At 39.6% G+C, this 128,565-nt stretch overlaps 2 protein-coding genes across 5 annotated transcripts; one reads left to right on the top strand and one right to left on the bottom strand.

Moving 5' to 3' along the window:
* Positions 1–6,944: 6,944 nt before the first annotated feature.
* On the top strand, positions 6,945–87,867 carry fntb (farnesyltransferase, CAAX box, beta). Its single transcript, XM_043698076.1, has 12 exons — positions 6,945–7,268; positions 25,477–25,541; positions 39,364–39,436; positions 47,426–47,517; positions 48,511–48,657; positions 56,148–56,231; positions 62,921–63,007; positions 64,044–64,173; positions 75,347–75,479; positions 80,572–80,683; positions 83,825–83,939; positions 85,873–87,867. The coding sequence occupies exons 1-12, from the start codon at positions 7,170–7,172 to the stop codon at positions 85,975–85,977; spliced, it is 1,242 nt and encodes a 413-aa protein (XP_043554011.1). The 5' UTR covers positions 6,945–7,169; the 3' UTR covers positions 85,978–87,867.
* A 15,353-nt stretch (positions 87,868–103,220) lies between these two features.
* On the bottom strand, positions 103,221–123,570 carry max (myc associated factor X). 4 transcript variants are annotated; one of them, XM_043698072.1, is made up of 5 exons: positions 123,336–123,570; positions 123,030–123,056; positions 118,943–119,062; positions 108,288–108,411; positions 103,221–104,456 (listed from the first exon to the last, which is right to left on the bottom strand). In XM_043698072.1, the coding sequence occupies exons 1-5, from the start codon at positions 123,369–123,371 to the stop codon at positions 104,269–104,271; spliced, it is 495 nt and encodes a 164-aa protein (XP_043554007.1). In that variant the 5' UTR covers positions 123,372–123,570; the 3' UTR covers positions 103,221–104,268. The 4 variants fall into 4 exon arrangements, with proteins under 4 accessions (XP_043554007.1, XP_043554008.1, XP_043554009.1 ...); XM_043698073.1 differs by having other exon boundaries at positions 118,955–119,062; positions 123,336–123,565; XM_043698074.1 differs by lacking the exon at positions 123,030–123,056 and having other exon boundaries at positions 123,336–123,568.
* Between the last annotated feature and the right edge of the window lie 4,995 nt (positions 123,571–128,565).

Raw genomic sequence — 128,565 nt, 5'->3', positions numbered from 1 at the left:
CCACCCCCACTCCGGCCTATCACCCTCACCTTAACCTCCTTCCACCTATCGCATTTCCAACGCCCCTCCCCCAAGTCCCTCCTCCCTACCTTTTATCTTAGCCTGCTGGACACACTTTCCTCTTTCCTGAAGAAGGGCTCAAGCCCGAAATGTCCATTCTCCTGCTCTAGTCAGAAGTATCATTTGGCATAACTGTAAAAGTGATTGACAACCCCTGATTGTTGCTGTACAAACCTTTCCTGTTTTGTGTCCCCTGCACAGTGATTTTAGTTTACCCCTCGATCTTAAAAATAAATAAACAAAACCCTTACTTTTTTTGAAAAACTCTAAATCACTATGGCATTGTATATACTTTATAAAGCAATTATCAAAATAAAAGCAATTGCCTAACTTAATCAAATTTTTTTCATTGCTGAGTTGACATTTCATACCATCAAAACACCAACTGAATTTTAAAAAATTCATTTGTAGGATGTGGGCGTTTCTGGCTAGCCAGCATTTATTGCCCATCCCTAGTTTCACTTGAGAAGGTGGTGGTGAGCTGCCTTTTGAACTGCTGCAGTTCACCTGCTGTGGGTTGACCCACCATGCCAATTGGGAAGGAATTCCAGGATTTTGGCCCAGTGACAGTGAAGGAACAATGATATTTTTCGAAGTCAGGATGGTGAGTGGCTTGGAAGGGAACTTGAAGGTGGTGGTGTTCCCAACATCTGCCCGTGTCCTTCTTGATGGGGATGGTCATGGGTTTGGAAGGTGCTATCTGAGGATCTTTGGTAAATTTCTGCAGTGTAGCTTGCAGATAGTGTACACTGCTGCTCCTGAGCTTCAGTGGTGGAGAATGTGGATGCTTGTGGATGTGGTGCCAGTCAAGTGGGCTGCTTGACCTGGATGGTGTCAAACTTCTTGACTATTGTTGGATCTGCACTCATCTAGTCAATTGGGGAGTATTCCAACACACCTCTGACTTGTACCTAATAGATGATAGACAGGCTTTGGGGAGTTGGGAGGTGAGTTACTTGCCACAGTATTTCTAGCCTCTCACCTGCTCTTGTAGCTAATGTGGTGAGTCCAGTAGAGTTTCTGGTCAATGATAATCCCAGGATGTTGATAGCACCATTGGATGTGATAGGACAGTGGTTAGATTGTCTTCCTACTGAAGATGGTCATTGCCTGGCATTTGTGTGGTGCGAATGTTACTTGCCACTTGTCAGTCTAAGCCTGGATATTGTCCAGACCTTGTTGCATTTGAACATGAACTGCTTGTGTCTGAGGAGTCGTGACTGGTGCAGAACATGAATGACACAGAAAATGCTCCCAAGTAAAATCATGAAACAAAGGTTTTGCAAAATAATATTAAATTAGATGATTTTCTAATGCAAACATCCCTCCTATTTAAATGCAGTGCATATGATTTAATTGAGTGAATTTTAATAAAATTTAAGTTCTATGAACTGTGATTGTGTTATTGGTCTTTTATTTATGAAGTGGTGAGCAGAAATGTCTTGCACTTTCGATATTTTCTGTTCTCATTACAGCTCCATATTCAGGCATCAGAAGGTGCCTCTCCATCCTCTCTGTTGGAGGTAAATATATCTGCCCCTATAAAGAAGGGCAACTGGTAACCATGCTGAAAACCACCTTAACCTCACTTGAGTTCAAGGGACACTTGAGGCAAGAATTCAAACCGAGATGTGACGCTGAAGCTGAGAAGCTGTCTTTGAATACTGAAGCTCTGAGAAAAGGTCATTTAAACTTACTGCTCAAGAGGTTCTCAGCCATTTAAATATAATTTTCTTAATGACACTTAAGAATTTGATAATAGCATTCACTTTTGATATATGGATAGGCTTTGTTCATACCAATGAAGCAAAACTGAAATTCCAGTATATTTTCATAAATGAGTTCAAGCTCAGATATAAAACTGTGAATGCTCAATCATAAATGTGAAATTTCCCTTCATTCTCCGACTGAATATAGAAATGCAGCTCGCAAGGTAGTAATCTTCTGCATGACAGTGTGACAATCGCAGCTGTGCTGCCTGGGAAAAGCATCAAACAAGGATCAAGTTGGTTTTACTGCAAAAATGTGATGCTACTCCTGGCCACTTTCTCCCGTTTCACACCAGCTCTGGTTGCACTCAATGCATGATACCTTGAAATCTATGGAAATACTTGCGAAAGTTACATACACAAGATGGAACATAGTTTTTGAAAATCACAGGAATGTTGTCCAATTGTGTTTTTTTTGTGTGTGAATATTTTCAGCTTTTCCATCCCATTTTAATGCAATAACAAACCCAAGGTGGAAATCCGACAAACAGAACGTGGTTTAGTCTGGCACCTGGGGTTGAAACTTCCTGGCACCATCTACATTGTCAACATAAGTTAAAAATGCATCTTGCTTTCCAGTAAGTGTGCTTGACTGACACAAACTTGCATTTGCAAAATCCTGTGTTAATGTTTCTTTCTTTTTCAGATTTCCATCTTCTGCTGATTTTGCATTTTTCTTTCAATTTGGTTCATGTTAAAGCTGCATTGGAGATGAGGTGGAGGATGAAGACATCAATAAATTTGGGGGCACAGGCAGGTCTGTTATTAAAAACCAGGGACAATGTCTGGTATAAATAATATTTTCAGCATACAAACAAGGCATGGTAGCTGTGAAATTTGATAAGAATATCAGGCAAGGAGAATTTGCTTGCTCCCTCCATCCATTGTTTTCGATGGAGGGAGCAAGCAAATTGCGAGATACACGTTTCTTTGAATGCTGACAGCACTAAACATGCTGCTGAGTGCTAAACATGACAGGAGTTGGGTTGTAAAGTCATAAAAGGCTGCTCTCTCTCTTCCAGCGCAACATCAAATTGCTCTACTTAAAGTTTACAACTGTTATGGGGATGTGTATCCCAGCCGGTCTAGAACTGGTTGCAAAAGACAGTGTGAGCAAAAATTACAGTGAATGATCGTACAACATGGCAGAGAGCAAGCTGCAAAATTATCCAATATTGTACTGGGGCACACATTCAGGAATAGAGAGGTCCTCTACCTATAGAAGACCAGGACACCTTTCAGATTCTCAGAAGGCTGGGGGATCAGATAGCTTTCCCAGGCAATATCAAGACTGTAGACCCAATGCTTTAAGGAATTCAATTACCTCCCGTGAGTGGTTAAGGTCACTGATGCATCTTCAAATGTCACATCCCACCAACTTCCTCATATACTGCCCAATCCACCACAGTGTTTTCATTTATGCACCAGCAATCACAATCAAAGACAACTCAGACCTAACATTCACTCACTTCATTACTTGCACAGACATTTCACACTGATGCTCGCCCCACACCCACTTACACACACAGCCAGCTATTCAATCATGACTGATATATTATCCAAATACATTGCACCACACTCACTAGCACATGTAAGCTTTCTCTTAAATAGCTCAGGAATGGAGAAGAAACCAGCAAGAGACACGAACAGCTTCGTATCCTGACCTTCAAGGAGGAGACAGTTTCACCATTATTGGCATGGCCTTTGCTTTTGTGGGCTAAAGCTATGCAGCCCTCTCCTTCTCACATCTCACTTCACCCTCATTCAACAAATACTTCTTATTTGCAAACTGTGACATTTGAATTGTACAACTCTAGTTTCCCCCCTTACCTTTTAGCCCCTCTCCTTTTAGAAACCCAAGAACTACAACCTAGTCAAACGTTGGTGGAGGAAAAGGACGTAGAAGAGGAGAAGGATACTAGTAAAGAGTAACACTAGCATTCATTCTCATGCTCTCAGCCAACAGCTCAGTTACTGACATTGTGAGCACTGAGTAATGAGATGCCAAGAATGAGTGGCCTGCAGCCAGGGCAGGAGACAACATAAGCCAGGTCACTGGAGGGCATGGTCATACTTAGATCAGGCTGCAGGTTATAGATAAGCACTTTGACATGGCAACCAACAATAGAAGGCTGGGTATGCATGGTTAAATGCTTGATGTATTGCCAGGCCTACAATGTCAAAGATGGTCAGCACCTACACAGGGCTTTGCACGGAGCTGGGGCAGCTCTGCCAGTGTAGAATGTTGGCCCAAGTCCACGAGAATCCACGAATGATGCAGATGCTGATGGCCAATGTTACAACTTCCATTGCAGTGTATGGGTGCTGCAATGAAAACTCAGATTGAAGGCATTCATGCTTAACTTGGTTGTCAAGGAAGATCAGACTTTTGCCATCATATCTGTAGATGGCACTGTTCAAAGGAGTTTGAAGGGGCCACGACAGTCCAGCAATCTGTCTTCCAACATACTTTTAGGACCACTGAGAGTCTGATCCAGCTTGATTGGCAATGCTTTCATGGAACATGAGCATTTGGACAGCAAAGAAGGTTACCTCAGATTACAATGGGATCTTGATCAGATGGGCCAATGGCCTGAGGAGTGGCAGAGGGAATTTAATTTAGATAAATGTGAGGTGCTGCATTTTGGGAAAGCAAATCTTAGCAGGACTTATATACTTAATAGAGTCATAGATTCGGTCCAACCAGATATCCCAACCCAATCTAGCCCCACCTGCCAGCACCCAGCTCATATCCCTCCAAATCCTTCCTATTCATATACCCACCCAGATGCCTTTTAAATGTTGCAATTGTACCAGCCTCCACCACTTCCTCTGGCAGCTCATTCCATACATGTACCACTCTCTGTGTGAAAAAGTTGCCCCTTAGTTCTCTTTTATATCTTTCCCCCTCACCCTAAACCTATGCTCTCTAGTTCTAGACACCCCGACCCCAGGGAAAAGACTTTGTCTATTTACCCTATCCATGTCCCTCATGATTTTATAAACCTCTATAAGGACACCCCTCAGCCTCCAACGCTGCAGGGAAAACAGCCCCAGCCTGTTCAGCCTCTCCTTAGCTCAAATCCTCCAACCCTGGCAACATCCTTGTAAATCTTTTCTGAACCCTTTCAAGTTTCACAACATCTTTCCGATAGGAAGGAGACCAGAATTGCACGCAATATTCCAATAGTGGCCTAACCAATGTCCTGTACAGCCGCAACATGACCTCCCAACTCCTGTACTCAATACTCTGACCGATAAAGGAAAGCATACCAAACGCCTTCTTCACTATCCTATCTACCTGCGACTTCAATTTCAAGGAGCTATGAACCTGCACTCCAAGGTCTCTTTGTTCAGCAACACTCCCTAGGACCTTACCATTAAGTGTATAAGTCCTGCTCATACACTTGGCTTTCCCAAAATGCAGCACCTTTATCTGAATTAACCTCCATCTGCCACTTCTCAGCCCATTGGCCCATCTGGTCAAGGTCCTGTTGTAATCTGAGGAAACCCTCTTCACTATCCACTACACCTCCAATTTTGGGGTCATCTGCAAACTTACTAACTGTACCTCTTATACTCGCATCCAAATCATTTATGTAAATGACAAAAAGTAGAGGACCCAGCACCAATCCTTATGGCATTCCACTGGTCACAGGCCTCCAGACTGAAAAACAACCCTCCACCACCACCCTCTGTCTTCTGCCTTTGAGCCAGTTCTGTATCCAAACGGCTAGTTCTCCCTGTATTCCGTGAGATCTAACCTTGCCAATCAATCTCCCATGGGGAATCTTGTCGAAGGCCTTACTGAAGTCCATATCGATCACATCTGCCGCTCTGCCCTCATCAATCCTCTTTGTTGCTTCCTCGAAAAACTCAATCAAGTTTGTGAGACATGATTTCCCATGCACAAAGCCATGTTGACTATCCCTAATCAGACCTTCCCTTTCCAAATACATGTACATCCTGTCCCTCAGGATTCCCTCCAACAACTTGCCCACCACCGACATCAGGCTCACTGGTTTATAGTTCACTGGCTTGTCCTTCCCACCCTTCTTAAACAGTGTCCCAAGACTCTACTTTGATTACTGCAATCAGTGATGATTGATTGGCAATCAGACTCTGGTTGGTGGAGATGCTGCTGTGGCAAATGCACCAGTTAGATGATGTCTGACAGTTAACTGCCAAGCTTTGTTTAAACTTAAAGGATTAGCTTCAGCAGTATTTGTATTGGTTATAAACAAATCCTATTATAAACAACTCAGCCGTCTGAGGAATGGTCACTAGATCTGAAATGTTAACTCTGATTCCTCTCCCTGGAGGAGAAAGTGAGGACTGCAGATGCTGGAGATCAGAGCTGAAAATGTGTTGCTGGAAAAGCGCAGCAGGTCAGGCAGCATCCAAGGAACTGGAGAATCGACGTTTCGGGCATATTCCTGAAGAAGGGCTTATGCCCGAAACGTCGATTCTCCTGTTCCTTGGATGCTGCCTGACCTGCTGTGCTTTTCCAGCAACACATTTTCAGCTTCCTCTCCCTGGATGCTGCCAGACCTGTTCAGCTTTTCCAGCAATTTCTGTTTTTGTTTCTGATTTGAAGCATCCGCAGTTCTTTCAGTTTTTATTTTGTATCGGATATGTCTGTATTCTGTATTCTGAAATACAATGTTACACGTTGACTTTTATAGGGAAAAGGGAGTAGTTACTTATGTTTCAGAAAGATTTCTACCAGGGGCACAATAGTGATTGTGTGAGGAAGAAATAGCAATCCAAAATCAGAGAGGGGAAGGCAGATACACATCTGTCTAAAAAACATTGATTTAACAACTGTAATCTTATGGGGAAGGAGGATATGTTAAATTGATATGTCTATGGATTAAAATAGAAAAACAACCTATTAAGATATTGCTGAATATAATCGTTCAGAGCAATTAAACGGAGATAATATCTCCCGCGGTACGTGTTTGTGTGATAGCTTGTGTTATTATTAATCAGAAGCAAGATTTTCCTCGATCCTCACTCTAAAGGACGAGGGGGACCAGGACCACACACACAGAGCCAGCAGCCTGTGGGGGTTGACAGATATGTCGAAATGCCCACAGGAGGCGCACAACGCGCTTGCGTATTTGTCGGGAGGTTTGTCCCTGCCGCGGGCCTGTCGGAGCTATCCGCTCACGCGCAGCGATGCCGACGAGAGGCTGAAGGGCCGCCCGCCTTGGCTGCGGTAATGGTGGCCGGAGGAGGCGAGGGAAGAAATAATTTCAAAAAATCACACACGCACGCGTACACACGAGAGGAAAGGAATCGATTCACTCGGCCCGGGTTAAGCGCGCCTCCTACACCATGGCCGAGATCCCGAAGACGTTGCGGTGCTTTCGGGAGGAGCACGCCGGAGAGAAACTGAAGGACGACAACGTGTTGACGGTGACTTCGGTGGAGCAGGTGAGCGAGAACGGGCGGTTGGTGTCGCGTGAGGGTTTGGCTGGGGGTTGGGGGTGAATGGCAGGCTGGTTTCCGACCCCACTGCACTCTGGGAGTTGTAGTCCCTTCGCCCTATACATAGCGCCCCCTTGATTGGGAAAACGACTACAATACCTCTAATCCGTATCGCCGGCTCACCCCCCCCCCATAACAACCTTTAACTGGTGAAGTGCAACAGTTCAGATTTGTCCCTCTGCATAAAACTGAATAATTTGCAATTTGTTGTTGAAAAACTATTTGGATTTACACTGCAATCTCACAACTCTGTGCGGTTTTTTTTCTCGTTGTCTGCGGGAATCTATTTAATCCAATATCAGAAACATGGTCTCCTTTAGGTTTCTATAAAACTTGCAATTTGTTAAGAGTGCTTTGCACGTGGGTAAAATGATGTTCTGAATTTGGTGGTTCTCCCCCTCCTGCAATCAAATTCAGTCACTGTGCGAGATTATTCTTTTCAAAGGGAGGTTGTGGTAGTGGAGCATCAAGAGAGGGCGGTTAGACTAAGAAATTTGAGGGAAAGGGTGTGGACGAGAAAAAGGTGGAGTAGAAAAGAGAGTCTGCGGGGAATTCTGTGTCCATGGAGCTTGGTAAAGAGAGGCTAGTTATTGAAAAATCTTTTCACCACACTCAGTTCTTGCTATAAATGTTTGTTCACATGTTTCAATGCCAGAACTCTAGGTATAGATTATTGATATAGAGCTATTGGATAACAACTAAATGCAGTGCATCTCTATTTAACAATAAGCGTAAGAAGCTTATGGGCTACTTTGTCATCATGTGGTCTGCTGCTTGTTTCACCCTTTCCCTCCCGTCACCAGGCTAAACCGCTTCTAAAAATCCCTCTGCCACAACTCAGATTTTAAGTTCTGTCATTTTTCTCCTATCTGAACTCATCTCGAATATCCACCTCCTGATTCCTTTACTGAATTTCTATGAACAGTTGACATACATAAATAGAAGTAGTAGGCTGTTTGGCACATTAACCTGCTTATGGTGAGAGTCATGGAGATATATAGCACGGTCCAACTCATCCATGCTGACCAGATCTCCTAAATTAATTGAATCCCTTTTGCCAGCATTTAGCTGATATCCTGCTAAACCCTTCCTATTCATATACCTATCCAGAAGTCTTTTTTTAAAAGGTGTAATTGTTCCAACCTTCACCACTTCCTCTGGCAACTTGTTCCATACATGCACCACCCTCAGTGTGAAAAAGTTGTCCCTTAGGTCCCTTTTTAAATCTTTTCTTTCTCACCTATGCCCTCTCAATTTGGAGTCCACACACTCTGGAAAAAAAACTTTTATCTATTTATTGTACCCATGTCCCTCATGATTTTATAAACCTCTAATAAGGTCACCACTCAGCCTTCAACACTCCAAGGAAAATAGCTCCAGTCAATTTAGCCTCTTCCCTACAGTTCAAACCCTCAAATGCTGGCATGATAGGTATAAATCTGTTCTGAACTCTTTCAAGTTTCACAATATACTTCCTATAGAGGGTTATTCTGGTTGTGGCCTCAATTCTATACTTCCACTTACCCCAATAACATTTTACTTCCTCGCTGTTCAGTAGTCTATCTCTGTCATAAAAATATTTAATGACCTTCCAGCAATCCTTGGGGAAAAGTTTCAATGACTCATAACCCTCAGGAAAAAAAAGTTATTTTCATTTTTAATGGGAGACCTTTTATTTCTAAATTACCCCCTACTGTTCCCAAAGCAAGAGGATACATCCTTTTACATTGACCATATAATTTCTCTTCTGGATTTGGGATGTTTCGAAATCTAATTTCAATGGAAACATAGATTATGCTCTTTAACAGTGTAAAATGCCCCGAGTTTCTTCAAGGCACTATTGAAAAATAAAATGACAATGAGCCATATAGGAGATTTTAGGTTAAATGACTAAACCTTGGTCAAATCAACAGGTTTTAATGAGTGTTTGAATGGGAAAGTGAGGTTGAGAGATGGTGGGATGTCAGAGGCAGTCTTGCAGAGCTTGGGGCCTAGAGAAGTGAAGATATGGCCAATCGTTCAGCAATTAAATTTGGGGGTGCTCGGTAGACCAAATTAGAGGAGTACAGATTTTTCAGAAGATGCGGGGGTTTCCTGGAGATTATGACTGTATTTGGGATGAGGCTATGAAAAAAACAAAGATGATAATTTTGAAATGAATTTGCTAGAGATAGGAACAATTCATGTCAGTGAGCACAGGTGTCATGGTTGAGTGGAATTTGGTATAAGTTAAGACTAATGTCATGGTATTGATATGGGTCATTTCATGCTGTGTCAGGGCCAGATTGGATTAATTCAAGTATACAGCTCTGGGAAAGGTGACAGACTTGGGAGGTCACCCAAAATTCTGTTGCCTTTATCACAAAGTGAGTGATCAAGGAGTGACGTGATAGTTATAGAACATAGAACTTTACAGTGCAGTACAGGCCCTTCAGCCCTCAATGTTGCGCTGACCTATGTCTAGAGGTAATGAAGTTATGACTGAGGGTTTCAACAGCAGGTGAGCTTAGGCAAGGGTCAAATTATGGAGATGGTAACCATCTGTTGGAGTTATGCTAGTGTGGGTATCAGATGAAAGTATCAAACTTATTATGATACACAGTCTAATGTGAATACTTGCATATATCTATATGCGGAAGGTTAATGCATGAAGAATATCCTCAGTGCGTATTTTAAAAATCATGAGGGGCATGAATAGGTTCAATTGACAAGGTCTTTTCTCTTGGATGGGGGTGTCCAGAACTTGAGGGCATAGGTCGAGGGTGAGGGGGGAAAGATTTAAAAGGGATCTATGGGGCACTTTTTCATGCAGAGGGTAGTGCGTGTATGGAATGATCTGCCAAAAGAAGTGGTGGTGGCTAGTACAATTACAACATTTAAAAGGGTGGGTATATGAATAGGAAGATTTTAGAGGGACATGGGCCAAGTGGAGATCGGGAATAGTAAGAGGAAGAAATCATTGATGGGAGTAGTCTATCGGCCACCCAATAATAATGCTACAATGGCACAGGCAACCAAACAAGAAATAACTGTTGCAGTAGTCATGGGGGACTTTAACATGCACATTGATTGACTGAATCAAGTTGCTAGAGGAGTTCATAGAACTCATCCATGATAACTTTCTTATACAGCATGTTACCGAACCTACAAGAGTGTGTGTAATCATAGGTCTGGTCCTGTATAACGAGGCAGGTAAAATGAAGGTCGTTAAGGATCCTCTCGGAAAGAGTGATCACAGTGTGATCAAATTTCAGATACATATGGCTGTGCAACAGTATCATCTAAAACCAGGGTGTTATGCTTAAACAAAGGAGACTATAATGAAATGAGGAAGGAGTTGGCTAAATTAGACTGAGATCACAAGTTACATTGTGGAACAGTGGAGGACTATCAAAGATATTTTTCACAGTGTTCAAGGCAAGTATATTCCGGTCAAAAACAAGGGTAGAAAGAGCCAGTTTTGGGTACCCAAGAAAATAAAGAAAGTCATCCAAATAAAAGCTCAGGCTTACAAAGTAGCCAAGATAGTGGGAAACAGGAAGATTGGGAAAACCTTAAAAAGCAACCAAGAATCACGAAGCAGGCAATAAAGAAAGGAAAGACAGATTATGAATGCAAACTAGCACATATTATAAAAACAGGTCAGAAATGTTTTTATAAATATATAAAACGGAAAACGCTGGCAAAAGTGGATGTCAGGCTCTTGCAGGATGAGAAAGAAGAATTAATATTGGGTAGTGTTGAAATGGCCGAGTTGAAATCAATAATCATTTTGTGTCAGTCTTCACAGTGGAAGATGTGTCTAACGTGCCAAACAATGATGTTAAGCATATGATGGGAGGTGAGGACGTCAATTCAGTTGTTATCACTAAAAAGGTAGTGTTGAGAAAACTTAAGGGTCTAAAGGTTAATAAGTCCACTGCTCCTGATGGAATACACCCAGAGTGCTGAAAGAAATAGCGGAAGTTATAGATGCTTGAGTGGTAATTTATCAAAATTCACTGGACTCGGGGCAGGTCCCAGCAGACTGAAAGACAGCAAATGTCACGCTGGTGTTCAAAAAAGGAGAATGCGCTGATTGGGTGAGATGAATAGGAATGAAATGAGGTCCTTGAGGAGTGCCAATGCAGACAAGGAGCAAATGGGTTGTTTCTATGTTGTAAATTCTAAGAAACAATGATGGTAATATTTGTGTTACTAGGCCTGAAGAATCGTTATTTATGGTACCAGTTGTACCTCCCTAATTTGTCAGTCTGTAGTCCAGCAACCTGTGTGGCTTGGCACCTGCAGTACTTCTGGTTTTCTGTATTGACATCTCATGGCTGTGCTTCAATCTTTATTCATTATACATCTTTGTTCTTTATCCTAAATCCTGTTTTTGTTGTCGTTTAAAAAATCATTTACCCATTAACTCTCTGATTGGTAGAAGTCAAGGTGACGTCTTTATTCAATTGTAGAATAAAGTATTTGAGCATTGAATGTACTTGACCTTCCAGCAGAGGCTTCGTCCTAAGGCTGCTGGATTAGGTAGGTGTGCAGCTTGTGGTAATGATAATGTAACAGTCAGCATTCATTGTCATTGCTTCTCTGAAACTGGGGCAATAACATTTGGAGTGCTCCTGTTTGAAGTTAAAAATGGAAAAGCAGAAGTTGATCTTGATGATTATTTGCTTTTCCATAGGATGCAATGTTGAAATTCTTTCACCAAACTGGTGAGAACCTCTATTGCACTGTAAGTGTGCTGTTAAATAGTTATGCCTAGTTAATGTGATGTAACTGGGCTTTTACATCATAATTACTTCTGAAGATTGTGAAATAAATTTGAGGTCTACTAAACAATGTTTTTGTAAAATTTTGTTTTATGATGTTCCCGCTGCTCAAATGTAAGTCCCAATCTTTTGGTGGTTTGTATAATTTCTAAAACATTGAGTAATAATCAGTGTATCATACTTTTGGCTTAGCTTGATATTGATTGACCACTGACCATGCTGGATGACATAATTATTACTGGCGATCGCTTGACTTGGTGTCAGATTGAAGTTAGTGTTAGGAAGGTGCAACCGAAAGTAGGGGGATTGCTAAGCTCTTGCAGGTGACATTCTTTGAGGTCAGTGAGGAGCTCCTTTTATTGCCACACCACATTAAATATGATCAAGGGTTTAGATGTAGACTTTTTATAAAAAAAAATTAAAAGTCAAATCAAAACAAAATTGATGAGAAATGATCATTTGCATCCTGGTTTTGTTATATAATTGTTCAAGATGCATTATGATTTAAGTTGCCACATGCAAATGAATTTCTTCTATTATTTTCCAACTGGATACCAACAGTTCATTAGGCTCATCATTGCAAAATGCTTATTGCGCATTTATTTTTAATGAACTTGGTATTGCTTTTCAAGAGCATTGCTGATGTTACTATATTTTTTTCATTACTTGGAACCAAACCTAAACTGTAATTTTGACAGACACCTTTCCTTTGTTATTACGTTGTTTAATGATAAATGTTCAGTCATGCAATTATATCTAAAATGGAATGATGGACGTGTAAAACTCCTTTAATAAAATTAACTGCTGTAATTATATTGAAAGGATTAAGTGTGAACGGCTAGGTACAGTTGTGCTTTCAAATATGAGTTTAAATGGCAGAAGGCTTACAATTAATTTATACATTGAGGCTATTGAGCCAAAATAGTAATTTGAAAAGATATAAAAATATTGCCAAAACAAAAAGAGTGGCTTACTTGCCACTGGCAAATTTTGAACAATCAGGTTGCTTAGCTGTGAAGTTACTTTGGCACTTGGCATAAACTGGTGCCATAGTTACACAAACTATCTGAGGAAATATTGAAGTCCAGTGGACTGCAAGTCCAACTAAATATTGTGAAGATTGAAGCCATTGTTTTCTCTCCCTAGTCATAAGTGCACCTCTTGTGCACTTCTGGTTTTAAACCCAATTCCACTCAACCATGACACCTGTGCTCACTGACATGAATTGTTCCTATCTCTAGCAAATTCATTTCAAAATTATCATCTTTGTTTTTTTCATAGCCTCATCCCAAATACAGTCATAATCTCCAGGAAACCCCCGCATCTTCTGAAAAATCTGTACTCCTCTAATTTGGTCTACCGAGCACCCCCAAATTTAATTGCTGAACGATTGGCCATATCTTCACTTCTCTAGGCCCCAAGCTCTGCAAGACTGCCTCTGACATCCCACCATCTCTCAACCTCACTTTCCCATTCAAACATATCAATACCATGACATTAGTCTACATCTAGTCATAAGATCCATCCTGGCAGCTGCCTAAGATTGTACCAGACTGTTGCAACCTTGATGTCACATTGACCCAGAGACAAGTTTCTGACTATCTCTGTGTTGAGGCTAAAATGATCTCATTCCACTCTCTTAACATTGCTTTTGACTCTGCCCTCACCTCATCATATCTACTGGTGAAAGTCTCATTCTGTTGCCCCTAGACTTGACGAATTCGAATACACTCCTGGCTGACCTCTTAATCTTCGATACCTCAATAATTTTAAGGTTATCTAAAACATGACTGTGTCTGAACTCTCCAAGTCCATCCACCCATCAAGTCCCATTCAGCAAATACTTGCTGACTTGTAGTGACTGCTGGTTAAGCAACTGTTTGATTTTTAAGGCTACTTTTGTTTGCAGATTCCTTCATTGCCTCATCTATCACAACTTGTACAATCTCCTCCAGTCCCACTCTACATTGCTCCCGTTGACACCTCTTGTGCACTTCTGGTTTTAAACCCAAACGTTGGCAGCCATCTGCTGAATCCCTTTCTATATCTCTTGCTTCCTGTAAGACCTCTTTAAAACTTACCTGATTGTCTGTTTCAATGTTTGCTTACATGGCTCTATCAAATTTTGTTTGATAAACTCCTGTGAAATGATTGGGATGTTAAAAATGCTGGATAAATAGAATTTGTTGTGTTAAGTGACATATAATTGTGAAATAATAACATTGGCCTCAGTGTAAGAAAACCTAAATAATAAAACAAATGACAGATTGAGGGGAAGCCCGGAATTGATATATAAAATGATGAACTGAAGTATAAAGTGAGAGAGACAAAAAAAAAGCACACCTGAGAAGTGAACTATTTAATAAATACGTACGATCATCTGCATCGTTGGCACTAAACAGCACCGTTGAGGAAGATTGCTGAGTGAGCTTTTTTAGCCAAGATGGTCCTGGAGAGGACAGTGGATGTCCGTACAAAGAGTACGACTGCCTACCTCAACTCTTTTGTGTCACCAACAATAGGATCATTTGTCCTAACAATTCATTAAATGCCGCACAACATACATTAGAAAGAGAAACAATAATTTTGTTTCTCTTCCAGATGTTTCTTGACATGCTGATTATTTACAGCCACTTTTACTCAATTCCCAGCCTCTCCACAACATTTTATTTTTGTTTTGAAGTTACCTCTATTGGCTGCTTGGAGAAAATAAACAGTGTATTAGCTTCAAGGTGACCGAGAAACCGCAGTTTAGCAAGTTCTTCTGTTTTCAGGGACTCTTGAGGGGATAGTATACCCAAAGTATTTCGCTGGCCATTAAAGCAACTTTCTGATGGATCCAGAGTTTATGACTACTTGCATATTGACCAGGTGAAAGAAAAAGCATTGTTTGAAATATTGTTATTAGGATTCTATTTGTTTTGTGTTGTTTACTGCTATGTAATTGATCTGTTTCCAATTATACTCAATTATTTCTATGTTTTTACTTGGAATACATTTGTCTTGGTTTGGGCACTGGGATGTTTAAGCAAAGAGGCAAAGCTTTGTTGTGGTTGTTTTGGAAAAGCTGCAAGCAAATTGACTAGCTTTGTTTGATTGCCTTGCATATAAATATTGAGAAGCTTGTAACAGCTTATCGACTTATCAGCATAAAGCAATAGGAGTGATTTTATTAGCTTCACCTATATTTCTAATGTCCTTTCCACAAAAGCAGAAATAAATGCTGTTTTATTTTTTGTGATGTATCACTAATGTTGCATTATCAGTGAAAAACAGGTGGCAAGAAAAGGATCTTCCTCAGTAGTTAGGTATGTGATTGCATGAAGCCAATAATCATAGAAACCCTGCAGTACAGAAAGAGGCCATTCAGCTCACTGAGTCTCCACCAGACCCTGCGAAGAGCATTTCACCCATACCCACCTTTACCTCACCCCATTCTTGTAACCATGCATGAAACTTTTGCCATGGCTAGCCCACCTAACCTGTACACTATGGAACAATTTAGCATGGACATTCCACCTAAAGTGCACATCTTTGGATTGTGGAAGGAAACCGAAGCATCCGGAAGAAACCCATACAGGCACAGTGAGAATGTGCAAACTCCACACAGTCAGACAGTCGTCCAAGGCTGGAATCAACCCGACTCCCTGGCGCTGTGAGGCAGCAGTGCTAACCACTGAGCCGCTGTGCCGCCCTATAATTGCTGTTGACAAAGAAAGTACTGTTATTAGAACATTATGGTCATGAATGCTAAAAAGAAACAACAGGCCGTTCAGATTTCACAAATAATTATGAGTTGGAGTCAAATGTAAAAAAATGTTTAGTACAATAATGAACTGTATGCCCTCTGCACCAACCGGTGACCTTCAATATGTTTTGTAAATATAGCAGTTAGACATTATTTGCTGATTTCTTTTTGTACTGAGGCATATTTTGAACCACTTGTCTTTATTTGAGTGTTATTCTAATGTCTCTAAACTCCTCATGGTAAAACGTATTGTGGAATGTGCAATATCTATGCCGTACAACCTATGACCTGATGCTTTCTGGTGTTGAGAAATTGATATCCCCAGTTATTTATTACCCTAATACTTAAATAGTTTTGTGATGTAGTTTTCATGAATGATAACAAAACAATTGATTCATGACTTTGAAATGTTTTGTTGGTTGTGCATGGCAAATATCCATCTTCATTTCAATATTTATATTTTCCTTGATCATGATGAAAACTGTAAGCACAGAAACTAGCCAAATGAGCTAGCACCTTAACTGTTGGAGCTTTGTAATTTCAAGGAGAAAACCAAAAGGAGCTAAAAATAAGTCAAAAGTTGAAATTTGATTGCATTTTATTGAAAGTGAGCACAATCAGGTTGCTGACAGATTAGATCTGGCACAGATATTTACACTGAACAATAAGAGACACAATACCATGATTTTTGTTGAGACTAGAGTCCATATATGATTTTTAAAAATGTATCTTTAGTATTAACTTAGCAAAGAACGTGATAAAGACACCCATGTTACTGATAATGTAATTTTCTTTTCTATGTATTGGCCATGAAATTCAGACAAACATTTAGATGAGATTGACTAGCATTCAGGAGATTGAAGTAAAGTAAATACTGTTTCCATAAGTATGTACTGTACTCGTGAGCTTTAAAACTACTCATTGATCAAAATTAAAGTGTTAACCTAATGGTTTCCTACTAAATATTGTGTTGTCAAAACTTCATGAAACTTGTGAATATTCAGCTTTCTTAAAAATGTTGATCTTACTGCTAAAATAATAGAGGTGCAAGGAATAGTTCTCCAAGTCTTGGAGATTTTAAAGCTTCAACCCTCGCTGCAGTGTCATGTTTCTCAATGAGCAGAAATTATTATTTTCCTAATTACTGTGCAAACCACCTCCAAACTTCAGCATCCACTTTGGAATGAGAAACTAGACAGATGTAACAGCGCTTCACAGAGACTGGTATCCCATCACCCTTTATTTACACACGAACAGTCCTTGACTTTAGTACTGCCTCTTTAGAGTTCTGAGTAGCAGTATCTCTGGCACTTCCCTTTTTATCTGTCATAACAGCCCCATTCAGGGAGCTTGTATTCTGAGGTCCAGTTAGCTGGCGTTGTTACAATCAATACATCCCTTCCCCTCTGAGTCCGAGGACATTGGCCAATCCTTTCTCTTGGAAGAAACTTCCTGGGCATTTGAGTACCAGGTCAGGTTCCTCAGACTTGGTGTCCACTACGGGCAGCATGTAATACACAAGAGCTTGTCTCTTGTGCCAGGAAGGTCTCAGTAGAACTTCACTCTTCTTCTGGTGGCAAAGGTGTCGACACAGCTAGTCCATTATGTCCATCACCTGTTTTTGAGATTTCATCAGCGCTTGATGGAGAAGGTTATTCCACAGGATTCAGCAGCCTTTCTGACTGTTCCGAGAGTGGAAGGCACATTTTGCTCTATTTGCCTGTTTATGGCTTTCATATTGTCCACGTGCTTGTCAGGACCGTCATACTGACCTGAACTATGTATGGCTGTGTTCCTGACCTTGTATCGGTCATGTTGGGCTGTTCTGTGATTCTTACACCAAATTTCGACCCACTCCTCCGTATCTCGCTCAGCAGAGCCTTGTGTCCGACATTATTGTCCTGATGCCATTTCACCCTATCCCAGGTCTTTGAAAATCAGACTTAACTATCCCAGTAGTTGCATGTGGGGTGGTCTTATTGCCAAATAAGAACCGCAACATCTTCGTATCTAGCGAGGCTGTAGGCTGTTTCTTCATGCAAGCCTTCAAAGTTTGGTATGCTCTTTCTGCTGGGCCACTGAATGATGGATGGTATGGAGCTATCCTTATGTTGAATCCAGTGTAACTTTAGGAAATACCCAAATTCTCTTCTGGTAAAATCAAAAAAGAGAAACTGCTGGAAAATCTCAGCAAGTCTGGCAGCATTTGTAAAGGAGAGAAAAGAGCTGACGTTTCGAGTCTAATTGACCTTTGTCAAATCTGCTTTGACAAAGGGTCAGTTAGACTCGAAACGTCAGCTCTTTTCTCTCCTTACTGATGCTGCCAGACTTGCTGAGATTTTCCAGCATTTTCTCGTTTTTGGTTTCAGATTCCAGCATCCGCAGTAATTTGCTTTTATCCCTTCTGATAAAGTATGGCCCATTAACCTTGACCAACACTTTGATGGTTCTGGTGTCCAGATAATCTGCATGCAGATTTCAATTGTTCTGCTGAAAACTGAGCAGGCTAATGATACCCCAAATGGCAGTCTCGTATATTGGAACAAGCTCTTATGGATATTAATTATAGCATACTTCTAGGAATCCTTGTCTAAACGCACTTGCAAGTAAGCATGGTTCATGAAGCTTTGTGAAGGACAGCACCCCTCCCCAAACCAGCTTTGTGTGTAAATCCTCTATTTGAGGGAGTGGGTACTTATCCAGCTGTGAAACATAGTTTGCCATTTGTTTAAAATCCCCACAAAGAGGAACTGACCCATTGGGCTTCAAAATTGGCATGACCAGTGCTGCCCATTCTGCAAGTTAGACTGGTTTGATGATTCCTTTACTTTCCGGCCTTCTGATTTATGCCTCTACATTTGCCTGTAAGGTAAATGGCACTGAGCGGAATCGTGGAATTCTTTCCTGATCAACATGCAAGGTGGTCTTTGCTCCTCTGATAGTCCCTAGACCTTCTTGGAAGACTTACAGTATTTAGGATTTTACTTGAGCAACCGTTTTCTAATTGCAAAATGTTGTGCCATTTGAATTTCTTGCAACCAATTTCATACCATCAAGCTTGGGTCTGAGCCTTTTCCTATAATCACTGGTAACTGAGCCAGTTGTGTTTATAAGGGATCAGAACCAAAGTTGGACTCTTAATCTGTAAAGGTTTCCAAATATAGGTTCTCAATCTAGCTGAAGTCTTGAAAAAGTTTAAGGGCTGGAGTCCAGAGTGAGTTCTGTTTGAAAACTGGTTCTGCAGTCACTGAAATAGTCGCGCACGCATCGATTTCCATTAGAACTGGATGACCATTTAATCAGAGTCATAGAGATGTACAGCATGGAAACAGACCCTTCGGTCCAACCCGTCCATGCCGACCAGATATCCCAACCCAATCTAGTTCCACCTGCCAGCACCCAGCCCATATCCCTCCAAACCCTTCCTATTCATATACCCATCCAAATGCCTCTTAAATATTGCAATTGTACCAGCCTCCACCACATCCTCTGGCAGCTCATTCCATACACGTACCACCCTCTGTGTGAAAACGTCTCTTTTTATATCTTTCCCTTCTCACCCTAAACCTATGCCCACTAGTTCTGGACTCCCCGACCCCAGGGAAGAGACTTTGTCTATTTATCCTATCCATGCCCCTCATAATTTTGTAAACCTCTTTAAGGTCACCCCTCAGCCTCCGATGCTCCAGGGAAAACAGCCCCAGCCTGTTCAGCCACTCCCTGTAGCTCAGATCCTCTAACCCTGGCAACTTGATTTGGATGTTGCTGAGCAATTTAACTATTCCAAACCAGATTGTTGGTGAACTTCTTAGGATATGATCTCTCCTGGATACCAGCCTATGAGTTATCTTACTCAATTTGGGTCCAGTAGAACTCTTCAGCTGTCTCGAGTCCGCACACTGGCAGCAACTACAGTGGCTTACCGGGCAGGATCCTGAAGAAAGTTTTGACTGTTTGGCCAAGAGTTGATTTTGTTTTGGGGTTTTGCTGTGGACCAACCTAGAATCCCTCTGATAAGGATATGTCCCGACTGAGGCCATACAATTGCCTTCACTCAAAAGATTTTCCTCAAGCTCAGTTAGACTGGCAAGAGTGTCCACTTCTATCGGAATACCCTGGAACTCTTACGCTCTAGTTACCACATTTTCCAATGATAAAGCTAATCATAATGCCTGTTTAAAGTCCTGTTGGGCTTCAACTAGTGGGGTTTTATGCTTAGTTACATCATTAATACCAAGTAGATTCTAGCATCTTTAAAGGTTAAACCAAAATCACAAGCTTCTGCCAGTCATCTTAACCTAGTCAGAAATCCCAATATGATTTCCCCAGGTTCTTGAATTGTCGAGTAAAACCGATAGCGTCTTAGATTTAGAGAAGGCTTGGGGGTTATAATATTCCTCGACAATGTCTGTCTATTTTTGAAAGGTTTTAGTATCTGCTGCCTCAGGGAAAGTTAGACTTTTAATAACAGAAAAAGCTGTGGCTCCACAGACTGTCAGGAGAATTACTTGTTGCTTTCCATCTGCCACATGTTGCCCAGAAAAATAACAGATATGTTCCACGCAGTGGACCCAATCCTTGACAATGGGGTCAAACAAGTCAAGCTCCCCAAGCAAAGACATGATGTAAGAAATACCCCAATTCAAAGATTACTGTTGCGAGGGAGTTTCTTTAGGACTGTGCTTTATGCTTGTCACTACTGAAATATCTGATCCTTCAGCCTCTGGAGTTATCTGAAGAAAATACCCCCTGCCCATCTCATTCGGATAATCGAGGTTTTCTATATTTACCAATGAACCGTCCTTGAATTTAGTACTACCTCTTCAGAGTAAGCTCTGAGTGACAGTATCTCTGACAGTCCTCTAATCAGGGAACTCATATTCTGAGGTCCAGCTGGCTAACCTCATTACAATCACTACAATGTATATATAAGCAGACTTGCACATATAAAGATACACACGGATAAACACATGAACACACAAGTACTTATTTAATTGGACACCTACGTGGGCTGCACACCCTCATAATACACCCACAAGAGCTATTATACACAGAGATATTTGTTCTCACACACTTTATACAAATGATACAGATATATATATAAACACAAACAGAACATGCCCACATAAATATAATAAACATATGCTGACACTGACAACGATAAACTATCACTCAGCTATGTTAAATGTTCTGTAGGTTTTGACACAATTGATCAAGCCATCCTCCTCTAAAATGTCTTTGCTATCAAGTTAATTGGTTGGGACTGCTTTACCTTGCTCTATTCAAAGATGGTGACCTCAAGCCATCTGTGATTGAACAATATTACATTGTTCTACAAACTACTTCTGTGGTTATGAATTTTCCTACTGAAGAATACTAACATTCATAACATTTTCAATAAAACAAAGAACTACAGATGCTGAAATAAAGATGGAAATTGCTGGAGAAACTCAGCAGATCTGGCCACATTGCGGAAAGAAAACAGTTGACATTTTGAGTCCAGTTCTGAAGAAGGATCTCTGGACTTAAAGCATCTGACAGATGCTGCCAGACTTGTTGAGTTCCTCCAGCAGTTTTTGCTTCTGTTTGTATCACATTTTTATTAGCCATAAACCCTTCATAACTGAAATGAGATGCTTCCAGGAAAGTAAAATTGCACTGCTGAAGCAAACTGCAAACAAGGACAAGCAATAGCAGATTTTGACTTATTATGCATTTCTTGGTATTTGTGCAAGGGACCTATTGATACCAACCAATCCCAGTTGAACTAGTTAACTTTTAAGGCAGAAATTATTTAAAATATACTGCCATGCATTATGGTCTTATTTTAAAAGTCTGGTTGATCATAAATGTCAACCGCGCTTGCTGCCCCATCCTCCTTAAACTGCATCTATAACTTCAGAATACAGGTAAATGTTGTAATATTATGCATGCATACATGATGCTCCACCTAGTGGTGATGTTGTCCACAAACACAACATTTATCCAATTGTAAGCAGAGAATCTCCTGCATTGGCTTCTCCTCTTCTTCTGCCCCATTTCAGTTGGCACCATAGTGTCCATTACAGAACTATACTTGGACTGCTACTTCTGATCTGCATGCTGCTGCTTATCATCCACGTATCATCTGAACATTGCTACATATATGATGGCAACGCCTCCTTCGACTTGTCCATTTTTCTGCATTCATGCAGTACTGGATGTGCAGACTTTTTTTCCAATTAAATCTTGAAGACTGAGTCAATTATTTTATATTCTGCTGTCTCACAAGTGACACCATCCATCGACCTGGCAATTGTCTGATGCTAAATCAGACTGTTCGCAATACTACTCGTATTTGAACCTGAAATGAACTGTAAACTACATATGTACACCTAATTCCACCTCGAAAGCACTGCCTGATTCCACACTTTCCCCAGCTCTTTTGGCAAAATCTTTATAGTTTCCTTTGTTAACTTAAGATCTAACCATTCTAATGCACTTTTGGACAGCCTTCCACATTCTGCACTCCTTAAATATGAGTAGATCCAAACTTTCTTGCCTGTCTTCTAACTCAAACCAAGTTCCATTCACCCTCCATCCTTCTATTTGCTGACCTAAATTGGATATTCATTCAGCAACATCTTGATTTTAAAATGTTCGTCCTTGTTTTGAAATCACACCATAATCTCACTCATCCTGACTTCTGTCCCTAAACCTCTGAGATACTCGCATTTCTTTAAATTTAGTCACTTGAAGAGCTCTGTTTTTAAACACTTCAGCATCAGAATTTGAACTTTCCATGGAATTTCCTGCCTGAACCCCACTACCTCTCTCTATCTTCTTTTCCTCCTTTGTAAAGTCACATCTAATGTTGGACAGTATGTTTTGCTCTTTGCAACCATAAACTGCTTGGGTATTGTCTGCAATTGAACAACACTTGCTAAATAATCCTGAGTGAATGAAGAATTACACCAATAACCAGTCTAGGATTGTCAGTCAGACTCATGGTGCAGTATATGTGCACTTACTGAAAGCTACATATGTTACTACAAGGGTTTTGTTTCTTGCAGTGAGAAAGAACATGTACACGCACTGCACTTCTGAACCAACAAAATTGGTGACAACCATACTGTAGCTTATTTCTCAGGGCAATTACTTGATTAACCAGAGCCAACTTATTTGGAAGTACAGTGATACATAACCCCGGGTCACTGGGAACATGGGTTTGAATCCAAACATGGTAGAAGGTGAAGTTTAAATGGAAAAAACTGGGATTTTAAAAAAAACTAGTCTGATTTTAACCACTGTTGACTATTGTAAAAACACATCTAATTTACTCATATCCTTTAGAGAAGGAAATCTGTCGTCCTTACCTTGTTTGGCCTACATGTCACTCCAGAACCCACAATAATGTGATTGACTCTTGATGTATGTTGAGTAATTAGAGACACCCAGATGCTATGAATGAAAATCTGCATGGGTAAAATTTAAACAGATCTTGGCAATCTCTTTACTGACATAATCCACACATTAATTAATCAGCCCTCTCTGTTCATAGTCAGAATAATGTTTTCCATTTGGTATTTCTTGCAAATTGTCCTGATCAGTTGAGGTAAAAAAGCTTCAATAAATCATGTCTCTTTTCTAATGATATTATGGCTCTGTACTACTAATGACAATATTAATGACAAAATGCAACTTTTTACTCATTTGCTTAGATGAATTTTGATTCAAAGTTTATTTCTTGCTAAACAGTTTAAGACGCAAAACAATCTAGTTTTAAAAGATTTTCCTTCAAAAGATATGTTCAACTGGATTACAATACTTCTGAAATTCAGACTGGCACATTCAAAATTGTTCTCTGTTATTACATACAGAAATCCTTTGGAATAAAATAGTTTCTTTTTATACTTAGTATGTAAAAAATAAAGTCACCATAAGACTGCGCTCACATTAGAGATTTAACGTGAGGGTCACCACTCTCAGGGGAGAGGTTGAGAAAGAGAGTCCTTCATGGTAACCTCAGTGTGGGAATTGAACCCATGCTGTTAGTATTACTCTGCATCACAAACCTGTGCAGCCAAACATACTTATGTCGAAAGTCATAGAATAATGTGTTTTGGTTCAGCATGTCAATGTCACCTCTCTGTTAGATGACCTGAGCTAGTATCACTTCCCCCTGCTTTTTCCTCATAGCCCTTTTTTTTCCCTTTTTTTTTGAGATAAAATGTTTTCCTTTTGAGAGCCATGGTTGAATTTACATTCACCATGTTCTCAGGCATTGCATTCCAGATCGTGACTGCAACTTGCATAAAACATTTTTTTTTTCTCTTGCTGCCTCTGTTTCTTTCCTTATTCACCCTAAATTGATGCCTTTTAGTCTGGACCTTTCTGCTAATGGGTATTATTTTATCCTATCGGCTCTGTCCAGAAACTAATCATCTCCTCTCACCCTTTTCTCTAAGGAGAACACTATCAGCTTTTCTGATCTATCCATGTATCTGACGTCCCTCATCCTTGGAACCATTCTCAGTCAATCTTTTTCACATCCTCCTTAATACATATTCCTAAAATGTAGTGTCTAAATGGGCAAAACAGTGTTTTGTGAAGGTTCACTATAACCACCTTGGTTTAGTACTCTTATGCCTTTATTTATATCGCTCCAGGTACTTTAATTCCTTATTAACCACTTTCTCAACCTACCTTCTGATCTTCCTGGATTTGTATTTAGATACCCTCTGGCCCAACTGCTCATGTGCCCTTTTAGAATTGTATTCTTCGTTGGTCCTCCTCATACTTTCTTCCACAATGTATCATTTCACACAACAAATGAAATTTAATGTTGAGATATGTGTCTTTGAATCCGCCAGTCTGTATTTATATCCAGGCAAAGTGAAGAGTGTTATTGAATATGGTGTGCCAGACAGCCCACATTCTAATCATTGGCATGCAATTTTTGTATGTGCCATTGCAGCAGTGAAGAAGAATCCTCTTTATTCAAAGGGCCTGGGCTGCATTCTTTTCTTTTGAGGTATTTCAGCTTGTACGTTGAGCCTCACTTAAAATAAAATCGTAGATTTTCTTCTTGTCAGAGGAGACAAATTACTAATTGTCTTCGAGGAATTGAACCTATGGCCTATCTTATTAAATAATTAGAATGTGCAAAATGCTGCCTTTGGAAAATTGTTTTCTTAAGAAGTTATGGTGTTATTGCCTGAACCAATGGTGACACTCCTCATATACACTCGATCATAAGTGATAACTAATCTTGGGGAAATTTCTGAAGGTTTTGGTGATGTTTAGTAGACTAGTTTTTCTTAGATAAAACCCTGTTCTGAAATTACCTTTAAATGTCATGTCTGATTGGGCGGAGGTTATTTAATGCACTTCAATGCACTTGGCATGGCAGCTTTGAGAAATGCAGTTCTCTTGCTTATGAGCAACCCAGGTATCCGTAACGAGAGTGGAATCTTTAAGTGGGATTCAAAAGTGTAAATTATTTCCTGAGTAAACTCCCCTCATCCTGTTTTTCTGAAAAGGTGGTGAGATAGAGGGACATTGATATTCGGTTGTTAAAAATGATTCTACTTTCCATGAATACAATATTAATCTTAATAAAATGCAAACATGTACTTTTTCTGTTTCCATGTAACAGAAAACAGTAGAACTGAATGTGGAAGAGGCATACAAAGCATTCAGAATTGATCGGAGCACGCTACAGTAAGTACATGAATCAAAACCATAAAAACTCTAATTGCTCAATATAATCATGAGGCGGTCTGCGTTTATTCACTGGATTAAACTGAGAAGCAAAACCAGAGTCACCTGAATTCTTCAGAATATCTTTCAGAGAACCTTGTATCAAATGTGTCCTTTGATTTTGCTTTTGATGCAGAATGAAACATTGTATTTTGTGTGGCATCAGTTGGCTCAAATGGCATAACACTAATTGTGAGCATCATCATTTTGGCTTCAAATTTGTTTTGGATGGTTCCTCTCTAATTCATGTCAAACTACCTGTTAGTAATTCTCATGCATTAATTCTCCCCCAAGTGTAGACGTTGCAGTGCATTGAAAATTGATGTAAATAACTAATAGTAATTTCTCAAATAATATGTCATGGTCATTGCAATTTCCCTTGGCTTACCTCTTGGCCTGGAGGTAGAAGTTCCATGAAACTTGTTTTGAAATCAAATTTGATTGTGTGATCACTGAATGTGTTAAGGTTGTGAAATATTCAAGTGAGAACTGTGCTATATCTTTCACATAGATGTGTGTCAAAACTACTTAAAACTCTGCTTTAAATAGTTTAGTTTCATTACTGGAGGGTAAGCCATAGAAAAAAGTTCTTAATAAGACTCTTTTGCTAGATTTTCTCAATTCATCTTACATGAGCTATTACTGTGTATATAATGTTCATGGAAGCATTCTTTCAAAATTGATGCTTCACGACTACATGCACCAACGTGAATTAAGAATCCCATTCATTGCAGCTGGTCAGTGAACATTGTGAATGTAAACTTAAGCTTCTGTATAATTACCTCTGTAGATAATGTGCTGGCATTTAGGCTCATCTTGGTTGTCATTCTCTGCTCTGTCTGCAGTATGTACATGTCGTTTTGAAACAAGAGGCGCAGAATGGCACATGCTACTCCAATCATAATCTAAGAGCTGGACGTTATCTCTTCAGATTAATGCTCGACTCTTATGGCAGTTTATCCCCATATTTTATTTGCAGTTTTAGTTGATCTCCATGATTGTATTAAAATTGGCAGTTGTTTCATACAGCCCCCTTTAAATTGGCTTTCTGATGGTTATGAATCCTCCACCTCTTTCTCTTAATATCCAGTACTTGCATTTGTGCGAATCCAATTTGCATTATGGTCCAGCCTTGGCTCAGTGCTAACTACATGGCTCAGTTTGTCAATGCTTCAAGCTCAACACCAGCACATACATTCTAAACAAATTTGGCTGATGGTTTCTCCAGTTCCTTCATCCAGAATGTTAATGTGGCTGGTAAAAGCAACAATCCTAATGTATATTCCTGCAGGACACTGCTGTTTAAAAATTCTTCATCCAAAACCACCATCAATGGTAACAATCCTGTGGCTAAAGGAGCACACCTAATTCCTTATTGACCACAAGACCTGGTTTTCAATCTATTGGACTCTCTGCTTAAAAGTGATCCCATTGTGCCACACTGTCAGTATCATACCTCAACCTTCTCAAAGAAAATTGAACTGATTGATAAACTTGACCTCTTTTCCCTAGAAACCATGTTGAGAGTCACTAACAGCTCCTTCTTGTCTGAAAGTACATTAAATGCTCCCTTCCCTCCCATGCCTTTCCTCAAACATTGCAAACAATGGAAACACAGTGGGCTTTTTTTAGAGCTTTTGTTTTGTATGACTCATCTACACACTGAAATATTAATAAACATATTACCTAAAACTTGGAATGAAAAGCGATTTCATTCTCTTTTTTACCTCCTTACTCCTAATGTTCCATGAGGTCATCATGAAGGTCTCACCTCAACCTTGCCATGGGTGTGGTGCCCCTCCAATTAAACCACCTGTCATCTCTCTAATGAGAGAGAAGTCCTATAATCCTGTAGGATTACAGGGACTTTTACTGCTACCAACCCTACCACCCGGTTCTTGGAGAGATTCTGTCAAATTGAGTAAAATCCAGGTGAATAATGCAGAAAGCACAGATTATAGAACAGTATGCATTTAAATTCAAATCTTCCAATTTGTTTTACTGTCATTTTAGCACTTAATTTTTGTAGCATATGAAATATGCAGTAAATTAACATGATACTGTCTCTGTAGTATCTCTGGAGCAATATTTCTTCCTGTAATTGATAATATAGTGTTTTACTTATACTATTCTCAGCTTTGCTTGCATTATTGTTGGTTGGTAGGCAAGTTAGATTTAGATTTGTTGTCGCATGTATATAAAAATGCAGGGAACAGTGTATCTTTGCATGTCATATGTAAAGTGGTGCTCCACCGCCATTTTTGAAGCATTGCATATAATGTAAGATTTTACTGCGTAAAGTTCATTTTTCTGTTGTCGTCTTGTTCCTCTTCCACTTCTCGTCTAGTCACTGCTTGACATCAGCTGGACTCTCTAAAACAGACTCCTAGGTCTCTGTACAGGGCTCTGGAGTCTTGGTTACAGGTCTCTGCCACTCCGAGACACCAACCACGCCCTCCATCTCTTCAGTAACTTCCAGTTCCCCGGCCCCCAGTGCTTTACCTTCATAATGGACGTGCAGTCCTTATACACGTCCATACCCCACAAGAATGGCCTCCAGGCCCTCTGCTTCTTCCTCTACAACAGACCCATCCAGTCTCCCTCCACCTCGCCAAATTAGTCCTCACCCTTAAAATCATTTCCTGTAACTCCTCCCATTTCCTCCAAATCCGGGGATTGCCGTGGGCATGTGGATTGGCCCCAGCTACTCCTGCCTCTGTTGGCTATGTCGAACAGTCCCTCTGCAGTTCCCCAACTCTTCCGCCGTTACATCGATGACTGACTGGCTGACTGCATCAGTTCAGTATCCTGCATCCAGGCTGAAGTGGAGCAAATCATCGATTTCACCTGCAACTTCCACCCAATCCTCAAATTTATTTGTACGTCTTGGACACCTCCCTCCCCTTCCCCGACCTTTTCCTTTCCATCTCCAGCAAGAGTCTCCAGTTGTATGTTTACTACAAACCCACAGACTCTCAGAACTACCTGGACTACACCTCTTCCCAGCCAGTATCCTGCAAGAACTCCATCCTGTTCTCCTAATTCCTCTGCCTCTGCTGAGACGAGGAGACATTCCATTCCCAAACATCCAAGATGTCCATCTATTCAAACAACGTGCTTCCCCCTCCCGTCATCCAGACAGCCCTCCATCTCACCGACTCCATTCCCTGTTTCACCCTTCTCAACACCCCTCCCGAAAGCAATAAAGACACAGTCCCCCTTGTTCTCACCTACCACCCCACCAGTCTCCGTTCCAATGCATCATCCTCAAACACTTCTGTCAACTCCAACTAGACCCCTTCACCAAGAACATTTTCATCTTCCCCTCCACACCCCTCTCTGCCTTCCGGAGGGACCGTTCCCATCGACATTTCTTGGTTTGTGCCACTCTCCTCACTAATCCCCCTGAATCCCCAGGTACCTTCCCCTGCAACCGAAAAAGATGCAAAACCTGCTGGTAAACCCCCAACCTCCATCCAAAGCCCCAAACAGTCCTTCCGGGTGAGACAGAGGTTCACCTGCCTCGCTTCCAACCTAGTTTACTGCATCAGGTGCTCCTGATGTGGTCTTCTCTACATCGGGGAAACCAAACGTAAACTTTGGGAAAGGTTCGTCGAGCATCTCAACCATGCTCACACCTCCCAGTCACCGCCCATTTCAACTTCCCCATCCAGTCCCTTTCCGACCTGACCATTCTTGGCCTCCTCCGTTGCCACAACGAACCAAACTGCAAATTGGAGGAACGACACCTCATCTTCCACCTGGGCAGCCTACAGCCTGGAGGACTCAACATTGAGTACTCCCATTCCCTGACTCCCTTCCCAGCCCCCCTCTCTCCCTTCCACTCCTCCCTGCTACCTACCGGATTCATTCCTCCCATTGACCAACCAGGTCATACCCTCTGCCTGTCTTCACCTCTTCCCCACTTCCCCACTACCTGATGCTGCCTGGCTTGCTGTGATCTTCCAGTCTCCTGCTTGTCTACTTGAATTCCAGCAGCTGCCTTTTTTTAATCTACTCAAACAGTTTATGGCTGATCTTCTACTTCAACATTAGTTTCCTTCACCATCTCCAATTCATTGGTATTTTTAATATCTAGAAAATTATCAGTCTTTGCCTTGAATAAACTCTTAAGTGAGGACTCTAAAGCCATCTTGGGGAGGCAATTCTAAAGTTTCATTTTAGGGTGAAGAAGTTCCTCCTCATCGCTGACCTAAATGGCCTACTACTTCCAAGGCTGTATCCCCTGTTTCAGACTTCTCTAACTATCCTGTCCTGAATTTACCTCGGTGGGCAGGTCCTAGTGTTCCATAATTCCAGTAGAATTCTCAAGATCTTTTCTAGTCAGTAATGTGTTAATTCACTGCATATTTCACACATGCTGCAAAAATATTAATTAATAAGTTCTAAGAGACAGTAAAACATTCAAATCTTCTAGTTAGTTGCTGTAAACCTGAAAATTCTGCTGAGACTCTAATCTTTCTTAGCTGGGGAATGAAATCCTCAATAAATTTGCTGCAGAGTATCTATGAACTCATTGTTTCACTGATTCAGAGCACAGCATAAAGCAGCAAATGGAAGACTATAGAAATGACTTTTAAAGTATATATGCTTAATTTGTGGTCCATTGCTACTTATAACACTCTGGTAGGGTTCATTTTGCAGTGCTGCTGTGTTTGGTAACATCTTTAATGCTGCTGTAGTATCGGGATAATCCTGATGCACAAAGCAAATGTCTTTAACTTTCCCTACTGTACACATGTGATCTTGATGGCATGAACTTTATGCATTATCATGGTGAAGCATGGAAAGCATCTAGTTTTACAGGATTTGGAGATGCTGGTGTTGGACTGGGATGTACAAAGTTAAAAATCACACAACGCCAGGTTATAGTTCAACAGGTTTAATTGGAAGCACACTAGCTTTCGGAGTACAATCACCTGATGAAGGAGCGACGCTCCAAAAGCTAGTGTGCTTCCATTTAAACCTGTTAGACTATAACCTGGTGAAAGTTTTACAGCAAGTACAGTACTTGGTTCCATGTGGCGTGTGACACTGGGAAATGAGCGGTGACTAAGTCAATTCTGCAAGTTTTTCAGTAGATGGAGGCAAAGAGGCAATTTACAGACTTTGTGTATCATTCTTCATTATTTGGCTGTGCTTTTCCTCATTAGTTTTTTTTTTAGTTTTTAGTAATTAGAATTATTAGTTTACTTTTCAATGAATCTGAAAGTAATGCAAATTTGTTTTTCTTGTCATTTTGTAATTTTCTCTGGCTGGCCAACATCTATTGTCCTTGAGGGTGGTGATGAGCTGCCTTCTTGAATGTTAAAAATCACACAACACCAGGTTATAGTCAAGTGGGTTTATTTGGAAGCACTAGTTTTCAGACCACCGCTCCTTCATCAGTTGGTTGTCCAATGTTGCAGTTCACATGCTATTGGTAGACCCCAGGGCCTATGGAGTGAGTTCATCATGAGGAGTAAACATTTCTGTTCTTATGTTGAAATCTTTTGCCCAAATTCCTCCCAAGTTTAGTGCAAAGACTTTTTTACCCCTGATGAGGGGTTGAACTGTAATTGTAGGATTTTCAGTTGTTGTATTGGTTGGCAATATATAAAGTACAATGATTTCACTTGCCACAAAATGTAATTTAATTCTTTTTTGACAAATATAGAGGCGCTGAGCTTATTCACTTGAGACTGAGAATATCTCAGGATTGATTTCCCAGATTCTGTTCAGTTATGCTCTCCAATGTTAGCGAGTTTGCAGATCATTTTGTAACCTTGAGGTTTCTAAAAGGAAATGGTGTTCCCCAGCACCATCTATTTAAAAATTTCATGTGTATAGCGTTCAGCTGAAGGCAGTATCAAGCTGAGTAGTAATGCTTTTTACAGTTTATTAATCTATCAACATGGCATGTGAAATTGAACAGATTAGATTGGATTAGATCCCCTACAGTATGGAAACAGGCCCTTCGGCCCAACAAGTCCCCACCCACCTTCCGAATAGCAACCCACCCAGATCCATTCCTCCACCTTATATTTACCCCTGACTAATTTACCTAACACTATGGGCAATTTAGCATGGCCAATTCACCTGGCCGCACATCTTTGGATTGTGGGAGGAAACCGGAGTATCCGGAGGAAACCCATGCAGACACCGGAAGAATGTGCAATCTCCACACAGACAGTTGCCTGAGACAATGGACTATAGTCACGTGTGAAGGAGATTATAGGAGAGTGACACAAGACTGCAACTGGTGAAGGTTCTGTACAGGTGCAAGAGGAAAGAGAAATTTTATTAAAATTACATGAAAAATTAGGACACTAAATCCTCTGATTTTTTACCCATAAGTTCAAATATTCCAATTTGAGAACCTGGTTTTAGCACCATTTTGAATTTCTTGTTTTTGCTAATGTCAACTGGTGAAAGTGTTCAGCATCTACTTTTAGACTTGATATATTTTTATCCCTGCACTATATGAGTTAAATATAAAACATGTAAAATAATTGTTGTAAAAAATTGCAATAAATTCACCGGGAGGTACTTGGGTTAATGATGCTGTACCATTAGTAAGCTGTTGATGATTCATTTACCTATGTTGACCCAGAGCAGAAAGAAAGCCATTAAAAAGAGGAGGCTGACACTGTGATCAAAAATCTGACAGTTCTGACCTTTCAGTTTTTATTAAAGCTGCAGCGTTGCTACAGCTTGAACCATAAGTGACATTAACCTGATACTGGGTAATTACAGGCACTATGATTCATGCAATGAACTAGGGATGGTGCTCTCAGTTCCTGAGAGTTAAGTTTGCGTTTCACTTTTTTCCACCATTGTCTTGTGTTTCCTACCTAAACGCTTAGTTTTAACTAGACAATTAATATTATATCTATAATTACTGATCAACTGCTGAGAATTGTTTAAGTTTCAACTCAAATGACCTGAAATTTTAAGCAATGAAGAAGATATGATCAAATATTGCTGTACCACACCAAAAGAATCTAGAAGCTCTTCAAGTACTATTTCTAGTCAGTCCCGGGTTTTCCTGCTGTGTTGTGTGCCAATAAACGTCATAAGACCATAAGACATAGGTGTGGAAGTAAGGCCATTCGGCCCATCGAGTCCACTCCGCCATTTAATCATGGCTGATGGGCATTTCAACTCCACTTACCCGCATTCTCCCCGTAGCCCTTAATTCCTTGTGACATCAAGAATTTATCAAACTCTGGCTTGAAGACATTTAGCATTCCGGCCTCCACTGCACTCCGCGGCAATGAATTCCACAGACCCACCACTCTCTGGCTGAAGAAATGTCTCCGCACTGGCTCTACTTTGGTGTAAATTGGCAACTGCTTCTTCTGGAGTCCTCTGCCCAAGAGCTGGTCCACTTCCCGATGCTGCCATCTCCAACACAGACAGGACAAAGAAGCAGATAATGAAATGATCCATGGCAGAATAAGGTCAGACCCCTTGTGTTGGGTTCAATCTGATTCCTACCTGAATCCCACATTGAGGCGAATTGTGCTCTGCTGCAATTGACTTGCATTTTTAAAGGGAAATCTTCCCAAAATTCAGCGTTTGGGTTGATGAAGGTAAAGCTTCATCTTCCCAATTATGACGTGTGTCTAATCTCAGCTTAAATTCAGGAGCAGTGTTGGGGAGGAAAGCAGTAATCCTAAAATATGGAAAGCTGAACAGGTTTGTGTGTGTTATAAATTACTTTGTATTAATTCAAGGATATCATTTTGGAAACTTTGTTCTGTTCAATAAATTGATTTGTATTCAAATCATACTCCAACAAAGGCTCATGCAAATTGCATTTATGAGCCTCACTTCGTTCATTCATTTAGTCTGTTAATATTCCAGTGCTCAGGGACTTGGAAGCAATTTTTGTTGCAAACGTTTCGTCCCCTGGCTAGGCGACATCATCAGTGCTTGGGAGCCTCCTGCGAAGCCTTCGCAGGAAGCTCCCAAGCACTGATGATGTCGCCTAGCCAGGGGACGAAACGTTTGCAACAAAAACTTCCAGCTCGGCGAACAGAACCACAACAACGAGCACCCGAGCTACAAATCTTCGCACAAACTTTGAACTTGGAAGCAAAATTAGATGACTGCTGAAGACTGAGTCTCTACTGTCCCAACTTGAACATTTACTGCTCCCATATAAAGAAATCCTGTAATTGGATGCTAAGACTGATAGTTATAGGGAGTTAACCCCTCAAATGATGGAATATTTTAATAACTGGCTTTGTGGATTTATATTTCCAGTTTCTCGATTTCTTGGCCTAGCTGATTGTCGAATGCATGTTGTGTGACCTGTGAACTAGATGCATAATTGTGTTTTAATAACAAGTTTCTTTAGGTAACTCGAAAATGAAATTAGTTTGAGAAAAATCTCCCATCTTTGTTTCTGAGAGTTACAACTGTCTTGGTTGAAAGAGCAATGAACCTTATTTCAGATTAGCACCAGCACCACTTAAAGCAGAAGTTTAGCACTTCACTTGAAGGGCCTAAGATGATAATCCCTCCAAGATTGCCTTTGCTTCAGGATGAATCTACTGATATTAGTTTCACAGAGCCAGTGATGATCTTAAACCTTTTTTTATTTGCATCAACCTTTTTAGATCAATATAAAGCTAATTTTTCAAGCATTTCTTCAGAATCAGACTAGCTCCTGCTTGGTATAATTTTTGAGTAGCCTTTCTACAATAGAGCTCCCAATACAATACTTCTGACATGGGGTTGATTGTTGATTTATGACTCTGCTACCTGCCATAACCAGCACAACGTTAGAGTTGGGATAAAATTATTTCCAAAAACCCAATTCTTAAGTATATTGGTTATATATTTTTCAACCTCTCATTATTCAGGTGATAAATACTTTAAGATTCGATCATGCAGGTTATGACTTGCTCTCAAAATATTTATGGGTTTGTGATTTGTAAAAAGTAACCTATGCATTGTTTAACATGTATATATGATAGTACTTTGCCAGGGTTCATTTATGCTGCTTTGTGTAACCGTGGTGCAGAATTGGATGCTGTCAGCTGAGGTCTGAGTTATATACAATGATTTGAATTAAGTCCAATGTGTTTTATTGGAGCAGTTTAACAGCTGCAGTGCGAGCTTATCTTGTCTGATTAAAGCTTCAAATGCTATTAAACTTCAAGTTCCTTGAAACAAATGCAATAAATTGCAATGGCCATGGAAACCATGACACGTGTAATTCTGTTCTAAATTGTGACATCCTCACTCATGATTATTGAGCAAATTCTATTTAGGATCTTCTTTTTCTGCAACCTTAAAGGAACATACTAAAAATTGCTCATGTATAAGACAGCCCAAGAGGAATTATTACATTTCTAGCTTTTTAAGAATTTTGTACTTTTCAATCTCACTTCTTAATTGAATTGTTATATGTACTGGATCAGTCCCATCTGTAACAATAAATTTGCATGCGACAATTTAAATGCTGTGTATTTGGGCAGGGTATCAATATACAAGAGTACTGTAACTTTCTTTATATTATGTGGATATGAAGTGCAAGATGATATTTGCAAAGCTAAGTGTCAGAAGATTCAATGTATTCATTCATAGTCTGGTTTGGACCTAGAATTATAGAAAAACAAATTTCACAGCCTGCAAATGTCTATTTGTGAACTCTTCGTGTTAGAACTCTTGATAACTTTCGTTATTTTTATTCTTTTATTATTTTTTAATTGAGAGCTGGAAATGACTTGTGGATTTGGGACAGCTTATAGTAAATGGAAAAGAATAGGCCAAACAAGCTTTGTTTGTGAGACCAGGGTCTGCAGACTAATTGTAAGCTGATTCTTAATTAAAGGGGTTCCAACAGACATAGAACCCGATGAAGAGAGTTGTGTTTAAACAGAATGTAGAAGTGGGTGATTAACAAGGTCAGTACCTGGGAATTGGTTCTAGGAAGTCTGGAAGAGCGCCTGTTTTCAAGCAGATGAAAATTGTTGAAAGGCAAATGAGGCCTTGAGAAGAGTAGATCAGGGCATAACCAGAATTAGAGTCATAGAGATGTACAGCATGGAAACAGACCCTTCGGTCCAACCTGTCCATGCCGACCCGATATCCCAACCCAATCTAGTCCCATCTGCCAGCACCCGGCCCATATCCCTCCAAACCCTTCCTATTCATCTACCCATCCAAATGCCTCTTAAATGTTGCAATTGTACCAGCCTCCACCACTTCCCCTGGCAGCTCATTCCATACAGGTACCACCCTCTGTGTGAAAAACTTGCTCCTTAGGTCTCTTTTATATCTTTCTCCTCTCACCCTAAACATTTGCCCTCTAGTTCCGGACTCCCCGACCCTAGGGAAAAGACTTTGCCTTTTTATCTTATCCATGCCCCTCATAATTTAGTAAACCTGTTCAGCTTTTCCCTATAGCTGAAATCCGCCAACCCTGGCAATATCCTTGTAAATCTTTTCTGAGCCCTTTCAAGTTTCACAACATCTTTCCGATAGGAAGGAGACCAGAATTGCACGCAATATCCCAACAGTGGCCTAACAATGTCCTGTGCAGCTGCAACATGACCTCCCAACTCCTGTACTCAATATCTGACCAATAAAGGAAAGCATACCAAACACCTTCTTCAATATCCTATCTATCTGCAACTCCACTTTCAAGGAGCTATGAACCTGCACTCCAAGGTCTCTTTGTTCAGCAACACTCCATAGGACCTTACCATTAAGTGTATAAATCCTGCTAAGATTTGCTTTCCCAAAATGCAGCACCTCGCATTTATCTGAATTAAACTCCATCTGCCACTTCTCAGCCTTGTGGCACTCCACTGGTCACAGGCCACCAGTCTGAAAAATAACCCACCACCACCACCCTCTGTTTTCTACTTTTGAGCCAGTTCTGTATCCAAATGGCTAGTTCTCCCTGTATTCCGTGAGATCTAACCTTGCTAATCCGTCTCCCATGGGGAGCTTTGTTGAACACCTTACTGAAGTCCACATAGATCACACCTGCCGCTCATCAATCTTCTTTGTTACTTCCTCAAAAAAGCTCAATCAAGTTGGTGAGACACAATTTCCCAAGCACAAAGCCATGTTGACTATCCCTAATCAGTCCTTGCCTTTCCAAATATATGAGGAGAAAGTGAGGTCTGCAGATGCTGGAGATCAGAGCTGAAAATGTGTTGCTGGAAAAGCGCAGCAGGTCAGGCAGCATCCAGGGAACAGGAGAATCGACGTTTCGGGCATAAGCTGAAGAAGGGCTTATGCCCGAAACGTCGTTTCTCCTGTTCCCTGGATGCTGCCTGACCTGCTACGCTTTTCCAGCAACACATTTTCAGCTCTTTCCAAATATATGTACATCCTGTCCCTCAGGATTCCCTCCAACAGCTTGCCCACCACCAACATCAGGCTCACTGGTCTGTAGTTCCCTGGCTTGTTCTTACCACCCTTCTTAAACAGTGGCACCACATTAGCCAACCTCTAGTCTTCCGGTACCTCACTTGTGACTATTGATGATACAGATATCTCAGCAAGAGGCCCAGCAATCACTTCTCTAGCTTCCTACAGAGTTCTAGAGTACACCTGATCAGGTCCTGGGGATTTATCCACTTTTATGCATTTCTAGACACCCAGCACTTCCTCCTCTGTAATATGGACATTTTGCAAGGTGTCACCATCTATTTCCCTACAGTCCGTATCTTCCATATCCTTTTCCACAGTAAATACTGATGCAAAATACTCATTTAGTATCTTCTCCATTTTCAGCGGCTCCACACAAAGGCCGCCTTGCTGATCTTTGAGGCCTGTATTCTCTCCCTAGTTACCCTTTTGTCCTTAATGTATATGTAAAAGCTCTTTGGATTCTCCTTAATTCTATTTGCCAAAGCTATCTCATGTCCCCTTTTTGCTCTCCTGATTTCCCTCTTAAGTATACTCCTACTTCCTTTATACTCTTCTAAGGATTCATTCGATCTAGCCTGTCTATACCTTACAAACCCGGATTCAATTCCCGCCTCAGGCAACTGTCGGTGTGGAGATTGCACATTCTCCCTGTGTCTGCGTGGGTTTCCTCCGGGTGCTCCAGTTTCCTCCCACAGTCCAAAAATGTGCAGGTTAGGTGAATTGACCAAGTTAAATTGCCCGTAGTGTTAGGTGAAGGGGGAAATGTAGGGGAATGGGTCTGGGTGGGGTGCTGTTCGGAGGGTTGGTGTGGATTTGCTGGGGCGAAGAGCCTGTTTCCACACTGTAAGTAATCTAAAAATCTAAGTAATCTACATATGCTTCTTTCTTTTTCTTAACCAAACCCTCAATTTCTTTAGTCATCCAGCATTCCTTGTACCTACCAGCCTTTCCTTTCACCCTGACAGGAATATACTTTCTCATGATTCTCGTTATCTCATTTCTGAATTCTTTCCATTTTCCAGCTGTCCCTTTACCTGCGAACATCTGCACCCAATCAGCTTTCAAAAGTTCTTGCCTAATACCGTCAAAATTGCCCTTTCTCCAATTTAGAACTTAAACTTTTAGATCTGGTCTATCCTTTTCCATCATTATTTTAAATCTAATAGAATTATGGTCGCTGGCCCCAAAGTGCTCCCCCACTGACACCTTAGTCACCTGCCCTGCTTTATTTCCCAAGAGTAGGTCAAGTTTTGCAGCTTCTCTAGTAGGTACACCCACATACTGAATCAGAAAATTGTCTTGTACACACTTAAGAAATTCCTCTCTATCTATAAACCCTTAACACTATGGCAGTCTCAGTCTATGTTTGGAAAGTTAAAATCCCCTACCATAACCACCCTATTATTCTTACAGATAGCTGAGATCTCCTTACAAGTTTGTTTCTCAGTTTCCCTCTGACTATTAGGGGGTCTATAATACAATCCCAATAAGGTGATCATCCCTTTCTTATTTCTCAGTGCCACCCAAATAACTTCCCTGGATATATATCCGGGAATATCCTTCCTCAGCTGTAATGCTGTCCCTCATCAAAAATGCCACTCCCCCTCTTCTTTTGCCTCCCTTCCTATCCTTCCTGTAGCATTTGTATCCTGGAACATTAAGCTGCCAGTCCTGACCATCCCTGAGTCATGTTTCTGTAATTGCTATGATATCCCAGTCCCATGTTCCTTTTAGTTTTTTGGAAGAGTGTTCTTAGCTGATGCTGCGACAGCATGAAGATTTGAAAGCTCCCTGCTTAATCTGCTATACCAGCTTTCAAAAGCACAGAGATTAGAAAACTGAGTTAGAAGTAATGTTGTCTGCCTAGGTGCATTATGAAGGTGACCCTGATCCACATTTATGCCTGTGAATTAATGCATTGTGAAAGGCATTTAAGTAATCTGGCCAGTTTTGTTATTTTCTTTTATTTATCCATTAACTGTCTTTGTTTGTTTGCCTTTTGTGTGAATGGGCGGTGAAAACAAATGCTTCAGTTATAAAGCTTGTTTTGTGTAATTGCTAAAGTTATTATATATTTAATAATAGTTAAGTCTTTTTATTTGAGATACCAACTGGTATCTGGAATTAATTATTCACCAAGTCTTAGATTGATTATTCAAAAGTCTGCTTAGGAACCATTGGAGTAATTATTCGGAGTCTTTTGGTTTAATTTTACTGTGTGTGAATTCAAGAAAGTGCTAATTTGGTTCAGCTGTCTTTCTCCATTGCCATAATTTAATACAGCTTAAATACATAAATGAAAATATTAATTATGCAACTAGTTTTGATTCATTGCCATCAAATATCTGCATTACTTGATTTAACCATATGTACTTTTTTCCAGACCTGTCCTTCAAAGAGAGAAACATTTCCAATACTTGAAGAAAGGTCTGAGGCATCTCTCAGAGTCGTATTCGGTAAGACTGCAGGCAAGAAAAATGGATGGGCAAGGATCATGTGCCTTAAAATTTAATGTGTAGGTTCAATGGGAAATTTGAAACTTAGGTGTTAATATCTTATTAAAATGGATTTTCTTTTGTGTGCGTAAAATGATTTTCAATTAAACTTGTCATTCAGCCTTAGCCAAATTTGCCTTGTGTACACCAAGTACAACATTGCAGCAATTCATTAAGTTTATTTTGACAGCACGTTCCAAACCCACATGATTTACCACCTGGAAGAGCAAGGATAGCAGATGCATAGGTACATTATCTGCTGGCAAATTCCACTGCAGTCAATATACCACCCCTTCTTGGAACTACGTTACCATTCTTTCGTCATCATTGGGCCAAAATCCTGGAGCCTCCTTTTCTTAACAGCATTGTGTGTGCACCATCAGGAAGGGAGCTCACTATGTTAGGGATGGGCAGTAAATGAGGACCAAACCAGTGACATCCATATCCCGTGAAAGCCACTTTATGGCTACTTTTTATACTGTCTAGTATTTTGAGAAGGTCATCAGTTCTGATTGGAATAAAATTGAAATATGAAAAAATATAACCGAAACTAACAGGTGTTGAATTAACAGGTCCCTATCAAAGACCAGCTGATATTTTTGATTCTTTAAGCTCTTCACTTGGAGAATACTGTGAGAAAGTGGAAGGATTGATATACTTATTAAAAGTGTGACACAGTACAAATTATTGTTTCATTAACATAACCATATTTTTTATATTAAATGACTCTTTTGTCCCATAGGTTGAGAGGGTTTTATGGGCTCCTATATGTGGGACAACTACTTCCTGCTCTGACTGATATAAATATCCCACTTAAAGTTAATCCACAATTCAGAGACTGAGCTCCAGTGTTAATTGGGTCTCAAGCTGGATGATGAAGAATGAAGCTGGACAGTAATCCTTTTTTGATAATCGGTTTATTGACAAAAAGAGCCATTAGATAGAGGCATTAGAGTCTGTCTGCCACCCACAGTGTTCCCTTATTTATCAGTGATTTTGGAGATGTTTTCCAATCGCCCTGTTCAGAGATGTTATCACACCCCTCTGAACAGGTGGGACCTGAACCTAGTCTTCCTGAATCAGAGGTACAGACACTGTCACTGTGTCTCAGGGGTCCCATGCAAGTGTTGTTGGTACTTAATTAAGTAGTGCCCTTCACCTGTGTAGCTCAGCAATGTAAAAAAACATCGGATTGAAATCTGGTCTCCACTTGCCACTGTTTGGTGTAGATCCTGAATCTTGTCTCTTCTGACTTTGAAGAACATGCTACCACTATCTTCCAATTTAATTCCGTTGAGTCAATGGAGGAATACAGAAATGGACAGTGCAGATAGCATAAAGGAGATGTCTAATATATTTGGATTTTCTTAAGGATTTTGATAAGGTGCCACAGGATAGGCTATTTATAGAACCCATTTTGTTGGAGGTAATGTCTTTGCATAGATGGAGGATTGGCTAACTAATAGAAGACAGTTGGGATAGGGGAGACATTTTCAGGATGGCAACCTGTAACCAATGAAGTGCCACAGGAATCAATATCATGGCCACAATTAATTGCATTGTGTCTCATAATAAGGGGTCGTACGTATAAGACAGAGATGGTCATAAGCGCGCAAACATCAGCTCGCCACCGTCAGATACAAACAGCACTCTCTCATTTCTAACCACACACAGCAAAGGACACAAATTCAACTGGGACAATGTAACTATCCTAGCATAGGCAAAACAGACACGCCAGAGAATTCCTTGAAGTCTGGCACTCCAACTGGAATTCAATCAATAGCCACATTGAACTGGATCCCATATACAAACCATTCAGATACGCGTACCAACAAACAGAATCATATAAATACCAGGTGGAACAGATCACCAACATCCTATCAAAGACGCACTGATGATGTCACCTAGTAAGGTGATGAAACGTTTTCAGAAAAACACACTGGCTCAGCAAACGAGTCCATGACTTCATTCATAACCCGAGCTTCTTAAGAACTCTGATATCTGAGTTTATTTTATGCCCTGAGACTTTGTAGTGAAATCTGCTTTTCCCTGGAATTTGAAGGAAACAAATTTCAAGTTTAGAAGGTTTCCACAGTTGTATTTCCATTTTGGATGAAGTTTATCTTGTAGATTTTATTTTGAATTAGTGGAGAGCATTGTTTTATTAATATTGACACTCAGCATTCCTATTGGTCTAGATTTTGTGGTCAGCAGGGAAGAAAGATATTTATTGGGCTGTTTGGTGTTGATTTTAGATTAAGAAGGCGGTTATTGTTAATCTGCCATCTGTAATGATCTTGGGTGTTTTGAGGTAATTAAATCCTTAAGTAAGCTATGCACCAAATTCGATTGAAGAATTCTCTCAGTCCACAAACTCAGAATTAAAAGGCACTGATTATCATTCACTTTTATGGCGTAGAAATGAGATTGGGATGTATGAAATAACTCCACAGAGGCTGGTATCCCATCACCAAGTCACCCTTTATTTCTTTGTGCTGAAAACTTGACACTGGTCTGACTTCCTCAGATCCAGCTCTCTGAATGAATGTAATCTCTGATGCTCCTGTTTTTTTCTTTTCTTTTTTCTTATTACCCTCACACTACCGCCTAACTGTGGTAGTGCTTTTTTCCCCAGCACCCATGTTGTGTGTGCAGGTGTGAGACACAGTGAAAGACACAAGGTGCATGAATCTTTATTCAGTTTCCACCACCAGGAAGAAAGGAAACACCCAAGTGGCCAGTGACAAGCAGTGCCTTTCACATCAAAGGGCAGTGCTGCGTGATCAAACAGTGAAGGGGAGGATAGGGGTTGAATTAAAATAGAATTGGACGGGGGATGCTCCTGTTTGTATCTGTCAGCCAGGGCTGTCTGATTAGACCAGATGAATAGCTCCAATCAGGGAACTCATTCTGTGAGGTCCATCTGCCTGACCTTGTTACAATCACTACAATGTGCAAGCGGGTTTAAAGCTGAAATATATTAATCAATTTAGAAAAATGTCTTTTGCAGTTTTTTTAAAAAAAGGATTTTTTTAAATGGAGGAATACACTACTGTAGACTTCTAAAATTTGTTTATTACGGCCAAAAAAAGTGTTTAATTACCATGTTTTAGAATAGCATTAGGAACTATTTATACCTCATTCAACAAGATTTACATTTTTGAATGGAATTTGCAGGGAGAATATTGCATATAAAATTTAAAGTTTACTTCAAATTACTGATTCCTTGTTTCTCTGAAAGTTTCACTATTGCCTCCCATGGAGGAGCAGTCTTGTCACCTGTAGTAGTTTCCTTTTTTCTATGTTTAACTGCTGATGTGTAGATGCCAGATGTTGCGATTATTTTTACACCATGATAACCATGAAAGCTTGCAGTTTGGTCATCATTACAACTGCAGATTCCAAGCTATTGATTATTTCAATTATAATGTTCAGTTTTGGCCTGGTTATTGATAGAAATGTCTGCGTTTAGACAGGGACATCAGCCATTTGCAAGCCTTTCCCTGAAGGCAAAGAAAATTGCTCCTGCTGAGTTGTCAGTGGGAGAATACGGAAAACAGAACGAAATAGACCATTCAGCCTGTCAAGCCTACTGTGCCATTCAACAAAAACATGACTGATCATTTACCTCCATATCTCTTGGTTCCTTTACTAGATGGAAATTTAGTGTCAAATTAGAATTGCAAAAAAAAAGGCTAATAGTAATCATACTGGCAATTTAAAAGCGGTGTGTAGCTGAAGTTTGTTGTTCTTCACATTAAGAGGGTTGAAAGGTCGCTCTGGTAGGCAGAAATGTAGATTTGGGGTTAGATTAGCCATGATTTTACTGAATGAGTGAGTGAGCTGCTAGGGGGAGGAGGAGGAGGGACTTGAATAAGACATTTCTGGTCCTGATTCATATGTTTGTATGTAATAGGATAGCTCGTTCAGAGTTGGGGAAACACAATGGGTCAAGCTGCTTTCTGCGCTTTCATTCTATGATTCAATGTAGTCACCTCATAGAGGCATCTCTGGAAATTCAACAGATTGCACGAAGCTTGTCCTACTTAATGTATTGATAATAATGTTGGTATGATTTTAATAATGTTGTATCTGTCCCTGGTAACAAACCAGAGGATAAATGCTCAATTTATATACTGTGGTGTCAACATCCTGTATTCCTCCTGTTATTATTCTCACTTGGCCATCTTTATGGAGTTGATTAATTTTCTGGTCTTATGTTGAAGTGTGAAAAATTGTGGATAGTTGGTCAAACTCTTGGACCTTCATCAGCTACCATGTGTGAAGCAATCACTAAGTCCCACCTGGAACACCAGGGTGGCAGTAGCCACCATCAGCATGTTCTTCGAATTTGCTTGCTATCCTGACATTGAAATACATTTCCAATGCTGCATTAAAATCCTATAACTTCCTCCTTAATGACAGTACAAGAACTGGAGCAGTTCAAGAGCATAGTTCAGTACCTTCTCAAGGGCATTTAGAATTAGCAATAAGTAATGACCTTGCAAGTAATGCTGGCATCCCATAAGCAAATGAACTAAAACATTCAGTTTTCTTGAAGAGTTCAATCAAGCCATACGTCACCATTCTAAATTCCAGGGATTATTGACCAAATTTATGCAATTTATCCTCATAAACGAATTCCAGGTACATCACACTTCCTACGAGGTGAGAAGCTTGGAACTGCTCACAATATCTGACTAGGATTTTGTACAACTGGAATGTAATTTCTGTCTACTTATTGTTAATTTCCCAGATGCACTCTGATGTCCAGCGATACATGAATTCAAACAGCAAAGGCAGTAACTGTGCAGGTTCTCTCTCTCGTACAATGACCTCACCATGTGCTTCCTTTGTCTGTTCTTCTCCCTTCTAAAACTGCGGTTGTTTTGACTTTATTTTTCCAAAGTTCCAAAACAATGCACTAGCATATAAAACAGTAATTGCTGCTCCTGGAATTCGAGGAAATCACCTCCAGCACCTCAAAAAAGGAGCGGCTGTTACAGCCAGAAATTTTTCCTGTCCTCCCACTTACAGAATACAGGGAGAACTAGCCATTTGGATACAGAACTGGCTTAAAGGTAGAAGACAGAGGGTGGTGGTGGAGGGTTGTTTTTCAGACTGGAGGCCTGTGACCAGTGGAGTGCCACAAAGATCGGTTCTGGGCCCTCTCCTTTTTGTCATTTATATAAATGATTTGGATGTGAGCATAAGAGGTACAGTTAGTAAGTTTGCAGATGACACCAAAATTGGAGGTGTAGTGGACAGCGAAGAGGGTTACCTCAAAATACAACAGGATCTGGACCAGATGGGCCAATGGGCTGAGAAGTGGCAGATGGAGTTTAATTCAGATAAATGCGAGGTGCTGCATTTTGGGAAAGCAAATCTTAGCAGGACTTATGTACTTCATGGTAAGGTCCTAGGAAGTGTTGCTGAACAAAGAGACCTTGGAGTGCAGGTTCATAGCTCCTGAACAGGCTGAAGCTGTTTTCCCTGGAGTGTCGGAGGTTGAGGGGTGACCGTATAGAGGTTTACAAAATTATGAGGGGCATGGATAGGGTAAATAGGCAAAGTCTTTTCCCTGGGGTGGGGAAGTCCAGCACTCGAGGGCATAGGTTTAGGGTGAGAGGGGAAAGATATAAAAGAGACCTATGAGGGTGGTACGTGTATGGAATGAGCTGCCAGAGGAAGTGGTGGAATTGCAACATTTAAGAGGCATTTGGATGGGTATATGAATAGGAAGCGTTTGGAGGGATATGGGCCGGGTGCTGGAAGGTGGGACTAGATTGAGTTGAGATACCTGGTTGGCATGGACGGGTTGGACCGAAGGGTCTGTTTCCATGCTGTACGTCTCTATGACTCTATGTATTTTTTTTATTTCTTCAGGTATAAAGGTCAACATTAAATTAATTTTTAAAAATTAATTTCTGTACTTGTCCATGACACATTAATGGTCTGTCTACCTGGACTCCCAAGCCATTTTGGATCTCCAATGTTTCCATTGCCTCATATGGAAATTATCTAGTTTTATCACCTTTGAATCAAAAGTGGATGATCTTGTACATGCGTACATATAAAGCCATTTGTTAAGGTTTCAAGCATTTAATAAATCTGTCAACACCTCCTTGAAATTCTATGCTTCCATATCTACTGCTTTCTATCCATCTGTCTTTGCAACATTTAATCCTGTATACATGATGTTGTCAAAGCTGGTCTGTTATATCATTCATACAAATAAGTGAATCATTAAGGAATCATCACATTTAATTTAAAACAAACACAAATTAAGAAGGTTATTCCACTGTCTGTGGACCAGATCCAGGAGCTGGAGGTGAGATTGAGTTATGTTGGCCACCATTTTTAATTCATAGAATGCCACGTCGTGTTGAGTGAATTAAAAAAACAAACCCTGTGCATGCAACAGGAATTATATTTTCTAACTTAAGGCTATTCGGTGAGCATGTGGAATGAGATGAAAAAGCCACTTTTGACAAGGAACAGAAGCATAAAACATTTCATATGGCATCAGTATGGACTTAACAGATGGGAATTCACACCACTTTGCAAGGTCAGTTTTGTGACAGCTGATGAAGGTCAAAGTAACAAGTTTGAAATATCTCAAAGTACCTCATGTTTACTAGTTGCATGGGTAGTGCTACTACTAAATTGCTACATTATGATATGTAAGCACTGATATATCTGCGATATTTACTCATGTAGTGCTTCACTAGTAGTGTATGGGGTGTGTGAGAACACATTGAATTGGAGTTGAGTATCTCAAGGCATGATTGAACATGGCTTCTCATTTAATTCCATACCTTTTGATTCCTTTACTAGCTGGAAATTTAGTCTCAAATTAGAGTTGCAAACAAAACATTTAAAGCTAATAGCAATCACACCGGCAATTTAAAACTGGTAGCCAGAAGTAGGTACTGCAGTTGTAGCTCAGCACCGCCCTCATGACCTGTCCCACCTGTCTATCTTGCTTCCCACCTGTCCACTCCACCCTCCTCTCCGACCTATCGCCTTCACCCCCACCTCCATCCATCTATTGCACTTTCAGCTACCTTCCCTTCAGCCCCACCTCCCTCCCATTTATCTCTCCACCCCCCCTGCTCCTTGGATGCTGCTTGACCTGCTGTGCTTTTCCAGCACCACTCTTATCTTGAATTTAAAAGTGTTGTCAAACCAAGGCTTGTTGTTCTTCACATTAAGTGGGGTTGAACGTTTACTGGGGCAGGCAGAAATGTGGGTTTGAGGTTAGATCAGTCATGATCTTATCGAATGATCAAGCAGGCTGCTAGGGGTTGGGGGTGTAATTGGGCAGGAGAAGGGGTTGATTCATATGTTTGAATGTAATAGGATAACTCGTTCAGAGTTGAGCTGTCTTCTGAAGCACAAGCAGGGGAGTGAGGAAGTTTTTAGAGGGAGCCGGAGAAGAGTTCTGAATAAAATGCAACATCTATACCTGAGCCCAGACTAGTGTGTTAATTTCACGTTTATCTGAAAACCCCAAAGTGCCATATCAAGTGACGTGTTGCTCCAATTCAAAACCTGCAGCAAATGGTTTCATTCCATTTGAGAAACTAACTTTAGATTGGGAAAGAGTATTTATTTGTTGATTTCTAAGCATTCTCTTTGCTTTTAGATATTCTCAATGATCATACTTTATTTAATAACTGGGATTGATTAACTCAGTTGGCTGGATGGCTGGTGTATGGTGCAGTGTCGGCTCAATTCCTGCACTGGCTGAGGTTACCAGGAAGGATGTTCCCCCTCAATCTCTCCCCTTGCCTAAGGTGTGGTGATCCTTGAGTTAAAAGGTTGTTTTCAGACAAAAGCTGCAATACAGCTCAAGTAAATTTGATTAATGTTTCTATCCGTTTGATCTTTCTCTGCTTTATTTCTTTTATAATTTGGTTATAAATAATGTTTTTGTTTTGGTTTCAGTGTTTGGACGCCAGCCGGCCCTGGCTCTGTTACTGGATCTTGCATAGCTTGGAGTTGCTAGGAGAACCAATCGATGATTGTATGGCATCAGAGTATGTATATAAAGCTTAAGATCCTTTTAGTTGGTGAATGCCCATGTGAAAAGTTCGGTTTTGTTTCATATCTGTTGTTTGAATGAACCAAATTTGTGTTCGAATATTTTCGTAAGTATCTTTGACTGAGCATTGCAATTCATATCCCTTCTATGTTGAAGCAAAAGGGAAAGAATAATATTTTGCAAAGTCAGCTCTGGTATTTGTAGATATTGACTTGAGGGAACTAATGAGACCAATTTTAGAGAACTTAATATATATTATCTTCTACAGTTGATACAGAGGAATTGTTGATTGAACAATGATTTATTCAGCAGATAAGTGTAGCATCCTGTTCTATCTCGTTAGAGGTCCCATATGATTGAGAACACATTCCAGTACCTGCCCAGAATAGAGATGTCCAGTTGAACTTAAACTCAAAAGTACCTTGCCAGTTCCTAATTTTGGTTTTGTGCTTTAACAGTATGCAGTACGTACACCAGTCAGTCTTCAGAGACTGCTCATGGTCTGAGCTTCATAATGGTGCTCAAATTCAGTGGCAAACAGTGTTCATTTCAACATGGACAGCAAAATCCAACAGGTTACTTTGTTTATTTATGAAAGTCTAAATGTGCTGCTGTAAAATGAAAGCCTAAATTTTTATACTCAAAACATTTTTCCAGATGTTTAATGCTTTATTATTGGGCCAGGATTGCTTCTACTGACATACGGCCATTTTAAGTTGCACTGTATTCCAAGTAAAGGCACTTGACCATGTTGATGTCTGCAAAGTGTAGTTTTGAATTTAAGTTTTGTGTTGAGACAATGGGCACCATATTTGGGAACTGAGGGCAGCCAATGCTCAGGTATTTGTATAGGAAATGCATGAATACTTGCCTTTTTCAACTGATACTGTTCCTGTTGATCAGTTATTGATGTGGTCTCTTGCAAAAGATTAAAAACCATAAGCTGTACAACAATTTAACAGTTACATTTTTCATCCTTTCTAAATAGTATCTGTCAATTCCTATCACGATGTCAGAGTCCAAATGGTGGATTTGCTGGTGGACCAGGCCAAGAGCCACATCTTGCACCGACATATGCAGCAGTGAATGCACTCTGCATTATAGGCACAGAAGAGGCATATAATGTCATTAACAGGTAAGCAATCATAGCAATCAAAGAATAGTACAAAAGTACCAACAGGAGAGTTGGATTGTTATGCTGTTCAAAACCAAAACATTCAATGTAAATTTTGTGCAGTATATATTATATACCAAGAAACAACAGGGAATCTGCACAGTATGTCCAACCTTCAGTTTGGCTTATTTTTTTAAAAAAAACAGTCATATATCTATTTGAAAGGCATACTTAGATCACATATTCACACTCTGACTGCTATAATCTGAAATGGAAATCAGTATTTTTTCCATTAAATCTTGCATCTTGAAACATAAGAATGTAAGGAACATCTGAAATAGGAGTAGACCCCTTGAGCCTATTCTACCATTGAATAGGTCATAGGTGAACTTTGACTTGAACATGTCAAAGCTTCACGACATCCTGAATGTAAAAACTCTTCTTCCCTTCTTTAGTTATTAATAGTCTAGTGCTTAGTCTGAAACTCTGTCCTCTGCTTCTAAAATCCCAGCCAAGAGAATCATCTTTACTGCATCCACCCCATTGAGCCCTGTAAGAATTATATCCAGGCTTGTTAACCCGAAATCTGATTTACTTGTAGATTTCACAGAAGCCATGGTAAAATGTATTAGTTTGGAAAATCGACACTTGAACTCAAAATCAATAAAATAATTTCTTAATTCTTGACATGGCTTGAACTACTAAACTTGAAACTTAATTGAGTATCTGTGTTGCAAACCTTTTCTGAGAGTTTGGCAGTTCATTGGCCCAAATTGTATTAAAAATAATGGTGAAACCGTGGTGCACTTGTTGGCAGTTAAATGTAGTGATTTGGAAGTTGTGGTGCTGACTGCAAAGTCTGGGGCATTCAGCTTCCCCCTATGCTATTACAACTCTGTGACTACTGAACTGAATCAAAGTAAAATTGGGAAGTTTTACACCATTTTATATCCAAGGTCCCCTCTCCATTTTAAATCTATTGCCTTTTGGTGACCCTCAGCAGATAGGTAATTGCCTCATAATCTCAATCATTCTTAATTAAAAGCAGTCAAACAAAATGACAAAAATGACAAGCCAGTTGTTTGCTAGGTTTAAAAGACTTGCACCACAATAAATAGTGAAAGTGTTGTGGTTAAGTCAATTTTGAAATAAAATGTTATTACAGCATGCTTATTTTAATATGCAAAGTTTGCATCGTCTCTCTGTCTACATTGCATGAAATTTGATATTATCAGCCTCATGAATAACAACAGTAATAGGAGTTGGCCGTTTAGTCCTCAGGCCTGCTTTGCTATTGCTGAGATTATAACACTTAAGCTGGTCTGACTATAGCCAGAACTCCATTTTCCTGTCTTGCCCTCATAACCCTCAACTTCTGTGTCAATGAAAAATATACCTGTGGACAGTTAGCAGGTTTTATATTTTCCTATGGTCTTGCCTGTAAGTCCCACAATTGTGATCATTATCCCTTCATATGATACCGTTGACCATACATCATCCATGAACCCACTTTGGGCAATGATTCCCTACTTTTTCATGTTCTTCAGTCAGTATGTAAATTGTTGTGGTTCTGTTCGCCAAGCTGGGAATTTGTGTTACAGACGTTTCGTCCCCTGTCTAAGTGACACCCTCAGTGCTTGGGAGCCTCTTGTGAAGCGCTTCTGTGATCGTTCCTCCGGCATTTGTAGTGGTTTGTCTCTGCCGCTTCCGGTTGTCAGTTCCAGCTGTCTGTTGCAGTGGTCGGTATCTCATTCCTGAAGAAGGGCCTGTGCCCGAAACGTCGAATCTCCTGTTCCCTGGATGCTGCCTGACCTGCTGTGCTGTTCCAGCAATAAAGTTTGGATGCGGATCGTTAGCTGTCTTCCTGTTTGTCCTATGTAGTGTTTTGTGCAGTCCTTGCATGGGATTTGTACACGACATTGGTTTTGCTCATGCTGGGTATCAGGTCCTTCGTTCTGGCGAGTTGTCTGAGAGTAACTGTTGGTTTGTGTGCTGTTATGAGTCCTAGTGGTCGCAGTAGTCTGGCTGTCAGTTTGGAAATGCTCTTGATGTATGGTAGTGGGGCTAGTCCTTTGGGTTGCGGCATGTCCTCATTCCCAGCTCGGCGAACAGAACCACAACAATGAGCACCCGAGCTACAAATCTTTGAGTATGTATATTGGCAAGTATTTCCTGAATTCTTAAGTCCTGCAGTTGTAGGCCTCGTGCATGCAAAGTACGTGGCGCTTATTATCAACACTATGTTCTCAGAATTTGAAAATTCATGATTCATAGTCTCCTCCCCCGCCATAAGGGATATGATTAGTGTCGTAACATGAAAGCATTCCTGATACCTCCAATAACTTTTCCTGATTTAAGTCCATTCCCTGCATCCTCTTATAAAGAATCCTGACACTAGGTGTGAAATCTCCCCCAGATGGTTTGAAACAATGACTCAATGCTGTTGGCTTTAATAATTGCATTTAGATGAGCACAAAAACAAACGTCTTTTTGCTGTTGGAGAATCTTCATGCAGCATTGAAGGTAATTTTGGGTCCTAACCATAAACTAATTAGTAATTGCTATATTCCATCACTATTTGTAAGGAATTTTTATGTTCGTTTGCTTATTCCTGTACTGTTTGTAACTTAGAATTGACTAATCTGCTGATATTTTGTCCAACATCTCCATTATTGCATAGTTTCTTTGGCACAAGTGTAACAATGTGTAGTGTGCTGCAGGTCATGCCCTGCTATTCTGGAGTTATCCCAAAAATTAAAGTTTCAAAACAAAACGCACAAATTCCCAAGCTACCCAATTTCAGATCACAGTTGATTGAATTCATAGACCAGGTTTCTGAACTTAGCAAGGAATCACTATTTATTCCAGGCCTTAGATTCTGCCTACAGGTAAGCAATTCAACTAAATTAAGTAACATCTATAAATTAATGCTGTATATAACTCTCTCTTGCACACAGACAAACAAACAGGGAGAGACAACACATGAACGGAGGGACAACCAGTCCATCTTCTTTGAACACAAGATCTATTGTGTTGGTTCTTGCTGATCTGAAAATTTGTCCTCAACCTTTTTCCAAACGCCTCCACTAGTTCACAATAGGCATAGGGTGACTGGTTCACTTATTCAATTCAAAGTCGCAACTTGCAGTATCCACTGAAGGATTGGGTTTCTTCAGTTTAAAGTGGCTTACTGAAGGGTTTTTTTGACTACTGCAGACCTGCTGGTTTCGCTTTGGGGCTGACCTAGCTTCTCTCTGTCTTGTTTATAGCCCCAGCTGCCTGATGACCAATCACATATTTGTCCGCAAGCAGAGGAGCTTTGTTATTGATAATTGACCGCTAATTCACATCAATCAACTTCATTCGTAAACATCCTCTTGACTCTAGTCCATCTAGAGCTACGTAAACCGGGTTCACAAAAGGTGAAAAATTCCTTACTTTCAAGCCATCCTGAGTTTCAAAATAGCTATTTTTAATTTCAGTCTACAGTTTTAAAAAGCACAAAACTTAAAAGCCAGTTTTGGCACGAGCCATTGCAGAGTGCATGTCCTGCAGCAGTGTGTATTATGATAATGCTTACAATCTCACAAATGTCCCAACAGTTGACATTTTAAAATTCACCTCCATTATCTATTAAAAATATTGGTGACCCAAGATCTGTGCTGATCCACTTTTCCATATCACTCTGCACTGTCTGCACAACCTACTTGTCCTTGTTCAACACCATGGATATGCTAAACTTGGTTGGCCATATGCACAAAATGTAACAGATGAACATTCTAATCTTTATCCTGTATCATCAAAACCGTGGCTCCTACTTCACTAAATCCCTTGGCTAAAGGTATGTGTTTAACCTGGTGTGATGGTATGTTACAATATTTAATATATGAATCAGATTTCAATACGATCTTTTCTACAAGGGATTTATAATCTTTATTCACAACTTCAGCATGCTTCAACGGTAGTTTAATTTTCCTGAGAAGGGGTGGGCACATAGTTTATGTAATTTCCAAACAATCCTCTTTTCTCGCCAAGATCGTCTGGATGTATATCTGCAATAGTCAGTCACACTTTTGGACCTCTCGACAAAAAATGGTTTTCATTATGATCTTATTGTAATCCTTGAGTCAATTTCCAAATGAAACTTAGCTTGGTAGATCATGAATTTTATTTTTACATTTGTCTCAGTGAAAATATTGATGCGTGGTTGTTGATGTTTTAGTTTCCACACGTTTGATTCACAAAACGGAAAAAAAAGCAAAGCTATGTATAAGTTTGAAAGGATCTTAACAAAAGCATGGATCCAACTTTATTCCCAACAATATCCTCCGCAGGTACTCAATTCAAGAGAAACTACCCTTAACCCCTTAATTTTTTTCCTTTACTGGCTATTATCAGTTTTCCTCCTTGGACTGCTGAAACAGTTTTAAAACCTTTTTCCAGTTTTGATGGCCTTTATCTCCTTTCAGAGCAGAGAACTTGGATTCCTTTTCAGTTCTGACAGTTAAAAGACTTAGAATCATGAAGTCATTCCGCATGGAAACATCCCCTTCAATCCAACTAGTCCACCTGGCCATGTTCCCAAACTAAACTATTCCACCTGCCTATGGTCCATATCCCTCCAAACCTTTCCTATTCATATACCTATCCAAATGTCTTTTAAATGTGCTAACCTGATCTGCATCCACCACTTCCTCATTCCGCACACTGACCACGCTCTTAAAAAAGAGTTGCCTCTCATCTTTTTAAAAAATCTTTCTCCTTTCACCTTAAAAATAAGTTTGAACTCCCCCACCAAGGGGAAAAGACCTTTACTGTTCACCTTCTCATTTTTTTTAATCAATCACCCCTCAACCTCCTATGCTCCCGTGGAAAAAGATCCCAGCCTTTCTGGTCTATTTTTGGAACTCAACTCTCCATTCCCAGCAACATCCTGGTAAATATTTTCTGAACCCTCTCCACTTTGTTATAGGAAGGATATTATTAGAGTGACCAGAGCTGCACACACTACTCCAGAGGAGGACACTCAAATCGTACAGGCTTTTACAACTTGGTCTTGGTATAATACTAACAAAGTCCTGCTGCTAGGATGAGAGTTCTCCTGAATTGACTAAACTATCAGTCACTTGCTTTTCAGTCAGAAACTGTAAACACTTCATCGATTAACATTACAGACATCTGGCTAGATACTTACTAAGTCACACGCTTTCTTGGAAATTATGTATTTGGGTCTATTTTCCAAATGTCTTTCTGACCTTATTGTGAAAACAAAATTCAGTTCTTTTCTCAGAACTAAAACAAAGGCCATCTGCTACTATTTTAAAAATACAATTTCCAAATGACAGCACAGCAAATGTTGTTTTAACCGGTACCTTCTCAACCGATACTCTAGATAAAACGGCAAAAATTATATCATTTATAAAAAATCACACAGCACCAGAGGTTTATAGTCCAACAGGTTTAGTTGGAAGCACTAGCTTTCGGAACGCTTCTCCTTCATTAGGTGGTTGTGGCATCATGGAGACCAAAAATTATAAACTTTAAATACTGTAATCTACGGTGATGTCCAAGTATTTATGCTGTAACTAAAGTGTAATAGTGATGTGTATATCCCGTGCATTATGTTTCTATTACCTGTGAATTTTTACATTGATTTTAGGAGTTGTATTGATGTTTGTATGTATATTTTTTGAGGAATATTGATGTTTTGAAGTTTCACATGGTAAGGGTTTACTCCACTTTATATATTTATATATGTATATATACCTCTTGATTATGTGGAATATTTGATCCAGTGGCACACTTCTGGTCCCATAGATAATAAATTGTTTAATGTAATATATTCTACATAGTATCACAAATCAGATAATCAAATTTAAAACCTTCTCATTGTAATATGAAATGGCAACAAACAGTTTGTATCACTCTTTGATTTAAATGCAGAAACAGAAGGATCAAAAGTTGTATGTGTTCGCAACTTCTCTGCATGTACATGTTACTTTATTTGTCACCAGTTGTTTTTTGTATTAAAAATGGTAGATGAGCCCATAATGGCACTGAATGAAACCTTATGATCATAGTACAGCTCATTCTTTTCTCCAAATGACTCAGCACTTATCGTTACAGTTGTGCCTATTTTAGCCATTTCTATGCCTAATGGTTTGATAATTTAATGTAAAAGAAAAGTAACAGGGTGGTGCAGGGAATTCTAAACAATGTAATTGTATAGGCACAGTCAATTTAAAATTTGAATTTTTGTTTTGTTGGTGAGAGGTCATAATGATGCACTAGGCAAAAGTGAGGACTGCAGATGCTGGAGATCAGAGTCAAGATTAGAGTGGTGCTGGAAAAGCACAGCAGGTCAGACAGCGTCCGAGGAGCAGGAATATCGACATTTTGGGCAAGAGCCCTTCATCAGGAATGACTCATTCCTGATGAAGCGCTCCTGCCTGAAAAGTGTGTTTTCCTGCTCCTCGGATGCTGCCTGACCTGCTGTACTTTTCCAGCACCATTCTAATCTTGACCGTAATGATGCACGTCTAACAGTGGCAAAAGATCGAGCTTTGATTAAGAATGGAACTGTTTGTTCAGCTTTTGGATGTTTTAGACCAGTCCTTGAAATTAATTAGCATACACTAGGAATGCCCATTGTCTAATGAACAATGAAGATACCTGCTGGGCTGCTTGAGTTTCCTGTTCAAAAATATTATGAAATGCTGTCACCTAGTATGTCTAAATAATGCCCATTCAACATATACTTTGTGTGGACATGATGTTGCACCATTCCTGTAGACCTGTTTAATGTCCCTGTGACTTTAACTGTATTTTAAGCAGTGAACTTTCAGAAGTGATCATTTATAATTTGAATGATGAATTTCTCACCTTGGCTTATTTCGTAATGATTGAGTAACAGTTGGAGATCTACCTCGCCCATTGAATTATTGAATGCCATAAATTGGCAGGATAAATATTTGTGTTAAGTCCCTAACCTCATCTGTATGGGAAAATGTTCACCAACCATCATCGTTCTTCTTTCTCCCCATTCCAATAACTAGATGCACTCAAGTCCCTATTAAAGAAATGTAATTCGGTAGATGCAAGAACCTATCCATGTGTTCCCATAGTTGTGTGTTTTGTGGTGTGAGAGAGATTGGACTGTAAAATGAGTCAAAACCTTTGTACACAACATTCTGTCTTTCTACCTTTTGTATTATTACATAAATATCTCAGAACCACAAGACCAGGCAAAAGCTGACTTCCAATTCACCAGCCATGTAGATGTACAATAACTTACAAAGTGACTGAGCATGGGCAGTTTTGCAGCAAGATTTTGTTATTTTCTACTTTAATCATTGCACCTTGTGTTCAGAGTATCACATTCTTTGATTGTGACCAAAAATCTAAATGTGTTGATTATTATTCAAAGCATTTGACAACTTAAATTCAAACTATTGGAGATTTTAATTGAGGCTGAACCTTCTCTAACTGGTATTTCTTTGTTCTCATTGAAGGGAAAAGCTGCTAGAATTTCTATACTCTGTGAAACAGTCTAATGGTTCCTTTACTATGCACGTGAGTGGAGAAGTCGATGTTAGGTGAGTTTTGATTATGATTTGCTCATTATTGAAAGAAAGGCAGTAAGCATTGAAAACCATGTTTAGACAATACTGAAAATTATTTGATGAGGCAACCAACATTGGAAGGAAATGGTAAATACTTTCAAACTGGATCTAATATATTGCAATCCATTTCAAGTAAAATGGGCAAACAGCCTGATGCCTTTGTCTCAATTTTCAGACATTATCTAATTCTGAATTATTTTTGTCTTCCACACTTAATTATTTCCAGGACACACATGCTATAGAAAGGACAGAAAGGGAGGCAAGAGAGGAGCAGAAGTGGCTTTTTTGATAAGGGAAAGCATTACAGCTATGCAGAGGAGAGGATATCCCAGAAATACATAGGGAAGTTATTTGGGTGGAACTGAGAAATAGGAAAGGGATGATCACCTTATTGGCATTGTATTATACACCCTCTAATAGTCAGAGGGAAATTGAGAAAGAAATTTGTATGGAGATCATGTATGTAAATGATTTGGATGTGAGGATAAGCGGTATAGTTAGTAAGTTTGCAGATGACACCAAAATTGGAGGTGTAGTGGACAGCAAAGAAGGTTACCTCAGATTATAATGGGATCTTGATCAGATGGGCCAATGGACTGAGAAGTGGCAGATAGAGTTTAATTTAGATAAATGTGAGGTGCTGCATTTTGGGAAAGCAAATCTTAGCAGGACTCATACACTTAATGGTAAGGTCCTCGGAGTTTTGCTGAACATAACTCCTTGAAAGTGGAGTCGCAGGTAGATAGGATAGTGAAGAAGACATTTGATATGCTTTCCTTTATTGGTCAGATAATTGAGTACAGGAGTTGGAAGGTCATGTTGCGGCTGTACAGGACATTGGTTAGGCCTCTGTTGGAATATTGTGTGTAATTCTGGCCTCCTTCCTATTGGAAAGATGTTGTGAAGTCCAAGACTAGAGGGCATAGGTTTAGGGTGAGAGGGGAAAGATATAAAAGAGACCTAAGGGGCAACTTTGTCATGCAGAAGGTGGTACGTGTATGGATTGAGCTGCCAGAGGAAGTGGTAGAGGCTTGTACAATTGCAACATTTAAAAGACATCTGGATGGGTATATGAAAAGGAAGGTTTTGAAGGGATATGGGCCTGGTGCTGGCAGGTGGGACTAGATGGGGTTGGAATATCTGGTCGGCATGGACAAGTTGAACTTAAGGGTCTGTTTCCGTGCTTTACATCTCTATGTACCATTTAAGTTAAGATGTACAACAAATAGACAGATTATTTAAAATCCTTTACCTTAAAAATCATACTGCCTCATGAAATAAAACATCATGTTGAACTCCTGGGGCAGCCAATGCTTTAATCAAACACTAAATGGAATTGCTGAAGTAGTTTAATTTATATTACAATCATATGTTTTGAAAAATTTTATTCATTCGTGGGATAAAGGTGTCACTCAAATTCCCCATTCATTGGAGCAGCGAAATCGACGTTTCAGGCAAAAGCCCTTCATCAGGAATAGGCTTTTGCCCGAAACGTCGATTTCGCTGCTCCTCGGATGCTGCCTGAACTGCTGTGCTCTTCCAACACCACTAATCCAGAATCTGGTTTTCAGCATCTGCAGTCATTGTTTTTACCTTTTTGTTTCCCCATTCATTGTCTATCGCTAATTGCCTGAAAGGCAATAGTGAACCCTGACAGTTCATGTGGTATAGATATCCTACAATGAGTGTTTTCCCATTAAACAATCTATGTCAAAGTCTGTGTGACGTGGAATGAAATTTGTAACTGTTGTTTTTGCATTTATCAAATATGCGAGCCCTTCTAATTGCTCGTGATCATGGTTTTGGAAGGCAATTTGCTGTAGGGCATCCCATGGATCTTATCTGCTGCAACAACATTGTTTTGGTGCTGGAGGGAGTAAATATTTAGGATGGGGAAATATTGTCAAGTAGATTACGTTGTCTGGGATACTATGGAGTTCCCTGCGTATTGTTGGAGCCTGCACTCTTTCAGGTGAGTGGAGAGTGTTCCATCTCCTTCCTTACCATGTCTTGTAGGTGGTGGAAAAGTTTTGAGGATTCTTGTTCTTGTTATTGCTGTATTTATTTATATGAATGGTCCATTTAAAGATCTGGTCAACTCTAGATTGCTCACGATGAGGGATTCAACAATTCTCATGCTGTTGAATATTAAAGGGGTGTGATTAGACTCTCCCTTTTGTTTGAGGTAGGAACTGCCTGGCACTTGCGAGGCACAAATATCTCTGAACAACTATTGACTCAAACCCAGAAATTGTCCAGAACTTGCTACATGTAAGTTCTTACTGATTATTATCTGAGAAACTGTACACTCCAAATGTCAGTGAGCATCCTGTTTCGGATCTAATCATGGAAAGTTATCAATACGGCAGCTGAGGAGACTTAAGATACTTTTGCAGTGTAACTAGAGACAGAGGTGATTGGCCTCCAAACATTGCAACCATCTTTCTTATATGATTCCAGCTATAGAAGGGATTTTCCCTGATTCACATTGACTTAAATTTTAGTAGGACGCTTTCATGCCATAATCATCTGCTGCCTAAGGTGAGGCAGAAGTGATTGAGGCACAATCACTTCTGCCTCACCTTAGGAATTTAGCTCTTTGTCCATATTTGTACCAGGACCATAATGTGGTCCAGACCTCAGTGGTCTTGGGGATCCAAAGTGTCAGTTCTGGTGAACAGTCAACAGACTCTAAATATATACTTTGGACAGCATCTGTGGGAAGAAAGCAATCTGCTGAGTTTTGCCAGCCTTTGTGTTTTTGTTTCCGAAGCATTAATGAACATAAATGCCACCTGATCTCATAATTAAGGACATCTTCCATGACTATGCTGCTGAGGCAATAAATGTTCTACTTTTTGTGGCAAAGACATACACAGGAAATTTTTCTTTCCTTAATGGTGGATGCCAGTGCCATAACAGGCTAAAGGAATGGCTAGTCTTGAGCACAGGGCGCACTCCGAGCAAGCCCTTTGCTGCATCCACCATACCCCTCTATTTCTGAATATGTGTGGAGTGAAGCCACTTGATTCAAGTCGCAAAGATCTCAGGAGTATGCCAACAAGGATGCTGTATTTGACCCTGCCATTCATTACCTCTTGCTATACCACATATATTGTTTGACATGTCTTTAAACCAGAATTGTTCCCCTGCTTGGTAGCCAGATTGTGGTAGGGTGCAGTTATGGAGAGTAATATCTATGACACATAGTTTGGTGTGTATGAGGTCAAGTAGATTTCACCTCAATGGCTCTTTCTTCACCTGCCCCTGGTCTGGCAGATACCTCTTTCAGGACTCTGCCAGCTAGGCCAGTAATGCTGCCCTCTAAATATATTCTGTAACTGTGCTATCATTAATGCTCCTTCCATGGTGTTCAACACTGGTTACCTATTTGTGATCCAGGGAAATGGTATTTGGAAATTAGCTGCAAGTTTGACCTGTAACCATGCTACCTCGTGAGGTCCAGAATTGATGCTGAGGATCCTGGTCCATTCTGGACTGAATATGTCACCATCTCTAGCCTGTCCCACTCATAGGACAGGGTTTGGTGATGTAGAAATTGGACATGAAAGAAGATTATTTAAGTATGGTCTGTATGTTCTGCATTTAAAAGCAAATACTTTTGCACAGGGAAAGTTATTAGTCTAAACTTAATGGATTTTCAGTCAATGAATCTAGTAGTCTGTACTTGGAGCAAGTGCAGTACTTATGAATATAACTGTTCAGCCTATTTTGATGGAAGCATTGCTGATCATTTGAATGCCCTTAGGGGAAAAGAAGATTCTGGGTTAAATATAATCTTTCATGTCCCTGGTTCTTCATGGCAAATCATGTGCATTTTGCCTCTTAACCGTTTCTGCATTCATGTTATATCTCCAACTATTACCTCTCTATGATAGCAGTAAATAATCACAATCCTGGAGATTCCAGAGTAGTAATCTGTATCATTGAGTCTTTGGATTATCAGTGCACCATATTGGCCATGTTAGAACAATGTTTTATTTCAGTACCTAACTTCCATTTATCATACATAGAAAGCATTTGCTTGACACCTTTAAATTTTTTGGATGAGAGACTTTCCAGTTGTTTTTGTTTTCAATTTGAAGACTCCGAGGTGTGAATCTGAAGCATGTATTGATGTTTGGTTCGTTTGCTTTTTTATTCAGTGTTGGGTTTCTTTCTCTTGAATTATGTGTTACGACATAGCAGGAAACCCATCTGCTAATTAAACCAAGCACAGAGAAAAGCTCACCTCGCCTTGTAATCTGTTAAAGTATGAGTGACAGAGAACTACCTAAATTCTAGTATTTAAAGAAAAAAAATCAATTTATTTTTTAACTCTGAAAGTGAGCGTTAAACAACTGTTTACAACTCAAAGCCTCCTTTTGCTTAAAGATTTGTTATGTACCTCCCACTCTATAACAATATAATGATCCAATAAAGCCCCTATCAGACTGCAGCTGTCATCTCTGGTGTCGATTTTCCTCTGTTTGTAGATCTCCCTGGGTCGTCATCGGTCTTCTGCTGCAAAGATGTTTCATATGAAAAAGGTACCTTTGACAGTGTGTATTGAACAGCAGCCTTTCAATGGCAGTTGGTGCTCTTTCTGGCTAACTGTCCAAAATGCCTGCTTTTTTTATATCCCAAATATCAGATCGTCTCATTGGTTCGATGTTGTCAAAACAGTAAAATTCAAATTCAATTGGAATTTAGTATCATGGCGCATAATTTAAACTGGTTGAATTCGAACTGCAGTGAAAACAACTCCGATATCTAGATTACAGCCAAATGTTCCACCTTCCAATTTTCCAGCACACTGTGACTACCAGTCAGTCACATGACAGGTGCTTGCCAGCTTTCAGCTTTCACTCTCTCTTAAAGGTACAGTACACACTTTCAACTGCATAATATATGAAACAAGATAAACCTCTCAATCCATTTCAGGGTGGTTAGGATTTTCAGCTGCACCAGATGTGTTCTCTATATAAAAAAAGTTGCTCCTTTAATTGCTGTTCCCTCTACAATCAAGTGGAACACTAATTACATAATTTGAACTACCAGGATGAAACATGATGCACATTGTCACTCATGGTGAACAAAAGACACAAGCTGTCAGTTCACATAGCATTGGCTTTCAGAGCAATAGAATAAGAGTTGTTGAACCAATTAAAATGTATAGTATATATTTCTTTACCTCAGCATGGAGCTGTCAATCAATAAACAAAGAGCTGGTTTACCTGCTTGTTAGGAAGGTACATTCTAATATCGATAGGTTCTAAAACACTAGCTATCTCTGGACTTAAATCAATTTCAAAGGCAGTGTTCACACCTATAACTGCCTTTTAAACTTCATCCGCATCTGTGCCTGCAGTAGTTCATCAAAATTGGTGTTTTCAAAACCATAAAATTCATAAGTTACTAAATAGATCACATTCTGATTTGAATCACAATTCATTTTTTAAAAACTGTTATATCAAACTTTGAAGATCATTTTGCCACTGCATTTTGTCTTTGGAATTCACTATTGTTCTATCATAACCGTGTGTCCAAATAATGTTTGAAAACTCATAAGTCCTTTCTTGAAAAGTTAAATTTAAAAAGAAAATTGCAGAGAAAACCAGTGAGAAATCATGGATCATACAATTTCCAAAAGGAGTCACAAAGAGGCCATTGCAAGCAATAGGTTAACATTCTTGAAATTACTCCACATAGTTTGGATCCCATCACTAAGTTACTCTTTATTTACACATGGAGAGTACTTGACACTGATCCAGCTCTCTCAGAGCCAGCTCAGAGTGAAAGGATATCTGACACTCCTGTTATCTGTCAGCCCAGGCTCCCTGATTGGACCAGATTAACAGCCCCAATCAGGGAACTCATATTCTGAGGTCCATCTGGGTGACACCATTACAATCTCTACAATTCTGCCCTTTCATTTCAAAGCCTAGAGTTGGATGGAGAATTATATTGTTATCTGTGATTTATGTAAGGATGAATTTGTCTTGCTGAAGCCCTGATAATGGTCAGTTCAGTTCACACCACAAAACTGCAATTTGCAAGGAGGCTTTAAAGATCTCTTTTGAAGGGTAACATTTTCCAAAGTTTGATGGACTGTGGTCTTGGAGCTTGGGATCGAGTTGTATGACTGGAACAAGGCCAGAGTAGTTTTGCTTTACATATCACTGATGTTACGCTTTGTTTGGTAGTACTGGATGCTGAGTGCTTCAGCAGTGATGTTTTGATGAATGCAATAACTCATCCAAAATTTTAAAGTGTTTGGTGCGTTATAGTAATCGAATTGATCTAAAAATTTGTATTTTTAAGAGTAAATATATTTTCGTGTATAATTAATGCTGCTTGTCTTGGCTTCTGTGCAAAGACTGGAGGGATTGACAATGTAGCGAATCACGCTGTTAAGAGTACAGGATGCTTAGCTTTAAGGTTCTTCTGTTTCGTGATTAAAACTGCAGCATTTGAAATTATTTATTTGCAACCGAAAACACTGTTCAAAGACTTAAACTTTGTTTTTTGATAAATTATTAACATCAGTAATGTGAAGAATAAAAATCACAAATTCATTATTTTGAAATGTTCCCTACTGATTTCAAACACTTTTCATTAAATGATGCAGGAAACAAATGTACTGTTCTGCTATTTTCTAGGAGTGCCTACTGTGCGGCATCTGTTGCATCCTTAACGAACATCATCACACCAACGTTGTTTGAGGGGACACCTGAGTGGGTGTTAAGGTCAGTATCTATGAGATGAGAAAAATCAATAGACAATTCAATTGTTTTCAAATGTTGTGAATTAGTATTGATGTTTGGGATGCATTGCTTATGTGCTGCTTCTGAATAATCATGTAATGTGAGAAGGGTATATTCACATTAATTATATTTGTTTGTATCCTTTACTCAATTGCACTATTTATTAGATGCCTCAATGCCCAGCTTAGATGGGAGGATGGGCAGTCTGCTGAATTGCATCCCATGACTAGATGAGCACAGCATGATTAGCAGTTGAACTGCTGTGAAGAAAATTCTCATTTTCAACTGTCGTCTCTTGGCAGTTGCAAATATCCAGTAAAGGTGCAGAAACGTTATAAACAATTGAGATTGCAATTGGAATTTGGGTCACCTCTTCATCTAATCAAATGTTATTTAGCCAAAATGCTGCCCATGTTCAATTAATGTTTGAGTATCAATTCTAAGAACTGATTGGACAAACTCTTTTGGGAAAGTATTCTATTCTTTCTATGTCCTCTGCATTCAATATCTCTCCAAAACTGCAGGAAGTACTGGAAGTCAAGAAGTTGCTGTTGGAAGGCTGTCACTTTCCTCCTCACTAAACTGCTATGATGTAGGTTTCTTTATCATGAAGAAATTCAGAAGCATTTTTAGATGTGACTTTTAAATTTGATAATGTTACTATATAAAGCAAAATGCAAATCTGACAATTACAAACTTAAGCTTTTGGCAGTGTTTCAAATATATGATCACTTAAGTGTGCATATATTCAAGAAACCTATCTTGAGAGGCTGTTTTTTAACAATATACCCAGGATTTTGGATCATGTTCAGCTGGTCATGAAAAGCTGACCATTTCATGTCAAAGCAAAAGATCGAAAAATCACTGTATATGAAAGATGTGTCAAAACAGAAAATTAAACATGGTCTTGCAGCATATCTCTGAGCATGCTCTGTAGAAAGGATCAGCACAGAGGGGAAGTGAAAAATTGATTTTGATTACCTTTTGTAGAACAGTGACAATTGTGTTTCCTTTACAGATGTCAGAATTGGGAGGGTGGGATTGGTGGTGTACCTGGAATGGAAGCCCATGGTGGCTATACTTTCTGTGGTATGGCTGCCATGGTTATCCTTAAAAAGGAGTGGATGCTGGACCTCAAAGCTTTGTTAGTAAGTCAGAACTTCTCTACATTTTATTGGTGTTTTTTGTTTCATATAATAAAATCTGTCTGATTTAAGGACCTCAGTTGAAAGAACAAATTGGATTAATTATTATCTAATTGATATTGGGATATTCGAACTGCGATCACATTGCTAACATGATGGAGCAACTAAACTATCATTGAGTCAACAATAATGACAGACCAGAATATTTATCTTTGCTTCTCTTCAATCGTCAGTTGATTATGTTTGATTCCACTTGCACTTACTCCAACATTTCTGATTACTGTTTTCGAGATCTTGTATGTCTTGAGAAAAATTGTTTAAACTGTGATTTGTCATAAGTCACTATAACATTTTTACTCCATTCGCTGTATTAATTTTCTCCACTATTTTTATGGCTCTGTATATACTCACTTATAGAGAATTTTGATAATTGCATGGTGATTGAAAACCTCCTGAAGGTATGGCAGTTCATTTTTATTCTCAAGAAGCTCGCACAGCTATTAAAACTAATGAGGCTGGGATTTTTTTTAAATGAGAAAATGGTGCCTGTTCTGGCACGGAGTCAAATTTGACCTTTTAGGTGGCAGCTGCTATAAAGATTACCAGCAAAGAAATTTTAAAGCTGATTGTCAACTCATTTGTCTTATCTTTTCTAATTTGAAGTCATGCCTCCACAACTTGCCTCTTGATATTTTCTTGAGTGCGTTTATGATTAAAGTATTTCACACTTAATCTTTGTCCACCTATAAACTGGGTTCCTCTGGATTGGGGTCTTGTGAATGTAATACTTGTTTTAAGTAGAGTGAGCAATGCTATCACCTACACAATAATATTGCAGTCCCGTTCAATTCAAAATTAATTTGCAAATATCCGGATGACGAGAAGGTAGCCAATTAAAGGTTTTTATAAGGGAAGGTCAAACCTGAAAAAATCAAGGAGTCTCTTGAGCTGGAGCTTTGGCAGTTGGAGGAAATGTGGCAATGTGGAACAGTTGTACTTTGGGAGGCTTTGACAAAGTAAAACATAAAAACCTTAGAGAAGATTGATTGGTATGCAGTTGTGGGGTTAAATAAAAGTGAGAAAGAATGATGGTTCAGGGTGATTTCTCAAAGTGATTGGATTCTTTTTGTGGTGTTGTCAAGCTCACATTTATTGCTCTATTCCTTATTGCCCTTGAACTGAATGAAATGGTCTCACAAGCCAGAGGACAGTTGTTATAGGTCTGGAGGCATGTAGGGGAGACCAAATAAGAATGGTAGATCTTCTTCCCTAAAAGACATCAGTGAACTAGATGGTTTATTCTAATGATAGTTACATGAATGATTTGAATATAGGGGAAAGAACTTTGTATCTAAATTTGCAGTAGATAGTAAAATGGAAGACAGTAAATATTCTGAAGTGTAAAGGAAGGTGCAAGACCTCATTAATACGATAGGTGAAATTCTGGCTCGATGGTTGTTTAGCAATGTGGGTGGGAATTGCACATTCAGATCCTATGGAATCTCCAACATAAACTCCAAGAGAATTGACTGGAAACTTGAAGATCCCCCCTCTGCCTGTAGCTCTCCAAAAGTATCCATTTAAATTGGAGAACTTGAAGGCTCCTGCAGTTCTGTAAATAGCTACAGGAAGATGTTAGATAATCAAATACTTAGTCAAGTGCTTGAGTAATTATTAAATTGATCCTACAACCCCGTACACCCAATTAACCCTTTCCAAGACCCTGACCTGATACCAAGTCTGAGTTTGATTTACTGTTGTTATATGCACCTAGGTGTAGTGAAAAGTATTGTTTTGCTTTCTAGACAGGCTGATTGTTTTGCCACCCTGATACACTTTCTATGGTACAATACGGTGTTACAGCCACAGAGAAGGTGCAGAGAGAGATGAACATTAGTATCTGAGAGGCCCATTCAAATGTTTGATAACGGCAAAGATGAAGCTGTTCTTGAATCTGTTTGTACATGTATTCACACTTTATATCTTCTGGTGGACGGAAAAGGGTGGAAGAGAGTATAACTGGGATGGGAGGGGCCGTTGATTATGTTGGTTGCTTTCCTGAGGCAGTGGGAAGTATGGACGGAGTTAATGGTGGTTTGTATGGTGGACTGGGCTGCATTCACAACTCTGGTTCTTCCGGTCTTTGAAGAGCAGCTTCCATACAACACTGTGATGCATCCAGGTAAGATGCTTTCTATGGTGTATCTGTAAAAATTGGTAAGAGTCTTTGTGGACACGCCAAATCTCCTTAGCCTCCTAAAGAGGTGGAGACAATGTTGTTGTTATAATTATGAGGTGTGCAAAATTGTGCTTTACTCCTAATGGTGGCATACCATTCCTTTTCACAAATGTATCATAAACCCAATACTTTTGCAGACGTTGTCCCTATTTTTAAAGCTAATCTACAGCTTACTTTAGTCCAATGGGAAATGTCTTTTCACCCAACTCAACACCAAATTTACTCAGAACTCAGCATTTCTTCCAGGACCCAATAATATTTATGCATTTGGCAGAAGTCACCCCCAGAAATCTGTCTTACTCCTTCTGTAACAAAAACATTGGAAATCTAACAGACCTGGAAGCAAGGTATTGGACTAGAAGTTAATGGAGGAGGAACAGCAAGGTTTTGGAGGCAGATACCCAACACAAACCTGCAAAGTGCATTAAGTCCAACTCAAGATTTTAGGGAGAGCCTGGAAGGGGCCCTCAGTGGAGAAAGTCAAAAGAAACTATTTCATTTCAAGGGTTACTAAAAAATGTAGTTTATATTTTGAGTTTTAGTTTATTCATTTGAGTGGAAGACTTATTTGGTAGAAGACTGTCTACTATCAGTTTATAAGTCTATGTATGATGTGATTACTAACTTGCTTATTTTATCTTTTGTAAAATAAATTCACTTGATAGTTAGAACTTAAAACCAGATCTGACGTGATGCTGTACTGTTGAAATCAAGAGTGAGATCTCAGGTACTGAATAAATTCAGCAGCTAAAATTAATTACAAACTGGGTTTTGCTGCTCACCTTGCAGGCACATTAGTGAAATCCTAACTAGCTATCAAGGCAAGAATTGACGTTGTCAAAGGAATGGAGAGTTAGGCTCACCCATAAAGGATCCAAGTCATGAAAACCAAAGTAATCTTGACTAGCAAAGTTAGAAATGAACCAAAATTGTGACTGCTTCCCATCTGGTGCTCTCTGTTCCATACCTTTTTATATCATGCATCTGATGCCTTTGGGTTTGCACCCATAGTTTGACAGAGGTAAAAGTAGTAATATATTCCTTTTAAATGCTACCTTGACAGTCTCCCACAGTCATGTCGAGCCCTTGTGTTTCAACAATCTAGAGAGCTGGAGAGTAAATAACAAATCAACCAGGATGTTATTGACTTTATGAGCAGTATATTCTTATAATAAAAAATTGTTTTGAAAAGCATTAGTTTGCTGAGCATCTTCAGTGAGTTTAAGTAGAAAGTTTCTTTGTGATATTCTTAGATCACCAGCAGTCCATTGGAGCCACGAAGATTGTTATATTTTTCCCTTCTGGCTGAGAAGATTCCACATCTTGATGTCAAGAGGTTGTGAATTCAAAGTCTATTACAGAATTTGAGCTTGTAATTCTAGTTGACACAACTAATAGAGTACTGTATTTATGCAAGTGTGTTTTCTTGTTTCACTTTTGTTCACATGGGAATGCGTATTGTAGCAGTATTAGAAAACCTTCTCCAACAATTAATTGCTCAAAAAAAAGTATCAAAGTAGATGATCTGATTTTTCGAATTTCGTATCTTTGGGATCTATGGGTAAGTTAGCGGCCACAGTTACCTCCAAACAATAATGAATGCATTTTTTAAAAGTGTATGGAGGAAAAAGGAACACTACATTTATATTGCACCTATCAACCACCAGATGTCTCAAAGGGCTTTGAACCGTAAACACTAATGTATTTTAGAAAATGCAGCAGCCATTTTGCATACAGCAAGTTCCCACAATGGGAAGGTAGATATGGTTCATGTTTAAGACAGTAGTCGCATTGCAGCAGTTATAGAAGGATGACCTGGGATCATAAACAAATCACTTTTTCAATTTGTCAGGTTGTAACCAAGGAAGTTCCATAAGGATCAGCGCTGGGTCCTTAACCAGTTAGAGTCTATATTAATGCCTTTGATGCACTGAATGCAATATCTCCAATTTACTGATTATACAAAACTAGATGGGAAAGTCAAGGTGTGAGAAGTACTCAAAAATGCTGCAGATAGATACACAATTTAAGTGAGAAGGTAGGAAGCTGGTATGCTGTGGGAAAAGTAAAGATGAGAGATGACTAAATATTGGTTTGTAGAAGGATTTGGGTATCCTTGTAGAAGGATTTGGGTATCCTTGTACAAGAATAAAGAAGGTTAACACGTCGGTTTTGCAATAAAAGGAAGCTCTGTCATCTCAAAAGTGTGCATTGAATAGTCAGGTGAATTGTTTTGATATTCATGTTCTTGTCTTTTGCCAACTGAGATTGAAGAGGAAGTTGGTGGAGAACTGACCTACTTTCTATACAATTTGATAGACGAAAAGCAGCTTCACCAAATGGCCAAAGAAGATTGCGGCCTTCCATCAAGTCCTTTCATAATTTTAAAGACCTCCGTGAAAAGCCCTTTAGTCTTTGCTTTTCTGGGTAAAAGAGCCCCAGACTGTTCAAACTTCTTTGTATATGATTTCTTGATGGACTCAATGTTACAGTTCTAGTTTCATCCTTGAGAATCTTTTTTGTCCAATACCTCATCTTTTTGTAATATGCATACCAGAGTTGTTCATGGTACCCTGTGTGTGTACTTGGAGTTTCAAAGGATACAGATTAAGTGGCATAGTAGTAATTAGTAATCCAGTTTCTTGTCTGCCGTTGGTTAACCAATAATTTGTTTAACAATAAATAGTTATTTTACTTTTACTGACAAAACTTGATGCAAATTATATTTGTCCAGAACAGCAGACTGCCAAGAAAGTAGATCATCTTGGTGATCTAATGGATAATTACACATTTGTGATGGCTTATGGGATAGTGGGGTTTGATTATCAGTGCAATTTTCCCAATTGAGTCATGGTGGGTGGGTAAGGTTTTTAGAAGCAATAATCAGAAAACGTTAGCAGACATTTGAAGAGTTCTGAGTTAATTAAGGAGAGCCACACAGATTTATAGAAGGCAGGTTGCCCTTGATTAGTCTAGTTGAGTTTTAAAAATTAGTTAAAAAGGGAAAGGATTTGATGTTGTTTGAATGGACTTGACAAAGCACCACGTTAAAGATAGGTAACAAGATGGAGGCTTATGAAAAGGTAGCTTGGAATCCTGTTGCTTCATGTGCATAGATCTTTGAAGATTGCAAGTTATTGATCCAAAACACACAGATTTTGGCCTTCATAAACAGAAATGTAGAGTAGCAATTGTGCTGAAGTTTTATAAAGTTCTGCCTAAGGCCACAATTCGAGTATTGTGTCCAGTTCTTTTCACCACGCTTGTCCAATTTGAGCATCCTCGAATATTAAGACGACTCATCTGAAGCTTCACCATTGCTGCTAAGATCTGGATGAGTGGATAAATGACAGTGTTGATTAACTAGGCAGTGTGCTTGTTGATACTTTAAACTAGGATAATTGAGAAAGGAGAGTCACACAGATGTACAAATCCAAAAATAATGTTGAAGTTAACTCGAGTAACCCTATGAATCCGCAAAGTTGAGGCAAATTTTAACTTGAGGATTATGTTTGCTTGTGAGCAGGTGGGAATTTGAAAGTGCAGAAATTGACACCATGTCAGTAAGCCATTCCAATTTCTGCATTTAACTGCAGTGCATGTTAACATGGAGAGGCAAGTCATTAATATTGATCAAATTGTCAAATAGCAACATAGTTTTTGAATGTTACTTTGGGTACAGGGTTTCCTAGAATTCGCCAGTGAATATGCAGTGAGAACAGGGTGTCACTTGAGGCAGCTGAAGACATACCAAGGTAAGATGTCAAGCACAACATAATTCTTCCTGGATTATGTAGAAGGTTTTGTTCAGAGAAATTGTGCTGAGTAGTTTCTTCCTCAAATTTCAACGTTTTCACAGCTCATCAACTTTGGAGCTTTGGACCTGTCAGATTAGTTTGGGGTGCCGTTGGTGCTGTTTTACTCTGGACCTTGGATGAGGACTAAGATGATCAGCAGCAAGAGAAAGAGCAACAGCCTGCTATCGGTCCTACTGCTTCATAAGATAAGGAGAAGGCCCGAACTGTGCAGTTCACAGGTGGCAACACACATACCACTATGTGTACAGATAAAGGATAAACTTCCTTGACACCAGTATGTAAGGGGGTCCAGAGTCTGCTAGAATAAAAAGCGTCTCCTACAGGTTGTGGTAGAGATACTTTGCCTTTAGCAGTTAAAGTCACCATCATAGTCACCTTCTTTCCCTCTGGTTCCTTCTAGTGCTACAACTGAGACATCTGCAGGATCTTGGCCTAAAACTGCATAGGATAGGTGAATGATGACTTGGTTGTCAAGGTGAGCAAGGTAGCCACAGATTAAGAAAGGGTGGGAAGATTTTGGTTTGCAGCTCTGGCTGGCTTCCTATCACCCGGAAGGAAAAGCCAATTAAACTGGCCAATGACAGATTTGGTCCAGCTTGTCTTGTAATGGAGCTCTTGTATGTTTGTTTTCAAGTATTTTTTGATTTTTTTTCCTCTGGGAGGTGCAAGTTGTCATCAGACAAACCCATTTAGCAATTGATGTAACCCAAGATCACCAGCAGTATCTTTCAACTGAATGGCATTCATTCCATCAACATATAGTTAGCAAATAACCAAAAAGGTTACTTATGCAGATGGGGTGCAACATTCTCTGGCACCTATTTTGATGCTATGTTTTTTCCTTCCACTTGTCTACCCTTTGCAATCTGTCCATACCTTGATGCAGCTGGCTGTTCGAGGTCAAAGGATTCCCACTGATGAAATCTGTGAGGAACCCAAACAGTGAATACTAGTAGCAGTGTGATCAAAATTATTCAGCCAACCATCAGAATGTTGGAGATGTGCTTCAAGTGTCTGGACAGATCTGAGGCTTTCTTTAACAAGCAACACCCATGCTGTCCAGAGTGTTTACTTGTGGTAAACTGATGCTATGCATAGCAACAAGGTTTAGACCTACAAGAGGAAAAAGGCACAAAGTGCAAGACCTCTTCTGAGTGTGATGTGGCCAAAGCACCAAAATGCAGATAAATTGTTGCCTAGGATGACATCATTGTGAAATTCAGTTGGGGTCTCCCAGTGCAACCATCTGATAGCCACACTTAAATATTACTCTCTTTCCTCTTTCCCCTTTCCCCAACATGAAGGGATCCTGTAAGTAACCAAGCATCTGAATTTTACAGCCCCACGTCTACCCATTGCTTGGCACCAGATCTTAATATTCATTCTAAGTGCATAAGCCACTTCCCAAGGAGCAGGCAAAAAGTGGTCATTGTCAGAAAGTTCTGGAAACAAATTTTTCAGCATGAAAAAATTAAACAAAATGTTAACATTCTGACACTGTATAACACATCCATATGCATGCCCTTGTGTAACTACCTTCTCTTCCTCTTCCTTCATGATGCAACTTCTGTTGTTTCAGCAGAGGTAGAATCGGGCTGCTCAGAAAATGACTGTGACTGCTGAGTTGATATTGGTTAGCCTCTTGTCTATTGGCGCCCGTACCTTTTGCAGGCTTTGTTTTTAAATTCATTCACGGGATATGGGTGTCACTAACCAGGCCAGTATTTATTGCCCATCCCTCATTTCTCAGAGGTTATTTGAGAGTCAATTACGTTGCTATGGGTCTGGAGGCACGTCTAGGGCACACCAAGTAGTCTTAACCAATGGAATGCAAGGTAGCATTTGGTGGTGCCAGCTGTCTAATAAGTGGAAACACTTTGAGGAAACTTGCAGCTGGTGATGTTTTCATGTATCTGTTGTCCTTGTCCTTTTGGTGGCAGAGGTTGAGAGTTTGAAAACTTTGTCTAAGGTACCTTGGTGAGTTATTGCAGTGCATGTTGTCGATGTTACACACTGCTGCCACTGTGCTTTGCTAGTGGAGGGAGTAAATTTTGAAGATGGTCCATGGGAGTCCAGAACTAGAGGGCATAGGATTAGGGTGAGACGGGAAAAATATAGAAGAGACCGAAGAGGCAACTTTACCACACAGAGGGTGGTATGTGTATGGAATGAGCTGCCACAGGAAGTGGTGGAGGCTGGTACAATTGCAACATTTAAAAGGCATTTGGATGGGTATATGAATAGGAAGGGTTTGGAGGGATATGGGCTGGGTGCTGGCAGGTGGGACTAGATTGGGTTGGGATATTTGGTCAGCATGGACAGGTTGGAATGAAGGGTCTGTTACCGTGCTGTACATCTCTATGACTGTGAATCAAGTCCCATGGTCCACAGGCACTCCTGTGCTAGCCATAAGCTGGAGAACATTTTGCTCCAGTAGAATGATGAATAGGGTTTCATGCATGTTATTTCAGTTGCATTTGCTGTGTGAAAGCTGTTGGTGAGGATCTGGCTTATATTCATTTGATCACCCTGTTTGATGTTTCATGTGGCCATTTTTTTCTTTGGACAAATATGTCATCTCAAAGGCATTCAATAGCAAGCTACTTGTGCTTGAGAGTCTACTAATCTCTACGCAAAAGGTTATAGTGCAGCTGGAAGGCACTCTTGTTTTTTTTTACCTTCTGCTCCAGAAGTATCCTCTGGAATTATGACTTCTAAAGTATAGCATCTGCATCCAGCGCAGCAGAGTTTGGACCATCTGGAAACCTTTGAAGTAGATTTGCTATCACTGTCCACCTTCGCTGTCTGCTCTTGCTCACTTGTGATATATGAGCCACTAGGTCCCACTAGACGTGCGGTTAAATGAGCCTTTTTTTGTTATTGATCACTTTTGAAGTATTCTCGTCCTCCTTCAGATATGTGTGAGGTTGGAGACATGCATAGATCTGCTAAATTAATAATATTTTAAATGTTCATCAGGCAATGATCATATTTTTCTTGTTACCAATAAATCAACATGACCAAGCTCTTATGCCTGACATTTAATTCGGCCATTAGGTAGGATTTTGTAACTCCCCTGATGTCCAAGAGTGCTTCCTCTGAAGCAGAGAGTTCGTTGATGCTTACATTCCAGTAAATTCTTGCCTATTTACCTTTTTAAAGGGAGGGGGGGTCCCGTGAGTCTTGGAAGTGTAGAATCATGGTAGTGCATAACAAATATTTGTTAAAGGTGATTGTGAGGTGTAAAGGCTTGGTATTGCTTAACGATGGGTATGTGTGTATCAAAGATGAATTAACAGGTAGAGACATGAGAGAACGTATAGGCAGAAAAAGATCAGTGCACCTGCAAGATTGGTGAGCATGAAGATTATAATGCACACATCAGTAGTTGTATTCAGTTTGGTTATTTTAATTAAAACCTGTTGAAGTATGTAATTAGAAATGTTTGTTTACAGAATGCAGTATTGCCAGTTTCTGCTTCCTATCTATCTATCTCCCCCTCCCCCCTCCCCACCACCACCACTGACCCAGCAATCTCTTTCTACAATTGTTGTAAGATACTTTAGTTAACATGATTAGATCTATTCTGACCCCTCTGGAGCAGGCAGTACTGAATCCAAGCCTTCTGGTTCAGAGACAGCATCACTACACTATGCCAAAACATGCTCTGGGTATTTTGTAACCAATTATGCATTTCTGCAGCCAATGAGTCTTAAACTCAGAGCAGGGATAATACCACTGCACCGCAAGAACCCAGTTTTGTGTGTTTTAATACAGTTGGCTCATAAATTCCTCTAAGTTCCTGCTTTGCTATGATAAATACACTGCTTTTCATATTGAATCCATGGTCCTGCTGCTGACATCCTTCACTAGTTCCAGTCATACCTTTGTTTTGCTGACAAGCATCTCAACTCCATCAGTAGTGCACAGTATCAACCCCAGCAATATCATTACATTATCAGTGTAATCACCTGTACACCTTCAGCGTCATATTCAGAGAACAGCCTGTGAAAGTGTTTGCTCCATTCTGTCATTTCCTTGTGTCCCGTTCACAACTTCCCACTCCTTCAATCTTTATATTTGCAATGTGCCTTTTAAATACTGGAATGAAATCTGCTCATGATCTCATCATGCCCATTCACCCTAGCTGATCTACAAACTTGGAAATAATACGCTAACCCAGCAGTTTGATTGTAGCACCATCAAGTGTCAAGTTGCCCTTACTTCTGGTTTTCTTGTGTGCTACTGCATCCTTCTCCTTTCTCTTCCCACTCCCCGCACATCACAAAATTAAAACTCATCACCTAATATCTTGACATAAGTAAGTAATAACAAATATGAGCAATCCATTCTACTGACTAGCTTTTTTTGTAAGGGAGGGGAAATGCTGATAAGGCTGAAAGTTAGTCACTTCATTACATTGGAAGTGAACTCATTTTACAATAACTAAGATTATTTTTCTTACCATTGTGCAAATATTAATAACTACTTTGTCTTTTTATAAGAAACTGAAGAGAGTCCTATTTCTAGTACATGTGTATCAATAAAACATGTTAAGTGATATTGGAAGTACTGCCAGCTAAATATTGGGTAATTATTTGGGAATCTGTTTAAAATAATGTAAACTTCAGGAAAAGCTAAGGTATGAATACAATGGGATAGAGACATAGGGATGTACAGCATGGAAACAGACCCTTCGGTCCAACCAGTCCATGATGACCAGATATCCCAATCCAATCTAGTCCCACCTGCCAGCATCTGGCCCATATCCCTCCAAACCCTTCCTATTCATATACCCATCTAAATGCCTCTTAAATGTTGCAGTTGTACCAGCCTCCACCACATCCTGTGGCAGCTCATTCCATACACTTACACCCTCTGCATGCAAAAGTTGCCCCTTGGGTCTCTTTTATATCTTTCCTCTTTCACCCTAAACCTATGCCCTCTAGTTCTGGACTCCACGACCCCAGGGAAAAGACTTTGCCTATTTATCCTATCCATGCCCCTCATAATTTTGTAAACCCCTCAGCCTCCGACACTCCAGAGAAAACAGCCCCAGCCTGTTCAGTCTCTCCCTGTAGCTCAGATGTTCCACACAATATCATTTTGTCTTGTATAGCGCTGGGTGACCAGTCGGCAGATGCGGTTTGAAGGTGGATTTCAAGGTCGGTGCAACAAATTGGTGGATGGTTGTTACTCATTCTGGCAAGCTGGACTCTTACCACTCCTGCATCGTGCGTTGCATGCACACGGTGAGTGTAAACGCATCTGGTAAACAATGATTCATTCTTATTATCAAGGCATATACTTTATGCAAATGGATGAAAGGGTTATTAGACAAATATTGAGTTTCAAAAACATCATTTCAAGAGAACATAAGCTTTATTTATTGAAACTTACAGAGTAGGCTTGCTGTCATTTTTTAAAGCATTACATATTTGGAGTTTTCTACAGTTCACTGTACAGGTGATCTGGAACAATAATAGTTTTATCATGTTTTAATTGTTGTTTTAGCTGTTGCCAAATGAAGCAAGTGAAAACATGTAGGAAGTAAAATTGGTCCTGGCAGACTTTGGTGAAAGCAGAGGAAAACAAACCATTGCAGAATATGCTGTGGCATCAACCCCATAGCTAAAATCTTATCTATAGAAAATAAGTTATTCTTAGTAAGCTGGACAAAGGAGAGTTCTTGGAGAAGGATGTTGTGATCACCAGACAAGAGCAGCTGAATAGGATGAGAAAAAAAATGCACCACAATGTCATTTCCATACACACGCGGACATGTGGACATTTGGCACACGTGAAATAGGAGTAGATGTAGGCTTTTTGGCTTGTGACTCTGTTCTGCAGTCCAATAAAATCATTGTCACGTTCCATATTCCAATCTACTCCAACAATGTTTGATTCCCCTGCCCAACAAGAATCTATCCATCTTTGTCTTAAATTGTTTAATAACCTTATTTACAGTGGTAGAGAGTTGCAAAATGTTTCAAAACTTTGAGAGAAAAAAAATCTCTCAATCACTGTTCTAAAAGAGTGACCCTTAATTTTAAAAAGTGAAGCATTTTAAAATTAAGAGGAAATATCCTGTTGCATCCACCTTATCAAGTCCATTCTGGACCTTAAAAATGTGTTGCTGGAAAAACTTATGCCCGAAACGTCGATTCTCCTTCTCCTTTGCTGCCTGACCTGTTGCACTTTTCCAGCAACACATTTTTAAGCTCTGATCCCCAGCATCTGCAGTCCTCACTTTCTCCATTCTGGACCTTGTACATTTCAATCATGTGCAACTTGTTCTTCTGAATTCCAAGAGAAACAGCCCAGGCATATGCAACCTACATTCATAACTTCACCTGTTCATTCTAGGTATTGTTCTAGTAAGCCACCTCGGAATTGTCTTCAGTGCACATACATACATCCTTAAATGAGGATTTGAGTTGTGATCTCACCAATTTCCTGTATAACTGAAGCATTACATCCTTACTTTTATATTCACTTCCTATCATAAAAAAGGATAGCATTGTATTAGTTGCCTTAATTATTATGTATGTGCATACTAATATTTTTGCAACTCAGTCACTAGAATTTCTTGATCCTTCTGCACCTCAGAAATCTGCGCTGTTCTCCATCTAATACTCTGCTTTTTGTCCACTTACTCAACTGCATCTGTTTCAGTCTGCCGACCTCTTTATGTCTTCACTAACGATGGCACGGTAGCTCAGTGGTTCGCACTGCAGCCTCACAGCGCCAGGGACCCAGGTTCGATTCCAGCCTTGGGCGACTATCTGTGTGGAATTTGCACGTTCTCCCGTGCATTTCCTCCCAGTGCTCCGGTTTCCTCCCACAGTTCAAAGATGTGCAGGTCAGGTGAATTGGCTATGTTAAATTGCCCATAGTGTTAAGTGCTTTAGTCAGAGGGAAATGGGTCTGGGTGGGTTACTCTTCAGAGGGTCAATGTGGACTTGTTGGGCCAAATGGCCTGTTTCCACAGTGTGGGGAATCTAGTATGTAGAGAATCTAATCTGACATAAGTTCCCACCTATCATGGTATCATCTGTGAATTCAGCTGCCATACTCTTTCTCTAATCATTTGTGCCTTTGGTGAGGCCTGCTTTGGTGCTGTGGCAGACCATTAGACATAGGAGCAGAAATTAGGCCATTCAACCCATCGAGTATGCTCCACCATTAAATCATGGCTGAAAGGTTTCTCAACCCCATTCTCCTGCTTTCTCCCTGTAATCTTTGATCCCCTTGATACTCAAGAACGTATCTCTGAGTCTTAAATATACTCAATGACCTGCCCTCCACAGCCTTCTGTGGTAGTGAATTCCATAGGTTCACCACTCTCTGGCGAAAGATCTTTCTCCTTATCTCTGTTCTGAAAGGTCTCTTTACTCTAAGGCTGTGCCCTCGGGTCCTAATCTCTCCTACCAATGGAAACACATACTCTGTCCAGGCCATTCAGTATTCTGTATGTTTCAATGACAGAGGAACCCTGATTATCTGAAGGTTAGGGGCAAGGAGTATTTTGTTCGGTTAATCGAATGTCGGATAACATAAGTTAGCCATGCATAACATAGTTTAGCCATATTTATAAAGATGGGAGCGGGGGGAGAGAATCTACAGAGGAACCTCGATTATCCAGCATTCGATTATCCAAATTTCAGATTATCCATACAAAATCGCAAGGTCCCGACCTTCGGTTAATCTGAAATTTGGATGTACAGCTCAGAAACAGACCCTTCGGTCCAACTTGTCCATGCTGACCAAATATCCCAACCCAATCTAGTCCCACCTGCCAGCAATGGGCCCATATCCCACCAAACCCTTCCTATTCATATACCCATCCAGGTGCCTTTTAAATGTTGCAATTGTACCAGCCTCCACCACTTCCTCTGGCAGCTCATTCCATACATGTACCACACTCTGCGTGAACATGTTGCCCCTTAGGTTTCTTTTATATCTTTCCCCTCTCACCCTAAATCTATGCCCTCTAATTCTGGAGTCCCCCACCCCAGTGAAGAGACTTTGTCTATATATTGTAACCATGCCCCTCATGATTTTATAAACCTCTATAAGGTCACCCCTCAGCCTCCGATGCTCCAGGGAAAACAGCCCCAGCCTATTCAACCTATCCGTATAGCTCAAATCCTGCAACCCTGGTAACATCCTTGTAAATCTCTTCTGAACCCTTTCAAGTTTCACAACATCTTTCCGATAGGAAGGAGACCAGAATTGCATGCAATATTCTAACAGTGGCTATCAACCTGCCACTCCACTTTCAAGGAGCTATAAACCTACTCTCCAAGGTCTCTTTGGTCAGCAACGCTCCCTAGGACCTTAGCATTAAGTGTATAAGTCTTGCTAAGACTTGTTTTCCCAAAAAGCAACACCTCACATTAAATTAAACTCCATCTGCCACTTGTCAGCCCATTGACCCATTATTTGGGCTAATGTTTTTGGGCGGCACGGTGGAACAGTGGTTAGCGCTGTTGCCTCACAGTGCCAGAGACCTGGGTTCAATTCCCGCCTCAAGGGACTAACTGTGTGGAGTTGGCACGTTCTCCCCGTGTCTGCGCGGGTTTCCTCCGGGTACTCCGGTTTCCTCCCACAGTCCAAAGATGTGCAGGTCAGGTGAATTGGCCATGCAAAATTGCCCATAGTGTTAGGTAAGGGGTAAATGTAGGGGTATGGGTGGGTTGCGCTTCGGCGGGTTGGTGTGGACTTGTTGGGCTGAAAGGCCTGTTTCCACACTGTAATGTAATCTAATAATCAATATCCCGTTGTGATCTGAGGTAACATTCTTTGCTGTCCAATGCACCTCCAATTTTGGTGTCATCTGCAAACTTACTAACTGTACCTCTTGTGCTCACATCCAAATCATTTATATAAATGATGAAAAGTAGTGGACCCAGCACCAATCCTTGTGGAACTCCACTGGTCACAGGCCTCCAGTCTGAAAAACAACCCTCCACCACCACCCTCTGTCTTCTACCTTTGAGCCAGTTCTGTATCCAAATGGCTAGTTCTCCCCGTATTCTATGGGATCTAACCTTGCTAATCGGTCTCCCATAGGGAACCTTGTCAAACGCCTTACTGAAGTCCATATGGATCACATCTACCACTCTGCCCTCATCAATCCTCTTTACTTCTTCAAAAGACTCCATCAAGTTTGTGAGACATGATTTCCCAAGCACAAAGCCATGTTGACTATCCCTAATCAGTCCTTGCCTTTCCAAATACATGTACATCCTGTCCCTCAGATTCCCTCCAACAACTTGCCCACCACCAACATCAGGCTCATTGGTCTATAGTTACCTGGCTTATCCTTACCACCTTTCTTAAACAGTGGTACCACGTTTGCCAATCTCCAGTCTTCCGGTACCTCACCTGTGACTATCGATGATACAAATATGTAGCAACCTAATTCCAGAAATTCAAAATCTGTGCTTCAGGGAGGATTGGCATAGATTTTCAAAGCCACAGAACTTTGAAGAAGCGATTACCACCAGGGAACGTAGTTGATCTTGGAGAATAGTTTGGAGGTGGCATGAGATCAGATGGGGGAGAAAGTAGTCAACAATGAAGCTTCAGATTCTGGTAGGAAGCTGTTTGCTTTGTAGAAAATGGGGGATGTTTTTAAAATTTTGTGTGTTTTTAAGCATTGAGCAAGGAAATGGTCAGAGATTATCATTATTAGGAGCATTATAACTAATTTCAACAGCTGAATTATGTTGACATTGGGGTTTTCTCTCTGAATTTATTTGAATGGTGAAGTTATTTCCAGTTCCACTAACTTTGTTGCTTTGCCTTGTAATAAGGAGTGGAGGATTTGTTTTTGTTGCAGTGAAGCTGAAGTATTAATGCTATAATGTACACTTCTCCCTGCTCCTTAACTTGCATATTCTCTCTGGATTATATATTTGTCCTTAGACCTTTTTTAAATTTGTGTCTGAGTGTTTCCCCATGGTAGCAATGTGATATTTCCATTCGAGTTTATCAGTATTTCCATAAGTACTTGAGCCAAAACTGCAAAAGCTTAGTTCAGTATGAGATTGTTAGAGGAAGGAGCATTTCATTCTTTTGCTGAAGACTGGATTCTCACCATATTCCAGAAGGACAGTCTTCCACATTCCTTGAATTCACATATATGTTAAGGAATTGATGTCAGTGGACACAAGTATGTTTATTTGGTTCAAAATATTTGGTGGTTCTTAATTCTTTAATGGAATGTGGATATTGCTGGCATGACTAAAGCTTGTTGTCCATCCTTTCTGCCCTTGAGAATCAGTGATTCTAGTTTCAGGTTGATGTGAACTCCTTATACTATGTAATGCTTTGTAGGGAATGATACTCTCAGTATGACACGCTGGATGTTCCATCAAGGAGCCCTACAAGAGTACATCCTACTTTGCTGTCAGAATTCTACTGGGGGATTGCTGGACAAACCTGGCAAGTGAGTGGTACCTTTTTACTGTGTGCACAATATATTGTCACTTGACTTAACACAACTGATGTATGCACTTACCAGTCCTGACTGGTGAAATAAAATACTAATTATAAGTGCATCCTTTATCAATGCATATTTGTTGTGATGTGTTTAAAGTCCCTACTTGACTCTAATATACTGTACACTGATAGAACAGGTGCAGGCATGATAGGCTGAATGGCCTTGTGCACTAATAACTTTGTGATTCTGTGACACCTGAATACATTGTAACATTGGGGACCAAAAAGACAGGGTGCAATGCTGAATACTTGGTTGTTTGTCAAGGATATAGTTTTAAGAAGCTGCTTTAAGAAGCTGGTGTTTAAATTACTATAAGCGTTTTTTTTCGGTACTTGTTAACAAGTATGACAGACAATCAAAATAAAACATAGGCTGGGACTGCTTTCCCTGGAGTGTCGGAGGCTGAGGGGTGACCTTTATAGAGAGGTTTTTTAAATCATAAGGGACATGGAATAGGGTAAATCAACAAGGTCTTTTCCCTGGGGTAGTGAGGGAGGGCCTAGGTTTAGGTTTAGGGTGGGGAAAAGATTAGATTAGATTAGATTACTTAGTGTGGAAACAAGCCTTTCGGCCCAACGAGTCCACACTGACCCTCCGAAGAGCAACCCACCCAGACCCACCCCTACATTTACCCTTTCACCTAACATTACGGGCAATTTAACATGGCCAATTCACCTAACCTGCACATTTTTGGACTGTGTGGGGAAACCGGAGCACCCGGAGGAAACCCACGCAGACACTGGGAGAATGTGCAAACTCCACACAGACAGTTGCCTGAGGCGGGAATTGAACTTGGTTTCTGGTGCTGTGAGGCAGCAGTGCTAACCACTGTGCCACCATGCTGCTCACAGTTTAAAAGAGACCTAAGGGGCAACTTTTTCACACAGAGGGTGGTGCGTGTATGGAATGAGCTGCCAGACAGAGTGGTGGAGGCTGGCAATATTATAACATTTTAAAAAGCATCGGGACGGGTATATGAATAGGAAGGGTTTAGAGGGATATGGGCCAAGTGCTGACAAATGGGGCTCGATTAATTTGGGATATCTGGTTGGCATGAACGAGTTGGACTGAAGGGTCTGTTTCAGTACTATAATTCTCTGACTCTGATTACTTAAACTTTAGTGCATGTAGCAACCAAAATAAATTTGCTCAAATAAGTAAGTTTAAGCCTCACAACCAACTTAGTGACTACCCAATTTAATGGTGAAATTTAGATATGATTCCAGGCAACACTCTCTACCTCTGATTTCCAGGGTTCGATCCTTGTACAGTGTGATTCTCTTGGGTTCTGCTACTAAATAATCCTGAGGTTGAATTCTTACAGGATTTTCTACCTTGTGAAGTTTCTGATGAGAGATAGTCAGAGAGATGTACAGCATGGAAACAGACCCTTCAGTCCAACCTGTCCATGCCGACTAGATATCCCAACCCCTTCTAGTCCTACCTGCCAGCACCTGGCCCATATCCCTCTAAACCCTTCCTATTCATATACCCATCCAAATGCCTTTTAAATGTTACAATTGTACCAGCCTCAACCACTTCCTCTGGCAGCTTATTCCATACACGTACCATCCTCTGCATGAAAAGGTTGCCCCTTAGGTCTATTTTATATCTTTCCCCTTTCACCCTAAACCTATGCCTTCTACTTCTGGATCTCCTACCCCAGGGAAAAGACTGTCTATTTATCCTATCCATGCCCCTCATGATTTTGTCAACTTCGATAAGGTCACTCCTCAGCCTCCGACACCCCAGGGAAAATAGCCTCAGCCTATTCAACCTCTTCCTGTAGCTCAAATCCTCCAACCCTGGCAACATTCTTGTAAAACTTTTCTGAACCCTTTCAAGTTTCACAGCATCTTTCCGATAGGAAAGAGACCAGAATTGCACACAATATTCCAACAGTGGCCTAATCAATGTCCTGTACAGCCGCAACATGACCTCCCAACTCCTGTACTCAATGCTCTGACCAATAAAGGAATCCTTTAGTTCCATTTATTCTTAACATTGATTACATTTCAGGAGTCCAAGTCTGTAGCTTGCCGCCTTAATCAAAAGTAGCTTTGTTGTTACATTCGTTGTTAACTGTCTATTTGAAACACAACTTGCCCTATCGTTAGTCCCTTCATCTCAGAACATTCCTCATGCAAGCAATCTTAATTGCCCATTTGTCAGAAGGCAGCAAGTTACTAAGCACTTGTTACCTCCTCTCTCCCAGGAAACAGTTTATGTTGTTTCAACTCCTTTTTCCAGGTTAATTGGCATGTTGGTTTTAATTCCGTTATAATAGTTTCTCCTTGACCTTTTTAATCTCAGGAAACCGTTTATTCCAGAAAGAGTTGTTGATGATTCTTTTAATCCCTGAACAGTTATTAAAGTTCTGAAGTTTACACTATCATGCTGTGGATTACTTTGCTGCTAAAGTATAAACAAAAATTGCCATATTGGATCTGTTTTTCATCAAGAATGATGTAAGGTGCTTCATTAGAGAATGGTGTTTCCAGCGGTGAGATTGTCTCTTAAATGTTTAGGGTTACTTCAGCATCACTCTGATTGTGACTAATTCCCTTTTGGTTTCATAAAGCAAGGTCAGTTTTTTCCAATGTGACCTAAGCAGCAAGTTTTCCCTCAGTTTGAATATTGTGCTGGGATTCTGGTTTGAGTCAGAGTTTAGCTGATTACAGGTTTGGTTGGTGTCCAAGATGTGCAAGTAAGGGAACTATTTTACATCATGGGGAATTGGAAAAAGCAAGCTAACTGCAGTTTGTAGTAACCTGCAGTAAAGCAAACCAGTTCCATTATTGGTTAGCTTCAGTCTAACAACTGTATAATCTCAAGAAATGGATGTTGGTCACTATATGGTGTAGTCTGCCACTTTCTTGTAGTATTGACCAGTGCATAAGCACCGTGGCAACCTTCACTCTTACTTAATTTGTGATTGTTCAGATTATTCAATGGATTGACCAAAGAAACATTGTGGCTTGAGAAATTAAATGTGGTTCATTTACATACCAGCTTTCATGGACAAATAATCTGACTCCATACGTATATGGTATTGAACCTCATCATATATATATATTTCGTCTGCAGGTCAAGGGATTTTTACCATACCTGCTATTGCCTAAGTGGTCTTTCAGTGGCTCAGCACTTTGGCAGTGGAGAACTTCTACACGAAGTTATTGTTGGCGAAATAAACAATCGGCTGGTAAGCATTATTCAAAACGTACACATGAATTTACAAAATAGAATAGACTATTCAGCCCCTCATGTCTACTCCGTAATTCCGTATAATCATGGTTGATCCATTTGTGTTCTGAATTCCACGTTCCCATCACCCCCAATAATTAATTCCCTGTCTAACAAGAATCTACCCATCTCTATGTTTTAAGATGTTCAATGATCCCACCCACACTGCCTCCTGAGCAGTGAGCTCCAAAGTAGCACACTGAGGGGAAAAGAAAAGACTGCTCACCTCTGTCTTGACAGAGTATCTTTGAATTTTAAAGTATTGTGGCCTAGTTCTGGACTTACAAAAGGAAACATATTCACTTTTTCAAGACTGTTCAGCGTCTTATACACTTCGGTCATATACTGATTATATTGAAATATGTAAGATTCTTACGGGTTTTGATATGGTAGATGTTGAGAGGGCTCTTCTTTTGGGAGAGTCTAGGATAAGAGGACATAAACCCGGAGTGAGGAGTTTTCCGTTAAGAGACAGGTGCAGAGGTTAGTGAATTTGTGAAATTCTTTGCCACAGAGTTTGTCGAGACTGTGTCGTTAAGTATACCCAAGGCCGATACGTTTCTAATCACTAAGGGAGTTGAGGATTATGGGATAAGGCAGGAAAGTGGAGTTCGAGGAATTACCAAATTGAGCATGACCTCATTGAATCTGCTCATCCATTCACTGGGTTGAATTGCTTACTTCTGCCCTATGTGATCCCTAACTCTTCTACTCTAGTTCAAACAAGCCCAGCCCTGTCCAACCCATCCTTAGAAGACAACCCACATGAGAACTAGGAGCAGAAGTAGGCAATTCTTGAGCCTGCTCTGTCATTTAATACAATGATAGTTGACCTCATCTCAGTCTCAACTGCAATTTCCTGCCTGCTCCCCACAATCCTTTAAAAATCTATCTCTTCTTTAAATTTATTCAGTGCCCCAGCTTCTACCACATAGACCTTTTCTATTCAATGCCTTCATAATAAAGACTAGCTGCCATAAGTGTTCTTGATTGTGTTTGTACCTGCAAACTAACTCATTCACAAGAACACCGAAATCCCTTTACAGGATACCTTGGAATTCCACAGTTGTTCTCCAATTAAGTAATTCTGTGTTTCATTCTTCCTGTTAAAGGGAACAACTTCACATTTTCCCATATTATACTTCATCTGCCAGATGTTTGCACACACAACCCATCTATATCCACCTGCAATTCCCTTTTTTTGTCTTCAGAGCATATTTGCCTATCTATATTGGCATCATCTCTAATTTAGCAAAAATACCTGATCTCTCTATCCCACTAAATCTAATTCTAAACTGGGCCTCACCACAGATGCCTGCAGGACTCCACTTATCACATCCTGCCAATCACTTCTGCATCCTTTTTGTTCTCTTCCAGGCAGCGAATCCTCTGTCTTTTCAAAAGTATCTGATTTTCTGCAATGGCCAAAGAACTGAGACATGTAATTCTGCAGATAATAATTCTACAGATGTTAACACTTTTTAAGTCTTCTAGATTATTCCAATATGTTGATCATTAACATCTTTTCATTCTTCTTTGCATTTGTCTCTTTTTTTTAAACACTATCCAAGTGATTGATATTTTAAAAGTATAAAATTGTTAGATTGGAGTAAATAGGAGCAGGAGTAGACCATTTTGTCCACCTGCTATTCAGTGAGATTGAGGATGATCTGATTGTGCCCTTAATTCTATTTGCCTGCTTGTGCCCCATGACTCTCGCCTGTTTGACAATGAAACATCAGAGTAATTGAGCCTTGAATACCCGGCCTCCATTTCTGTCTGTGGAAGAGAATTCTAAAGACAAATAACTGACTCTTTGCAGTTTCATGTACATTTACGTATGTAGGTTAAAAGTGGAAATATATACTCTGATATTTCTTTTCCTTCAACAGGAACCAATCCATCCTGTATACAACATTAGTCCTGAAAAAGTAGCACAAGCTGTTATGCACTTCCTCAAGCTACCAGTACCACAGATGAAAAGCAATTCAAATTAAATTCATTATGTATTCAAAGTAACTAACTTTCCAAGTACAAATTGTGTAACCTGAGTGCAAAGAATTGTGGTTTACAAAGTAAAATGATTCACTTGAAGCAGGGACTAGTATCAAGTTATTTTCTTCTGACAACAACAAGCCATTGGCACTGCCTATACTGTGACTGACTAGTCTATGTTCAGCAACTTGCTCCTCAATGCTGGAGAAAGTGTGGTATCTGTAAGTGTTCTTAGTTTTATAACTGAATTCCTCAGTAAAACCGAATAGGATTAGTGCAAGTATAGCACTGTGCTTTATATTGGCTTCAGAAATAATTTATCACAGTTGCAATAAAAATAATCTTTTCAAGCATTCCATTTTGTCTGAATGAATTTTCATTGTTTCATTGTTTTATTGTGCTTTTCTTTTTCTATATAAAGGATTATGTTGCTTATTGGATGACCAAAGAATTGTTGAATGCCTGAGACTTAAGTTGAGCAGTTTATTGTATGTTTTGAAAACTTGTCATAATAAAATGTGTTTAACTGAGAAGGTGATAGTTCATCATACCTTATGGATGAAAATCATGCCTGGAAACGCAAAATAATCAATGGGATAAAAATAGAAAGGCCTGCAGAATGTCAGCAGTAGTAATGGCATCTGTGGAGAGAAAAACATATTTAATAGTTTGTGTGCAAGAATCATACTGGACTTGAAACATTAACTGATTCTTTCTCTACAGATCTGCCAGAGGCTGCTGACTTTCTCCAGCACTTGTTTTAGTTTCAGATTTCCAAAATCTGCAGTATTTTGCTCTTACAATAATAGTACATTTTAAAAAGCTTTGTCTTCATGTTTTCGACATTTTAATCAACTTGTTCAGAAATGTAATGATACAGTTTGACTTGAACCTTGGACTTCTGACTCTGAGCTAGGGACACTACCACTTCACCACAAGAATCCCTTCCTCTTGTTTTTTATGCTGTAATATGACCCAGCACTGCTTAATGACAGACAAATGTAAGAGACAGGTTTTAGGCTTGCTGAGTGTCACAGCTGTATCACCTGGTCCTGTTCTGCCAACATTGTAAAACATAGAAGTCTCAAACATTTTTGAGAATTGCACTTGACAGTCCGAGGTTTCAAACCAGCTGTTTTACTGGAACTTCAATCACAGATTCTCAGTCAGTCAGGAATATGAATGGTTCCAATTCCACCCATGTCCTGACTGGAGTCACTTCGGTATGCATGTAGTTTGCCTTGTTGGCCAATGGAAAGATCTTGCAGTGCAAAGATTGATTTTTCTAATTAAAGTTGGCAATATATGTACAAAGTGAATAAAGTTGCTTCTCTTCACAATGGATCTATTGTGAAATAACATTGACAGATAAGTGCCTAAGCTTCACTTGGTGCCTCTCACTACATATTGTCTGTGATTGCAATACTCCTGAGCCCACATCAGAGGGTATACTAACTGTTGCATTAAAACTATTTCTGTAAAGCTTTTTTTAAAGTAACTTAGCAGTTTGATTGCAGGTATAAACATTGAACTTCTTATGTGGCTATGACCAAGAGTTAACCCCATCATGTTAGTAATTTTAAAAATGAGTAATACTCTCTGTGGTTTATCTGAAAATTAATGTTTGGATTGCTTGCCATCAAAATTAAACTTGCTCCAGGTTGTAAATAATTATTTTCCATGTGAATTCTTTGTTTTAATGTGGAAATGTTGAAATGTGGTAAGTGATGTTCCAAACGGATTAGTTTAAATGAAACCTCTTCAAGGACATTGTAATTTCGACTATCTTCTATCAAATTTATTGTGTGAACTTGTCTGTTACAGCACATAGGTGTGCAATTTTTATACCTATTTCACTTGTTTAAAAATTAAAAATCACCTTTGGTTTTGAATTTCTAATCTTGCTTCTGCATGTTTACATCTTGCTGTTTGTATCTGAGGGGGTGAACCAGTTTTGCTTTTAACACCAACTGCAAATTGGACAAAGATTAGCACAACACAAGCATCTGTGCTAGAAAATGTACCTTTTATTTAGATATGCAGCTATTCACACCTTGTTCACATCTGGCATACGTTAATAAAATATTATGATATTTTGTTTTGTGCAGTGATACTTATTGGCCTGGATTTTGCAGTTCAGTGTTAAATGCAGAAATCCAGATGTTGCTGTCAGTGCTTCCCAGCTAGTCCAGATTGTGCCTATGTAGTTCCTAGAAATGAAAACATCATAAATCACAAGTTGCTGTGAATGTTGGAAATCTCAAATAAAATCAGTGTGGGAAATATTCAGCATATCTGCAGCATCTATGGAAGAAAAAACATTGACACTTCATCAGAGCTCTGCACTTTCATTTTTTTGTGTTACACCACCATTTTGCTGTAAAATTCCTTGATAAATGTTGCAACTTGCTGAATAAGGTGCAACTTATTTTGAAACAGTACACTAAGTTCATAATTAATGTAACAACTTCTCTGAAAATCTAATTTTGTTTGTGAAATCTCAAATGTGTACAGTGATATATTTGAAAGGTTTTTAATTGTTTTGAAGTTTATGATCCTTCCTATACCTTAATCACAGTAAGACACAATCCTTAAATTATTCTCTGTAAAATGATTAACAAATGAAGGATGTTCAGTACATTTTATTTCCTGACTCTCATCAGTGAAAACTCTTCAATCAGTTTTTGTGCAACCTATTTGATGTTACTAATATTACTGGGTGATGGTGATTGTCAGTAGTTGACAGCAGAATCCAGTTATGTTGGGCAAGTTGGGCATGTTACAGAGTCTTTTAACACATGACCATTATCTTGAGAGAGGTTAGTTTGTTCAGCAAATATGACAAAATTCCTCTGTTTTGCAGTTGGATTTTAACTTGAACGTAAGCAGAAATACGGATTAATTTTATACTTGCAGTAATTAAAATAAACGTTTCTACACCTTCTATTTATACCTTTGATCTCTAGTCGTCATGTTATTTTGCCAAAGTAGGGCAATTGCCTCAACAAGCCATTATGCAAACCTAATACTGGAGTTCCAGTTAGATTAGATTAGATTACTTACAGTGTGGAAACAGGCCCTTCGGCCCAACAAGTCCACACTAACCCGCCACCCACCCAAACCCATCCCCATCCCCCTACATTTACCCCATCACCTAACACCATGGGTAATTTAACATGGCCAATTCACCTAACCTGGTGGACTGTGGGAGGAAACTGGAGCACCCGGAGGAAACCCACGCAGACACGGGGAGAATGTGCAAACTCCACACTGGGGTGGGAATTGAACCCAGGTCTCTGGCGCTGTGAGGCAGTAGTGCTGACCACCGGGCCACCTACATTTATTTGCTCATAATTTTAAGTAGCATCAAAGCATAATGACAGCATGCTTTTAAAATAGAACTCCACTTATTTGATCTTTTTAATGTTTTTTAGATAAAGCTTTTTCAGATAAAAGGATTTCCGATCCCACTCTCTGAACAGTCTGTGGGGAACACACTTACCCAATGCTGGCTGCCTCAAACCCAATATAACCAATAGAGCATTAATTTTCCGGAGAGGAAACCTCTGCCCCCCACTTGGGAGGAGGGCCTACTTCAGAAAGCTGTCAGATAATCAGATTGGCCAAAGACTCAGTAATCCTGCCAGCACCAGTTATTGAGTGACCCAACATGGTATGGTAGGCAGTCTCCAGAGGTTAAGCCATCATATTCAGACTGGGTAATTCTGGGGTTCATGTAGTCGCGTGGGTGAAAGTCTTGATGGCCGGATGGAGGAGGTGGATTGTAGACTTTGGGGGAGGGATGTTGATAAGGATCCACTAAGAGGGGCGTGCTGTACTTTGTGCCTGAAGACGGAGCAAAATGGTTTTCCAGGCTAACTCCCCAATTGTGAATTCTCTCTCACCACCTTTCAGCCTGCAAATTGAAGCCAGGTAGAAAGTGTCCAGTTAAGGGCCTCCATCAGGGAAAGGGTGGGCAGCACAGGCCTCCCTCATCCCATAATCATTTTACCAACTGGATTGCAGCAGTTTAACAAAGCAGATCACTACCAATATTTCAAGGACAACTATGAATAGGCAATAAATGCTAGCCCAGCCAGTGATTCACACATTCCACAAGTGATGAAAAACAATGCAAAATTCCTGACTGCTTCAGGTAGAAAGAAATGGCAAATTTTATTGCAGTCAGATTAGTGTTAAAAAAAAAAATCAGCCCAGTTAGTCCTCAGTAGCATACACTGATTTTCTAGGTGCACGAGCCTCCAGGGTCTGTGTACAGCAGCAATTTTGGAACCGTAAGTCAATGCTGCGATTGTCCGAAAGCCACCTAATTTTAATGGCTCCCTGCCTATTAATCTAGTCCCATTTGCCAGCACTTGGCTCATATCCCTCTAAACCCTTCCTATTCAGCTACCCTTCTGGGTGCCTTTTTAAATGTTAATGGTTCCAGCCTCCACTTGGTCTGGCAGCTCATTCCATATGTGCACTACCCTCTGTGTGAAAAAGTTGCCCCTCTGGTACCTTTTAAATCTTTCCCCTCTCACCTGTGCCCTCTAGTTCTGGATTCCCTCACCCCAGGGAAAAGACCTTTTCTATTTATCCTATCCATGCCCCTCTTAATTTTATAAACCTCTATAAGGTCACCCCTCAGCCTCTGACACTCCAGGGAAAATAGCTCCAGCCTATTCAGCCTCTCTTTATAGCTCAAACCCTCCAATCCTGGCAACATCCTTGTAAATCTTTTCTGAATCCTTTCAAGTTTCACAACATCTTTCTGATAGAATTGCACGCAATATTCCAAAAGTGGCCTAACCAATACCCTGTACAGATGGAACATGACCTCTCACCATCTACACTCAGTGCTCTGACCAACAAAGGAAAACATACCAAATGGCTTCCTCACTATCCTATCTACCTGTGACTCCACTTTCAGGGCACTATGAACCTGCACTCCAAGGTCCCTTTGTTCAGCAACACTCCCCAGGACCTTACCAATAAGTGTACAAGTCCTGCCCTGATTTGTCTTTCCAAAATGCAGCACCTCACATTTATCTAAATTAAACTCCACATCTGCCACCACCCAGCCTATCTGATCAAGATCCCGTTGTACTCTGAGGTAACCTTGTTCGCTGTCTACTACACCTCCGATGATGGTGTCATCTGGAAACTTAGTAACTATACCTCTTAAGTTCCCTTTATATAAATGACGAAAAGCAGTGGACCCAGCACTAATCCTTGTGGCACATCACAGGTTATGCATCAACTGATGAATTCTTTCTTCTCACCTCATAATTTCTACCATCTTTACTAAATTCAATTTTAATAAGATTCTTCATACATTGTTAGCATCTTCAACAATTCCTGTACTGCAGTTTTGTTGAGTGCCTTTCTTTAATTTGAAGCTTGATAGTAATTAAGGGGAAGACTCACCACGGTTGGAGTCTTAATGTGGTACAAAGAAACATATGTTGTCGGAGGTTAACCATCTCAGCTGGAGGACATTTCTGCAGGAATTCCTCAGGGTACTGTTCTCAGCCCAACCATCTTCACGTGCATCATCAATTACCTTCACTGATGTAAAGACAGAAGTGGGGATATTCACTGATGATTATATAGTGTTCTATATCATTCATGGCTTTGAAACTGAAATAATGTGTTGACATGTGGCAATATTTAAATGATGTTCAGATTTTGGCTGATGATATGAAAACAAAGTTATAGTTAGAACCAACTAAGAGGTTGAGGAGCTAGGATCAAAGATAAAATGCATATCATCATGGATACTATTTTCTGGATTGTTACCTAACTGCAGTCCAAATTAGCCTAGGAACAAACAAATCAGAAGGTTAAATATGGTGGCTTAGACAGCAATGTATTTTTGATGCATTAGTCATTGGCACTAAGACTGAGGAAAAGTGAATCTATCCACTTAGTTTAAAAAAAATAAGGGATAGGCCATTTAGAACAGAGTTGAGGAGAAACTTCTTCACCCAGAGAGTGGTGGGTGTATGGAATGCTCTGCCCCAGAAGGCTGTGGAGGCCAAGTCTCTGGATACTTTCAAGAAAGAGTTGGATAGAGCTCTTAAGGATAGTGGAATCAAGGGTTATGGGGATAAGGCAGGAGCAGGATACTGATTGAGGATGAATCAGCCATGATCATAATGAGTGGTGGTGCTAGCTCGAAGGGCAGAATGGCCTACTCCTGCACCTATTGGCTATAAATCAGGCTGGAATCAGTGTCCTGGTGAATTGAATAAATAAGGTAGTAAGGTAGGGCTGTAAATGGAGGATTGGTGAGAAACGGAAGTTTGTTGCACATTATCAGCCCAAGTCTGGTTGTTGTGAATGGGGACATTCCTCCCAGATAATTTATCTCACTGGGCATCCACACCCCTCTGCATGACTCCCCCTTACTTTGCCACTGACTGTGCTCTTTTTCCCTCATCACTGACATATTCCTCCACTCAAAACTTCTCCCACTCCACACCTCTGCTGCTCAAATGTTCCACAATCAATTCCCCGTTCATCTTTTGTGAACTCAACATACTTTGGGGATCTGAACCCCACAACCTGACACCCACCCTGGTGGACCTGATTTCTCCCACCCATCTCAACTTATCCTGGCACCTTACCCACACTGGGCAATAACCTTCTTAGTGAGCCTCCTCTTCACCTGACACTCTGATATCCTGCCACTTACCTGGTACTATGCCCCCAGAACCCTATCTCTCCCCCCTCACCCATCTGACACCTCACCTTCATGGCACCCTTGATAATAGCTGTCAAAGCAACAGTCTTGAGCTTTAAATGTAGAATAGAGCAACAGACTGCTGTGTAAAGGGGGCTGTGTTTTGCTTTCTCCCAACAGCACTGCTTTATGAACAAACTGTCAACTGGCTCTGCATTTCAGGAGGAGACCTGACAGGAATCTTATGTTACAAATCTTCCACTTTTGTTATTTAAAAAATCTAGGGCTGAGTAGGATCTCATGCCAATTGCCACTCCTTGAAAAATCCACTCATTAAAAAATTCACTCATTACATTAAGGAGGAAATGAATGGCAGCTCAGTGTTCAAAATTATGGAGTTTTCATTTGATTTAAAGAGATGAATAAAATGGAAGGGAGTTACAATATTGGTTAAAGAAATAAATACAGCTGTGAAGAGATTAATGTTTGTAAGAACATCAAACTCAATTAAACTAAGGAACAAAGAGGGCAATTGCATTGCTGGAAGTAAATTACAGATCCCCAGACAGATGAGCAAATATGTAGGGGCACTGCTGAAAAATGAAGAGGAAAAGTAAGGAATCAACTACCCTAATATTAACTGGGGTAATTTCATTGTAAATGTATGGAGGGTACAGAATTCTTAAAACATGTTATTAGAACTTCTTCAGTCAGTACACAGCCCAACTCTCAAAGGGGCAGATCTGAACAAAAGTAAAATAAATAACTGTAGATGATCAAAGATTTTGATTCCTATCTCCAGCAGGTCTGGCAGTATTTGTGGGACTCAAAATATTAACTTTTTTTTTCCTCTTGAATTATGCTGTTAGACCTGCCAAGTTTGACCCAGCAATTTCTGTTTTGTTTTGAAGAATTTATGTGGTCAAAGGGAAAAGATATCAGTGGAGGAGGATTTGTGGTAGTAGTAATCATAATTCAGATGGATTTTAAGGAATTATGGAAAAGGATAACAATAGATTTGGAATACAAGTTATCAATTGGGGAATAGCCGAAATAACCAAGCAGAACTATGATTTGACAAAGGTGGATTGGAAAATGCTGCTTGAAATCAAATCAATGTCAAAGCAATGGGGGTAGGGGCCTTTGTGTGGCATAGTGGTAGTGCCCTTACCTCTAGACTGGGAGGCCCAGGTTCAAGTCCCACCTGCTCCAGAGGTATGTAAATAACATCTCTGAACAGGTTGCTCAGAAACATAGATTGATTCTAAAGAATGGGGGTTGTTGAAGGAAGACAGTTTAGAATGTATGTGTTCTCACAAAGAAAAAAGTCCAAATCAAGACATTGCCCTAGTATCAAAGAACACATCGACTAGGACAAGGCAAAAAGCAAGAAAACTTTTGTCAACTACCAAAAGCACAATCCTACAGGTAGCTAAAGGAATGTAGAAAGTACAAGGGTGACATTTAAAAATAGGAATTTGGGAAGGCAAAGAGAGGGAATGAAAACATATTGGCAATTAAAACCAAGGACAATCCAAAGGCATTCTATAAATATATAAAGAGCGAGAGACCAAAAAAGTAATTTGTGGGTAGAAACACAGAGTTTGGGCATAGCTGTTAATGAATACATTGTGCTTGTGTTTACAAAAGGGATGAAGCAGACAGTATATTTCAGGAGTGCAAAACGCTGGATGAGATAAACAAAGTGAGGGAGGATTTATGGATAAATCACCTGATCCGGATGAATTATATCCTATGCTATAAAGGGAATCAAAGGAAGAGATGGTGGATGTTTCGGTAGTCATTTTCCAATCCTTCTTGATTATAGCAATGGGATTGGAGGACTGTTAGGATTTATATTTGTTGAAAGGGCAAGAAGGCCTGAGCTAGTACAGGCAGACAACCTAATCTTGGTGGCAGACAAACTATTGGAAAAAGAATCAGAGATACGGTAGACATCATCATTTTAGAATCAAGATGATTCAATAATAGCACTGATATTTTAAGTGGAGGTCATATCTCACCAACTTAAGAGTCATGAAGATGTACAGCACGGAAACAGACCCTTCAGTCCAACTCGTCCATGCTGACCAGATATCCCAACCTAATCTAGCCCCATTTGCCGGCACCCGGCCCATATCCCTCCAAACCCTTCCTATTCATATATACCCATCCAGATGCCTTTTAGATGTTGCAATTGTACCAGCCTCCATTACTTCCTCTGGCAGCTGATTTAATACTCTGCATGAAAAGGTTGCCCCTTAGGTCCCTTTTATAACTTTCCCCTCTCACCCTGAACCTGTGCCCTCTAGTTCTGGACTCTGTTAAGGCTAGGAATTTTCAAACTTTGTTGCTGTGTGTTTAATACTAAGAACAATATACCTCTGAATTTTACATTAACATTAAACAGGTCTAAATCACAATGTGAACTTATTGGATGTTTAGAAGATCAAAATCTTTTGAAACTTTTATATCATAATTTGGGACCATGCAGAGACTTGAAATTTTGCATTATTCTGAGGATGAACTGCATAACGTAGGCACTCTACCACTATCTCTATCAACTTTGTAGACCCACTCTGAACATTACTATTGCCATGAAAATGATCTTGCTGCTCCTGTGATCGTGAAAGCATCACAAAGTCGTGTGATTGAGAGTTTGCTGGTGCACACCGCAGCCTATTTCTGACCCTGCTGTTGCCGTAAGGTTGAATCTAACATTCTGTCTTTCTGTCCAACACAATTGAACATTTCTCCCCTTAGACAAGAGCAAGCTCAAACTTGCAAACCAAGCTAAGACCTTGGCTAGTCAACTCCCAAAATTCCCGCAAAACAGATGTTGGCTTTTGATTTTATATTTCTTTGGATTATTTTATAAATCTTTCTTTTAATTGTCAGAACATACTTTTTGTTTTATTTGATCAAGATTACTTAAAGCTTTGGATTGATCTTGGCTATACCTCTTTTGTCCAGTGTTATTAGATCTGATTTCAAGTGAGGTTGTGATTTGTGTTTTATCTTCCCCCTCTGGCTTTTCCAAGTGGTTTGGCTTTGCCACCGTTGTCCTGGCTTGGGTTCACCATTAAACACAACTTTTAAGCTAATTGAGTGAGATTTGTTGGATACTATTATTAACACAGCCAACCAACACAATTTGGCTTAGATTTTCTCCATACCACTGAAGGCTGTGGCCATTTAAGAAAGAAAGCAAAATTAAATCCAGATGGATTGTTCTTTGGAAACCTGCAATTTAATTGTTGTACTGGTATCTTAATAACAATCTTGTCCAAAGAACATATCTTCACAAATTTGTTGCTATCAGGCATCATGCTCAACACTTGAGAAACTATTGGGTTAGCTACCTCCCATCTTGCTGCAGTATGTTTGCTGCTTTTTATTCAAATGGGATGTTCAATTTTACCTAAATGCTTCACCTGTAACAACATCAAGATAGTGGTAGAGTAGGGCTCCTGCTGTAGCACTCGTCCACTCCCACTGCTTTTCTTCCCCAGTACCTTCTTATCTTGAGCTCAGATAGCATCAATGGCAGGGAGGGATTCCCAGCATGGACTCGAGTGGGTCCAGCATGGACCTCATGGCAGTGATGAGTGGCTTCGGTGTGGATTGAAGTGAGTCCCTATTTACTTTACCGAGATGAGCATGGGATCTGGCATTGGAATTGGCAGCTGCTACATCAACAAAGACAGCATTGGCAAGGTAGGCCAAGCAGCAAAAGATGGTACCTTAAGATAGACATCGTCAGTGGTTGGGTCCGATGGTGGTGGCGTGAAGCAGAGATGTCATTGAGCTGGGCCCAACGGCCTAAGATGTGATTCGGCCATTAGTGGGTCTGGTATAGGTGGTTGCGAAGTAGTGGCAGAGGAGAATCAGCCCAGTGGCAAAAGATGGGACCTGAAGAGTGACAACTCTGACAGTGGTTGGGTCAGGCATAGACGGTGGTGGAGGGATGGTGGCACAGGCATCAACATGAGCTGGCTCAGGACTGACAGACTCCTTTTAAGCTATATCTTTCTTTCTTTTTCTTAAACTATTCTCAAAATGGCACCAAATCATGGTGACATTGGAAAAACTTTTCACTGTATTTACTGCTTATCTTACTGTAAAATACCCATGACAATAAAGTCATTCATTCATTCAACAGCACTTATTTTGTTGACATTGATCAGGTCACTGCAGGTGAGAAATGGTTGGAGTTAAACAAATACCTGAATGCAATTTGTGCGTTAAAATGTTGTGTATTTGTTCTAATATCATATTCATTTCCGCCAGTAGTTCACAAGAGATAACTTTTGCAATGAGGACGGAAATGCCACAAACTGTTGGGCAATTGCAACAATGTGTTCAGCAATAAGAATTACCTAAATTTTTGATCTATAGGCTTGTGCGCGCCTGCTTTTTCTCCATGACCAAATGGACACATGTTATAAGACAAGTGCATTCAGTAGTATCCTATGGCAGGCAGATAACATGACTTATACAAACATTACAACTTCTTAAGATTCATCTGTAATACAGAAATAAATTCAACAAACTGGAGGAACATACTAAACCAAAGCTTCCCAAACTACTTTCTCATGTGATCCCATTTAAACTCCTGAAAATTAACTCAAACTTAGCAAAGGCAAAACATAACAGTTACCACAAAACAGCACAGAATTCAGCATATTATTAAAGTTCACATACTAAAATTAACAAATCATGTGAAAATATGTTTTAAAGCACTTAGCTTTTTAAAAGGTTATGCACAGTGCATCGTAATCAGACCTTCTCTCCTTACCCCTATTCCGAACACAGATTCTTAACCCTCATTCGCACAGCAGCTCGTCTTCCCAACCTCTCATTCCAAACACTTAGTCAGCCGCCCCTTTTTACAGGCTTGGGCACGTGTATGCCGGTTTTCCCCCAACCTCATGCAATGATAGAGCGTTATTTGTGAGCCCCTAGCTGTTACAATTTGACACAAACACCTCAGGCCTCAGAAACATTTTCTGAAATTGAAGAATATTTTGGACACAACCATTAGCCGATGTTGTGTGGTCACATTGATCCAGCGTGTCCAGGATTGTCCCACCCGAATCTCGAAACTGGGACAACTCCTCTCCACAATTGCTATCGTTGGTCCGAGGAGACTATTTCCCACCTCAAACATGATCTTTGAAGAATTATGTTCAGGAACTCTTGCAGGAAACACAGGGAAGAAAATATAGAAAGCACACAACAGATCAGTCAACATTTGTATACACAGGGGTTTGACATTTCAGAACCATTACCCTGAGCAAGTCTGGTTATTGAAACATAGGCAGACATTTTTGTATGACTGAAATGAAGACAACAAGACATGAGACTTTGATGACAGGGTGAAGAGTTAAATGGGTTGAAAACTGCTGATATAACAGATCATCAGTAAGGAGATGACCATACATTAGACGGTCAAAGGAATACAGGTGCTCCTCACTCAGAAGTGAGCAAGGAGCACCATATGAACAAAAAGGAATGAAATGGATGAAGAGAAAAATAAAGTTGTCCCAACTGCAGGATGTCATGCTGACAATGCACTTGTTCCCCAACCCCTAGGCCAATCCAGATTCAACTACACATTAAAAAACGTGACTTTAAACAACTGTTAGGAGTGTTTTGTATATCTGACAAAGAGGTTGGAACCATTTTGTCTCCCGATCCAACAATATTTATCTGGAGGAAGAGCGGAGGCAAGGGCTCTCCAATACTGGAACAAGTTCAACTTGGCAGATTATAAATGGTACAAAGAAACATTCGCCCCCATCCTCAACTGTGAGACAGGAGAATTTGAAACTTCTGTTGTTGGAAAGAGCATCGAAAAATGCACAAGTAGAGATGGACAAAGGGGAAAAGTGATGATCCGAGATAGGAGAAAATTAGTCACGAACAAGGTGAAACAATCAGTTCTGTTTGTGTATCTTGAACAAGCTCCAAGGTTGTGGAGCAAGACTGGCTAAGCGACTGGAAATGTTAGCTGTTTCTTTCATCACAGGTGCTATCAGACCTGCCGAGATTTTCCAGCTTTCTTTGCTCTTATTTTCCTTCCTTGCTCTCTTGGGTTGGATTTGAAGCTGGGCCAAATGAAAGTATAGAAGGCAGTAAAATTACAGTTGATGAATGTTTTTAATGTTGGTCCCAATATAGCAGCTGAATGCATGCCATTGTGTCATTGCAACTGTTTGAAACATCTCAGCACAACTTCCTAAATTACATGAATGGTCATTATAGGCAAACAAGTGTGCAACGGATTAAGTCCATTCTTTTTGAGCTCTGACAAAGGGCATTTTAATGTCATTGTTGTCAAGGGTTTGTTCGAACGAGCTTACTTGATTTTTTTGGGTCAAAAAGCTAGTTTTGTTCCTACGTTGCAAAGATCAAACAATGTCAATAGAGGGTAGCAGAAACTCCTGTCATTTTCTCCTTGAACTTAACTTTAAAAGAAAATTTGTTTTGAAAATCATTTAACAATTGCAATTGGCGACTTTACCATGAACTTTTAAAGTCCCCAAAATCTCAGCACAAGTATGCTCCAAATATTATTCAATTGCATGTTACATTGACAACTGTACGTTTTGTTGTTTATTCTTTGCATTAGCTCCCTCCATACAATTAAATTTTCTGATCTGTTCAGCTGTTACCAGGGTGCTCACACCTACAATGCTGCCAATATTTACCCTTCTGGCCACCTTGCTATCTGAAGGAACAGAGAGAGAACTTGTTAAAATATGAATTTAGATATACAGGCAGCTGAGGAAGCTGATTTTTCAGCACATTCCAAAACAGCATAAACACGTGTTCTTCCTATACCAATGACAGATCATTTCCGTGACATGGAGATCATGGTCCATTGTAACAATGACAAAGATTCTCCTACTAATGCAGGCGTAATTTGAATACTAATAACTGGAAAATTCAAGGCATCTTAAGTAGCAATTAAAAATGGTTCTAAAATTCCACCATGTTATTAAGTGTGTATCAAGAACTCAATGTAGTGGTTGTGGGTCACAAGTGGGTAGCGCTGTGTTTCATATAATTGCAGGGACAAACCTGAAATTGCTTAGTATTCCTAAAATAGAATTAACTGTGGACAACATTGCCACAGTAGTATCTCTGAACCATAATTGTAAATCGACCAGCAAGTGCTGTAAGAGGAAAAATCACTTTCAGTATTGGGTTAATCAAAATTGTGATAAACCAGTTCCAAGCATCCAATAGAAGCTATTAAAAGAATGAAGGTACGGTAGGTTTGATCAGGTAGGTGTGGAAAGATTAATCCACTAACAGGGAAACAAAACAAATATCATCAATGGAAGACGACTGGTATTCTTCTGAGAGGTGTTAAGAATGCAGCTCCAAACCTTGGTGACATCAGACAAGACATATTGTACTTTTGGAACAAAAACTTGAAAGGGTTCAGAAAAGATTTACAAGGATGTTGCCAGGGTTGGAGGATTTGAGCTATAGGGAGAGGTTGAATAGGCTAGGGCTGTTTTCCCTGGAGCATCGGAGGCTGAAGGGTGACCTTACAGAGGTTTATAAAATCATGAGGGGAATGGGTAGGGTAAATAGACAAAGTCCTTTCCCTGGGGTGATGGAGAACAGAACTCGAGGGCATAGGTTTAGATTAGATTACCCACAGTGTGGAAACAGGCCCTTAGGCCCAACCAGTCCACACCGACCGTCCGAAGAGTAACCCACCCAGACCCATTTTCCTCTGACTGATGCACCTAACGCTATGGGCAATTTAGCATGGCCAATTCACTTGACCTGAACATCTTTGGACTTGGGAGGAAACCGGATACCCAGAGGAAACCCACGCAAAGGGAGAATGTGCAAACTCCACACAGACAGTTGCCGGAGGCTGGAATCGAACCTGGGACCCTGGTGCTGTGAGGCAGCAGTGCTAACCACTAAGCCACCGTGCCACCCTAAGGAGTGAGAGGGGCAAGGTATAAGAGAGACCCAAGGGGCAACATTTTCACGCAGAGGATGGTACGTGTATGGAATGAGCTGCCAGAGGATGTGGTCGAGGCTGATACAATTGCAACATTTAAAAGGCATCTGGATGGGTATACGAATAGGAAGGCTTTGGAGGGTTATGGTCCTGGTGCTGGCAAGTGGGACAAGATTGGGTTGGGATATCTGGTTGGCATGGACGAGTCGGAGCGAATGGCCAGTTTCCGTGCTGTACATCTCTATGACTCTACTTGCCACAAGTACCACACATGAAGTTGTCCTTTGCTGGTGCCGCAGGGTGATCACTGCTGATGTCTTGTTGCAGGGCTTTTAAACTTTGAAACTTCTGAAGCCAAAGTGGTAGCACTTACTGCAAATGCACAGATGGTCAGTTAGAGTTTCCTAGTTGACACAGAGCTTTCACAGGATCTTTAAAGCAATTTTGAGAGCCCCGCTCTCTTAGCCCAGCTACCTCCCTGTATTGAATATCCTTCAGTCATGGGTATCTTCCAACAGGCCTAGCATACAGACCTTGATCAGGACTCGCATACTTGCCCTCAAAATCACAAATGCCTTGGACACCTTGTCTTTCCATGTGATGTAGATGTAAACCACTGGACATCCAGGCTTCATTTCCAAACAGCAATGTGCGGCAAGTATGGGGCTTGTAGACAAGCAGTTTTCTTACCAGTCAAGTTGTTGTCTTCGAAACCAGTGTTGTTAGTTGGCCAGAAGTAGGAATTTGCGTAACTTTATTCAAGTAGTAGTTGAGAACATTAAGGATGCATTTAAGGCAAAGCCAGATAAACACACAAAGCAGAAAGAAATACATTATACTGATAATCAGTTTTGACCAGTTGCATCAAATGAGTTATTTCTGAGCTGTAGAATTTACACAATAGTCAAAATAAAAAGGCTAACACCAAATAATTCATGCAAAGAAAGAAACTGGACCTGCAGGTAGAACTATGCAAGCCACATTAGCTTTTGAGTACAAACTGGGAACTAGACTTTCCATTAGTTATATTTTCATTTCTGGAGAAAGAGCAAGAACCTTTTTCATAAGCAAGTGTTAAATTTAAATACTGTGAACATTAGCATTGTTGACAAAATAGGCTCTTCCAATATTCCTTTCTACAGAAAGTTTAAAAAGCTTACCTACGTTGCTAGTTAGTTGCAAATTATACTTTACTTCTTTATCACTGCATCATAAAATATTGACTACTTTTATGGGAATTGTTCATGTTTATGGAATTGCTGTTATGCAAATCATAGAATTGCTCCAGAATGGGGCCTGAACTTAGAAAATTCCAACTGCATTAGGGGTGTTACAAACAAGCTTCTTCTGTGCAAGCTCAACTAATCAGATTCCTGCTGTTGGAGCTTCCATTAACATTCCATGATGCATTGCACATGGAACCTCAACCTGTTATTAAAAATACCTTGCTTTAAATGTTAAATATTGTTCAGATTTTCTTTGTTGGCACAGAAGTCACTGTTCTCTTGCTCTGTAATTTATTTAAGAAGGTAACTCCGAGTGAGGAATGCCAGCTTTACAACATTTATCAGTACATCAGAAAAAGTGCAGAGCTTCTAGAGAAAGCCAGCAATGTTCTTCCACACTTCCTTAACCTCAGGAAATTTCACAGCAGTTTTAAAGTTCACCATCCAGAACTTTCTTGGTGAGCAAAATGCAAATGCTTGTATATTTACATAACTGAGCTTACACTCTCTCAAAAATTAGTTTGGGGAACAAAAAGATTAGTTTTAACTTGTACAACCAATGTAGCAGAGTGACATGAATTGCCATCAGTTTGGGCAGAATTCAAGAAATTAAATATAAACAATTCTCAAACATGTTAAATCTTCAATAAATCGGCATTCGATTCAAGGACTGAACTCAGCATATACTTCAATTTCCATTCCAAATGAACAGCAATGGACTAAAGCTCCAAGCTGAGTTAGACATATTCCAAACAGTTGTTACAAAGACCAAAGATTAACCTACAATACAGCCATACACAATCAAGATTTAGGTGGAATACCCCACGTCTAGATGTATTTTCTTAAAATATACTGTATTCCTAGAGTCATTTTGTCACAGGAGCATTTTAAAAAAAGTTTCCTAAAACAAGCTTTACTTAAACTTCAAATCAGAATGATTTGCCAAAGACACAAGATTTAAAACAAACTATGAACACAGCTACTGAGACACTGCTAGGATATCAGGAAAGATATTTCATTTCAAAAATACTTCATTGGCTGGAGTACTTCCAATCAAAGGTCAAAGAATGTGACACATAAATCTAACTTCCTATTCCTTTTCACAGAAATAAAAGAACTACATTGTTAATATTAATGCAACTATTCAGGACAAAATAACAGTTGTTCTTGAGGAGAGAGATATGCACTTCACACTTCAATTTAGCATAAACCTCAAACAGTTTCTTCCCCCTTTGGACAACTGGATAGCAATATCAAATTCATTCAGTTGCAAGTAGGTTGAATGAAGCTAATGTGTTCTTCCCTTTGACGTTAGTAAAGACCATTAACTATCACAAATAACAAGGATAAAATAGTTTTTATTTATAGTCTCATAGTAAAGGTCAGCCTCAACTTGCAAGACAATTCGTGGCAGTATGTACAACATACCTGTAATTTCCATGGAATGGAATCAAATAACAAGAGACAAATCTACATAATGCTACAAGCTAGTTTAAGCTTTGACCAATAATTGAAAAGGCAGAGACAGACAAATGTACACCCCCCCCCAACACAGCCTGAATAGTGCTTGGCAGCCAGCTGATTGTTCAGACATCAATAATTAGCTGTAATGTAAATCAATTTAATTTTGTACATTGTATTATGCAGACTGAGGCTTAAATACAATTATTTTGGTTCCTGCTAAAACATTTAAACTTAACATACCCATTTTGGATGTATTGACTTTTGACATTTCAGTACCATTAAGCATAGCTTTAGGGCACTTAAGCTGTTCCATCATTTCATAGGGTTACATAAAAGCAATACAAGGCACAGAATATTTGAGGGTTCTAAAAAAAAATCTGTAAAACACAGGAAATACGAAAAATAAAACATGCCTGAAGTATACAGTTTTGAAGTCTATATCTCTTCCATGCCAAGTGACAATGAATTTCTGTTTCATAATTGAAATGAATAAAATAAGAGCAAAAACATCTAAAAAAAAAATTAAAGATTAGTTCTACATGGCCAACAGTTTGTAATAGACACACATACAGATTCATTGTGCATCAAATAACTTGTGCCTTGCTTCCTTAGTCTTTTAATATTTTAAATCTAGACGACCCCCACGCCCAAACTGGGTGCCACAGCCAGTGAGTCAAGAACTGCTGCAAAGTTCCTGTTGCAGCAGGTGGAGTTCCTTAATAAGTTTGACAGCTGCCATGTTGTAATTTCATGAGGAAGAGCAGGAAGTCCTTCTACCGATGAACCAAGATGCTGTCCTGCTAACAGCATCAATTGTTATAATCCTTAAAGCACAAAGGGGTCTGACAGAAGACACACTGAAAAGTAAAGCTATACACAAAAATCCCTAGTAAAAGCCAGCCAGTTTATTGCCTGAAGGGGTTCAGCATGCCTCCATTCGCAGCTTCTTTCTCGTCTGGGGTTCTTCCGTTTCTGACTCTGAAGTTGAGTCAGAGCCTCCGTCAAAGGCAGAAACTGCACTGCCCTTGGGATTGGTGTATAAACTGCTGTCGGAGGATGAAAAGTTGGCCTGGAGCTGGGCAGCCGCCCGTGCCTTTTCCAGTGCACGTACTGCAAAAGAAAGGCAGTTCACTGATAAAAACCAAAGCAAAAGATTTATATACTACACACACAGTGAAATTCTTTGCTGCTGACTTCCACACTGCACGAATCTAAAATTCTTGTATTTCAGCATATCATACAGCTTTGCTACTTTACATAATTGAGATCAAACAAGTGAATTGGTGCTGGGTACCACAGGATTGTTCTGTTCACAAGAACCCAACTTATAATTACTTTTGACAATGCATCTGAAGTAAACCATTAAAATGTCTTTAAAACCACTTCCTCTTGCCCAAAAGTTTGGACATCACTCACATCTCATTCCATCTCATCACATTATGTATTGTTCAGCTCATGGATTTATTGTGTTAGTCCATATCTACTTTGGTAGCAGCTAACTTTTGAGTTCTACAATTCCAGCATAAGCTGAGAGTGGTCACACATTGTTCCACATTTGACCAAGCTTCAAGTAAATCACTGCAAAGCTCTCTTTTAGTATACTAAATTATTATATAGTACACTGAATTATTTTAAGTTGCTTGATTGTGCATGAACCATGTCCAATGTACTATTACTACCACCTTGTGGTAAATATTTGTTAAGCAGTTATGTTGTACACTGACAGCACACAAAGTAGTTGTGCCACTTATAGTACTGGAAATAGGGGGATTCAACAAACAAGATAGAACCCATTACAAAGCTTCAGAGAAAGGATTGTAAGGAGACAAAAAAAAAGTGGTTTGGGTAAAACACAAAACAAGGGACTTTGTGACATGACAAGAAAATAACTTAAAAAGGATGTCATCAACTGTATCTCAAACAAAGGAGCAGCATGCTTAGATGTCAAATTGCAGGACAGAAACAGTACATGCAGAGCATTTAATTCAAATCATTTTCTGGCATTATAATGTATTCACTTCAAAATGTTTTGCACTCAATAGAAGTACATCTTCATATGAAAACCGAGACACTGATTGATGAGAACATTTTACTTCCAGGTGAAATTCTGACATAATTGGATACATGTCAAGAGTGTGAATGGAAAAGTCCATATCATATTGTATAAAATTAATGTCTAGCAAATTACATGCACAGATTTCAGTAAATACTCCATGGACTACAGAGATTCGTGTGTAGGATAGCGGTTAAGTTTTTTCACCTCAGTTTGAAATCATTTGTCTTTGAAAGAAAATGCAAGGAGTAAATGCCAACATTGAGGCAGCCCAAGTATTTCTATACTTGCAATCCAACTAAAGATTGGACACAGCTGCTATATACAATTCAGCTTATGCTGATTTATACAGCATATTTTAAACAATTTTATCAATCAGAATCGGATCAGAAATTGAATATCTGAAAGAAGATAGAGGGTGGTGGTCAATGGGAATTGTTCATACTGGAGTTTAGTTCCTGGTGGTGTGCTGCAAGAACGTATTTTAGGTCCACTGCTGTTTGTCATTTTTATAAATGACCTCGATGAGGGCAGGACATAGATAAGCTGCAGAGCTGGGCTGAGAGGTGACAAATGGAGTTTAATGTGGAAAAACGTGAGGTGATTCACTTTGGAAGGAGCAACTGGAATGCACAGTACTGGGCTAATGGTAAGATTCTTGATAGTGTAGATGAGCAGAGAGATCTGTGTCCATGTACATATACCCCTGAAAGTTGCCACCCAGGTTGATAGGGTTTTTAAGGCATACTGTGTGTTGGCTTTTATTGGTAGAAGGATTGAGTTTCTGAGGCATGAGGTCATGTTGCAGCTGTACAAAACTCTGGTGCGGCCGCACTTGGAGTATTGTGTGCAGTTCTGGTCGCTGCATTTTAGGGAGGATGTAAAAGCTTTGGAAATGGTTCAGAGGAGATTTACCAGGATGTTACCTGGTATAGAGGGAAGATCTTACGAGGAAAGGCTGAGGGACCTGAGACTGTTGTCATTAGAGGGGTTTTGGTGACTTAATTGAGACATATAAGATGATCAGTGGGTTAAAAAGGGTTAACAGTGAGAGCCTTTTTCCTCGGATGGCGATGGCTAGCACGAGGGGACATAGCTTTAAGTTGAGGGGTGATTGATATAGGACAGATGTCAGAGGTAGTTTGTTTCCTCAGAGTAGTCAGAGCATGGAATGCACTGCCTGCTACAGTAGTAGACTCACCAACTTTAAGGGCATTTAAATGGTCACTGGATAGACATATGGACGAGAATGGAATAGTGTAGGTTAGATGGGCTTCGGATTGGCTTTACAAGGTGGCGCACAGGGCTGAAGGGCCTGTACTGTGCTGTAATGCTCTGGAAGCAACTTTCACAACTATGGGGCATCCAAAGCACTTAATAGCCAATCAAGTACTTTTCAAGTGAGAGAAACACAACAGCTAATGAGTGCACAGCAACCTCCCACAAATGTGTCGACTAATAGATAACTGTTCATTGCGATGCTGATAGAGGGATAAATATTAGCCAGTCCACTTTGCTTAAGATGAAACTCGACTTCGAAATAGTGCCACATGGAATTGAAGGTCCTTTGGGAATTTCAAGTGACAGGCATCTGGTCTGACAGTACAGCACTCCTGGAGTCCGAAACTGAAGTGTCAGCTTTGATTTTTACGTTTTAAGTTCTTAGAGAATAGAACGCTCTCTTTTAACTCATGAGGCACAATGTTCTAACTGAGCTACAGTTGGCAATGGCAGCACCAGAACACTTCACAAGTTAACAGCCAACTGTACTGAGAACTTTGATATACCTCAGAACAAGGCCTGGTTCACCAACAACAGTCTTGATATGTCATATTTCAAATCACATAGAAACTGAGTGGCATTGTCAGTTGAAACTTGAACCATCCTTATTGATATGTCCAAGAGTGGTGGGCAAAGCAGATCCGATCTTGCATTTCAATGCTTAAGAATTATGTTCCCCATCGCCCCTACCATTAGACCAAAATCAGTACTTGAACAAAGTAAAGTCACTGCATGAATTTTGCATCTAAATACTTAATAATTAAACATTGACTACTTCTACATCTCATTGACAATATTAATCAGTGAACATTTGGTCTATCAAAGAGAAAATATGAATTTAGGTAATGAGGTAACCTTTTAGATATTATAAAACAGAAAATAATTCAAAGTTTGTGAGAAGATTTGTAGCTCGGGCGCTCATTGTTGGGGTTCTGTTCACTGAGCTGGGAATTTGTGTTGCAGACGTTTCGTCCCCTGTCTAGGTAATACCCTCAGTGCTTGGGAGCCTCCTGTGATGCGCTTCTGTGATGTTTCCTCCGACATTTATAGTGGTTTGTCTCTGCTGCTTCCGGTTGTCAAGACATGAATAATCTCATTTAATAACTTGTACAGGTTTGTTTGAAAGAGCTGGTTTTAAAACCACTTATTTTCAATCACGTCTATTTATTTTCGGCCAGCCTGCCAAGACTGCAATAAATTTGAAATTTAGAAATAGTTACAGTAGATTCCCACCCCCCACCCCATTATTGGCCTTTCCAAAGATTCTCAAACTATTCTATTCAAATAGCCCACATATCCTGAATGCAGGGTCAATCATCTAAGCTTTTTAAAATGAACCTTCAAACAGCACAAAGAAAGACTAATAAAATCCTTTGAAAGGGATTGCTCTAACTACAAATTTAATACAATTATTAGTTTTTTTAAAAAAATTGATTTTAAAATTGTACTGTGCATTTTTGGAAAAGCAGTTAACGCATTGCAAAAGCACCTTCACAGTGAGCCAAAGTATAAGGGACACTTCCCTCATTAGAGATAAAGTTTGCTCAAACCTGCAACAATTTCCAGACTACAAATCAAAATACAAATGAACTTAATTAGAATCTTACCTTGCTGCTCAAGCAGAGTATTCTGTCGTTTTAGGTCATCAATGTCCTGCTGATGTGTGTGGTTTTTCCGCCGCATATACTGAATATACTCTGTGGCTTTATCTAAGATTTGGGCACGGGATGCCTAGTGAAACAATTTTCAAGAAAGACCAAGTTAGTTATTGAACTGTTCTGCAATCCATCTAATTTCAAATTCAAATCTTCATTGTATCAAAGAGCAAAACACATTGTGTAGTTAACAGAACAATTACCAACCAAATATTTATTGCTTAAAAGTACCATGCAAGAGTAGATTTTTAATCAAAATTAGCTTAAACAGATGAAATCAATGAACTGAGAGTTTATTCAGTGAATAACCAGATTGGGGTTGTTACAAACTATTCATGTTCTCTGTCAATCCACTACTTAATCTGGATTGGGGAAAGATAAGTTGTGGCAGGCCAATGTAGTTGGCCTGTGTTAAGGGAAAGGTTAAAAATCACAACACCAGGTTATAGTCCAACAGGTTTAATTGGAAGCACACTAGCTTTCGGAGCGCCACTCCTTCATCAGGTGATTGCGAAGGAGTGGCGCTCTGAAAGCTAGTGTGCTTCCAATTAAACCTGTTGGATTATAACCTGGTGTTGCGTGATTTTTAACTTTGTACACCCCAGTCTAACACCGGAATCTCCAAATCTTAAAGGGAAAGGGGTTTGGTTCCCTGGTGCAGGCCTGATAGCTAGTGACATAAGGCTCACATGACAACAACAAAATAAGGTACTGCAAAAGTAGCTGGCACATAGATTTTTATCTCAAAAGATCGGAGGTCAAAAGAGAGAAAAACCTATCTGAAGTATTTTAATTGAGACACTGTGCTACCATTTAGTATGTGTAATTATCTGATGTTATAGATACATGCTAGAATAACATTATCTTAAAATACAAGTTAGTGTTTTCTTATTTGATTATAAAACAGCTGTGAAAGTATTTTCATGCAGGAATCTCAATGATGCATATGACAGTAGATGTGAATATCTTGTTATTATAAAACATCCATATCTTGACTGAATAACAGTAGTGTTGAAATAAATTGTCTGGGTTACTGAGACTGGCTGCAATATACAGTACAACCTCGATAAACCGAACATCAATGATCTGAATTTTGGATTATCCGAACAAGATCTTAATGCCCCATAAAAATGGCATTACGGTAATTCAGCATTCAGTTATCAGTTGAACAGCATTATGGCGTGCATTGCCGGATAACTGAGCATGTTCGATAACACGACACTCAAATGACTTGTTTACGATCAGATATCAGTAAAATGGCATTATGGCATGTATTGCCAGATAACCGACACTCAAATTACCGCTTGTTTATGATCAGATCAGTTATCCGAACAAAATACTCCCCACCCAGCTCGTTCGAATAATCGAGGTTGTACTGTATTGCCTTCCTTCAGTGTTGTTCTTATGGTTCTGAGAAACATTAGATTTAATAAATGGAATTTTAAACATCATAGTAGTCAGTTAATCAGGATCAAATTTGACTAAATAGAACATGAAGACATTTCCACAATCATTACTATTTCACCTTTAGTCATTTCTACAAGCACTTAATTTATTTTTAAAAACCATTATATACTAACTTTTTATAATGAAGACTAATATTTCACAAGTAAAACCTTTGTACTTCTATGAAATAGGTGGATTTCAGTTAAGATTCATATCTTATCATTACGGAAAAACAAAAATGATAGAACCAAGCAATTATTACAATTTAAAAATTGTCAAAGCAGGTTGTCAAGATAGTCTTTAAGCAAAAGTAGGAGAAAGTGAGGACGGCAGATGCAGGAGATCAGAGTTGAAGAGTGTGGTGCTGGAAAAGCAAAGCCGGTCAGGCAGCATCCGAGGAGGAGTTTTGGGCATAAGCTCATCAGGAATGAGGCTTGTGGGCCAAGGGGACTGAGATAAATGGGAGGGAGTGGGGCTGGGGAAAGGTAGCTGGGAATGCAAAAGATCAATATAGAAAGGGGTGGAAGTGGTGGGTTGGAAAGAAGGGTGGAGCAGAAAGGTGGGAAGGAAGACGGACAGGTAGAACCGCTCAAAAGGGCGATGCCGAGTTGGAGGTTGGGACTGGGATAAGGTGGGAGGAGGACAAATGAGGAAACTGGTGAAATCCACATTGATCCCATGTGGTTGAAGTGCTCCCTCCTTTCACCTTATCCCAGTAACAACCTCCCAACTTGGCACCACCCTCGAATGGTCCTACCTGTCCATCTTCCTTTCCACTTACCTGCTCCACCTTCCTCTCACTTTCATTCCCATTTTCATCTACCTATCCCCCAGCCCCACCCCCTGCCATTTATCTCTCAGCCCCCTTGGCCCACAAGCCTCGTTCCTTATGCCCGAAACGTGGATTCTCCCACTCCTCTGATGCTGCCTAACCGGCTGTGCTTTCCCAGCATCACACTCTTCACCTTTAATCAAAGAATTACACCTGTCATTAACCAACAGTGGCTTCTGCTACCAAAGTTGGTTTATGAAAAAGTCATGTTTATGATAAAGCAATCATGCAGCACTTCCCGAAGCTCAATTTTTCATGAATCCTCAAAGTACAACCAGTCTGAAAAATACATTTCCACAGTGATACCTGGCCTTTACAAACTGGTTTGGTCAGACAAACCAGGACAAGACTTATACAGTTAATGGTAGGACTCTGGGGAGTATTACTGAACAGAGACCCAATGGTGCAGGTGCATAGTTCCTTGAAAGTGGAGCCGCAGGTAGACAGGGTGATGGAGGCAACATTTGGCACGCTTGCCTTCATTAGTCAGAACAGTAAGTATAGGAGTTGAAACATCATGTTGTGGCTGTACAGGACATTGGTGAGGCCACTTTTAGAATACCGCATACAATTTTGCTCTCCCTTCAAAGAAAGTTGTTGTTAAACTTGAGAGTGTAGAAAAGATTGACAACTATGTTGCCAGGACTGGAGGGTTTGAACTATATAGAGAAGCTGGAGCATTTTTTCCCTGCAGCATCAGTGGCTGTAGGGTTTATAGACATTTAGAAAATGATTGGCATTGATAGGGTGAATAGCTAATGTCTTTTTCCTAGGGTGAGGGAGTCCAAAACTAGAGGCCACAGGTTTAAGGTGAGAGGGGAAAGATTTGAAAAGGACCAGAGGGGTAACATTTTCATGCAGAGGATGATGAGTGTGTGGAACGAGCTGCCAGAAGTGGTGTAGGCGAGTACAATTATAACATTTAAAAGGCATCTGGATGGGTACATGAATAAGAAGGGTTGAGATGGATATGTGCCAAATACTAGTAAATGGGACGAGGTCAGATCGGAACGTTTGATCAACATGTCCAAGTTGTACTGAACAGTCTGTTTCCATGTTGTATGACTCTAAGAAACACCTCACTTTTAATTCTGACAGAAGTTTCATTACTGCTTTTGTAGCCGTATAACATAAAAAGGATATTACCTTCGGGAAAGTTTAGGGCAATCACCCCTCACCCCCGCCCCAACTCCCATTTGATTCTAGGTTCGAAGTTTCACACTCCTGGTTGCATAACTGGAGAGGAAAACTGAATCATTAGAAAGTTGTCTGCCAAAAATATCTTATGGTGTGTTTTGGATCAGCTTTAGGTATTCCATCTGGGATAATAAGGCAGGTAATTACTCAAACCAGTCTGAAAAATACATTTCCACAGTGATACCTAGCCTTTACAAACTGGTTTAGTCAGGCAAACCAGGACAAGACTTATACAGTTAATGGTAGGACTCTGGGGAGTATTACTGAACAGAGACCCAATGGTGCAGGTGCATAGTTCCTTGAAAGTGGAGCCGCAGGTAGACAGGGCGATGGAGGCAACATTTGGCACGCTTGCCTTCATTACACACACTAATTGTGAAAAATGTCCTCACAAAACAATTAATATTTTTAACTTGGTTAAGAGGTGAGAGAATTTGCTCAACAGAATTCTCAATAGAACACAAGATGTTCTTTCTGATCATAGCACATTACAACATTCAAGAAATGCAAAGGAATTATCCAGCTATCTGAATCGATATTTTGACTTGCATGCGCTAATGTACACTTTGTCAAATTTTGATGGATAAGAATCATAGAATCATACAATGCACACAGTGCAGAAAGAGGCCATTCAGCCCATCAAAACTGCACCGACCGCCCTGACAGTGTTGTACTCAGACTTAAGCCCCGTAGCCACAAATTTACGAAGCTAATGAACCTATGGACATCAATGGAGACTACAGTACAATTTAGCATGGCCAAAAAAATCTATCTAATCTGCACACCTTTGGATGAGGAGGAAACTGGAAAACCTGGAGGAAACCCACGCAGTTACTGGGAGAATATGCAAACTCCACACAGTCACACATGTCTAGAAGCAAACCTGGGTCCCTGGCGCTATGACGAAGTAGTGCTCATCAATGAACCACCTTGTCACACACGCATGATTAATGACTTTTTAGAAACAAAGTAAATTATAGCAATTTAACCAAATCTCAATTCTTTCCTTGTGAAATGGGATTAATATGATAAATCATGGACCGTGTCCTTTTTCTGGGAATGTTTTTGGTATTCCCTTTCTTCTAAGTTACTTCATGAAACCGACCATTAATATTTTTGCTCTCAGTTCCAGGTCATACACCTACGCCTTGCTGTCTCTTTAATCTGTTATACAGGAACAGGAAACACCCTTTTAAGTCTATTCCACCATACAACTGGATGTTCTATAACTGAAAAATCTATCCATCTGCCTTGTGTTAGAACCTCAAAATCCCTTAACAGCAGAGTGGTTCTTCACAATTTCTTGGCTAATATTTGTTCCTTGATCTTAACTGATAAGCTAACACCGTAAAAACTAGTTCTAAACAGGAGTCATATTGGAACTGAAATGTTGTGCCTTTTTCTCCATAGATGCTGCCAAGACTGAATTTCTCTAGCACAATCTGTGCTTATTTTACATTTCCAGCATTTTGCTTCTATTATTGTAAAGTCCAAGTTTAATTTCTGAACTTGAACTAAGTACTTGTATAATACAAAGTTTCAAACATATTTTGTAACCCCTTCACACTGAAATAGGAACAAAAGAATATTGGAAAAGATGCCATTCATTCAGACAATCAAGGTGTTCTGACATTCAAATAGAACACTGTTGATCTGTTTTTTAATGCTTTGCTTCCATTTTCCCCAATATAGGAACAAAAATTAAACTTTAATTTTAAAAATTAAGTTAAATTTTGAACATATTAATTGACCAGAATCAATTGTTGAATTAAGACCCAATATATAGCAGTGCTCCAGGTTTATATAAAGATTTGTAGCTCGGGTGTGGTTTGCCATGGGAATATTTGCCGAGCTGAGAAGTTGATTTGCAGACATTCCTTCCCCTGTCTCAGTGACATCTTCAGGGCTTTGAAGCTTCCTGTGAAATCCTGCGGTACTGTCTTCTGGAATTTATTTGGTGCTGCTTCCAATTGATTGTTATAATGGCCGGTATATTGGGTCTCAGTGTGTATGTTTTGTTGATGGAGTCAGTGGATGAATGCCATGCCTTTAGAAATTCTCTGACTGTCCTTGGTTTAGCTTGTCCTGCGATTGTTGTATTATCCCAGCCAAATTTATGGTCCTCTTCATCAGCATGTATGGCTACTACGGACAGCTGATTGCGGCGTTTAGTGACTAGTTGGTGTTTGTGGATGTGGATTGCTAGTTGCCTTTTTTCCTAAATAGTGTTTTGTGCAGTCTTTGCATGGAATCTTTTACGTTTGTCTTGCACATGATGGGTATAGGGTCTTTTGTTCTGGTGAGTTGTTGCTTGAGCGTGGTTGTCGGTTTATGGTCTGCCAGGAATCAGAGTTGTCGGAGATGTCTGGCTGTCAGTTCTGAGACTGTTTTTTTTAAGTAAGGCAGAGAGATTAGTGTGGTGGGTTGTGGCACGTCCTCGTCGCGTTGTCTGTCTTTTTGGCATCTGCAGATGAAGTTGTGGGGATATATGTTCTTGGTGAAGACTCTAATGGTGTTCTTCTTCGCTTTGCAAGTAGGGAATGCTGTACAGAAGTGATGGGTGCAACAGAATTTGGTTGCAGTCAGCGTAGCAGTAACCTAAATTTTAGGTGAGACCAGGATAGCCTTGGAATAAATCAGAGCCATAGGTAGCAGAGGCACAGATGAGAGATTTTAACAGTAACTGTACAATACTAAAGAGGTGGAAACAGGCAGTCTTAACAAAAGCATGAATATTTGATCAGTAGCTAAGCTCAGGGTCAAACATGATGACAAGGTCGTGAATATTCTGATTCAGCTTCATGCATTTTTCCAGAATGAGGGATAAGGAACAGTTTATGGAGAGGACGGAGAATAATAGCTTTGCCATTCTCAATGTTTAGTTGGGAAGAAATTTCAACTCAGCCAATACTTAGTGGAAGTGTTTTACCACCACCCTTTGAAGAAGAGGTTACTGCTGGCATCTTCCTGAACTGCCTGACACAATCGAATGGACTGTTCTGCACTTCCAAGAGGAAACCGTTCCTCTCATCCTACTTTACAAATCTTCTGATCATCTTAAAATAATCTCAAATTAAATTATCCCTTCATCATCTACATTTAAGGGAATACAGGCCTAATCAATGCATTAAACTCCAGCTGGGATGGTTTTGCCCACTCACTCAATCCATCAACATTCTGCTTCCATCTACATCAACTTGCATTTACAAAGCACCTTCAAATGTAACAAAGTGTGTTAAACAACTTACAAATTTACAATTGTACGTATATTTACTGACCACTGATTTTCAATGTTTTCAGCCAACTTTCATACATCAATCATAGAAGTGTCACAGAATCACAGAAGGAAGCCAGTTAGCCCATCAGGCTATACAGGCTCTTCAAATGAGCATCATGACTTAGAGCAAATTTCCTTCCTTTTCCCCAAATCCTTGCATATTATTTCTATTTAAATAATAATCAAATGCCCTCTTGAATGCCTCAATTGAATCTACCACATTCCATGCAGTGCATTCCAGAAAGGATTTTTCATACACTTCTTTCTTTGGCACACAATTTTAAATCTGTGTCCTCTCATTTGCGATTTTTTTAAAGACAGCCAAGAACAGCTTCTCCCTATCTACTCTATCCAATGATCTTGAAAATGTCTACCAGATCTCATCATAGTTTTTACCTCTCCAAGGACAGTCCTAACCTCAATCTACCCTCATAACTAAAGTTTGGCACCCCTGGAACAATTCTTGTACATCTCTTCTGCACACTCCTGCATATATTCAATTCCTCCTACAGTATGGCAACCAGAATTGGACAAATTCCAGGTGAGGTTTTACTAAGTGTATTATGTAAGTTCTGCATAATCTCCTTACTTTAGTACTCTTCTTCTGATAACAGAACATTGGCTATGATTTATTTATTTGTCCAAATCAATTTCAAGCATTTTGAACTTATACAATAGCAGAGAGGGAAGGCAGGCAAAGTGACAACTTTCTATAAAAATAAAATTCTGCATAAGCTGGAAATTGGAATTAAAAAATGCTAAAATTACTCCGCAGGGGAAGCATGTCAGATAGAAACAGACTTGACAAACATGATCTTTCATGAATTCAAGAAGCACTGCACTTTTCAACTTGACACTCGAATCTTCTGGACTCAAGACCAAGTGCAATGACTTTAGATCATAACCTCTCCTTCCAGAAGGTTTATTTTTGCTGATGTATTTTTCATTCTTTATTCCTCCCCTTTGCACCTGGATGCTTGCTATGCAACATCTACACATTATACAGCTTTTGATTTGTCACCTGTCCTGTTACTATACCTTTCAGCTTTTGTTGCATGAACCATCACTTGGTCTTTTCTGCCTTCTACCATTTTAGACCTTCCCTTCTGTCCTTCTCTTCAGTTGATGAAACTCAATTTGAGCGTGCCTCCAAAAAACAAAATCACCTTAGTGCTGTTCAAAATACACAGGGCCTAATAAATCCCAATAAAACACCTTGATTCATATAACTGCATTAAGGTACGATACAAATGTAGGTCAATTGGGTGATAATTCTGTGAAGGGATAACTGAATCTACGGTATTAATTAAATTCTATAAGCTGGCCTCAGTACTTAAATTTTATCCCTTAATATCTACAACTATTTCAAAAGACAGAGTGAAAGCTGCTTGAAACATTTTAGATACAACTTCAAATATCAAAATCCTTTCCAGTAAGGACCAAATGGTATAAAATGAGATGGATGGAATTATGATTTGGAGCACTAAGATCACACAATAACACAAGCTGTTTAAAAGATATCTCTAAACATTCACAGAATCCATTTTGAGTATTATATCTTACTAATGCCACTAGCTATTCAAAGTCTCTTACCTTGACTTTTCCTATTGATCCACAAAGTGGAGTTTCACTTGATAAACTGAGCCAGATTTCCTGATCATGTCACCATCAAATCTACAAGAAAATCTTGTTTTCTGAATACACCTCCTGACTGGAGTATTTTGGCTTCAATGTACATGAGAAACTGCACTCAGCTAGGTTTCTAGCTCTTCACAACTTAAGCCCCATTCATCCATACTTCCATCCCTATTAATTCTACTCCTTGAAATCAGGACTTCTAATACAATAAGCACTGATATCATTAGAACCCGTTTTAGTGCAGAATACTAAATTAGTTCAAATTGTTAAACAATTTTTTATATTTCAATAATCTGACAGATTATCAAAAAAAGCTAACATTTTTAAAAAGGCACTTTAAAATACTATGCAAGGTACCAAATCTTCTCTGACATGCCAAAATTACAATGGTTCTCCCAAATTAATTACAACATTGTAATGACATTGAAATTATGTATCCACAAGAGAGAGACTCATGATATGGAGCTCAGGAGTTACTCATAATTAGACATAATCTGCACTTGAATAATCACAATGCTGTTTCATATTCCAGCTAGCCATAAACAATGGTTGATCTGCCAGCACTGTTATAAACTTTTTACAACAGTCTCATTTAACATATTATTTTTATGCCAAATGAAAATGTGCAAGTATTCAGTTATCTATAAGAATTGAAGGTCCTTAACTCATTACTAATGAAATCAACTTTGATATTAATTCAGGTGGGACTGTTGCACAATGTGGGCGATGACAGAATAGATCATTGGGAAGCACTCTTATTCTGCCCTAACCAGTAAGGCCATACACCCAATGGATCTAGCCATTTTCACCCAAAGCATGTTTCCCAAACCTCACAAGTTTTGGCCAACAACAGAAACCTTGTAAAAATAATCCACAGCTTTCTTAAAAAGATAACCACTGACCCAATAAGAGTAGCTTGATCACAAATACATCATCTATGTAGGTTAAAATCTAACATTGATGCGTTCAAGCGCTGATCCAGATTTTTAGCTCTTTAAACCACATACGAACCATCCCTATATTTTGGTGGCTAAAATTACTCCCCATTTTGATCCAAAAAACTCACTATCCATTAACAGTAGTTTCCTTCTTCACTCAGTTTTGAAACATTAACAAATGCAATGTATTCTATGCCATGCATGCAAGGTTTGTACATTTGTTGTTTGCACACAAAGCTAAACACAAATTTCTGAACTGAAATACTGGGAATATTGCTTAAGCACCATTTGTTACCCACATATTGCACCTGTGCCTAAATAACCTGAAAATACACCTCTGATGAATTCCTGTGTAGGAAAGCAATTGCATGACCTGTAACAAATAAATTCACTTCCGACTGTAAGAAAATTAAACTGAATTAATACAATAATATACTTAACATATTTATCCCAATCCACTTTAATACTTGAATAGAGTTTGAGATTCAGCTTGTTCATATGATGTAATTTTTAAAAATTCAGGATAAGAAATGACATTAGACTCATGCGTTCCTCCACCCAGCCCAATGTTGTTTCCTTCAACACTGAAATTTTTATTACGTTTAATCTTGACAAAGCAACTTCAACTGGGATGAAATTTAAATTAAGTTCACAAGAAGTTCCAAGCAAATGCCTTGCTAAAGTTTAGCAGAAGGAATCTTCCGCATGGAAAGTTTCAATCTTCAGCAAAACCCATGGACATGTGCGTAGGTTACAGCTGAGGTGGATAATTGTTGTATATATGGGGAAATTTGCAACAGGTCACCCAGAACAGACTATGGAACACATGTGAACTCAAAGCCTGATTAACAAATGCACAGGAGGTATGTGATAGACTTTGCTACCCCTCACACAGCTATGTCTTAACAACCTGAAAGTAAGATTATTGTTCTGCATTTATTTCAATCATAAGACAGATATCAGTGTCAAAAGATTTTACAAAAGTAATATTTATTTTAAGCACTTAAGTGACAGATGTAAGCGTGGGAACATTATGTTGTATTTGAAATATATTGAAACAATTCTTAATAAGATAATTAAAGAATTGGAGCACAATTAGAAAGTGAACAGCATAGGAAATCAAATGGATAATTTTCCCTCAAATCTATTACACATCATTTCAAAATAAATATTTCAAACATTCCCCAAGTGCATTTCCCCACATTCCTCAAACAAAGGTTTTATTAAATGCCAAAACACAAACATTCCATTTAAAAAAAAAAGACCTTTGGAACTTAACTCTATTACCAACCTTTTCACCCTGGAGTGATGGTACGGAGTCACGTAAACTATGAAAGCTGTCTTTGATGTGATCCCTGCGCTTGCGCTCCAACGCATTGTGGTGTGCTCTTTTATCTGCCTGAAAAAATAATATGACACCATCAGTTAGCTTGAAATACTTTTCATAAAAGGGTAAACACATGTTCATGAGTCATATCTTAATGATATTTAATAGTGCTGAAATTGCAAGTTACTATGGACAATCCAGTTAAAGAATATCATTTTTGAATCATACGTTAATAGTACACAAACACCAAAGTCTTCAAATTCTCTCTACCCAGCCAGCATCTGGTGCTAGCCTACCCTCCTGCAGCTGCATCAGCTAGAGTCCCAAATTCGAAATAGCTAAAATTAACGAATTATTTTAATATAGCCAATGAATCATTTAATCTGTTTTCAGCATTTACAAGGCACACAGGTTTTAAACGTTAACTAGTTTAGATTTGAAATGCAACATCTGCCAGGGATTCCCATCCTTGTTGCCTTCAAGGTGAAAATAAAGGATCTTGTGGAGGGCTCTTGTGGCAGTGAAAACATCCCTACTTCTAAAGCAAGAGGCCTAGGTTCAACTCTCACATGCTCCAGATGTGTGTAATAACAACCCTGAACTAACTGGTAATAAGAAAATACACTTAAATACAACAGCCAATATCACACCCAACTTAAGGATGCTTTCTTTTAAGGGAATAAAAATTTAGTTGATTTCAAATGATATTAAATTTAAAAGTTAAAGTTCCTTAGTAAATGAACTTAGGATTTCAGGTTTGAATTTTTCATTTAAGAAAAATGACGGAGGGAATAAAAAAGAGAAAAAAGTGTGTCGCCTGACTGTTCACTGGAGTTCCAACAATTTACATTCTTAACATTTTCTGTCTTGTTAACTGTAGATTTTATGAACAGCAGTGAACTCAAAATGTCATTGAACGTTGCATGTTTAAAATCTAACCGCCCCTTAAAACTTGAAATCAATATTTAAATATTAACATGAGACAGTAGCTTTGCTAAGTGTAATTCTTGGGATCAGATCTCTTATGAACCAGGAGCAGATATTATAACAGCAGTAAACATTTTAAAGAACCCTTTCGCCTCTCTATTTCAAAATAAATATTTTAAAACATTTATGTTGCAGAGAAAAAGCAAATTAAAAGAACAAATTACGCAAACATATTGTGCAACCATAAGATTCACACACCAATGGCAATCAAATCAGTTGTTTCTTGAACAGAACACCCAACATTTAATAGATATTTATCAATTCTAACAAAGACAATGACAAACAATAATGACAAATTAAAGTTACACTAATGTTAACTAAAAACCCTGTTCACAAGATGAAGCACGACACAGAAAAGGGTACAAACTTTTAAAACATGCACTCAGTCAAAAGCAGTGGAAATATCCTGTAAGTCAATAAAAACATACTTTCCTGGGGCAACATCATTTACAATTTACTTCTTGGCGATTCTAACTTTCAGTTTGGTTTGTAGTGGTATGGCAAGTAACTAATAAGAAAGAACTTTAAATGCAGGAATTGTGCTTAATCCACAAAGCATTACACACCATATAGGAAAAATGATTGCAGATAACCAAAACTGACTCTGACTTCATATTCTTTCTTTCAAACTCCTGAATGTGCCTCACCAAATTGGATAATTAGTATAAAGGACATAAGTCACATTCCACAAAAAATTTTTGAGGCAGCTTTGCGCATCTGCGAATAGTAATGTCAGCTTTAACATTATCAGGTGAGATACTGGAATACTGAATAACACCTCAAAAATACTGCATAAACATTTAAGCTAATTTTTTATGAAAAGATTCTCATGGTTTAATTTCTTATCAAACTATCATATTACACAGGAAGTTAAAGCTGTGAGCAAGCAGATAACCATATATTAGCCTGACCACTTAGGAGTAGTGTAATTGTCAAAGTATTGGTAAACCAAATAATCTTTTTTGGCAACATTCAATGCAGGTTCTTGCTGGAAAACAGATAATGATCTGACTTGCAAACAAAACTGTGTTTTAACCGAAACTCCCATGAACTGGGAAAACTTGTTAATTGCATTTTTCTGATAGATTTTATTTAAAGTGGGCTGATGCCTGACCTGCTGTGCTTTGCCAGCACCACACACTCAACTCGGTATTTAATGAACAGTTAGGAATTTACCCAATAAATACACCTAGGATTTGCATGAAAAAAATGCAATGTTACTCAATTTCAAATGCAAAAAAATGTGATAGCAGCAGCTTTAACTGCAATTAATTTACAGTCCACTGCAAGCATGAAACCTGACTGGTGCAACAACAACTCAAATACATAAGATTTGGTGCCCCTGCAATGCTTCCCTCCAAAGCCTGCACAGGTGGAAAACCTATAAGCATGATTAACAATGATTTTCTGAATACACAATCCCTAATAAACATTCTATTCTCAGTATTATTCATAACATCTATAAATCTCATTCTTATTTATTTTCCACAGGTCAAGAACCATTTGCCTATTTTTCCTTTATTGAATGTTAGTTACAATTAAGACAAAAACTTAATTGTGGTCAATGCAATAAGTCTCACCTCAACACTAAATGTTGGAGGTCAGTCAAATAGGTCACAGATCCCTCCACAACTTTCAAGGCCATTGTTGCTCTGTGCTTACTTCGCAGGAGACATAAATAAAAGATCTAAGTGTCACCATTCTTGGTGCCTAGTAATGGACAATAAACAAACAAATGTATGGGCTTCAGGATCTGAATGTCAGCCAAATGTTAGGACTTCAGTCCACCAAAGAGTGGAGTATTTGGCATCTTGACTGTTCATCATTAGGCAGTACAGCTGACTTATGTGAATGTGGTATAGACTATTATACACATCACAAAAAAGTATAATTTTTCACGTGACCTTGAACTTATTCTGTCAATTTATTTTTAATATTTAATACTACACATAAACTTGGATCATGTTTATAGAGCTAAATGCTCAGCTAGCTTTAAATGCATCATTCTACCTGATCAAAGATTACACACACACACACACTTCCTGGAGTCCATTTTGTGTTATGCATATCACCAAAAAACTCGTACAAATATCTTAACTATATACATTTCGTTTTTGATACGTGGAGAGAGGGGGAAAAAAAGTTTATCGAAAACGACGAATAAGAATTGCTTTCAGCAGCCGGTCGTCCCCGAAGCCGCTGTATCAAACACGTTTACACATCTACAAAAGAGGAAGGGAGGGAGAGAAAAAGCGTCACGACGAATTTGTTAACTGCTCCCATTAGTGCAGGTTTCCGATGGGTCGATCACACTTTCACGCGAAAAGTGAAGAGTGGGTGAATCGAGGTCAAGGAGAGGGATTTAATAAAAAGACATACTGGAATAAAAATGAGATGCCAGCGATTTCGAGCGAATCTGTTTGTTTGGCTTCAGTACAAGAGTGGAATGGATGTAAATAGGACGCGCTGAGGCTTGTGGGCAAAATGAATTGTTTTTAAAAACAGTACATTGGGGGGGAAAGGGGGTGGAATGAAAATCTCCAGAAGTGTAACGAAGATAGAAGATCGACAGGCAACAGATGGAGGAAAAGTATTTCTAAGACAGCGAGGGTTAAAGTGCCATATTGTGAGCTTTTTTGCATGAAAGGCTGTTGGGGCCTTTGTAATGTCTTCAATCTTAGACGCTATCATTCAAGCTCTAAAGGCCTTGAGTGGCCATTTGACCAGACTCAGGCAATGGGCGGAGGAATTGATTTTTTTTTAAAACAAAAAAGGATACAAGTTAGGTTTCTTGAAAGAAAGAAAAGGATTACAATAAAATTCTAATAAAAGAGGGAGGTCACAGGGACAGCAGCTTGAAGCCACATCCCAATAATTATTTTAGAAATAATACAGGCTTTTAAGAGTATTTTGATTTTTTTTTTAAAACACTAAGTTAATTAAGCTTAAGGGGTGGTGAAATAGGTTTAAGTATAGAAATAAATGTGTTTTTATATATATAAAAAAAATCAAGGCGACGAGACGGGGTCTATGTTAATCCTCCGTTACGTACCGCTGTCTGAAACCTCGGCTGTTCTTCCTGAAAAACAGACAAGTGCACAAAATGATCACACAGCCGGAGAGTTGGCACTTCACAAAAAAAAATCGACAGAAAGAGAGAGAGAAAGAGAGAATGGGGGGAAATCCGTAACTACAGAGAAATGGGGGGAATTTTTTTTTCACAATCAGGTGGAAACAGCTCCCAATACGTTAAGAACGTTTTATTATTATTTTCGAAACACAAACGAAACTGAAAAAAAATCAAGCAAAATTTCAAAACAAAAATAGCAATAATAAAAAGGGACCAGGCGAGACTTACGTCGCTTTCGACCTCGATGTCATCGTTATCGCTCATGCTTTTTTTAAATTGAATACGCCGAAAAAAAATTAACCAACGCTTCGATCGCAAAACGGAAACTGGACTTTCACAGAAATAATAATCAATGTCGGAGAGGCACACAAAACGAAAACAAAACACACAAGTGTGAAGGGAGAAACCAACAGGAAAATCACTCGTGACTCCGGGAGCAGCTCCGCCCGACAGGCCACGGCTCCCCCCCCTCCCCGGACATCCACCTCGCTCCCACTGCGCATGTGCGGCTGTGCGAGCGCCGCTGGGAGTTGTAGTCCCTTCCACCATCGTCGCCCACATCCTCGCACGACGCCTGGACTACTATCCCCATCATTCCCCCGCCCCACCGCCGGCTGCGTTCCACCCGGTCAACGAGATGGAAGAGATGGCCGGAAGTCCATCGAGGCGGCGGATGTCGCGTGTCACCCCCGCGCCTTGGATGCTGGGGGCCGACGGGAATTGTAGTCCCTTCACCGCCACGGTCTGTACTTCCCGAGAGACATCGCGCAGAAAGGAGGGTAACATGGCGGTTGGAGGAGGAGATGGAGAGAGAAGGAGGTCTGACCTGACAATGGGTATAACAACTCTCTCAGGACTCAGAGTGAAGACGGAAGCATCAGTTTACAATGTGATATCGTGTGGATTTCCAAATTTCTTTACGTCTACGACTTTATTCCACAAATATTAGAAAGGGGAAGGAGGTCGAACATCATCCAAATTTTGTAACTTATTTCGTTGAGTCACAACGTTACTTCCTCTTTAACTGACCAGCTCCCTCACTTGAAGTCCCGTTCGAATCGCTGGAACGCACCTTCGAAACTCCCAGGATCAGTCTCCCACAGTTGTCCAAGAAATAAAGAACAGAGTTCGTTCTGCTTCATTAAGGCTTTGGGACTTGATGCGTGATGCAGCTTGATGTACAAGACGTTAATTTTCTGAATGATTGAGAGCAATAATGTTAGTGCTGTGACACTTCAAGGACGGTTTCAGAGTGGTCTTTGGAATGGCATGAGTTGTCCATTAAAGAGTTAAGGAACAGGACCAAGATGGGACGTATGTTTATGGGCTATTTTAACAGTGTGCAGTTCATCAACATTAGTTTTGGGAGTTATTCCTGAAAGCTGACTTCAAGTAGCACATTAGCGTTTCTTTGATGGTCCTCACACTAAATCTGAAGATTATGGTGGAGGCATTGTAGTTAGAATTTTTTTGAGTACTTTTATGTTTTTTTTCTTATTCACGCTTGGGACGTGGATATCGCTGGCTGGCCAGCATTTATTGCTCATCCAAATGGCTCCTGAGAAGATAGTGAGTGAGCTGTTTCCTTGAACTGCTGCAGCCCACTTTCTGTAGGTTGAACCACGATATCTTTGGGAATAAATTCCAAGATTTTGGCTCAGCGAAAGTAAAGGAACTTTGCTATATTTCCAAGTCAGGATTGATGACGTTCCCATGTATCTGCTACCCTTGCCTATCAAGATAGAAGTGGTTGTAGGTTTGGAAATTGTTGTTTAAAGATCTTTGAATTTCTCCACTGGGAATACTGTTGCAGATGTGGGCACCACACCTTGGGAAGGATTCATAGGCCTTGGAGGGAGTACACTGTGTTTGCAAGAATGACACCTTGACTTCAAATGTTAAATTATGAGGAGGGATTATAAAATTAGGCCTGTTTTCTCTATTACTTAAAAGATTAAGGGGTGATCAGAGGGAAGTCATCCAGATATTAACCTGAAATGACAGGGTAGACAATGAAGCTGTTCCTGCTGGTTAGGGATTCGAGAACTGGGTGTGTGGTCTAAAAATTAAAGCCTGACCATGCATTAGAAATGTTAGGGAGCACTTCTTACATTGAAAGAGTGGTAGATGTTTGGAATTCTCTTTCACAAATGGCAATTGATACTAAATCGATTGTTAATTTTAAACCTGAGATAGATAAATTTTGTTACGCATAGCTGTTGAGGGATATAGGGAAAGACAGTTATATGGAATGAGGCCATAGATCAGCCATGATCTTATTGAATGGAGGAAAGCTGAAGGGACTGAATGACCTATTCTTGTTCGTATGAACAGTAGGAGACCAGCAGTAGAACGCCTGATTTAATCTCTTTTCATGAAAAAATAACAGCAAGCAAATACCTCGGTGCTTTGAATCAGTAACTTTTCAAGAATGTCCAATTTGTAACTCACTTTAAGGAGTTTGTTTTATTAATTTTTTGTGGACATTGCAATTGTTCAGTGTATGATCACATTATCAGAAGTCACACCTTCCATCTAGACTATACAAAAAAATCTCAGCTGCATAATAGCTGTTGAATCTTTTGATTTCAAAGTGTGAAAGCAATCTGATATTGAAGAAAATTTGAATGCGCGCTCATTCAAAAATAAACACAAGCTTACAGTATAACATATTGAAAATAATGCATGCTACTTGGCAATCATGGAGCAAGAAACATAATTAATCTTTCGAGTCTGCAAATGTCAGAACTGGAAAAAGTTATTAATGTAACCAACTTCAAGCAAATAAAAGAAGGAAAGGGAAGGATAGAACCGAAGGGTAAATTTTGTGATCGTGTTGAATGGAAGGAGTGTCCTAAATAGGGATAATAGTTCAGGACAAATAAGCAGGTCAAGAAGAAAAACATGGTTCACAGAGGTAAGATGTGCTCAGCATTGCTGTTACAAGTGAGGTGATCTGTTGCTGTGGAGGCTGGTTCGATTGAAGATGAAGACAAGGTTCTGGGAGGAAGGAAAGGTGCAAAAAAATGGTGGAGAACCTTGTCAGCCCTCTTTTAGCATTCAAAAGGTACGAATCCCCATTCCAATCTGGTGCCAGAATGGCATCCATCATCCTCAAACTTGTTTACCCTTTCCATGTCACCATCCTGCGTAGGTAGAGGAAATGAAACACTTACACCTTATCCCTTCTGCCTGCCCAGGGCCATAGACAGTACTTTATGTGAAACATTCAGTTGTAATTTTTGTTGAATGCTTCTGTTCAGTGCAGGGGCATAACCTTGAGCTTCTGATCACTTGCCATTTGAATTCTCTGTCCTTAGACTCTGATCCAGTAAAGCACCTCACTGATCCAGTAAAGCACCTCATCATTCAATTTGACATTTTAGAAACTTTTGCACTTGCGACAAACAACTGAAAATTGACGAAAACGTTGAAACTTGTTGAAAATCTACAATAAAAATGTACCATTGAATCTCTTTTGAAGTTAGTTTTTTTTCCTGTCATTGAAATGTCTAAAATTGTGTTTTGAACAAAATTAAGATCACACACTTTACAATAATAGTTATCTGCTTTTTCTTGAATTATCTACTTTTATTTTCTCAAAAGCGTGCCTTGGAATATTAGTTCTGATGAAAGCCTGTAGACCTGAAATGTTAACTCTTATTCTTTTCTCCTCAGATACTGTCAGACCTACTTAGTTCTTCTATTGGCTGTTCTTATTTTAGATTGAATATTATTGCAGACCTATACCTGTGTGATCAGAATGTAGATCTTGCAGTCTTAAATGTGTTTTTTGAATAAATCATAAGATAAAGGAACAGGAGTGTGCTATGCACCCACTCAAGCCTGTTTCATAATTCAGTAAGATTGTGGTTATTGCCTTATCTCCTCTTTTCTGCCTTCATGTCCACAATCCTTGATGCCTTTGTGGATGAGAAATCTGCCTAATTCAGCCTTGAATGCATTCAGTGCTCAAGATGCCACTGCTTTTGAAAGAGATTTTGAAATATTAACGACTCTCTAAAGAGAAAATTTCTCCATGTCTAAGTCATAATGATTTATTTATGAGCTCATTTTTAAACTCTGTCCCCTAGTTCTTGGGTGGAACATCCTCTCAGCATCCACCATCTCCAGCTCAGTTCAGAATTTTGTTTCAACAAGATCACCTCTCATTTTCCAAACTCTAATGAATAGAGTGCCCATTTGCTTGACCTTAAAAGACAATCCCTTAGTCCCAGGAATCAGTGTAGTCAATATTCTCTCAACTGTCTCTAGTGCAAATATGGTCTCACTAGTACCCTGTACAGATGTAGTAAGGCACCTTTGTACATTGTATCCACCTAGCAAGAAAAGTCAACATTCCATTCACCTTCATTGCTTACTGTATTGCTTAATATATTGTTTCCTAACATACGATGCAATATCTTTACTGCATATTCTGTAGTTTCTCTCTATTTGTAGGTCATTTCTTGCCAAAGTGACTGTTCTCACATTTCCCTACATTATACTTCATCTGTCATTTTTTTATCCCACTAATAACTCATTTATATTCCTTTACAGTATCTTTGTTTTATCTTCACAACCATCTTTCCTTTTTATCTTTCTCTTGTCAGCAAACTTTGCGACAAGTCAGTTTGTTCCTTCATCCAAATCATCAGTAGATCACAGATAGTTGAGACCACAGTACTGATCACTGTGTTACTCCTCTAGTTGGTTTGCCAAGTTTGGACTGACCCATTTATCATGGTTCTCTTCCCTGTTGTTTAGCCAACTCTCTATCAATATATAATTCCGACCACAAGAACTATTGTCTTGTGTAGTAATCTTTTATGTTGCAGCTTATTGAATGCTTTTTGGGAAGCAAGGACAAAACTTCTCCTGGTAACTCTATCCAGCTTGTATGTTACATTCTCAAAGAACACTAATATATTTGTCAAATGCCATTTCCCTTTCACAAAACCATGTTGACCCTGCTTATTTTTCAAAATGTTGTGCTGCTACTTCCTTTATTTTAACATTTTCTCAATTACTTGATAAATGAACTGATCTCTTGTTTTCTGATTTCTGTTTCTCTGCCTTCTTGAATACGGGTGTTACCTTTATCATTTTTCAGTTCACTACATCAGTACTACTGGGTCACGTCCAATGCTGAGATGTTTCTTCTGAGCCACCTGCAATTTTTCTCTGCTAATTTTTAAAAAATACCTAATGGAAAAACTTCAACAACTTTAGTCAAGTAAAATTTGGAGTTTATTATACAGAGGAACCTCGATTATCTGAATGATGTAGGCGGGGATAATCAAATGTTCGGATAATCGAATGCCAGATAACACAGTTTAGCCAAGCATCAGGACCTTGCGATCTTGTCCAGATCATCGAAATTCAGATAATCAAATGCCAGGTAATCAAGGTTCCTCTGTATTTTTAAAATAACTGAAGAACTCTGTGTGTGACAGCC

The sequence above is a fragment of the Chiloscyllium plagiosum genome, chromosome 10, assembly GCF_004010195.1.
Source record: "Chiloscyllium plagiosum isolate BGI_BamShark_2017 chromosome 10, ASM401019v2, whole genome shotgun sequence".
NCBI lineage: Eukaryota > Metazoa > Chordata > Chondrichthyes > Orectolobiformes > Hemiscylliidae > Chiloscyllium > Chiloscyllium plagiosum.
The sequence above is the reverse complement of the archived record's forward strand: the minus strand, read 5'-3'. Positions and strand labels throughout refer to the sequence as shown.

Bases quoted from the DNA above. Each gene is read 5' to 3' on its own strand.
- fntb (XM_043698076.1), top strand. From the start codon at position 7,170: ATGGCCGAGATCCCGAAGACGTTGCGGTGCTTTCGGGAGGAGCACGCC. The intron at 64,174-75,346 runs GTAAGTCAGAAC...TGTCTTGTATAG, and splicing joins TGGACCTCAAAGCTTTGTTA to CGCTGGGTGACCAGTCGGCA. The intron at 83,940-85,872 runs GTAAGCATTATT...TTCCTTCAACAG, and splicing joins GCGAAATAAACAATCGGCTG to GAACCAATCCATCCTGTATA.
- max (XM_043698072.1), bottom strand. From the start codon at position 123,371: ATGAGCGATAACGATGACATCGAGGTCGAAAGCGAC. The intron at 119,063-123,029 runs GTACGTAACGGA...TTATTTTTTCAG, and splicing joins AGCCGAGGTTTCAGACAGCG to GCAGATAAAAGAGCACACCA. The intron at 108,412-118,942 runs GTTAAGTTCCAA...TTGTTTCACTAG, and splicing joins GTGAAAAGGTTGGTAATAGA to GCATCCCGTGCCCAAATCTT.